Source organism: Macrobrachium nipponense, chromosome 2 (assembly GCF_015104395.2).
Source record: "Macrobrachium nipponense isolate FS-2020 chromosome 2, ASM1510439v2, whole genome shotgun sequence".
Taxonomy (NCBI): Eukaryota; Metazoa; Arthropoda; class Malacostraca; order Decapoda; family Palaemonidae; genus Macrobrachium; species Macrobrachium nipponense.
The window spans coordinates 120,368,502-120,512,680 of record NC_087201.1 but is presented as its reverse complement, the minus strand read 5'-3'; the positions used below and the strand labels follow the sequence as shown (position 1 = coordinate 120,512,680).

Sequence of the window (144,179 nt, the reverse complement as noted above, 5' to 3'; positions counted from 1 at the left end):
ATCTTCTCAGTCCTGTGGAGACACTTAAGGGCTCTCACAGGACATAGAGAGCGTTCATCATCCTCTGTACCTACCATATCTGATAAGTCCTTTACCGCAAATAATCTTGGCCATGGTTTCGAGGGTACTAATTCATTTTTTGCTAAAAACCTGATATAAGAAAACAACTCCTTGTGAAAAACTCACCTCTTTATCTAAGGCATGGATTCCACTAACCCTCTTTGCTGTCGAAAGAGCCATGAAAAATGACAATTTGTCCAAAATTGCATTTTTCCTAACTATACAAACCTGAGGTCCTTTTACAATAGGAAGGTACTAGCGGCAGCTGGATAGGTCGTAAGCTTTCGAACAAGGGGTTCGGTAGTTAACTGCTTGTCCGACAGGCGCGCGCGCGCGACTGGGAGGTAAACAAATCACTTTTGCTTTTGGCCCAAGCAAAAACTGCAGAGTGAGGGGTGGCATGAGGTGGGCTATGTGTAAAAGGACCTCAGGTTTTGTATAGTTAGGAAAAATGCAATTTTGGACAAATTGTCATTTGTTCCGACACGGCATACAAACCTTCGGTCCTTTTACAATAGGAAGACTCACTTCTTGGTGGGAGGAATCTGAGTCTTTTGTGAACAGACTGGTGTTCGCCCAACCTTGGAAGCCTCCCTCCCTGGTCGTAAGAAAGCGAGGGATGGGAATCCCGAGCCTCTGTCCGATTGATCTGGGTGTGCACCGGGGGGGGGGCATGGATCAATGGTCAGACCTCTGGACCGAGTAACTAGAGAGGCATGCGTATCTCTTCGTACCAGCAATGTAAGAACTTGTTCCTGTACAGGAGCAAATATAAAGTCATGGGTTTGACTCTTGTAGGCATCCACTTCCCCCCTTGTAGAAGGAAGTGGTGGATATTCTGCTCCTATCCCCCTAGTGAAAGGGATAAGGGATGGGGCCTCTGTCATATAGCTCACCTGCATCTCGTCCTCATCCAGCGTAGTGACGACCGTGGCCCTCTGCCACAGGTAGGGGAGGAGGAGGAAAGATGGGAAGAGAGAGCCAGTCACTCACTCACTCACACATCCATCCACACAGTCACACCAGGACTCGATGCTGTTTCAGCCTGCGAGGGTCTGGGTTAGCTACACAACTTGTTGAGCAGCCACCACGGGTCGCCCAAGGAAAAGGTATCCCAAGGACCTGTGGGCAATATCCCGAAGGTAGAAGGACGTAAAGGTAGTCTGGTTAGACCAGACCCCTGCCTTCAGGACCTGCGCCACGGAGAAGTTCTTACGAAACGCCAAACGAGGGCCGGGGGGAATACTTCTGACTTCGTGAGCTCTCGGACGGGACGTACGGATGTCGTCACTACCATCAGCCTCATACGCCCTCCTGATGACCTGCACGCACGCCAGAATGAAAGAGTGTTCTTGGATACTTCTTTCTTGGTAGACCCCGGTGCTAACGAAGAGGCGTCGACACTCAGGCCTGAGGTGTCGAGTTCTCTTCAGATAGCGCCGTAGCGCCCTCACAGGACAAAGCAGCATCTCATCCGCATCATTATCGGTGAAGTCCAATAGGGAGGGAATCGTGAATGACTCGAACCTGTCGTCAGGGATCGACGGTTTCTGAGTCTTCGCAACGAAGTTCGGGACGAAATCGAGCGTCACAGATCCCCATACCCCTGGAGTGGTCGTACATCATAGGAAAGACCATGAAGTTCCCCTACTCTCTTCGCCGATGCCAGGGCCAGCAAGAAGAGGGTCTTGAGGGTCAGATCCCTGTCTGACGACTCTCGGAGTGGCTCGAACGGCGTTCGAGTCAGACTCCTAAGGACGAGAAGTCACATCCCACGCCAGGGGGCCTGAGTTCCCTGGGTGGGCAAGACTTTCGAAGCTCCTCATAAGCCAAGGGATATCTCGAACGAGTTTCGAGATGTCCAATCCCCTCAGTTTCAGGACGAGCGCCCAAGGCGGCTCTGTATCCTTTGACTGTGGGGACTGAGAGGAGCTTCTCTCGGGCGAAGAAAAACAAAAGAGGAAATCCGCTACCTGCTGAAGAGTGGCTCTGAGAGGAGATAGACCCCGTCTACGACACCAACCACAGAAAGACGGCCCACTTCCCCTGGTACAGCTGCGAGGACTGACGGACGTTTCCAGCCATCTCTGTTGCTGCGCTACGAGAAAAGCCTCTCGTTCGCAAGAGATGGTGGATAACAGCCAGCCGTGAAGACGTTAGAGACTGGACTGCTCGGTGGTACCGCTCGACGTGTGGCTGGACGAGAAGGTTGTGCCAAGGGGGAATCTCTCTCGGTTCTCCTGCGAGAAGAGCCAGCAGGTCCGGATACCAAATGGCCTGTGGCCAGTTTGGGAGCCACCAGGATCATCCTGAGATTCGGGGTGACCAGTGCTCGACTGATCACCTTGCGAATCAGGCTGAACGGGGGAAAGGCATAGGCGAAGAGGTTGTCCCACGGGTGTTGAAGAGCGTCCTCTGCAGCTGCCCACATGGGTCCGGCACGGCGAGAAGAACACCTGGAGCTTCCTGTTGTGCCGGGTGGCGAACAGATCCACGACCTGGCACCCCCACAGGTCGAAGAGCCTTTCCGCCCACGTCCTGGTGTAGAGACCATTCGGTCCCTATCACCTGATCCCGACGGCTGAGCGTGTCTGCTACTACATTCCTTCTTCCCTGGAATGTAGCGTGCCGACAGCTCTATTGAGTGTGCCTCGGCCCACTCGTGCACCTGCCGAGTCAACTGGTACAACGGGAGAGGACACTAGTCCCCCCTGTTTTGTTGACGTAATCCACCACCGTTCAGGGGAGAGAGTTCTATCACCGGGCCGCCAAAGCCTCCCGTAGGACTTTTCCACCAGGAAGAGTCGACTGTAAAAGCCCGGTGACTGATCCGTGACGATTTCTACAGCTCTCTTGCTCAGCATGGTCTTGATCTCCTGTCTCAGTGCTACGTCCTTCGATGACCCTGGAACGTACGACTGCTGTTGGACCGGGTTGGAGGTGAGGGGTGGCCGAGATTCGAAGGGTAATAGATATCCCCATCCCGAAGGACATCTACAATCCAGGTCTCGGCGCCGTAGCGCTGCCAAGTTGCCCAATGGCTGGCCAGGCACCCCCCACTTCCGGCAGCAGGTGAGGGGGAACGCCGTCCCTAGCGTTTCCCCCCTTTCTTCGACTTCTTCCAGAGCCTCCACGGGAGGAGGAGGGCTGAGGGAGGAGGGCTGGTTACGGCTCCCCTTGCCAGAAGTCGAAGAAGACAGAGTCATTCCCCGGGGCTTCGACAGCAGCTACCGTCTTAGCCACCGAGGAAGCGCTGGCCGAGCTCTTAGACTTGGCCGCAGTCCGAGGCTGCCCAGAAGCCTTCGAGACTGCCTGGTGAACCAGCCGGTCACTGTCGTCAGTGCGCCGTCTGTCCACCGCAGCGTCCACCATCTCTCCTGGGAAGAGAGACGTGGAACTCCGTAAAGGTCCGTTGCGAAGTCCCAACGCCGCTTCACGCCCGGCCGCCCTGGAAACCCAGAGTAAGGACAGCGCTTCGTCGAGAAACCAGGTTGGCCCCGCCGTTTCCCGTCTGGTGGGCAAGGGAAGGAGATGGCTCTTCCCCCCAGACTGGCAAAGTCTCCTGAATGGCCGAGTCATCTTCGGGAGAAAATTCCCCCGGAGTTTGGCTGCGACCTTAAATACTGTGAGGGACCACAGATCTAGCCAGGAGACGGCCTGGAAAGCTGCCATGGCGGTAGATTTCCCGGCCGAGTGCCTCCCTTGCTGCGTAAGAAACCACAGGTTCTCGGACAGGAGCTGCTGCAGAGACACACCCGGAGTTAGCCTGGCTAACTCCGGGTTCACCTGTTTGGGCGGCATCGGGTCTTCAGATGGCACGTAAAAACGCCGCTGTCGCAGCAGAGGAGGTGGAAGCAGCTTGCTCGACCTGCCAGACTTGAGGGAACCGTCTTGTCCGGAGACAAGCGATTCAACCTGGTCCAGCACTGAGTCCGCAAGCTCAGAACGCCCTCGGCAAGCCCACCGTCGGTCTGGGTTCCCTCTTCGGGCCCCAGAACGACTCGAGCCGGGACGTTGGGCTCGGATGGTGGGAGCGGCGACCTTCCCCGAGGTCGTTGTGCTGACGAATCAGCGAATAACCTCGGCAAAGTTCCTCTGGATCTCAGGAGTGACTGCGTCCTGCGGAGTCGGACCGTCCAGTCCCTCAAACAGGAGCACCTCCCGAGACCCTCCTCCCTCAAGGAGAGGAGCAGCGACAGACCCCTCTCGGTTCTCCTCCACCACCTGTGCGTACGACCTGGCTGGTCCGAGAAACCGAGCCATGGTACGTACGACGACGTGGTGGGATCCTGAGGGGCGCACCCCTCACGATCACTCCTCAATACCTAGCCCCCTCCCGGTGTAACCCGAGGAGGTTTGGAGGTATGGGAGAGGAAGACCTGACGCTCCCTCCTCGCTCGCTGGCAGAACCAGCGGGCTTGGAAGACTGCAGGCGATCGCCAACCAACCCGCGGTGGCGATCGAGCTGCCAGACCTATGTCGAGCCGTCTCGCTGTGGAGAACGGCTGGACCGAGAACAGCGGGCCCCCCCGGGGGTACTCGGAGTGTCAGAGGAAGCTGGGGGGCGGTGGTCGCCGATGAACCCGATCGCTCTCTGTGAGAGTGACGGTCAGGCGACCCGGCGAGCTCCACTGTCACGGTGAGATCGGTGCGTTATCCTCACTGGTGCGTCAGTTCGCTGGTACCAGCCGTGGCTGGTGCCGGCTGAACGGGGGACCTCCTTCCCAGCCTCAGCCCGTGGCCGGTCATGGACCGTCACGTCCGCCCCCGGGTAGCCAGCTGCTCGCCGCGAGAGCGAGAGCTGGTCTGGTGAAGTCCGCGTGAGCGGTCTGTCACCAGTCTCCGCTCCGTGCCGTGAACCTGACGCTGAGCGGACTCAGAGGTCTGGTTCCTGGCTGCACGGTCGCTGGTAGGTGACCGTACACTCGGTACCTCTCGCGAACGAGCGGCCCGAGACGGACCCTGCTGCTGTGGCCGAACCACTGACAGCAGGTGAGGACGTGCCGTGTTAGCCGGCACTCCTCTGGTCCCCCCGGTATCTTCTTCCTTGCGGAAGAAGAGACGGGTCCTGCCCCCGAAGGAGCAGGGTGACCAGCGGAAGAACCCCCCGCCTCACCAGAGCGAGACGGGCCCTTAGAAGTTCCCGAAGGAGACTTCTTAGGGGGGGGGGGTGGGGGGGGGGAGGCGACCTTCATTTCTTCGTTCGGCGGGGGAGCCTTAGAAGAAGAAGGGGAAGAGGCGGCAGACGACGACGACGACGAAGAAGACGACGACACCTTCCTCCTCTTCTTCTTCTTCTTCGTCAACCTTCTCAGGACCAGACGTCAGATCTGTCATCCAGGACGGAGCCGGGGGCTGCTGTTGCCGAAGCAACAGGCCCCGGACGCACCTGTCCGAACAGATCAGCATCGGGAGCAGCGGCGCCAGGAACAGGACAACATCAGCAGGTGCAGGCATCACAGGAACGGCAGAAGAGACAGCAGGAGCAGTACAGGAACGGGCAGCAGTGGTCAACATCACGTCCGTGGACAGCAGCTGGGCAGGTACGGCAGGTACGGCAGACTTGTGTAGGCGGTCCAGATGGGCGGACCAGCGGCACAGACATCCTAGGTACCGGTGGGAGGTCCAGGGGCGAGCTCTTCGGGCACACGAAGTCCGGTCGCGGCAGCACGGCAAACCCAGGTGGCGGCATCACACTCCCCCGAGTTACGGCGACTGGCCCCTGCACCGATGTAGTGGGTGTCACAGAGACCTGCGTGCTGGGTGTACACCAGGTGAGGAGTGAAGCGTAGCCGTGGGTGTTGTAAGGGTCGTGGTGGTGGTCGTGACCGTGCATGGTGACCGCCACACGGCGCCAGCGAGATGGTAGAGCAGCCCCTGGACACTCGGCACGCCCTGCAGCCCCACAAGATGCCCACACCTGTCCGAGGTCATCCTTCGCGGCAACCGCACCTGAGGAGGCAAAAGTCGGGTGATTAGGGGGATCCTCTACCCGCTCGCGCGAAGACGAACGGATAGAGGACCCAGAGTACAACTCGACGTCAGGGTATCTAGCGCCCTCCTCCACACTCGACAAGTCAGGAGGAGGAGGAAGGACCTAGACACACCCCCCCCGAAGGGGAAGGCGCGAGACGTGGAAGTTGAGCGGGCGGCAGGAAAGAAGACGAAGTGTCCGTCACCAAAGGAGTCGCGGGACGAGACTTTCCGACGACTCCTTTGCAGGCCTTCGCTTCTTCCTGCCCTCATACAAAGTCCACTGCGCCTCCGACCAATCATTACAAACATCACAAGGCTCGGCTCGGGTGCATTCGCGCCCCCGACACCGAGCACACAAAATATGAGGGTCTATCTCCGGGAAAGAGCGGAACTTCCGCATTTACGCCCTTCGGTACCCGGGCATAGTCTCCGTGGGGTAGCGAGGCGAGGAGATTCCATCATTATCAATTTCAGTTGAATTAATATGAAAAGAGAGAAATGATTGTACTTACAATGAACTCTTTCATACACAAACACAACCAAATACTCAAGAAAGCAAACGACGAGAAGCAGGGCAGAGAGCGTCGAACACACACGTCCACTCGCTGTGAGGCCGAAAGCAAAAGTGTTTATTTGTTTTACCTCCCAGTCGCGCGCGCAGCGCCTGTCGGACAAAGCAGTTAACTACCCGAACCCCTTGTTCGAAGCTTACGACCTATCCAGCTGCCGCTAGTACCTTCCTATTGTAAAAGGACCGAAGGTTTGTATGCCGTGTCGGAACAAACAGGATTTTCATGGTTGAGTCTCTTAAGGATGCCGAGTGCAGAGTTTCAAATTGTGGTTTTGAAAGCCAGTTAAGGACTATATCCAGACTCCAAGAAACTGACTGCCCTGTCATGGGTTTAGTGCAGGCTCAGGGTCCAGAAAAAGGGAGCAGAACAGGGGAAGTCTGTTGTTTCTGGATGAGGCAAATAGATCCGGATAAGGTCTCCCTTACAACCTCCGCAGGTCCTCACATACTCTGTAGAAGGGACCTGATTATTTCAACTCAGTCCATCCAATAAAACATTGAGTTTTCCCTGAATGAAACAGATAACTAGCCTTGTCCCATTCTGATCTACCAACTCATATATGCCAGTGCCATGGTGTTGTCAAAATGCACGGCTATCACTGTGTCCCTTACTTTTTCTTAGAAGTGAAGCAAACCTAAGTGAATTGCCTTCAGTTCTCAGTTGTTATTATGGGTTTCTCTTTCTTCCCAAGACCAAGTTCCTGACGTCTCCTTGTCTCCCAACCAGCATCCAATGTGTCCTTTAATTGCCACCACCGTAAGTCCTCTTTTACCTTATTCATTACTGGGAAAACGAGCAAGTTTAGATGATTCTTCCTGTCCCAGCTGATCTTCAGACAACACTGTAGAATTCTCAAATGCAACCTTCCTAGCCTGATAAATTGTTCTATTGAAGACAGAGTGCCCAGCAGACTCATCCACTCATTTACTAAGCATTTCTGTAATGATAAAAAATTACTTACTGCTCTCAGGCAGAACTCGATTCTCTTGGGAGACTGTAAAGCCTGAAAAGTCAGATAATCTATCTGAATCCCCAAATAGAGAATCTTCTGAGATGGGGCCAGCTGTGATATCTGCAGGTTTATCAGCAATCCCAGTTGTTGGGTCAAATCCAGGGTCTTTTGAAGGTCCTCCGTGCATTTCTGCCTCATGGGTAAACGAATAAGCCAATCGTCTAGGTATATAGCATTAAGTAGACCCCCTTATTTGTGGGGGATGGGTACCAGATGGCCCCCTGCGAATAGCTAAAATCCACGAATACTTAAAACCCTCTAAAAATGCTTAGAAATGTCTATTTTGAGAGTTAAAACACAAAATAACCCTCTAAAAATGGGACTCAAGTTAACACCTGTGGGGCTGCTGACAGGCCAAAACACAGCTCTCTGAACTGAAATACTTCATTCTGATAAACAGATCTCAGGAATTTTCTTGAAGATAGATGAATTACCACATGGAAATACAACACGTCTTGCACATCCAGGGATATCATCCAATCCTCCTGACTGATGACTACTTGAAAAGATTCAGATCACTCACATCAAGGACTGGTCTCCATCCTCATTTGGCTTTCGGGACTACAAACAGTCGGTTCTAGAGCCCCTTTGACTTGACATTCTGTACTTTTTCTAGTGCCCCTTTCTTCATTAATGATGCTACTTCTGCGAGAGCTAAAAATTTTTCCAATCCTACAGAGTAACCTTTTAATGCAATCAGAGTATCCACCAGCAGTGGGTTCGATTTGAATGGTATAGAGTAGCCTACCTTTAGAACCTGCACAATCCAAGGTTCCACCCCTTTTTCCTAATAGTTCTCCCAAAAGAGAAGGAGTCTTGCACTCACAGGCACATGGAGGACTGCATTCTCACTTCTTTGTCATGGTCCTTGAAGCTGACTTCTTGACCACTTAAGAGAAGAAACATACATAACTTCTCGTCCTTGACTGGGGTCTTTGTTTCCTTCCCTGAAAGGGCTGTCTCTGCAATGGAGAGGTTGACTTAGCAGAAAATGTTGCCCAATCCCTTAGCCATCTTGTAGATTGGACTAACAATCTACATGGTGAAAAGGGAGGCCAATTCTTGTGAAGCATCTCTCATTGCTCTGGCTCAATCAGCAGAGCAATCCTCAGCTAAAGGAGAGAAGTCTCTAATCTTCTTTCCTAATGTTCCAATTGACCAGTCAAGAAAAATGATATTGTTAGTATACAATAAAGTTTTGTACATACTTATTCCACCCGGCAGATATATACTTATTGCTTATGTCTCTGACGTCCCGACAGAATTCAAAACTCGCGGGCACACGCTACAGGTAGGTCAGGTGATCACCCTCTCCCGCCGCTGGGTGGCGGGAATAGGAACCAATTCCCGTTTTCAGACCAGATTTTTCTCTTACGCCTATCTCCTGAGGATGGATGGGTGGGCCATTCATCGTATATATCTGCCGGGTAGTATAATACAAACTTTATTGTATACTAACAATATCATTTTTGTACATGCAATTCCCCGGCAGATATATACTTAGCTGATTGACACCCTTGGTGGCAGGGTAAGAGATAGTTACTCAATATAATAACAATAAAAAACAGGGAAACAACATCTGTTGTAGGTCATATATATAAACTTATTAAAACCTTGGTTCCTACCTTATTGGGCAGAAGACTTCATGATTACTGTCATGAGTCTGCTTGCCTGAAGAGTTTCAGTGGGATGAGACCTGACACTGATAGCTCTTCTGGATCGTGTCAATGGGGGCGAGCCCGCTTACTTGACGAGAGCCTTGTCTTGGATCATACCAATGGGGGCTGGCCCACTTACATGGTAGAGCCTTCACCTTTGTCGTATCAACGGGGACTAACCCTCTTACATGACAGAGCCTAGGTCCAAATCACTAACAAGGAGCACAAAAGAACCAATCCGACCACCTGACCACACTACATTTGTTAACACTACGATTTGAAAGGAGCATTCCCAAGACTCCTTCCAATCGACCATAAAAACACAACACCACCAAAAAACGTTTAAAAATACTAACTTAACTAACTATAAAGGATTAGGTTCAGCTCCTTGCCCCAGCAACGAATCCGCAGACCGAACGGTCCGGAGAGAGAAGCACTTGTCATAAGTGACTCGCACGTCTCTTAAGTAATTTGATGCAAACACCGAATTGCACCTCCAATAGGTGGATTCGACAAGAGTCTGTATCGACATATTCCTATGATACGCTAAAGAGGTAGCTACAGCTCTGACCTCATGTGCTTTTGACTCTTAGAAGCCTTAAATGTTCCTCTTCACAGGAAGCATGCGCTTCTTTGATAACGTCTTTTAATAAAATACGCTTGAGCATTCTTAGAAATCATCCTCTTAGGATTTCTTACGGAACACCAAAGGCTATCTACATTTTCCACCAAGTAGCTTCTTCCTCTCTAGGTAGAACTTGAGGATCCTGACTGGGCACAATGTCCTCTCTAAGTCTCTCCCTACCAAAGAGGACAGTCCCTTAATCTCAAAAGTCCTTGGCCATGGTTTAGAAAAAGGATTTTCGTTCTTTGCTAAAAACAGGGGATCAAAGGAGCATACTGCAGAATCTTCCTTAAAGCCCACAGTTCCTTCTAAAGCCTGAAGTTCACTAACTCTCTTAGCAGAGGCTAGTGCAAAGAGAAAGAGAGACTTTCTAGTCAAGTCTCTGAATGAGGAATTTTGAGAGGATTCGAATCGGACATTAATATCTAAGGACCACATCCAGGTTCCAACTAGGTGGTCTTATAGTCTTGGCCTTCGAGGTTTCAAAGGACCTTAACAAGTCATGCAGATCCTTGTCTTCCGAGATATTAAGGCCTCTATGTCTAAAAACAGATGAGAGCATGCTTTTATATCCCCTTATTGTGGTAACGGCCAGATTGCATTTCTCCCTCAAATAAAGGAGAAAATCCGCTATTTCATTTACAGAGGTACTGGAAGAGGATACTTTCTGGGACTTGGCCCATCTTCGGAACACCTCCCACTTCGACTGGTACACGCGAAGAGTTTGAAGGTCTTCTGGCTCTAGCAATTGCCTTTGCAGCCTTGCGTGAAAACCCCCTCGCTCTGACGAGTCCTTCGACAGTCTGAGGCAGTCAGACTGAGAGCGGGGAGGTTTTTGTGGTATCTGTCGAAGTGGGGCTGTCTGAGAGATCCTTCCGCAGTGGAAGGGCCCTCAGGAAATCTATCATCCATTCCAGTAACCTCTGTGTACCTTCTTGGGCTGGCCAGAATGGGGCGATGAGGGTCAGTTTGGTTCCCTCCGTCGAAACGAACTTCCTTACCACTCTCCTATTATGATGAAAGGAGGAAAAGCGTACCCGTCGATCCCCTTCCAATCCAGAAGGAGACTCGTCCACTGCAACTGCCTTTGGATCTGAAATCGGAGAGCAGTAGTCTCCAACCTCGCATTCCAATTCGTTGCGAACAGGTCGATATTGGGTCTCCCCCAGAGGTCCCAAATCTCGTCGCACACTTCTGAATGCAGAGTCCACTCCGTAGAAAGGACCTGATCTCTTCTGCTCAGAAGATCTGCTCTCACGTTCTTCTCCCCCTGGATGAACCTGGTTAGAAGAGTTATTCGCCGTTCCTCGGTCCAAAGAAGAAGCTCCTTTGCTTTCTCGAACGGGAGAAGGAGCGAGTCCTCCCTGTTTCCTTATATAGGCTAGAGCTGTCGTGTTGTCCGAATTCACTTGCAACACGGAACCCAATACTTGAGGTTCGAAGTGAACGAGAGCTAGATGGACTGCTGGCCAGTTCCTTCTTGTTGATATGCCAGGACACCTGTTCCCCATTCCAGGGTGCCTGACACTTCTTCTCGAGCCTAGAGTCGCTCCCCATCCTTTTTCCGAGGCGTCTGTGAATAACACTAGGCGAGGGCTCGACAACTGAAGGGAGAGCCCTGATTCAATCTGTTTGGCTCTAACCACCAACTGAGGTCCTTTTTTATGCTCTTCGAGAGCTGAAAGGAGTCCGGAAAGCTCTTGGTGCTATTCTGATCCCATTTCTCTCTGAGGAAGAATTGTAGGGGTCTTAAGTGTAGCCTCCCTAGAGAAACGAACTGTTCCAACGAGGAAAGGGTCCCCAGAAGACTCATCCATTCCCTCGCGGAACATTGTTCTTTCTCTAGGAAGGTCGTCACTTTCTGTAAACATCTCTCCTGTCGTTCCTTTGATGGATACACACGAAAACCCCGAGAATCCATCAGAATCCCCAGATAGACAATGCTTTGCTGGGGATTCATCTGGGACTTCCCGAGGTTTAGTAACAGTCCCAAGGACTGAACTAGATCCAGTGTTAATTTCAAGTCCTCCAGACAACGATCTTTTGATTGGGCCCTGATCAGCCAATCGTCGAGATACAACGAGATTCTTACTCCTTCGATATGAAGCCAATGAGCGACATTCCTCATAAGACCCGTGAACACCTGAGGGGCCGTGGCAAGACCGAAGCATAGGGCTCGAAATTGAAAAACTTTGCCCTGTACCATGAATCTTAGGTACCTCCTGGACGAGGGATGGATAGGTACATGAAAATAGGCATCCTGAAGGTCCAGGGACACCATCCAATCCCCTGGACGAAGCGCTGCAAGAACGGAGAAGTCGTCTCCATCGTGAACTTCGTTTTTAACAAACGAGCAATTCAGGGCACTTACGTCCAGGACTGGTCTCCACGTCCTGATGCTTTTGGTACAAAGAAAAAGACGGTTGTAGAAACCCTGGAGATTTGAAGGTCTTGCACCCTTTTCTATCGCCTCTTTGTCCATCATTTCTTCTACTAGTTGAAGCAGGGCCTGGTTCTTTAAAGAATCTCAGTATCTTGCTGTTAACTCCCTTGAGTTGTTGTTAAGGGAGGCTTCTCCCTGAAGGGGATAAGGTATCCTCTCTCGAGGATAGAGAGGGACCAGTTGTCCGCCCCTCTCTGAGCCCAGACTTTCGCAAACTTCAGCAGTCTGGCTCCTACTGTAGTCTGGAGGATACTTTTTCATTGTGGTTTAGGGAAGGGCTTACGTGCTGATCTCCTCTCTTAACCGGTCTCCTACTCCTAAGAGAGGGTCCTAGCCGTCGTTCTACCCTCGAAAGGGTTGCTGAAAAGCAGGCTTCTCTTTCTTTTCCAAAGCCCGGTACTGCTGGTTTTAGTCTTTTCGCCGACTGCGCAAGCAGATCCTGAGTAGCCTTTCCGGATAACGACTTAGATATATCTCTCACTGTCTCTTGTGGAAACAGGTGACTAGACAGGGGCGAATAAAGCAGAGAGGATCTCTGTAGAGGAGACACCGATTTCGTCAAAAAGAACTGAAGACAGATCTCTTTTTAAGGACTGCCGATCCAAAGAGAGAAGCCACCTCCGTAGATCCATCCATCAAGGCTTATCCAGGCAAGAAAGTACACTTGTTAAAACTTCCACGAAACAAAGTCTGGATCCTGTGCTCTCTTAGCAAGAGCTCCCAAGGCCCAATCCATAAAATTAAAGACCTCAAGTGTGCGAAATAGACCCTTAAGTAAATGGTCCATTTCGCACATTCCCCATGAGGCCTTTGCCGAATGAAGAGCGCATCTTCTAGACGCATCCACTAACGCTGAAAAATCAGCATCAGCTGAAGAAGGGAGGCCCAATCCCATTGGCTCTTTCGTGTCATACCAGACACCTGGCTTACCTGCCAACTTCGAAGGAGGGCAGGAAAAAACCGTCTTGCCCGCTTCTTTTTTAGAGAGGAGCCAGTTCTCCAAGCTCTTGATGGCTTTCTTCATCGAAAGGGTCGGATTCATTATTTTCACGAACGAAGAGGACTTGGAAAGCTTAGTGCTTGAAAGCAGTGATCCCGGCGAAGGAGGATCTGCAGGACGAAGAGAGTCACCGAACTCTTGAAGAAGCAGGGCTGCCAGTCTCTTGTAATCGGAGACGACCGCATCTACAGGAAGTTCCTCCGCAGATACCTCTTCAAAGGTAGCATTAGGAGGAAGAATGCCTCTTCGGAGAAGGAGTCCTAGAAGGAGAAGCGCTCTTTTCCTTTGAAGGAAGTTTGGTAGAGGCATGAGGTTCTTGCTGCTTGAAGAGGGGAAGAGCTCGCATCTTTACAGGTAACTCTATAAGGAGTAGGGCGAGAATCCCGTAACAGGCTCTTTTCAGGCTCTTGGCGCCTGTGAGGAGAGGCGCTAGCGTTCCATCGGTAGCGTCTATCAGGCGCTACACGCCTTGGGGTAGAAAAACGTCTGCTCTCATCCTGGCTCCTGCCAGGAGAGGGGTTTACTTCCTTCCGAATGTTCTCGTAAGAAGGCAACTCGTAACTCCTAAGGAAAGCCTAACAGGAGTAGAGCGTAGAGAACCCATCCTGCTCTTTTCAGGCTCCTGGCGTCTGCGAGGAGATGGCGCTAGCGTCCCGTTCTGGGCGTCTGGAAAGGAGTAAATGACAATTTTGTCGAAAAAATGAAATTTTCATTATTAAATGAAGTTTTTATTGTATACTTACCGAACAATTATAGAGCCGTGATTTCCACGAGCGGCAGGATACTAAATTCAAATTTAGCGCTCGGCGTCGCCAACACTGGTGGTGATGACGTCAATCTCCCTACTCGCGGGAGAACCAGGTACAACTGCCCAGGTGAATCCAATTCTTTCTGCCGTCCGTCCACCTAAGGGGAGGAGGGTGGGTATAATCATAATTGTTCGGTAAGTATCACAATAAAACTTCATTTTAATATGAAAATTTCATTTTTATTGTAGTGGTCTTACCGAACAATTATAGAGCTGATTACACATTTTATGGGAAGGTGGGATTCAGTGGACCACTATATTTTTAAATGGTTACATTTATTGCAATACCAGTAAACACTCATGTCTGTTGTACCTTACCTTGTAAGAGAGCTACAGCAGACTGTTACTGCCTCTGGTCGGTGCTCTTCTTACTATTGTAGAGGAATTGGAATTTGCCCAAAGTTAGCCTCTACAGGAGTGGAATCCTTCCGTAGTTTCAAGCGAGTCAAGGCTGACTGACGGAGGATAGTAACAACAAAGATTGCCCTTGCCCTGGCTAAGACCAGAAATTCAATCATACAAAACATTTGTCACAACACCAGATTTAAAAACATATATAACCCAACCATTGTAAAATAAAATACCTGACCTAGACTGGTGAGTATCCCAGGTACTCAGTACCCCCAGCTTCCCTTGAACTCGACAACCTATTCAAGGTGAAAAGTTAGCATAGAGGTGACGACCCCTGTGCCGTTTCTCCCAACACCATGCCAGAAACCGCCACCGGGACCTAACGTTTTACAATTCTCGAAAAACCGTTTCTATCTCTTTGAGATAATGACTCGCAAAAACCGAATTCGATCTCCAGAACGTCCTCTGAAGAATCGAAGCTAAAGATAAATTCTTTCTGAATGCTAAAGAAGTTGCCACTGCTCTAACCTCGTGAGCTTTAAACTCTCAGAACGGAAAGATTGTCGTTCTCGGACTGCGAGTGAGCTTCCCTGATAAGCTCTCTAATAAAGAACGATATAGCATTCTTAGAAAGAGGACGAGAGGGATTTTGAACGAGGTCCAGAGCTTAGAAGATTGTCCTCTGATACCCTTAGTGGCAAACAGATACTGCTTAATAGCCCTGACTGGACATAAGAGCCTTTCTTCCTCCTCATGTCCAACCAAATCAGATAAGTTCCTTACCACAAAACTCCTCGGCCAAGGATTAGAAGGATTCTCATTTTGGCTAGAAAGGTCAAAGATACCGAAAATACAGCATTGCCTTGAGAAGAAACCGACTCTTGTCTATAGCGTGCAATTCGCTGACACGCTTAGCAGAAGCTAGTGCAATATGAAAGAGTGCCTTCTTAGTCAAGTTCCTGAGTGAAGCCGACTTCAAAGGCTCAAACGGTGGCCCCATGAGGAACTTAAGCACCACATCTAAGTTCCAAGCACTGTATCTTGCGGGAGCTTAGTGGTTTCGAAAGACCTAATGAGGTCCGACAGATCTGAATTGGAGGAATATCCAAACCTCGATGTCGAAAAACCGAAGAAAAATAGAGCAGTGGCTCTATATCCTCTGATCGTCGAAGAGCCAGTTCTTAGAGTTCCTAAGAAATAGAAGAAAATCTGCTATTTCTGTTTAAAGAGGTCTGCAGAAGTAGAGACTTTAGCACTTCTACACCACTCTCTGAAGATTCTCCACTTCCCTTGATAGAGTTTGTTTAGAAGACTCTCTCCTACAACGAGCGATAGCTTCTGCAGCTCTTCTTGAAAATCCTTTCGCTCTGACAAGATTCCGGACAGTCTGAACCCTGTCAGAGCTAGAGCGGACAAGTTTTGGTTTTGGAACCTCTTGAAGTGAGGTTGTTTGAGAAGCCACTTCTCGGAGGAAGAAGTCTGGGGAAGTCTACTAACAAACTGGAGAAGGTCCGGGAACCACTCTTTCCTGGGCCAAAAGGGAGCGATTAACGTTAGCGTTACATTGCTGTGCGACATGAACTTGTTCAGCACCTCTCTCTTATTAGACCGAACGGAGGGAATGCATAAGCTTCCAGACCGACCAATCCAACAGCATTGCGTCCACCGACCAAGCTAGAGGAATCTGGGACTGAGAAACAAAAGAGAGGAAGGGGGGACGGTTGTTCCTCGATGTCGCGAACAGGTCTATTGACGGTCGTCCCCTCCCCAAGGCGCCAAAGTTTCTGACAAATCTTGTTGTCCAAAGTCCACTCCAGAGGTAACACTTGCTGTTGACGACTTAACTCGTCCGCCAGGACGTTCATCTTTCCCGGAACAAATCTCGGGACTAGCTGAACCTTCGCTTCGTTTGACCACGGAGGAGATCCTTGGCTACTTCGTACAGAGAGAAAAGACTGAGTCCCCCCCTGTTTCCGCACGTACGAGAGAGCCGTGGAGTTGTCGGAATGCACTGCCACTACTCGGCCTTCTACTAAGCTCCGAAACTGTCTGAGCCCTAAGAAAATTGCTAACAGTTTCCTTTACATTTATGTGGAACTTCTTCTCCTTCTCCGACCAAGCTCCTGAAGTCCGTTTGATTTCCCAGTAGGGCTCCCCAACCTGTGTCCGATGCGTTCGGAAAAGAACTGTAGTTCGGTGGGAGGATGGGTCGTAGATCTAACCCTTCTTCCAACCTTGCTCAGAGAGCCACCACCTTAGTCCTCTTTTATTTGATCTGTTGACAGGAAAGGTAATCGAGTCTGGTTGTCTTCCTTCCGCACCAAGAGGCTCTCAGGAAAAACTGCAGAGGTCTCATGTGCAGTTCTTCCCAACGTCACAAATTTCTCCACTGACGTCAATTTGCCCAGGAGCTCATCCACTGATTGGCAGAACTTACCTTTTGTCCAAGACTCCTGAACTGTCTCCAGACAGCCTTGAACCCTCTCGTCGGGGACAGAAAAGCCCGAAAAACTTGAGCATTCAGAATCATCCCCAAATAAAGGATGCTCTGAGATGGAACCAACTGGGACTTCTGTTTGTTGACCAGAATTCCTAACTTTCTGGCAAGATCCAGAGTTGTTCCAAGGTCCTTCAATGCACCGACTCTCTGATTCCGACCGGAGAAGCCAATCGTCCAGATAGAGGGGAGATTCTTACTCCTAATATGTGTAGCCAGCTTCCTATCGGGGATAGAACCCTGGTGAAAAACTTGAGGAGCGGTCGCTAGTCCGAATAGCAAAGCGCCCGAAACTGAAACCACCTTGCCTTCGAACATGAACCTCAGGTACTTCCGAGATTTCGCCGATGTATCGGAATGTGAAAATAAGCGTCCTTGCATGTCAGAGAGACCATCCAATCCCCCTGTCTGATGGACTCCAGAACGACCGAGTGGTCTCCATATGAAATTTTGTTTTCTGGACATGCAAGTTCAGGGCGCTCACATCCAAAAACCGGCCTCCAGCCCCCTGATGACTTGGGAACTACAAAAAGGCGATTGTAAAAGCCTGGAGGAAATCCCCTTCTATCTGTTCTATCGCTTCTTTGAGAACAAGCGCTTCCACTTCTGCGGCTAGCGCCAGAAAGTTTGTCTGAGGGCCCGCGGAGAGTATGCCTGGAATGGAATTGGCACAGGTGAGAGCGAGGGAGGTGAAACGAGAGGAATACGATAGCCGAACTTGAGTACGCATCTACCCAGGCTTCTGTCCCTCTGTTTCCCATTCCTCCCAAAACGAGCCAGCCTGGCTCCCACTGGTGCATGAAGAACCGAGCTTTCATTTGGAAGGTTTGTTAACCTTGGCCGAGGCCTTAGACTGAGGTCGCAAATTCGATTTCGGCCGAAAGAAGCGCTTGGGTTTCTCCCTCGAACTCTTAGTAACTGTGGCCAGTAAATCCGAAGTAGATTTCTTATCTAGCGCAGCACGAAATTGACAACACTACATCGTCTGGAAAGAGGTTTATCTTTCACAAAAGGAGCAAACAAGAGAGCAGACTTCTGTGGGACGTAACCCTTTTAGAAGCAAAAGGAGCACCAAAGTTGCCTTTTCTTAAGGGTACCAAAGGCGATGAGCGAAGCTAACTCATCACATCCATCCCTAATGGATTTGTCCGCACAGGACAGACCAATCCAATCCTCCGCTAACTCCTGGGAAAGAGAAGGACAGTCTTTTCGATCTTGGCCGCTAAAGCGCCAATAGTCCAATCAAGGAAGCTAAAAGACTTCCAAAAGTTTAAATTGATTCTTTACAACGTGGTCCAACTCAGGCGCTGTAAAGAAAACTTTCCGCTGCGGCGAAAGCAGATCTTTCTAGAGGAGTCGATTAAACTGGAGAAGTCTCCCTGGGAGGAGGCAGAAACTCCCAGAGAAGGAGCTTTCCCCAGTTACATAAAACCTATACCTCTTACGAAGCAACTTAGAGGGAGGGTAAGCAAAAAGAGCCTTCCCTAAGTCTCTTTTCATAGGACATCCATTTCTCCGTTCTCTTTCAACGAATGTCTAACCGCTTTAGATAGAACAAGTTTTGGGAGGAGAGGGTCTGAAGTTTTCTCCTCATCAAAAAAAGTCGAAGTTGGGGAGCGCGGAGCCGCTTTCTCAAAATAATCTGGATAAGATACCAGAAGAAATCTAAGGAGACGTGAATAACACGAGAGGTGATGTGAATCCTCCTCCTCTACTTCTTCTCATTCTCCGATACCGCCGAAGAAGTAGAACGGAACTACAACCGATCTGAAGGTTTCGAACCACCTTGGACTCATTCATCAGTTGGTTAACATCTCTAACTGCTTGCGCAAAGGCGCCAGAGACGAATCAAAAACAGTTAACGTAGGCTTGGAAGAAGCCTATTTCAAATGTTCAGCAGGAGGCGGAAAACTACTATTGCGCCTCGCTCGGAGCCGCCGAAATTCGAGGCGAACAGGCGCATCAGGCGTCAGAACAGACGAAAAAGCGCCTAAACGAAAACACCCTTAGAACTGCTAGCTACAGCGCTAAAACCACAATCTCTACTGTAGATGGTCCGAAAAAGGCACAGATTGAGGCGACGAACGAGCGCTAACGGCCGGCGGCGCAACCCTACTCTCAGGCTCCTTATACCGCTTGACTGGAGGAGGCGAAGAATCGGCGCCTGAACGCCTCTTTAAGGGACGCGAAACGGGCGAATCTCGCCAAGAGCGCCGCGCGACCGGAGACGAATCGCTTGAATCATTCGAAAGGCGTCTGACCGCAACACCTTTCCAACGCTTAACCGAGCCCTGTTGAGGCGCAACAGGCTCAAACAAGAGAGGCGCCTGTCTGTGGGCAAATCCCGATCGACTCCCTTGGACTTCCGGTATGTCTTTCTCCCCGGCGCGGGGGAGCTGGACAGTGACCTTTGTCTAGGAGACGTGTCAGGACAGACAGACGCACCCTCAACTACACTCTTACCTGAGGTGCGCTTCTCCAAAAACGTCTTAACTGAATTACCAGTTGCAAAACCGTATTCGCTAGTACCGAAAATTTCTGATCTAACCTCGATTCCAGACTGGCAATGTGTCGGAAGAAACTACACGGGAAGCCGGAGAGTGGATTAGTAGAGGAATAGGAGGTGTAGTTAAAGGAGACATAACAATTTGAGGAGAAACAGAAGGAACAGATGCATCGCAAGACGAAGCAGAGCTAAGTCTACTTTCCCTAAGCGCTGCTTTTCTAATTCTGTCTTTAGCTAATTTCTCCGAGTATGAACTAAAAAACTTCCATTAGAATCAGTCAATCACTACACTCGTTACATGTTCGATCTGCTGAACAAACCTGTCCCCTACACTTAACACATTTAGTGTGAGAATCATATTCTAACTTGGATAATCTAGTTTTACATCCTGAGATGCAAAACCTAACTCCCGACGGACTAGAATCCGACATGGCAACGCCTAAATAAAAAGCAAAATAACAACAACGCCAAAAAAGAGTACTTCACCAATTCCGAAGATCAATTCCATCCACCAGAAAAAAAAAGCGAAGCAAAGTCATCCAACCGCACCGACCACCGATGTTCACCGGACGCCGGCAGGAAAAGAATTGAATTCACCTGGGCAGTTGTACCTGGTTCTCCCGCGAGTGGAGGGAGATGACGTCATCACCACCAGTGTTGGCGACGCCGACGCGCTAAATTTGAATTTAGTATCCTGCCGCTCGTGGAAATCACGGCTCTATAATTGTTCGGTAAGACACTACAATAAAATTGCATTTTTCCTAACTATACAAACCTGAGGTCCTTTAACAATAGGAAGTAGCTAGCGGCAGCTGGAACGGTCGTAAGCTTCTAACAGGGGAGAACGGTAGTAACTGCTTGTCCGATAGTCGCGCGCCGCGCGACTGGGAGGTAAACAAATCACTTTTGCTTTTGGCCCATGCAAAATACGCAGAGTGAGGGGTGGCATGAGGAGGGACTATATGTAAAGGACCTCAGGTTTGTATAGTTAGGAAAAATGCAATTTTCGACAAATTGTCATTTGTTCCGATACGTAATACAAACCATCGGTCCTTTAACAATAGGAAGACTCACTTCTTGGTGGGAGGAATCTGAGTCTTTTGATGAACAGACTGGTGTTCGTCCATCCCTGGAATGCCTCCCTGGTCGTAAGAGCGAGGGAGGGATCCAAGCCTCTGTACCGATTGATCGGGGGGTGTGTGCACCGCAGGATCAATGGTCAGACCTCTGGGCCGAGTACTAAGAGAGAGGCAAGCGTATCTCTTCGTACCAGCAAGCAAGAACTTGTTCCTGTTTGCAAGAGGCCACAAAAAGTATGGGTTGTCTCAAGCTGGCATCCACTTCCTCCCCCTTGTTGGAGGAAGTGGTGGATATACGCTCCTATCCCTAGTGAAAGGGATAGGATGGGGCTCTGACTGAGTAGCTCACCTGCATCTTGTCCTAATCCAGCAGGGTGACGACCGTGTCCCTCTAACCACAGGTAGAGGGGAAGAAGATGGAAGAGGAGCCAGTCACACTCTCATTCACTCATCCATTCTTACGGTCACACCAGGAACTCGATGCTGTTCAGCCTGCGAGGGTCTGGGTTCGCTACACAACGTGTTGAGCAGCCACCACGGGTCCCAAGGAAAAAGATCAAGCCCCAGGACCTGCGGGCAATATCCCGAAGGTAGAAGGAAGGGCATGTGGTCTGGTTGGACCAGACCCCTGCCTTCAGTACCTGCGCCACGGAGAAGTTCTTGCGGGACAAGGCAGCATCTCCTTCGCATCGAAGGCGGTGAAGTCCATTAGGGAGGGGATTGTGAACGACTCGAACCAATCGTCAGGGACCGAAGGGTTCTGAGTCTTCGCTACGAAGTTCGGTACGAAATCGAGCGTCACGGATCCCCATCCCCTGATGCTTGACTTCGCAGGAGAAGTCATGCAGTTCCTCAGAGGAAAAGAAGGAAATAGTCGCATGACCTATTCCTCTTCTCTACTTCGGTGATGTCCAGTACCCATACTGGTCTGTCCGTTTGCCACGAAGTCTCTCGCATCCTCCTATCCCCATGCAGCGAAGTTCTCGGTAGTGGATAGGACACCGACACTCCTGGTGGGTGTCAATGGTATGGGTACTGTGACAAGCTATTAAAACGAAGTAATGATTGCTGTGTAACAACCGAACTAAGTCAACAGCGTAGTTCGTAACTGACTCGTGCGCTCTGACAGCTGCCGACTGACTGCGTTCGGTAGGAGGCAAGTTGTCAAGCATCCGAGTAAGTCACGTGACCTTCGCCTTAAAAGGGTTATGCCGAGAGACCAAACAAATAATGTATTTGTTTGTCACCAATGCCGGACAGCGAGGTGATGATTCTCTTAAGGCAGGTGCCCAACAGGCGAAAGTCAATTGCTTCTAGAGACCGAGGTCCCTGAAGGCAAAACATCTCATGGTTGTTGAATCTCAGCTAAGGAGAAACAACACTATGACATTGAAGACGAAGGTAGATATTGAATGCAACCTACGTCTTCACAGACGAATCGAGAGAAGGATTCTCAAGATTCATAACCTGTGCTTACAAATGACTGAAAAACGCTAACCGCTATTTCATTGCTGTCCGGTGAGAAGTCGTAGTTGCAATGAAAGCGGGGCGTTCTTCAGTAATGAAAACACAGGGGGAAAACCGCCTGAAGAACTGCTTCTCATGGGCTGAACATTTGGAAGTAGAGCTGTCAGGTCGGAGAGTAGGCGATGTCTTCTGACAGATCTCGTAATTCGGTTGAACAATGAACAATTGTACACCTACGAATACGAGATATTTTGAAGACAAACTCAGATGTCTGCAAAAATCATTCGCATTATCGCAGTGCGATGCAGCGGGAGACTTGTACAGACTTCTGTTACCGTGCGGTAAAACAGAAAGATGAAAGAGTCCAAGAGATCTCTATTGAAAATTCTCGCAATGTCGGAAGGCGATTGGACTCTAGCGTCACACAGCAGTAATGGTCCTTCATTATTGCGAGAATTCCCCATTAATCAGAGACCTAAGTCCATGATTGTTGGGCAGAGATACGGTTCGGTAGTCAATCAAACCAGGGGAGAGAGAGACATAACTGACCGTGCATCTCGGAGGCCCAGCTGATACTGAGCTGCTGTCAGGCAGTTCAATACGCATAGTTGAGCCTGAGCTCTCGCCGACTCGTCATCCTGAGTTGCCATGTAATCCATTATTCCATGAAGGAATGCGTTTCGGCTAGAACTACGAGCATAAAAGATATGCTCGAGCAATTATATTTAGGCGAAAACGAAATTTCGGTAAATAAAAAGTTGAAATGGTGTTGTCGTGACAAAACCATAAGTATATAAAATTGAAACTGAAAAACTCCTGGGAGTTGCAGGCAACCCGAGTTGCAGGTTTCAATTAGAATACTTTCTCTTCTAAGTCGCATCCGTAGATAAACTAGGATATGCGCCCTACCCCTCGACAATTCAACTGCTTAGTAGAATCATGTCGCGAGGTTAATATACGTAGTATATTTGTAGGATTCTGAACAACGATCTCCATCCTAAAATTCTTTCCTTCAAGAAAAAAACAAAATAAGGAATTGGAGATCGACCACCTTCGATCTCTATCAAAAGAGTGAAGGAGAAGTCTTCCTCGAGAAAGCTTCAATGGTGAAACAGAATACTAAGACGATAGTTCAAGCCAAACTGGATATTCCCGTCGATCTTCTCTATTCCAGGTTGGTCGCCTACTGTAAGATAGTTCTTTCATCAGCAGTCTTTCTTCCCAATTGCTATAAATTCCAGGAATTCGAGCATAGGCGAGGTTCCCCCCAAGATTATCATGTAACATCGGGGAGGGGTTTTCTCGTCTCGCCTCACTTTAGACCGTAGGTCTCGCCTAAGTGTTTGGAGAGATCGTAAAAAACGAACACTCTGAATGCGCTCAGAAATCCTTAGATTCTAAGCAGTCTGCGAAACCCCCACCGAATTCGTCAAACGATATCGGCTGGTGGTCCTCTCGATTCCCGTAGAAATCTGAGAATGGGGCAAGGATCCTCCTCAACGACCGGGGCTTACGTCAGGTAGGACCCGAAGGTCCCCCCGGTAGCGCAGTCCCGAACGTGGGATCCCTACAGAGAAATCTCTTGTAGGATCCCTCCCCCCCTTTCCCTCGTAGCCGTAAGGAGAGAGGGAATGGTGGAGGAATTGGATACTCGATCGCCTTCCCAAGTGGAACTAGCAGTTGGAGAAGAATAGGAGCAGCATCGCCTTGCGGCGATGGTCTCCAGAGTCTGGGACCAAAAACGTATCGTCAGGATGAAACTTTGTTTTCCTCCGCGGAGGGTTACGAACTCTCACTGTAGGTAAGGGTCTGCCGCCACTGTTGAACGTCGTCTGGGGTGGGACTGATCGACACCTGACGGGGGAGAGCCGATACCGTCCTCCGACTCATTCAGTCCTCGTCGAGGTCGAAACCTCTCAGGAGGACCGAAGGAGTATTTAAATACGGTGTCCGAAGACACGTAGAAACCGCCGCTGTCGCAGTAGAGGAGGTGGAAGTAGCTTGATCGACCGCCAGAACTGAGCGAGACCTCTTGTCCGGAGACGAGAGACTCTGGTTCGAGACAGAATCGGCAAGCTCGATCGCGGCAGACCCCCACCGTCGGTTTGGGTTCCCTCTCGGGCCCCAAAACGACTCGAGCAGAGACGTGGGCTCTGCTGGGGGTAGCGGCAATCCTTCCGCAAGGTCATTATGCTGACGAATCAAGCTTAATGACTTCTGTAATCTCCTCTGTATCTCGGGGAGTAACCGCGTCTTGCGAGTAGGACCGTCCAGTCTTCCCAACAAGAACAGATCCCGAGGAATACTCCTCCTTCCGAAGAGGAAAAGCGGCAGACCCTGACGGTCGCCTCCAGCTACTTGCACTATGTCCTGGTCGGTCCTAGAACCGTGCCTGGTCCATACGGCGTCATAGCGGGGATCGCGAGCGGCGCACCTCTCGCGATCACTCATAGGTACCTCGCTCCTCCCGGTGTAGCCCTGAGGAGGTTGAAGGTACAGGAGAGGCCGACCTGACGCCCCCCCCATAGCTCGCTGGCAGGCACCAAGCGTGCGGAGGGCTGCTGCTGATCGTCAACCCGCGGTGGCGATCAGCAGCAGGCCTAGCCTTGCCGCTCGCCTGGGGCGAGAGGCTCGGCTGAGAACGTCGACGCTGATCTCTAGCGTCAGGCGAGCTGTTGCTGGTTACCATCTTCGCCCGTCCCTATGGGAGCGGCCCGTCAGGGTGACCTGCTAGGTTCGCTGTCGCGGTGAGACCGGCGAGCGTCCTCTCGGCGCGTCGAGCCGCTGGTACCAGCCGTGGGCTGGTTACCGACGCCGCCCGGGGACCCTTCCTCGCCTCAACTCGTGGCTGGTCAGCGACGTCACGTCAACCGAGCAGCCCAGCTGGTCGCTGCGAGAGCGTCCACTGGACCTGACGAGCGTCGTCTGCACGACTCTCGCCAGTCTTCTGCTCCCGCGCTTTCGGTCTTGACGGCGAGCGGAGCTCGGGCGTCAAGACTTTGGCTGGACCGGTCTCCCGCGGGGGAGACCGTCCACTCGGTACTTCTCGCTAACGAGAAGCCGAGGCGGATCCTGGTTTAGCGGCAGAACCGCTAGAACCAGGCGAGGAAGTGCCAGCCGAAAGCTGTTACTCCTCTGGTCCCCGTCTTTCTTCTCTTGTTAGAAGAAAAGACGGGCCCTGTTCCCGAGGGAGCAGGAGGACCCAGCAGAGAGCTCCCCGAATCGCCGGAGCGAGACGGGCCCTTAGAGGTCCCGTAAGGAGCCTTCTAGGGGGGAAAACCCGGGTTACAGCTGGTCGCTGCAGAGCGGCCGCTGGCCCTGGCAAGAGTCACTGAGCGTCTCTCACCAGCCTTCTCTCCGTGCCGCGCTTGGCGCGAGCGAACTCTGGCGCCGCCGAAACTTTGGCTGCACGGTCTCCGAGGGAGAACGTACACTCGGATCTCTCGCGAACGAGAGACCGAGCCGGGAACCTGGCGTAGCGGCATCACCGCTAGCACCAGCGAGGAAAGTACAGAGCTAACCGATACTCCTCTGGTCCCCGTCTATCTCTTCCTTGCGGAAGGGGAGACGGCCCCCGCATCCCGAAGGAGCAGGAGGACCCAGCAGAAGACCCCCCCCCCGTCCCACCGAGGTGGGACGGGCCCTTAGAAGTTCCCGAAGGAGACTTCTTAGGGGGAAGGCAGCCTTCTTCGGCTTATGGGGCCTTAGAAAGTTCGAAGGGGAAGAGCAGCAGCAGACGATGAAGACGAAGATGACACTTCCTCTTCTCCTCTTCCTCGTCAGCTCACGCAGGACCAGTCGTCCAGGTCCTCCATCCAGGCCGGAGCCGGGGCTATTGCCGAAGCAACACGGCCGACGCACCTGTCCCGGAAGGACCTGGGACTGGGGAAGACACACCGTGGGCAGGACCAGCATGGACAGGCACAGGAACCAGGAGCGACAGGAACAGCAACCAGCTCAGGGAGCGGCAGGAACAGCGGCAGCGGTAGACCCAGAAGGACAGCCAAGCCAACAGTGGGAATCACATCAGCGGCAGGTACGGCAGGCCCAGCGATCGCCTCGTAGAATCATCGGCAGCCAGCGGAACCTGGTCCTGGCGCCGGCCCGGTCCCGGGGCGAGCTGCTGGAACAGCGAAGTCTGGGGCAGGCAAACAAAAACGCAGAAAACAGTCGGCGGCGGCAACCCCACCTCGGTACGGCTGCGGCCCTAGTAGCGGGCAGACGCGTCATCGACACAGCATGGGGAGTGTAGACCAGGAGGGGGGGGGAGCAAGCATAAGCGGCCGTGGTAGTAGGAGTGGAGACCGCCCCAGACCTCGCTAGACGCTGCAGCAGCCCGTGGATGCTAGGCACGCCCTGCCTCCGCGGTGGTCCGGGGACATACCTGTCCAAGGTCGTCTCCCACGGATGTAGCACCTGCGGGTAAACATAGATAGATTAGTAAGAGGGGTTCCTCACGCACGGGGAAGACATGCCCCACCCGAAACGCAAGGAGACCCCAAATACAAAATACAACGAAAAAAGCTGAGCGGGGGGGCAGGAAGGAAGACGAAGAAAATCGGATACAATGGAGTCGCGGGAGAGCTTCGACGACTTCCTGGCAGACCTTCGCTTTTTTTTTTCCCCTACCCCCGCACAGCAGTGAAAAAAGTAATATGAAAATGAAACAGAATACTGCCTTGCGATTCACTCATAGAACTTAAAGGGGAAAAGATCAATTCCCGGGTAAGAACGAAACTTGATCCAATAATATGATGCTATCAATAAAAGTAAAATATATGAAAATGAAACAGAATACTGCACTTGCGATTCATTTTCACATAAAAAAATCGTAAGGATCAATTCCCGGGTAAGAACGAAAATTGATCCAAATTAAATTTCATGCAAATAAATAAATGAAAATGAAAAGAATATTGCAATTGCGAATCCCCCCCCCACTTTCATTGCATTCTATTGATACAAATTTAAAAGGCTCGTGCCGAGCGCAAACACACTCTCGGTAACGAACGCACAGGCAAACATATAATGAAAAGAGTACTTACATTTTTCAATTACACACTTTCGCCCACAATACATGACTCGGTGCGAGCCGGGCGCCCGCCCTCGGCACCGAGGCATAAATTCAAGGGTTCATTCATAAAAGAGAGGAAATCGCCGCATCTACGGCGATAACTCCATGTGGTTCTAATTAAGTAATGAAATGAAAACAGTGTACTTACAGTTTTCATTCAAGTCAAAACAAAAACCATTAGTAGAAAAACACAATATAAACAAAGCATACGAACGATGAAGCGGCAGAGAGCGATGACGAACACGTCCTTCACACCCGCGGCGAAAGCAAAAGTGATTTGTTTACCTCCAGTCGCGCGGCGCGCGACTGTCGGACAAGCAGTTAACTACCGTTCTCCCCTTGTTCGAAGCTTACGAACCGTTCCAGCTGCCGCTAGCTACTTCCTATTGTTAAAGGACCGATGGTTTTGTATTACGTATCGGAACAAACGCCTGTTTTGAAGAATAAACCTTCTAACATCACGATGGCGCCTGCTAGGAGAGGCGCTAAAATCTCTCCGAGACGTCTGGGGGGCAAGACTTCTTCTTCTCTCTCTCTGCTCCCCGTGAATAACGGAGATTATCTTGTTTTCCTTAAGATAGCAAGAGAGGCGCTTGTATCTCTCAGACAAACGAACCCTATAAGGAGAAGAACATTCTTTTACTCCTAAGAAAGGATCGACTATCCTTGTCAGGAGAGGGGCTTGCGCCCTTATTCGGGCGTCTAGACGAATGTGGGATCCTACTAGAAGAAGCTCCTTCTGGTCCGGAGTAGTAGATCGTTCCTGAAAGGGAGGAGGCGTATCGTAACGGCCTTGTTGGGGAGTAGCGCCTTCCAGGAGAGAGCGCCTACCAGAGTCCGAACGCCGACTTGACGACCGTCTTTTAAGAGAGCTCTTTTACTGGAAGAGAGACGTCCTTCCTGCGAGAAGGCTTCCTTAGACAGCGAGCCTACTAACGACGATAGCTGCTCCTGCAGTCCTACCAAGAACTTCTTTGTAGAAGTACGAATTCCTTCCGGCCGAGAGAAACAGGGAGACTTCATCGATCTCTTCTTCTGAGCGGGAGAATACTCCGGAAAAGGTTCTGGACTGGAGTCTAATGCGTCACCTGCAGGCGCCTTCCACGCTCTCTTCAGAGGGCGCGACTTAGACGCGGAGCTCCATCCGCGTCTTGGAGAAGTAGAATCCGAGTCGGACAAACACTTCCTAGGACGCTTTTGGTCTATAGCTGTCCAAGGCAGCCTGGGACGAGCCTACCAGGGCCCTGCCGAAGGGACGCCTGACGTTGGAATACTCTACATCCCCCTTGCGGCTTTCGACATTCCTCCTCCCCCTTGGTCATGGGGAGTCTGAAAGAGGTCTAGGCCTAGGAGCATGCGGAGTCGGTCAGACGCCCCTCCCCTCCACTACCTGGGGACACTGTACACTCACTGCACACTTCACTCTTACCTTTCCATTTCTCGTAATTGCCTTTGCAATTTACGGATCGACGCTTCCATTGCAGCTTTCTCGATCGAGACGAATCTACGATTTCGCTGCGGGGGGGGAAGGAGCTGAAACTTGCGTTAGCAGAAGGAGAAATTACATTAGAAATAGAAAGATTGTCCTGATCCAAAGAGCAGGACCTACTTGAACTTTTAGCAGCTTTCCTAATTCTATCTTTCTCCAACTTATTTACATACGCAGTCAAACTCTTCCATTGAACTTCAGTCAAACTCAAACATTCGTCACATGTGTTACTAACTGAGCATTCATTCCCCCTACATTTAACACAAATAGTGTGAGGGTCCACCGCCGCTTTCGGCAGTCTCACCTTACATCTTCTTTCACACAAACCCTAAAACGAGTTTCAGGCGGACACATCAGCCATAATGAAGAATCCTAAGCAAATCCAAATAACGGTCCAAATCAGCGTATAACCAAAGCCAAGAAAGAATACTTCACCAAACAATCCTTAGCAAAGCAAGCAGAATTCCGTGCAGGAGGAACTAACAACGATGTTGTCAGCACCGGCGACAGAAAAAAATAAAAAATGGTCTGAAAACGGGAATTGGTTCCTATTCCGCCCACCCAGCGGCGAGAGGGTGATCACCTGACCTACCTGTAGCGTGTGCCGCGAGTTTTGAATTCTGTCGGGACGTCAGAGACATAAGCTAAGTATATATCTGCCGGGGAAGTTGCATGTACAAAACTGATAACTTCTAGTGTCTTGAAGTATATTTCAAAAGGTGATCGATTTCTGTACCAGAAAACATCACCTTGGCCGCAGTAAAGGTACACCGGCATACCAAATCTATCAGCTACAAGAGGTCCCCCTGGGAGGTGGCAGCCACTCCCTAGGAAGGAGCTTCTCGGGTCAAATATGACTGATATGGCCACTTAGAAAGGTGAGAAGGGGGAATACAAAATGAAGATTTCCCTTGAACCCTCATCTCCAAAACACAGAGGTCTATGTCTTCTAAGGCTTTCCTGGCCGACGAGGAGAGTACCATCTTAGGTAGTCTCAAGAAGTCCAAAGGGTTGTCCATCATAAATGTTGATTGTAGTGCCAACAGGGCCGGGACACAAGAGAGAATTCTGGATACGCTTCAAAAATGTTATTGTTATAATACAATTAAGTTTGTTCATACTTACCTGGCAGATATATATATAACTGTATTCTCCGAAGTCCGACAGAATTTCAAAACTCGCGGCACACGCAGTGGGCGGCCAGGTGGTAGTACCCATTCCGCCGCTGGGAGGCGGATATCAGGAACCATTCCCATTTTCTATTCATATTTTATCAGTGCCACTGTCTCCTGAGGGGAGGTGGGTGGGCACTTAATATATATCTGCCAGGTAAGTATGAACAAACTTAATTGTATTATAACAATAACATTTTGTTCATGAGACTTACTTGGCAGATATATATATAGCTGAATCCCACCTTCGGATGGTGGGAGAGACAGAATAGGATTTGTAGGAAACTTAAATTAAGTAGATGATATACACCTTGGTTCCTCACCTGTTAGCAAGTAGACTCTGTGATTACTGTCACTACAGCCTGCTTGTGCTTAATCAGAGTTGCCAGCCAGGTGGAGACCTGTAGTGCTGGTGCGCTCTGAATGCTCTGTCAACGGGGACGTGACCTCAATGTGACAAGAGCATAGAGCCATACAAATGAGGGCAACGAAGCAACTGACCACCACCTGACCAACTAACAAAGACCCCTGAACACTAAGCTAAAAGATGGGAGGTCTCACCAAAGCCTCACCACAACCAAAAAACACATCAACTAAAAAACTAACCTAACCTAACTAAGGGATAGGGAGAGAGCTAGCTCTTTCAGCCCCAAGACTGTGTCTGCAGAAACGTATGGCCCGCCGAAGAACAACAGTCCTCGTATATCGTTCTCACATCTCTCAAGTAGTGAGGCGAATACTGAATTGCTCCTCCAAAAGGTGGCGTCAAGGATGTCCTTGATCGACATGTTCCTTTGGAAGGCAAGGGGAAGCGAGGTTGCAACAGCTCTGACCTCGTGAGCTTTCACCTCGCAAAGAGGCTCAAATCGATCTGTGTGGAAGACGAATGAGCCGTCTTTAAATGACGTCCCTCAGAAAGAACGCCAAAGCGTTCTTGGATAACGGTATATCGGGTCGTTTAACCGAACACAGAGATTATCTGAGGGACCTCGTACTTCTTTAGTCTTGTGGACATAAAACTTTAGAGCCCTGACAGGGCAACAGGACTCTCTCAGGTTCTTGGCCCACAAGGCTTGTCATACCCTTGATTTCAAAGCTCCCTGGCCAAGGGTTCGACGGGTTTTTCATTCTTCTTTGCTAAGAAAGTGGGACTCAAAGAGCAGAACAGCATTGTCCCCTTTGAAGCCCACTCTCTTACAAATGGCCTGAATTTCGCTAACTCTCTTCGCCGTCGCCAGAGCAGTTAGGAAAAGAGCCTTCTTAGTCAAGTTCCTAAGAGACGCTTCATGTAGAGGTTCGAAAGGACTCGACATTAACAGTCTAAGGACTAAATCCAGGTTCCAAGAAGGAGGCCTCGCCTGAGGTATCTTGGATGTCTCAAATGATCTCAGGAGATCGTGAAGATCCCTGTTATCAGACAGGTCTACGTCCTCTGTGTCGGAAGACTGCCGACAGCATGCTCTTATATCCCTTGATGGTCGGGACCGCCAGCTTCTGCAACTTTCTTAAAAATAGCAGGAAATCGGCTATCTGGCTCACAGAGGTAGAGGAAGAGGAATTCCCTCCTTCTACCACCATGCCCTGAAGGAAGCCCACTTCGACTGGTAAAACAGCTCTCGAGGACGTTCTCCTAGCATTGGCGATCACTTTGCAGACTGCTTTAGAAAAACCTCTCGCTCTGGCCAGTTTTTTCGATAGTCTGAACGCAGTCAGACCCAGAGCGGAGAGTTTCGGTGATATCTTGCGAAGTGGGCTGTCTGAGTAGATCTTTCCTCCAGGGCAATGTCCTCGGAAAGTCTATGATGAATGACATACCTCTGTGAACATTCTTTCGCTGGCCACATCGGGGCGATCAGGGTCAAAACCTCGTCCCTCGATCCGATGCCGCGAACTTCCTTACTACTTCCCCCATGATCTTGAATGGCGGGAAGGCATATAAGTCCAGGTTCGTTCCAATCCAGAGCGAGAGTCTATCGCGACTGCTCCTGGATCCAGCACAGGAGAGCAATAAAGAGGCAACCTCTTTGTTCTCGACGTCGCAAATAGGTTCGACTAACGGACACCCCCACAGTCTCCAGAGCTCTCGAAGACGTCCTGGTGCAACGTCCATTCCGTCGGCAGGATCTGATCTTGTCGGCTGAGAAGGTCTGCTCTGACGTTCTGGACTCCTGCGATAAATCTCGTCAGGATCCTTATCCGTCTCGCATCTGCCCACAGCAGAATCTCCCCTCGCTAAATAAAACAGAGGACGGGAGTGTGTACCTCCCTGCTTCTTTAGGTACGCAAGGGCTGTGGTGTTGTCCGAGTTGACTGGACTACTTTCTCTGCAACCTTTTGTTGGAACGAACTGTAGCGCCAGAAAAACCGCCGCTAGTTCCTTTACATTGATGTGCCAGGACACCTGTTCCCCCCTCCAGGTGCCTGACACTTCCTCCCTCCCAGTGTTGCTCCCCATCCCGACACCGAAGCGTCGGAAAACACACTAGGTCTGGGCTCAGAAGCTTTAGGGACAACACCCCTCTCGAAACTTCCGAGGATCTAACCACCATCTTAGATGGTTCTTCACCGATTTGGAGATGAAAAGGGTCGCATCCAGATCCTCTCTGACTCTCCATTCCCAGTTCGTTCTGCCTAAGAAAAAAACTGGAGAGGTCTGAGGTGTAGTCTTCCCAGGGAAACAAACTTTTCCAGCGAGGAAATGGTTTCCCAGCAGACTCATCCATTCCCCTCGCCGAGCAAGCTTCCTTCCCCAGGAATGCCGGAGACTTTCTCTAAGCCTTGCAGCTGTCGTTCCTGGGACGGAAAACGCTCGAAAGCCACTGAATCCATCTGAATCCCCAGATACACGATGGACTGTGTTGGGGTCAGATGCGACTTTTCGAGGTTGACCAGAAGTCCCAGGGACTTCGCCAAGGCCAAAGTGAAGTGAAGGTCCTTCAAGACACCTTTTCTTCTGTACGATGCTCTGATCAGCCAATCGTCGAGATACAGGGGACACTCTTATTCCTGCAGAATGTAACCATCTCGCTACGTTTTCATGATCATGGTAAATACCATCTTGGAGCCGTGCTTAAACCGAAACAAAGGGCTCGGAATTTTGCCAAACTTTGTCCCTAGCATAAACCTCAGAAACTTCTTGAAAGAGGGTGGATAGGCACGTGAAAGTATGCGTCCTGTAGGTCCAAGGACACCATCCAGTCGCCCGGTCTTAAGGCTCCTAGAACCGACTGAGGTGTTTCCATCTTGAATTGAATTTTTTCTTTTCCACGAAAAGATTCAGGCTGCTTACGTCCAAGACTGGACGCCACCCCCCCGACGACTGCTTTGGTACCAGGAAAAGAAAAAGGTCTGTTGTAGTATCCTGGTGACCCCAGGTCTAAGACCTGCTCCAACCGCTTCTTTTCATGATCATTTGTTCCAAAAGATCTAAAAGAACCTGATGTTTCTCCCCTTGATATGACAAAGAAGATCTGGGGAGTCGTAGACAGAGGAGGAGGGTCCACAAAGGGGATCTTGTACCCCCTGTTCCACTATCTTGAGGGACCACGCATCTGTATCTCTCTCTCTCGCACCCGCAAAGAACTTTAGCCTGGCTCCGACAGGCATCTGAAGGACTTTCGTTTCACTTAGAGGATTTAGGTTTGAAGGAACCTCTTCCTCTTGCAAGTCCTCTCCCTCGAGGAGCAGCTCTCGAGGGGAGGAGCGCTACGAAGAGCTTAACCTTCCTAGGAGGTCGTCCAGACGACGGACGTGGTAGGGGACTGCGGGAGTCTTGACGACTGGGCTAAGAGATCCTGGGTAGCCTCTCTTGTAGGCTCACTGCCAGGTCCCTTACCATAGCCTGGGGGAAGAGATGGCTCGAAAGAGGTGCAAAGAGAAGCTCTGCCTTCTGCGATGCGGAAAACAGACCTCGCTGTAAAATTGCAGAACAGCGCTCTCTTCTTGAGGAAAGCAGTGCCGGAAACTGAAAATGGACACTAACTCTTCCGAACCATCCCTGACGGCCTTGTCCATGCATGACAACACATTGGACAGCTCCCCCAGACTCAAAGAATCAGGACTTCCTAGATTGAAGATCCAGGACTCCTAGGCCACCAGTCTAGGAAGTTAAAGACTTCCAGAGTCTTTAACAGACCTTTCATGTGATGGTCGATCTCCGTTGGGGTCCATGAAATCTTAGCTGACGATAACAGTGATCTCTTCTGGGCGTCCACCAGACTAGCAAAGTCCCCTTGTGAAGAAGAAGGGATCTTAACTCCTACTTCCGCCTTGGTCTCGTACCAAATGCGCCTTTCCCACCCCTGAGTCTTGAAGGAGGAAGGGCGAAAAGGCGTACTTGCCCTGATCCTTCCGACGTTCCATCCAATCTTGCAATTTCTTGAATGCTCTCTTAGTGGGACAAGGAAAGTCTTCATCTCCACCACTTCCGAACAAACCTTGCTCGACTTCGAAGACGAAAACTGAGAGGGAGGAGACTTAGGAGCTGCAGGCTGGAACTTCTCGCCAAACAAGGAACGTAAAAGGCGAACCAGCACCTTGTAGTCGGAGACTGACGACTCTGACGGCTGTTCTTCCTCCACTGAATCCGCTGGACTACTAAACTCTCCTTCCTCCCGAAGAGGCAAAGGAGATTGAACCTCTGGAGAGGGCGTGCGCCCAACGGGTCTAGCCTTCAACAAAGGCTTTCGAGGAAGACTAAAATCAGTCTCTTCAAAGTGACCGACCTTCTGTCGATCTCTAGAGCTCGAACCACGACGAGCGTCCTGACCGCGCTGCGCGTCAAGAGAGGTTATTCTTAGTCTCTCACGAGGAGCGTCCTTACTTCTCACGCTCAAGCGACCTGCTTTCGCTTTCAAAGCGTCCTTCTGAGCGCTCTCGAAAGTCTTCACTCCGCAGGCAAAGCGTCAAGCACATCATCCCGACGAGCGTCTTCGAAAACGTCCTGCCGAGCGTCATCAAAAGCGTCCTCCAAGGCGTCCTGTCGAGCGTCCTCAAAGGCGTCCTGACGTACGGGTGGAGACAGAGACGAACGAGGAGACGGAGAAGGAGACTGCCTCGTCCTCTTGACAGGCAGTCTAACGTCCTTCCTTCGTTTAGGCTCAACTGCTGCTGGGCGAGTCTTCCGAGCCATCAAGGCCGACAATTGGTCTTGAAGCGACGCAAGAAGCTCTTCGTAGGTGAAGAACCGAGAGGCGGTGAAGGGCTGCGCCTGCGAGAAGACGAGGGGCGGGGGGACGCCTCCTTCCTTCTCAAAGGAACAGCAACCTGCCTCTCCGAGGCGCGAGAGAAGCGTTTCTCAGCGTCGTCCTCGGACGACGTCCTACCTCTCTTCTGTGGAGGAAACGCGTCATACGACGCAGGCGAAGACCGCAACGAGAGCGGAGAGAGGGGACGTAAAGCGTCCTCCCTAGGAAAAGTCCTTTTTCAGGGCGGGACGCGAGTCACTCCCGGGCGCTCCACCCCTTGCGCGGGGAGGGCGCCTCGGAGGACGAAAAACAGTCCTTAAGGATGCGAGCCTGAGCACGCTCCTTGGCAGCCTGGGAAGCAGCAACAGGTCCTGCCGAAGGGACGCCAGATCGGTGGGGTGGGGACCCCCGTAACCCTCTTGCGGCTTTTCGACATGCCCACTCCCCTGAGGTCTGGGAGTCCGACAGAGGTTCTAGACCTAGAGGCATTATGGGGCCGATCTGACGCCCCCTCCACAACAACAAACTAGGGGCACGATCACACACTTTATTCGAGCCGTTTTCAAGGGCCAACACTTTGGACTCTAGAGTACGTAACGACTCTAGAATCAGAGAAAGGGCATTACCTTCTCCAGACACAGAACTAGGGCCCTCAGGCAACAACACAGGATTAGGTGAAGCAAATTCTACTGGTGTTAATATAGGCGAAATGTTACTTCCCTTACCTTTCGTAGAACCGCTCTTTTAGAGGAAGACCTCCTGATCCTATCGCGCTCCAACTTACGCCGATAGGATTCATACACCTTCCATTCATCCTCAGTCAAACTTTTGCATTCAATGCAACGATCAACCAGCAAACAAACATGCCCCTACACCCCATACATACTGTGTGGGGGTCTACCGATGATTTCGGTAGCCTCACCTTGCAATCACTTCTCACACACACTCTGAAGCTCATTGAACTTGATCCCGACATCACGTTCAGAGAAAAGCCAATCCAAAATTCAAAAACAGTCCACTATCGCGTATGCCAATCCAACAATCCAGAGTCAAAACCAAAAGTCAATCCAGATACTTATAACGAGTCAAATCCAAAAATCCTGGGCGGATGTCTGTAAACAGGTGTTTACCGACCGGCGACAGAAAAAAATATGAATAGAAAAATGGGAATGGTTCCTGATATCCGCCTCCAGCGGCGGGGGAATGGGTACTACCACCTGGCCGCCACTGCGTGTGCCGCGAGTTTTGAATTCTGTCGGACTTCGGAGAATACAGTTATATATATATCTGCCAAGTAAGTCTCATGAACAAAAAATAATTTAGAAATGCTACATACACAACGGGTGGTTTATTCTGTGATGCTTCCTCTTCATCCGTAGATGGTTGAGTCGTCGTCGGTTTCAATGTAGTCTTCGTTGGAAGAGGTTTCCTCAGCAAGTCCTTTCCAGTTGCCACTTAAGAGTTTCCAAAAAAGGGTCCACATCCTCATCCATCGCTGAAGGTACCTAAAAAAACAGAAATGGCTGGAGTCTCTTGTACGGAGCACCCAGGTGCAGGGCACATGGGCATTCTGGGCACAAGGGCACTTCCAGGTGCTCCCATGAAGAGCGAGAATTAGGCAACAATGGGCGCCTGGGAGTCTTCATTTCTTTGATACTGATGTCTATCGTCTGGGCACCAAAATGTGAGAGTCCAAAGCTTCCTGAACCGATGGTAGTCTCTCAGTACTGTCCCAAAAACTGCAAGAAGCTTGTGGGCTTCTTAAAGGCTCTTTCAGCCTTTTGCAGGGCAGAGGAGAATGCTCCAAGGGAGAGTATGTCTCATCAATGGGCGAGACTCCCTAGAATAACGCCAAATCTGGACTGGGCGTTCCTGGGATTGAGAGACGGTGGACCACTGAAACACCTCTCCAATTACCCTTTGTCGCAACTTGGGAATGCACAGGTTTGATTCAGGGGTGATTACCCAAGGGCAGACCCCACCAACCTCCCTTGGGCCTCCAGTATACCTCCTCCCTGGTTTAGGGGAGTCTGGAAGTGACCTTTGCCTAGGAGAGTCAGCGGGCAGGGTATCCACCTCCTCCACAATCAACCTACATTCACGTTAATTAAATTTACCCATTCAAAATTTCACTGATTCATCTAACTGGGTCACAGTACTCACCATCAGCCCAAATTTTGTATCTATCCTACTCTCCCAGCTGGCAAAGAGGTCAGGCTCAGGGGGAGGAGCAGGAGGACTCGGGATACATGAAACATTTCAAATAGAAGTAACAATAGGAACTTCAGTACTCACCTCCTTAGGAGTCAAGATACTAGCTACTTTACTCTCGGCTCTAGCAGCCACCTTCCTCTTCCGATCCCTTTCTAGCACATTGCGATGTGACATCAAATTCTATCACACTTTTTCACCCCACAAGTGTTGTTAACTGTGCAATCCTGTCCTCTGCAAGAGGAACAAATAGAATGCACATCATACGAAGCCTTGATTAACTTGGTATTGCACCCTTTGCTGCAGTACCTTAAACTAGCTGAACTGAATCAGACATAATTCCAAACTACTATTGATCAGCAATTCTTGCAGAGAGAAAAGCCAGCCAGAATACTAAATTAACTAATTTAACAAACAAAAAAAAAACCATGACAAATTCAATAATAAAATGAATAACAAACGGCCAAAGGCCCAATTACTTCACAGAATGTAAAGCAACAAGATCGAAATCCAATTGAAAACAAGCTGCTCTCCTACAACGGTGATGGTTCTAGGACAGCAGAAACAAATTGAGGTATTCATGTAGTTGCTCCTCTTCTCCCCAGAAAATAGGTGGAGCCTATTCACCTACCGGACACTGGAAGAAGTATTACTGCAAACTCCGGAATTCAAGCTGCCATCTAAGTAGAAACAATAGCTATGTCATTACTGGGTACGTTACACTAATAAAACCACAAACTCCAAGAGAAAGCCATCAATCACTTCTTATCCCTCTTCTTCCTACTATAACTTTCCCACTGCATGATGAGAGGGGACTGCAAATCCTACCCAACAAAACCCACATAACCTGTGTAGATCAACTGTTAGAACCCACTCACTCATCTTATCTCTATATTTATTACAGAAAAAAAACTCACAAACATCAGCTAACATTACAGCAGAATGGTTGGTTTCATCAATTCAGCTTAGCTTAGAATGAGGTCAAACATTCATGCTAGACAGCATTTAAAGAAAAGTACTAGGTAACAGCAGGTGACAGCACGTAAGTACTGTGCTTGGTGACAGCTGGTAAGTACTGTAATGTTATTAACACCCTCAACCTGCTTGAATCACCAGCTTGCACTAGGCTAAGGAATGCTCCAACATAAAAGGCTCTGGTTTGTAATCCCACAGGGAAAGAGAAAAATTTTTTATTGGTAATTTGTATTTTTCAGATATACACAAACCAGAACCTTCTGTGTCAGAGTATTACTCAGCGCAGCTGGAAAAGATTGCTGAAACTGGGAACAAAGTAATTACATAATGTGTGGTATGGGTGGTAAACTAACGAATCCCTCACTCGCTGTCCCCAAGCACTTTTTCCTTCAATATCAGAAACAAGTGGAGTGGCTGAGGAGATATCATACCTAATACAAGACTCGGGTTTACATACTGTACCTATGAAAAATATACATTGCTTTAAACATGTACCATTTGTTCCCATGGAAACATAAACTTTCACAGTTCATGTAGGAATAGGAATTGAAATGTACAATTTGACCAATAAGCCAAGTGCTGGGACCTATGAGGTCATTCTGTGCTGAAAATATTCTTGAAACTATTATTAAGAGAGGTTGGAAGAAAGAGAATATGAATGAAATATGGTAAAAGAAATGAAACAGGCTGCAGCTAGAAACCAACAGGACACTGCAAAGAACCTTAAGTAATGCTTATAGTGACTGCGTGAGGTGTACTGATGGCACTACCCCCTACAGGGCCTTTATGGAGAACTACCTCTAAACAAACTGGAAGTTGAATCTCCACCCAGAAATCTTATATAGCTAATGAGGGAGTGGTGACTCCTGTTATCTCCTATCTGGTACAGGGATGACAGCTTGACAGGGTCCTAGGCCAAGTGAAATGTGTCTGAGATCTCGTCTGAAAAGGAAAGCCTCGGAGAATGAAGTGTGACCTGCTGCAAAGTGACACAAGTAAGAAGGCACCTAAATCTGGCAAGTAAGAATGATAAGTTCACATTATAGCTTTAACCCAACAACCTCTTTTATAAGAAAAAATAAAGGCAAGCAGAGAGAGTAGCATCTTAGCCAAAATTCATTGAATGATTGTATTAACGAATGTCTGAAAGATTATCGTTATCGACAAACACACAAACTATTCAGACAGTACAAATGATCTCCACACCGATTTCAGTCTAGGCAAAGATTTTGTCTCGGGAAGACATGGCATCATCTCTAGAACTAGAGATGTGCGCGATAGCGTTATATCGGCAGACAAACACATACACTGAACAACCAGTGTATATAACAGACATAAGTCGCAAGCCAGCAACCTGGTCACGACAGATTCCTGCTGAGATTGTTCAGACACGAAACTCCGCCCACTTTTGCATTCAGACAAGCCCATACATAATGTTTTTGTGAACGATACAGACAGTCATTCAAACAATCGTTCAGTGTATGGGGCCCTTAAGACTACCTAATTAACTACTTCCATCTGCCCACAAATAAAAGATGTGACCCACAAAAAATAATTCCCCCTAAGGGCTATTAAGAACAATTACGTGCACACAGAGCTATAATTGATTAAAGGCGTGCTGTGCTAATAGGTACAGGATAACCAGACATGGGTAACAATGTGTCTTAACATAGGCCTATGCTAAAAGAGCTCGCCTATTCATGGAACCATAAATGAGATACTACTAGGTACTACCTAGCTACTACCTAGTACCTACCTAGGTAGGTAGGCTGGTAAAGAGATGTAATCACAACACAGATTAACTAGCCTACCTAGGCCTATAGCTATGATATTCTTTATCACGGAGAGGCTATTTAAAATTAAAAATACAACATACCTACTGGGTTGCCTAAGGTCAATAGACTAAGAATACTAAAGCTCTTATCGACATTACCGGAAGCCTAAGTTTAGTCTGGGGCTAAGCTAAACCCAATCACCGTGCCACTGCGATTGCTTACATGCAACCAACAAAACATATTTAAATTATGAGTAGAAATAATACCTCTTCTGCAAAAATATGTCAATAAAATCATACTCACCAGGATAATTGTCAACGTAATTAACCTGTGTATATATCACTCAAAACACAACACTCTTTCGGCCACTTTGAAATTGTACACTACGATCAGCTGGTTTGCGTTCAGCTTCTTTCCCTTTCCTGTGCATAACACCCTGAGGCTAATCGATGTAGCAACAAAAATTAAATCCATTAACCTCAGCAAAGTAATTTTTCATGCCGAAATCTTAAATATTAGGTATATATTATGACATTTATTTGACAACAGCATGAAACATTGTTAAAGAAATGTATTAACACAGAAATAATTCCGCCAAGACGGTTTTCCGCGCGAATTTCGGCTACTGAACGAGGCCTGTCATTACTGTTCACCAACCCTTTGAAGACTTTAGTCTATACGGAAGAGCAATATTATAAGGTTGACTGGTTACTTTAGTGTTTTTACACGTGTTCTGAGAGTGATTTGTACAATATATATTTGTTTTATCTTATAGTTAGTATTTAGACTTAAAAGAAGATCCAGCCTACAGGCTTATGAGGAGGACTTCGTCATCCTACTCCGGATTCCTGAAGGTCACATAGGGGACAAAATCCGTTTTCTTTAACCTCGAAATCAAGAGGTCAAATGAATTAAGTCAGCGGATTTTATTTCGAAAATAAGATAGTTTTATAGGGGTTCCGATGGTAAATGTCAATTACCAGGCTAACCTTATTTCCAACGACAATCGATTAAACTTTTCAAATCCTCTATATTAGGTACAACGCTAGACAGTAGACCACCGTTTCCTTAGAAGCAATGCATTTATTCCAAGTTACCGTTATTACACAGAGTTCTAATATAAAATATCATGTATGAATTTCAGGCTGCAGTGTTCTACGTTTGACTGATATAGTGCAAAACATTAACGCCTTTATCCATGATTATTTGTGGATACTCTCTTTCCACAATTAAACTGTACCTTCTCGAATTCACATTATGTTATTAAGTACCATGTCTTTGCCTGGCGTAAGTGATACATTTGACCTGATCCGAAATGCATTCTATCCTTACTTGGTTAGAAGCATAGCTGCTGCAAATACTATCAATACCGTTGAATTTACATTCATTCTTAAATACAGCTTTGCATCACGCATGCCCGGTATCACTATTTTTACCGAAACGACCAAAAAGACCGAAGCGACCAACGAAACACCCGATATATATATATATATATATATATATATATATATATATATATATATATATATATATATATATATATCGGGTGTTTCGTTGAATAAATAAGTAAATAGACAAATAGATAAACAAATAAATAAATAAACAAGTAAATAAATAAATAAGTAATAATAAATAAATAACTAAACAAATAAATAAAAATTTGAACATAAAAAGAAGCTTGTTTTTCAACATTATGAAACAGGGGAGACTAACTTTATTTTCCACAACAAATAAATAAATGCACGTGTTTTTCTTGGGTAATGATATAAATAATAAATATACATAATACTCATACACAATGAAAATTGAATACATAATGCATATTTTATCTATATTTCTCACACACACACACACACATATATATATATATATGTATATATATATATATATATATATATATATATATATATATATATATATATATATGTGTGTGTGTGTGTGTGAGAAATATAGATAAAATATGCATTATGTATTCATTTTTCATTGTGTATAAGTATTGTGTATATTATTATTATTATTTTATATTATTACCCAAGAAAAACACGTGTATTTATTTTATGTTCAAATCGTTATTTATTTGTTTAGTTATTTATTACTTATATATTTATTTGCTTAGTTATTTATCTACTGGTTTAGTTATTTTTTTGTTTATTTGTTTATCTATTTGTCTATTTACTTATTTATTCATTCTTCTTTATTTATTTATTTACTTATTTACCAAAACAGCTAATAATTAGGTGGCCTAAAATGAACTAAAGATTTGCGACTGACAAAAATTGTTTTATCTGTTAAAAATAATAATAATGTCATGTTTTACTTGAATACTTTGTCCACACGTGTGGATTTTTTTCAATAAATAATCAGTTAAGTATTTAACCATCCTATTAACACATGATCACAATGGAGTATAACACTATATTAGTACAATGGCATTCATGGTAGCCTACGTAGCTATACTCTGTTTTTTTTTCCATCTGTCCATCCGGCTGTGGTGTTTGCGCATGGTATCACTGCATCTCGGGCTTTAAATAATATCTTATTTCGAATATTAACGGTGTAATTCGCGTACAGTAAATTATTAAAACACTTTTCAGTTGCAAATGTACACCCAGATATCCTTTTATTTACCTAAAACTTACACATAGCGTAACTATTTAAAGCCCGGGACGCAGTGTTACCATGCAAAACACCACAGGCGGATGGACAGATGGAAAAAAAACGAGTATAGTTGCTAAGACTAGCGGCCACCATACTCATGATACAGAACAAATGTCAGCCGATGTCATGTTTAATTACTGTTTAAACAAGTTTACAATTATAAAACAAATATAGCTTGGGTCGTTTCGTGGGCCGTTCCTGTCTTTCTGGTCGTTTTGGTAAATAGTGAGACCCCTCATGCCACCACATGACCGCTGTCATTATGCATAGCTCCATAATATCCTAACTTTTATCACCAATCTGTGTCTGTACCGAAGGGGAAAGGGGCGTTCCGTGGGGTCGAACGAACCCTACCCCCCTCCAAAATTGCATGAAGTCCATATTTTCTATGACGATCCTTTTCATTGAACTATACTTACAAAGTAATAAATAGTAACTGTTTTTTGTTAAGTCAAAGTATATAACATAAAAACAAATAAAATAATAAGCATGTAAGTTAATATAATAAATGGATCAATCAATAAAACTGAATAAATATTCTTGAATTTCAGTACAAACTTTCGGGTAGAGGGACATAGACCACATACCCAATTTTTCTTCTTAATATAACTAAAATAACATTTTCAAGTATTTCATCTTGTATAAACCTATATATGTAATGACATTTATAGAAAATGTCCAGTTTTGGGAAAAACGACCCCATAGAAAAAAAAAATCTGGGTACGGGCCTGTTAACTTTAATAACTCCATGAATTTCAGCATCACATTTTATAGTCCCAGTTTTCACTCACCTTCTTGCGTGGATTTTGTGTTATTCTTTAAGCACGCGTTCTTTCATTTGTTTGGTTCTACGTATTTACAGCCCTCCACAGGGATGGTTCCCTCTCTGGCGGGCCCTTGTACGTTTTCTAAATAAATTACTTCTTATATTTCATAATTGGTATTCACGGAGCAGATTCAGGATTCGGCACGAAGAACGTGTGACGTCATGACCAACATGGATGAAATTCAGTGCAAATTGACAATGTTGATAAAGGTGTAAAGATTATGACAAATATGAGCACGCACAAAAGTGCTTTTGGTCAAATCTACTGACGTTAAGAGCACAACAGCAAATGAAAAGAAGCAAATTATGAGTAAATGAAATAACTTCGCCAGTTGAACAGGTTGAAACAACAAGAGATGGACTCTTATTCGTAAGATATCATAATATGAAAAATTTAGAAAAAGCAAAAACAGAAATTCGGGGAATCAGTAATACATCAGTACCTAAGTGAGTAGGGTAAGCTTAAACCCAAAATAAAAATAGTATATGCCCCGAAGAACGAAGATCACATTGTTAATAACATTATAAAGAAAAATCCATGGATAAGTACTCTCACTTCTGAAGACGACGACCTGAAAATTGTAAAGCAATTGAAAGCCAAAGATGACAAATACAAGCACTATATCATCAAATGAACATCACAAATACGAAAAGCTATCTATGAAAGAGGTGGCAAGTTGTATAGGCTGTATAGTCGTTGGAATGTGTGCGAAGCTATAAATGTCAGGAATTTGGTCATAGTGCAACAAATTGCAGAATGTAAAAATTTTAAAAAAAAGGCAATAATGAGACTGAACATAAGACATATGATGGAAATAAGTGCATAGTATATAAAGAACAAGTCTCAAGGCTAAAAAATAATACGGATCATGGATTTGACTAATAAGATAGCAAATTCAAAAAAGAACTAAAGCCTCTCCTGTTCTGCAGGGGCTACGATACTGATGAGAAAATACTAAAAGACAATTATAAAATATAAGAAGCAATTTATTTAGAAAACGTACAAGGGCCCGCCAGAGAGGGAACCATCCCTGTGGAGGGCTGTAGTACATAAAACCAAACAAAGCAAAGTAAGTTTCTACTTTGTTCATGAACTACCGGTTCCATAAGTTTTGATAAGTACGATAGGTTCGATATTGGCCTATAGAAGCTAAAATTTTCTTTATCACCATTTCCTTTGTAACCCGGCTTTATACAAGCAAGCTTTTCACTATTTGGGAAGGAGGCCTGTGCTAAATTCATTTGGATAATATAAAAATAATAGCTCCCGCAACTGATTAAAGTTTTTTGCCTCTTTTAAATCGCTTATGGGAAACGGGTCATTTTCAAAGTAGGTTTTTTTTTTTTTTTTTTTTTTTTAATTTTTTTTTTTTTTTTTTTTTTTTTTTTACTTTTCTCGTCGTTTTTTCGAAGACATTCATGTTCAGTTCTTCACACTTACTGAATTTGCTATGACTCATTATGATCACTGGGAGATCAGAATGGACCTCCTTTTCTAAACTATGACAGATTCTTTCAATTTTTTCTTCAAAGTGGTTCTTGTGGTCACTGGTTACATCAGGTAGAACTTTTTCTTTCTTGAATCCTAATATTTCAGCTACATTGGAAAGCCGAGTTCACACAATCTTTCGGAATGTCAGTATTTGGGCGAATGTCATTCCATTCCGACTGACCGTGTGAACTACGGAATGCTGGAATGTCAGTTACGAAAACCTTGACTGATGGATTTCAAAATATCTTAAAATCCGTCATTCTCGCACATCATTCTTGTGGACGGAGCTTATGGAATGAGTAATTTTTTATGAATTGCTTTTTCTAAAGACACAGAAATGCCGACAAAGAGCAGATGCACGATGCTAAATACATTAGCAGATTCACACAACATGGTGGTATAAAAATCAATAACTAGGTCAATAGATTTAAGAAACGAATACACAAAGCAATTCGCTAGCTCTAGATTTTTCTCCTTGTTATGGAATTTAGACAAGGGTAGTTGTGCACTGTCACCACTAGAGTTGCCTGATGATAAGAATGACATTCAACTGCAGTGCTTGTAAGAACTTGATGCAAATTCAACATTTTTATGGAAATATATCGCCCTATCTTCAAATTGATCTGTAGAGGAAAGCATTCTCTCTCTCTCTCTTATTACTGCACTATCCGGATGGCCTTCCCCCATAACCCAAACCCAATCTGATCTTTGCTTATGAGATTTAGACCTCAAGGCTAAGGTACTGGAATCTGTAGGAGTTATTCGGTGTCTTTGAATTTATAATTTTCTTAAAACACTAGTGTCTTATGTGGTCTCCATCATATATATATCTATATATTATATATATTGCTGAATACTTTCCCAGCAATCCTCCGCCCAAAGCTTAATTAAATTAAATAACGTGACGTTTTCATTTATTGCTGACTGACAAAAGGTGGCCTTGAACCTTGGCCCCTTCCTAAATTCTTTAATTGCTCTCTCTCTCTCTCTCTTTTTGTTCGAATATATGAATTTTGGGAATTTCTCTTCCAGAACACACCCTGGGCCATGGGAAAACAGCCGGAAGCCAAGGATTAGCCAAGAAGGTCCGACCCCCAGATAGCTTGACCAGGTGGGCCTTGACCTGACCATGAGGCCTGCAAGATCGCACGTGTGCGTATGCACATGACATAGAAAATGGGATGAAAATTAGTAGTGAGAGACGAGGCAGACCTCTGGAACAAGCAGAGACGCTTTTGGGACTAATGGAGAAACATCTCTCCAACAGTTCCTTTCCCCCCAACCCTTTCCGCCTGCCTCCATCCAGGAGCCATTGCTGCGTACCCCATGGTCGAATCCAAGTATACTTTACAGTGTTCCCTACCTCATCTAGGCCTCCAACCAAACCTACTTCCGACGCCAAGCCATCCCAACGACCAGGTAATGTCTTCTGTATATATGTTCTTAATCAGTCACGTGAATTTCGTACTTATTTTGATAAACCTTCAACTCTGTTTCAAAGAGCCATTGTTCATATCATTCTCACCTTTACCAGTCCAGTGTAACAGTTAATAAGTGTTTTTATTGTGTGGAAGACGTATATTAAGGCAATACTTGGCACCTTTTGTGCACTTCCTTGACCTTGCTTGATATGTCTGTGCCTTGTCTGGCCTTAATTCGTACTCGTCTCAGTTACAGAGAGACCTTTAGCTGTGGAATTCTCTCGCGGCCTCACCTTGATTGAAGCTGCCTTCCCCATGTCCCGGTACCTGATTATTACCCAGGATCTGCTACGTCTTAGTATTCAGTTTTATCTTCTGATCGTGTTAATGTAAATAAATTTGATTTTTAAGTTATCCTAACTTGTTTATCTACAATTCCTTAAAGTAAAAGCCTTCAGCACACGTAACAAATCCCCCTTTCTTCTTCTTTTACGATTTCTTGCTCTCATAGCAGTCAGATCACAGAATTTCATATGGTAAGTAAGTAATTGTGTTGTCTAACCCCAGAAATTAGGATTATCCCAAAGCAGAATCGTATATATATATATATATATATATATATATATATATATATATATATACGTATATATATATATATATATATATATCTATATAATATATATATATATATATATATGTGTGTGTGTGTGTGTGTGTGTGGTGTGTGTGTGTGTGTGTGTTAAACGTCTTCTCCTTCACACATCACAGTGTGGAGCCTTTATTCAAATTTGCATCTTTAGCCTCCTTGTCAGCCAATTATTTTCCTTGTATTCCCGTAAGAGAGAGAATCCAAAAAAACTAAATCGATTTGTGCCTAAGTGAGAGGGGAATTAAGGAGTCTCCTGAGCCATTTGGATTAACGGGTGAGAAGGCCTGAGAATTTAATAAGCCTTCAAGATTCTCCTCGAATCACCGTAAACAACAGAGGATTTCAAATTTTTCTTAGCCACTAGTTCCAAGGCTGTTGCTTCATCAGTAAAACAGAGAAGTCTAGTAGTTCTGCACTCCCCTTCAAATACTGCCCGGCTTATACTATCTTGAGATTCTGCTCCACCTGTAAATTTTCTATTTATTTTTCGTGCATATTATCAGGAATAGGAACAGCTTTGCCAGAGTCTTCTTTTACAGGTGTTTGCAGAACTTAAAACTGTGAGAATTTTATAGTTTGGTTATACTATATATATATATATATATATATATATATATATATATATATATATATATAGATATATATATATATATATATATATATATATATATATATATATATAGATCTATATATATAAAGTCTTAATTTTATTTGTCATTTCCGACAGCTTAAACGGATCTTTTCTTCTTCATAGCACTAATGAGTGACGTCAAAGGAATAACTCTCCTCTGCTGAAAGCAAGGACTCTTAAGCACCAAGGCAGTGTTGCCAAACACACATTTGACCCGACCAATTGGGCTACTTTTGAACTGCTTGCCGCGGGCTATGAAATGGTTCGGCTACTTAACTAAAATAGGACTACTTTAGTTAAACAAAACTGCGGCATTACTTAATCCGTTTTAATTTTGTTACATTGGTTCTTCTCTCTTTGTTGTATTAGCTTTTTGTTAAACAGTATTCCCAAGTATGGAAAAATGAGAATTAATTTTATTTTTGTACTTCCAAGTAGTATATGCACTAGAATTTTTCGTTATTCATTAAATAATTGCACACAAGAGCTTGGTTGATTGATTTCTATCCAATCACTATTTCAAGTTGGAGAAAAAAATTGCCCACTTTTTAGGCAATTGCCGCGGTTTTTTAGGCTTTGTATGATGGTTTGACTATGAAGTCATTTGGCATTGGCAATCCTGTCCAAGGAGCGTCAAGCCGTCAACCCAACCCAGATTAGGGTCATTGGCTTGGTGAAGGAAAGTAAAGAAAGCCAAATGGCCTTTTGACCTACAGCTGACACCAGCTATCAGAAGTGTTCCCGTTTAAAGTGATGGATAAATCTATTGTTGACACTTACTCTGGTGAGTATGTTTAGACCTTTTCGATGTTTAATGTTATTTCGGTGACTTGGTTTAGCGCTTGATTCCCCTTCAGCAACCTGCCAGATCAGGGCAGGGCACGTGAGGTTAAGAAAGCAATGTCTGTTTAAGACAGGACATGACTTTCAAAGCCTGGTTAGTTGTATTGTTTTAGGACCTACGTGGTAAATTTTAGTGATTAAAAAAATATTACTGTAGTATATCCTGTGATGTTGTTGTTTCTAAAATATCACATTAGCCTAGTGATCCCATGGATAGGTCTTCAGCCTAAGGGCTAGGCTAGGACACGTCATTGTAAATCTAAAGTAATAACTCCGCGTAGGGTATTTCTTTGGAAATTAGTTACCTATAGTATTTTGTTTGGTAATTCTAAGCCCGCACTCCACGGTAAAGTAGACTATGGCAGTTGACGTTTTCCTATGTTAGGGGAAACAACCGCCTTGAATCAATCATACTCCGGTAGATCACCCTTATTCACTCTATATTTAATTGGTGAAACAAGAATACAATTACATCTTTAACCATACCATTCAAAAGATTAAAGTTTCGTCAACATAATGTGATATATAAAAGCACTATACGAGCTAAAATAAGCATGTGAGGTCTTCGTAAAATGTTAAGGCAGTTTTAAAATCCAATATGGCGTCTTCCGCATCCGGTCCCTTTCGTAACCGGCATCGATCCCACGTCTTTCCCAGCCTTCCCAGCGCTCATATGAACAATATTACCGTATATATGTAACATTTATTGATCTTACTCAAAGTTGCAGTTGTTATCAGCACAAGAAAACATTTTGTTGCCTATATTTGTGAAAGTTCTTATTCCCTGGGTCATGGTTTGAACTGAAATTCATATTTACCTTGTAATCGGTGGTTTTATCCTTACTGCCACCACAAATGAAACTTCACAGTGCTTATTTGATTGTAATTATACAATTTTGTTCTTAATTCACTACAAATTGCACTTTAAATACGTTGAGTGTGTTGACAGTGAAGCCAGGGCGCGAAAAATTGCTCAGAAACCATATATATAACAGAGTAATGTAGTTTTTTGTGGAATGAAGTGCTCAATGTAAACTTTAATGTAGAACATTATACAAAAAACTGCATTACTGTTACATGGTTTCTGATCAATAAATACTTTTATTGGGACTTTATGGACACCGTGTATGTACATATGGCTGCCAAAAGCACTGGCGAGCAGATGATAGATTAGTGAATTGTTTGAGAAATTTTTTTTTTTTCTCGCTTTTCATTGATTCAAGTCTTCATTACTATTTTGACTTCTTTTATTTTTAATTGTACTTATGCTTGAAGTAAATGTAACCTTTAATGCTTGCATGCTAGGAATGGCAAAATTTCATTGTTGCCAATTTAGTGGAGCTTCACGCATACACCGATGCATGTACAAACTGTTTCCATGAATTCTAGTTGTCATAGTAATGCAATAATATTAAAATTGCTCTAATATGTATATATACTACAAATAGATATGCGAATTTCACTTATTTCCTCGGTTTTGTGTAAGTCCTATACCCATTCTGGAGGGTAAACACACCAATTGGCAACACTGATAAACTTTAAGAGAGCGAACAATACCATAGGTACTGTTCACAGCAAAACTGTTGATATTTGAGTCAGGAATCTACTTAAATTTCCAACAACGAATATTTTCAAATTATCATGAATGTAATTTATGTAATTCAAAATTATCCTGCACACTTCTTCTTTCCTCCTGAAAAATCGCGAGTTTCCTTGGACTCGGGCGATGGCATCATTGTTTTCTATTGTTGTTGAAGAAAGTGTCCCAGCATCTATGGGTACAAGTGGTGTGTGGATTTAGCACAGAAATGGGAAGTTTGCTCACACAAGTGACTCCGCAAACGTCGAGATAGCGTCAATCTTCTACGTATTTGGTGTTTTAAGTAAAAGTTTTGAAAGCGTCGTGGAGGTATGTTTGCAGTGCACATGGCTAGACTTTCATTAAACTCTGTTTAATTTTAAGATATGACCTTAATTTCTAACTTTGGAGATAATACTTCAAAAGGAGAGTAGAGGTCTCGAGGTGCTGCTCCCACCACTGATCACTCGTGACTGGTGCCCATATACGGTGTCAGGACATGTTAAAGTACTTTTTCGGAGGGTGGATCAAGTGGGGAAGACTGGTTCAGCTAGTCCACTTGGTTGTTTCCCCTATTTTACTTACTGAACAAGAATTTAAAGTAATACATTTATTTGACAGACTGTTATTAAACCGCAATTTACCTTTGAAGACTACATGATTGTAAAAGGGGTGCAATTGATGTACTGATGTACAGAGTTCAGAGGTAAATAACAGATTAGTTACAGTTGACTGACAAAATATTGCCTTAAACTCTCATAAAGTAAGTAAAATAACATAGGAAAACGCCAACTGCCATAGTCTACTAAGACCAAGACCTAACAATCTTAGAAGTTTTGGTTCGGGCCAAGAACATGAACAAACAAACCGCTATATTTGAATTCTGATAGGGGGTGTTGGAATACGTTACCACCAGGCAGCCATATGTCCAGTAAGGGGAGAACGGGGTGGGGTACTGAGAGAGGAAGGCACAGGTACGAGTTGGTAAAGTTTTACCTGACAGGGGCTATCCCCCCTTAAAGAAAGGTAATCTTGGAAGTGTAACATATAGGTTATAATACTAACCTAACCTAGTAGGATTCGGCATTGTAATAGTAGTAGTAATAGGTGGATTTTGGTTATGTAACTGCTCCATTATCAGTTTGTTTATCGCTTTTTTTCAGCTTGTATTTAGTGTTTCAAATGTCATAAATAAGAGGAAATGACACTAACACGGCAAAACCTTCCCTTAAGTGTATTACTGACCCAACAAAACCCTGCATTCCCATCGGTACCACTTACCATAGGATAGAGTTCAAAGGTAAATTACAGGTTAATTACAGCTGGTCGAAAAAATATTACTTTAAATTCTTGTTCAAGAGGTAAAATTCTGTAGAAATACGTCAACTGCCACAGTCTAGTTCACCGTGGTATACGGGCTTAGATCTACCAAAGATAGTACTATTATAAATTTTGTTTAGTACTTTTTTATGTACATATTGGTTTTTACATCATTCATAGTAAAAGAGCATTGTGTGTGTATTGACCATTTAGTATTTTTTATAAGGTTTGTGTGTCATTATACTTCAAGCTTTCAAATAAGATTTTGTTTCAGTTTTAGGGTGGCACCGGGCTTGCTTGAAAGCCCGTTCTCCAGTCAAGACCTATGGAAAGGACCCCCAGATGCTGAAGCCTTGCCGAGGATGGGGGGCTTGGGGTTCAGCAGCTGGGCCCTGATGCCTGGTGGGAACTACTTTCTTGCTGGGCCTTGGTGCCCAGCTGTTGATCCAACTAATTGAGTCAGCCCTTTTCCTTTTACTAAAACTTTTCTTCCTTCTGCTTCCTCCTTCTATAAGGCACGGATTTTATGTTGATGACTTGGATTGGTTTTGGACATGATTTGGACTTGTTCATTGGATTTGATGGAGGGTGAGGATGGTTGGCATGCCCCCTCACCCGTAGAACTCGAGTACCTAACGTGGTCGAGCGAGGGGAAAGTTTAGATGTCAAACCCTTCTCTTAGTGCTGGGTCTGATCTCGACGGACATCATGACGCCTTAAGCACTGAGGGTGGGGGTGTATATTCTGGGTGGTACCCCTAGGGCAGCCCTGTATGGGATAACACTGTCCTCTAAATGTGGCTCCATGGTGGGTGGGGGGCTACCTGGACGAATCATCAATTGTACGTCTTATGGAGACACTAAAACCTTCTGTTGACGACTTGGGCAAGGATAAGGACAAGGAAAATTCTGGTAATTCCTCTATTGTGACTTTGGAGCCTTTTTCAAATGAGCTCCTTGTTACAAACATTTTGTATGTAAAACCAGTCCCTTTAGACTGGAATTATGAAACCTTATTTAATGAATTTTGTAAATTTGGGAACATAAAAGAATTACGGAATAGACTTGGAAAAAATTATGGTTGTTTTGAATTTTGGATATTTTTCAACAATGAATCGGAAGCTCACAGAGCCTACAGAGAGTTTAGGTCAGACTCTATGAGTGTTGGACTTGTAGAGGCAGAAGAGGTCCCTAGTTATCTTGAGATATATAGACCACCAACTGAAACTAAAGATTCGAATAAAATAAGTAAAACCTCCAGATCACCAGACCCAGCTAAGTGGTTGATTATTTCAACACATGGTGAGAGAGGCAACCTCTTCAAGGTGAAAAGGTTGGTAAGCCAGAAAGATAGGCAATGTTGGGAGCCCAGAAGTAACTCGCTTTGGGCGTAATAGTTTTTTAGTTCATGCCAAGACCAATGTTCAATCAGTAATGCTCCTAAATTTAAAGCTTGATCCCGAAGGTATGATAAAAGAGGTAAAACCTCACTATAATTTTAGTTACGCAAAGGGTGTCATCTTTCAATGAAGATTTACATGAAATGGACGAAGAGGAAATTTTGGAGATTGTGGTCCAGACGTGGTTTGGAAGGTTTTCAAGGTGCCCCGCTTGTCTATGATTATTTTAACATTTGTAAATCCTTTTTTGCCATCTGAAATTGTTCTTGACAATGAAATTATGAAAGTTCGTCCGTATAGACCGAGAGTGCTCCAGTGCTTTAAATGTTTTGGCTTTGGACACTCCTCAAATGTTTGCACCAGGAATAAACTTTGTGAATCGTGTGGCAAGCCTGAGCACGAGGAATGTTCTGAACCGGTAATTTGTGTGAACTGTAAGGGTGAACATCGAGCCCGAGATAAGAAATGCAGTGAATTTAAAAAAGAACAGGAGGCATTACTTAAATCTATTGCTGAACACATCAGTGTGGGACAGGCCAAGAAGCTGTTGGGAAGGAAAACTTATTCAGATGCCTTGAAGGCACAACAGCCGGATATTGCTACTTCTGGTGCCCCTTCAGGTGGTGCTCCCCGTGGGTCCCCTAATGGGGTTTCCCATGCCCCCTCTGGTGGAGCCCCCCGTTCCCCCCCTGGTGGGGTTTCCCACGCCCCCTCTGGTGGGGCTCCCCACGGCCCCCCTAGTGGGGCTTTTCATGGCCCCTCTGGCGGGGCTCCTCGTGTTGTAGAGAGACTGGTCAAGCCAGGGGACCCTGTTGGTTCAAGGGTTCAAGCCAGATCTCAAACTGTTGACGACTTCTCTCTGACAGACATTGCCTGACCATTGAGCGCCCTCACCTGATCCTGTCATTACAGTGCACCGTGGAGATGACGGTGAGGAGATAGAGGCCGTCTTTATTCGTCAGAAGAGGGCCCTTTCTCCCTCTTCGCCTCATTCTCGGTCAGTCGGCCATCATAGGAAAAATAAAAGCAAAACTGGAAGGGCAAGTGAAGGCCCATCATCTAAAAGATCTATATCACCCAGATCTAGATCAAGTAGTTCTGGTAAAACTGATAAGATCTCTCTCTCCAGGACTCAGATTCCTAAATTGGTAGAAAATTTTAAGATGCCATCTTCTAAATAATGGCTCTCATGCAGTGGAACATCCGTGGCTTTATACCAAATAGAGAGCAAGTTTGGGTTCTGTTTAAGGAACATAATCTATCTGCGATGTGTCTACAAGAGACAAAGTTGGGAGAGCACACTCCCAACGTGGGTTTTAATTATTCATTTCATAGGTCTCCACCCATGATAGGTGTACGTGCTCAGGGAGGCACAGGCATCGTAGTCCGTAAGTCTGTTAATCAGAGTTGTTCAATTGAACACTGTGTTGCAGGCTTGTGCAGTTCAAATTTTCAACTATAAATGGATCACAATTTGTTCTCTCTACCTTGATCCATCATTGGAAAATAGATTGACAGGATGCGCAGGGTAATCCTCGTCAGCTAGAATTAACCGATCTACAGACGTTAATAGACCAGCTTCCTAAACCTTTCATTCTGATGGGGGATTTTAATGCCAAGCACACCCTCTGGGGAGAGCCAAACTGCGACCGGTGGGGTTTAATAATAGAACAGCTGCTTGACTTAAATGACATCACTTTAATGAATGATGGTTACCCCTACAAGACATGATCTTTTTTCATAATACTGACTCAGCCATTGACCATCACTATCTGCTCTTCGTCTTTGAGGTTAGATTACCAGTGGGTAGTAGACCAGAATGATCATGCAGTGATCATTGGCCCATTCACTTAAAGTTTTATGAAAAATATTCCATCTCCATGTTTACCAAAATGGAAGGTAGGGGAGGCTGACTGGGGATTATTCAAAAAAATTTGCCTGGAAGTACAAAACAATTTCTTTTAGACATTTTAAACAGTTTTTGGCTTTCAGGAACTTCACCAGAGTCTTGGAAGATATCGATTATTGTACCTGTTTTAAAAAAACTTTTAAGATTCCTTCCTTCCTAAGAATTATAGGCCAATTGCTCTAACTAGTTGTGTTAGCAAGATTTATGAGAGGATGGTCAATGCTAGACTTGTGTGGTATTTGGATTCAAAGAATCTTTTATCTAATCGGCAGTTTGGCTTTAGGAAAAATAGAAGTACTTCTGTACCCCTTTGATGTTCCTTATCCGGGGAGATACAGAATGCTTTTGCTGTGCAAAACCAGACTGTTGCAGTGTTCTTTGACCTTGCAAAAAGCTACGACACTACCTGGTGAGGGGGTATCCTTTTGCAACTTGTAGAGTGGGGTGTTGGGGGTGTTCTATTGTCTTAAAGATTTTTTGTCAGAACGTTACCTGAAAGTAAGAGTGGCTCTTACATTTCTTCTGCTTACCCTCAAGAAGAGGGTTACCTCAGGGAAGTGTCCTTAGCCCAACGCTCTTTAATGTAGAGCCGTCACGGCCTACTAGAACAAGTTCCTGTCGGGGTGCATGGTTCTCTGGCCTTTGCTGATGATTATGCAATAATCTGTAGCAAGTCTACAGCTGTCGAAGCTTGTCAAAAGATCCAGACTGCTATTAATGCTTCAACATTATGGGCCAGTGCTAAAGGTTTCAAATTTTCACCAGAAAAACCAAAGCTATACGATTTTGCCGATTAAGAAGAGTGGAAGAGATCCCTACGCTGTTTTTAAATGATTCGATTTTACCTTATGAAGATAGCATTAAGTATCTAGGTATTACATTTGATAAGAAATTAACTTTTGCTCAACATGTTAATGAAGTTGTATGTAACGTGAAGCTTCGTCTTAATATTCTTAAAGTTGTTTCTAATTTTAATTGGGGGGCAGATCGAATCACCCTTTTGAGGATGTACCAGATTTATGCCTAAGCAAAATTGATTATGGTGTCAAATTTATGGTTGTGCATGCAAGACAACACTGCAGAAATTAATGTTGTCCATAATATGGCTTTACGTATTTGTACGGGAGCCTATAGAACTTCTCCAGTAGAAAGCCTATATGTTGAGTCAGGTTTTCCCCCAACTATTTATCCGTAGGGAGGAATTAGGCTTGAGAGTCATATCAAGAGTACTTACATCAAAGCTGAACCCAATTAATTATAAGTATGTTAGAGAACCAACTGATTGAGCCCCAAATAGACCTAGACTGCCAAAGCCGCTTGAAGTTCGACTAGCAAGCTCTGCCAGGGAGGTGGGATTACTACCCCCTGCAGTAGCTGAAATTTCGCCATCAAAATTTCCTCCTTGGAATAGGCCACACTTAGAAATTTGCCCAATTAGGGACAGCAGGAGTATCAGCTCTGGTGATCAGTTGAGGGCAAGTTTTTTTGGACCATACTTTTGAACATGGTGATTCTCAACATATATATACTGATGGTTCGAAGGGTTCTGATGGTGTTGGTTGCTCTGTAGTGACTAGTGATAATATTATTAAAAAGAAGCTTCCATCTAATTCCTCTGTTTTTACAGCTGAACTGCTGGCAGTTTTGACTGCTCTTAAGTATATTTTTTATAGTTCTTGTACTAACAAGGTTTTTACCATTTTTACCGACTTTTTTTAAGTGTTTTATCTTCTCTTAAAAGCCTAGTCTCTTGCAACCCTAAATTTAGTGCAAGAAGTACAAGATTGGTTTTATCTTTTAATTAATAGAAGAGGTTTTTCTGTTAGGTTTTGTTGGGCTCCGTCACATGTTGAATTGTTGGGAATGAGTGAGCCGACGCTGCTGCTAAGGCTGCAACTAGGCTTAGGCACATTTCCAACATGGGCGTCCCTGTTTCCGATTTTAAAAATACCATTCGATTTTATTGTAGAGACCAGTGGCAGGCCCACTGGTCTACTAAGATATATATGCGCTGAATGGCCCCTCGGCTCCGGCGCTTGGCTATGTGCCAAAAACTTTATAATCTAATCTAATCTATGGAAAGGAGAACTATACAGTAGTGCCTCGAGATACGAAATTAATCCGTTCCGAGGCGCCCTTCATATCATGAGGTTTTCGTATCTTGGACCACATTTTACATGTAAAATGGCTAATCCGTTCCAAGCCCTCCAAAAACACACCAGTAAATTTCATAATAAAGCTAAATCGACCTATAAACAATGATACTACAACAAATTGGACCATTCAATACCTAACTTAATAATGTAATGCAAATTAACCTGTAAATAAAGTGTATTAGTGTACATGGTATACAAGAAATACTGTACGTAAAATGTGGAAGCTTACCTTTCGAGTGAGGCTATCTCCGAAAGTGGCGGCAGAGGAGGAGGAGGACAAACGGCAGATACGTACGTACGTACGTACGTACGTACACTTAACTTTACGAAACACATAAAAAAATGTAAGGAAAACTAAACTACTAAAATTTACAAAACACATTAACAAAACTGTAACTTAACTTTACAAAAAACTAAATTTTTTTTTTTTGTATTTTTTTTATACAAATTTCAATTTCTTCACCACTTTCAACTTTGTTTTTTATCACTTGGTTCTTCCTTTTTGCTTACTCCTGCTAATGCTAAAGGCCTCTTCAAAAAATAACGATCCAAGGAAGATTGCTTCTGCCTACTTTTCACAATGTTCCTGAAACGACTCGGGCAAACGTCATCGAACTGCGCAAGCATACGACCTGTGTGAGCTTTTTCGGGGGGTGTCTTTTCCTATAAACGATTGCACTTTATGAAAAGCGGCAATCTCCCACAAGGCCAGCGCGTAGTGTTCATTAATGGCTGCCCGTCTTGATAATTATCTACTACTATGAGATTCAGGGCTTCTGTAACACGGTTTTTTGGCAATAACTTTTTATCTATGCATTTCATAGATATAACGCTTATTCAGAATACACATTATATCTGCACATAAATTTTGACTGTATTCTGCATTACGTAGGTTGAATAAATTTGGTACTTATAATGTAAAAGTGACCTTTTTTGAAGAGGGGCAAACTTACTCAGAGAAAAGGTTTCGAACGCACTCGTTACGTAACTTATGACAGCATTTCTTCCCTCTTTCTCGATGGATGATTGGCTATACGTAACGAAGGCTATACCTCTGGCAACAATGACAAACATGTAAATACAAGCAAAGCAGTACACCTTTAAGAACTCTGAATCCTCTCCACTGAAATATGTTAATAAATACAAAAACACTTTGATTATTAGTCTAACTCCCAAATGAGTGTCCTAAGAAATTATAATCTAGTTTATAGGTCACAATCAGATTGACAAGATGTAGGGAATAGTTGGTAATTTTCAAAGACATAGTAGACAAGCTTGATTTGATAACTGCTGTATCCAATGTCAAGCGGTTTTATTTATCGGCTATCTACCTATTTACTAAAAAAAAAAAAAAAAAAAAAATAGACTATCGTTTTTTGGCTTTACACCTTCACCAATAATTATCGTCAGAATGATGACGTCATGAGGCTCCACCCACTTTGGCCTCTTTATAATTCAGGATAACAATGAAGGCTATCATGGCCATTGTTGTATTAGAAATGTAACTTCTGGCTATAAAAACTAATTTCTCGAGTAGTTGTAAGAAGTGCTAAATGGTCCTCAGGGATCCCAGCAGTTGGCCTAAACGTTTAATTCATGTATATTGCTGCTATTACTAATTTTGCGGCACTACTACTACAGTAGTATTACTACGCTAGCACAGATACCCCACCCACATCTATGTATCATTCCGCCATTCATAAAGTCTTTATACTCAACATGGTCGTACAGACTAAAGAAGAAGAAAAAAAATTATATCGGATGATTTATTGGTCTGCTGGAGATTTTAGCACATATAAGCTTGTATTTACTTTGGATAAAAATCTTATTTCAACAAAAATAGTTATATAAAGGACTGTTACAAATACATCTCGTCTCTCTCTCTCTCTCTCTCTCTCTCTCTCTCTCTCTCATCTCTCTCTCGCTCTCTCTCTCTCTCTCTCTCTCTCTCTCTCTCTCTCTCTCTCTCTCTCTCTTGGTGACATAGTGAATAGTTAATGGAAATGTTCGAAATCCTGAATGACATTACAAGTATTATAATCACGTTACGCTAAATACAAATCAGACCATAAACATTGGATTTAAACTAGAAACTGAATAATTACCTATTCAGACTATATTAAGTATGGCCACGGGCTTTCTCTTGACTGTATAAAGTTGCAAGTCGTAAGACAAATGCAGTTTTGCAACCACGGGGACAATTCCAAATCCTGTTAGCCATTCTTCACTACTATGGGTTTCAGAGCCGATGGAATAAGGTGAATGGATTTCTGTCTAGTGGATGGGCGGGGCAACATTTCGTAAAACGATGTTTACCTTGCTTACGAAATGAATGTTTTTCAACTCTTGGCTCGCAATCATTGGCCATGGCGTCGGCTAGATCATTTTTACTCTATAAAAATTAAAACTATCGGGTTTAGGTTATTGATAATGCTGACAAAATTTGTGTGTAGTTGTAAAATATACATATGTCAACTTTCAGCTACCTCCGATGCTTTGATAAGGAGCAAAATCCAAAAAACCGTGTTACAGAGGCCCTGAATTTCATAGTAATTGTTGCACCTCATGGCTCTGTTGGCCCTGGTGTCCATCAAAACCCTGTTCAACCAAATGCTCTCTCTGCAACTGATTTGGGTACTGAATGTTCGGCTGCTGACCTTCAACATAAACTGAAGTGCCTTGATTATACTAGTATGCATGTTGTAAATGATTGGTCAAAACCCTCTGTTCAGCAGGGAGTGGAGATTCTACCAACCTTGCAAAGTTTCCAGTTATCCCATGAGAGAGACCTTGATCACTTATCCCATGTGAGAGATCTTGAGTCACTTATCCCACGAGAGAGATCTTGGTCAATCATATCATATATGTCGTCACTCAAGAGGTGCTCTTCTTTTTCCATTTTCTATGAAAAGAAATGAGAAATTTTTTTTTAAATACACATGACACAAACACCATCACAACGTCAACTCTGACTAGTAGATTCAGAAACTGTTGACGATCCCGAAACGAATACCGCGTGCGTACGATAACGATGCTGGTACCGAGTGACCGAGGCACGCCACCACGTACATAGATGCATGATGGGAGGGATGCTGGCCAATAGGAGAGAAGGATCTCATGGCCACGACTAGCATCAGGAACCAATGGGAGAGCAGGAGGATGGTGGCAAGTCTACTAAGTTGGCGGCACGCGAGTTTCAAAGTTGTTATTGGTGGTTTGGGCGAATCTGGGACTTTACAGAAACCTTTCGTATCTTGAAAACTTTTCGTATGTAGAGCCGTTAAATTTTTCGTATTGGCTTTCGTATCTCGAGTTTTTCGTAAGTTGAGCCTTTCGTATCTCGAGGCACCACTGTACTCTGCTAGTCAAGAAATTGCCAAAAACTCGTAAGTGTCCCTATTATATATTTTTCCTATTACTGTGTGTATTTTTGTGTGTGTGCTTGTGGTTGCAATTCAATAATACAGTTTTTGTATTCACCTATTGAGAAGTCTGTTCTTATGCTTTGGGAAAGATGGGTAGAAATTTTGTAGGAATTATAAAACTTTTAAATTGTGGGACCCTGTCCAATGCAATATCCATCTTCTGGAGATACATTTAGAATTGATGTCCTTTACTAAAGTCATGGGGATCATTTTTTGTTTGGTTTATCCGTCTGTTGGTTTCTAAGACCCAAAGATCATCAGTGGAAAGTTGAAATCAAAACTATGATAATTATATAAATATCATCATCATTACAGTAAGCCTATAGGTTAAGGTAACAAATTAAGGAAAGTCAAGTGTTTTATTTGGTAACCTCTAAATTTGTTCCCATCATCCTGCACTAATTATGTAAAAGAACCCACCCTACAATGTGGCTTCCCAAAGTGCATCGGCAAAACTTCCATCCAACCTAACACAAAATTATCCTCAGACATATTTCAACTGGGATTGGTTTTGAGCATTTATGGAAATTTAAAACAAGATAGCATACCTGAACTTCACTACAATCAGAATATAATGCTGTTAACTACGAGACACTACTGACCACCTTTGAAAATGCTAATGTCATGTAGACATGCATGAACAAAAACTTATAGGTTCTTTGCCTCATAACAGCCTACTTAACAAAGACCCAAAGATCATCAGTGGAAAGTTGAAACCAAAACTATGATAATTATATAAATATCATCATCATTACAGTAAGCCTAAAGAAACCTCTAAATCATTCCCAGACTAAGACTTAAAATCCAACTCGCATAATATGAGTCTTGGGAGCCGAGTGTATCGCTGTTCCCGAGTCGGCCATTTTGGATGCATGGTAGACCGTGTGCTTGGTCTTCTCAACTTTTTATTGCGGTATATAATTTGTTAACCTTTTTTGCACATCACAGTATACGTTACTGTTGTAAATTTTTCCATTTCGCTCCTGATGGGTTCCGAGAGGTTGGTTTATCACGGTTTGAACCATTACATTACTTAGCCTCTTTAGGGGGTTTCCCTTGTTTATCATCAGTCCTTCAGGAGTGATTTGGTTCCCTCACGAGAGTGCGGTGATAATTTTCATTCCTATGTCATGCGCGAGTATTGTGTTTGAGGCGACCTAGGCTAGCCTAGTGATACGCCATTTTAGTTTTGGGAGGTAAAGGAAACCCTCATTCATTCGCATTGCTCATGCATGTAGTGTATGTGGTATTATTTATTTTATCATATTATAATATTATATTGCTAATTGTATTTTGATGAAGTTTGGAAGTCCTACACGAATATTTACCTACCCTAGCCAGATCTAGGCTAGGTTTTGGAAGGTAGGCTAGGCGGTTTAGAGTACTTCTCGCTACCCATAGTAGGTACTAGTCCTGGCTAACCTGACCAGACTGACATTTTAGTTTTGGAGGGGGATCCTTTACTAGAGAGTTCCTCTCTTGTTACGTAATGTAGGTGCTAGGCCTATCTTACCTGACCAGGTCGATATATTCGAATTTGGAGGGTTAGGTTAGGCTCTTAGTGTCCTCTTTCATGACGAACTAGTAGGCGCCAATCCTAGGGTACCTGACCAGATTGGGGTAACCGAATTTGGAGGGTTAGGCTAGGCTCGTAGATGGGCTTGCCTTTATTAGTTGGTACTTCCAATAATTCCTTATCAATACATTTTGTAAAGTATAGCTTTGGCTGTTACCTCCTTTAGGGTGTCAGTTGGCCTGCCGTCTTCTGCCCCTTTAGTAGTAGGCTATTTCACGGCTTCTCGGAGGGTGGTAAACACCTGACCGGTTGCTGTTGCCAGGCGTTTACTAGTTTACCTTCTCCTCTGGGCTCTTCCTTCCGTTCCGGACTCGTTCCGGCAGTGCTTCGTTGGCTCGCTGACCTAGTAATCCTACTGGTGAACAGCAGCTGGAGCGTCAAGCACTGTTCCGGGGGAATAGTCGGAGGATTTTCAGGTTGTCATAGGATCTATCCTTAAGTGGAAAACAAAAGTGGCCTTGTGTCAGAAGCAGCAGTCTGCGTATTGCTGAGGGTGCCGTTCTAGAGAAATTTCAGCACCTGGAATCTAAGTAGACGTTAATATTTTTCTGCTTTCTTAGAGATGGTAAGAGTTTACCGTTCCATACTTTCCATCATGAGCTTTTAGATCTCACCGAGGATCAGCACCGTAAGGTGTTGAGACTGAAGCCTCTTCATCTCTATATCAGTGTCTCTGTAGTTGAGATGCAGGTATAAACTTTGTGAATTATTTACTATGAAGCCTTTTATTTAGCCCTATTGGCAGTTAATGACTAAAATTATTGCTGGCACTCTCTAAGCACTGGTAAAGGGAATGTTATTTTATCTTTCTGCATTAGAGCCGAGGGTGATAAGGCTAAATTTTACAGAGAACTCTTCTCTGTCCTGTTGGGGCAATTAAACTTAATCATATAGGTTAAGCCTGGAAGAGGTAGTTACCTTTTAGAAACCTGGAACATTTGTCAAAGGTTAACCCTGGAAGAGGCAAAGTTAACCTTTTGTTTTATTGTTTTAGGAAACCATAAAACATGCTGCTTCTGTTTCATTCTACTGAATCAAAATGGTTTTCTCCATAAGGCTACTCTTTGCTGCACATGTATGAAAGCCTTGCTTCCTGAATGGAATCCAGCTGCTGGTGGGAGTAAATCCAGAAAGAATTTCAGATCAGGTAAGAATCATTTTGAGTTTCATGCAAGAAACCTTTAGCTTGATTGGCTTAGCGGATTTTTATCAACCTGCACCACCCACCATCCTCTTCTTATTGTGGGAATCGGCTAACTTAACAGTAGGTGAGATTCATTTCAAATAATATGATATAAATGCTGCAGTCTTATGTGATTCAATTTGTGCAAATTCACAATAGCGCGAACTTTTCTTTGGAACCTAACTAATTACACACAAGTATTTCAGACACGCTAACACATTTTCGAATCCTGGAGAAACCCTGAACAAAATTTAGATTTTTTAATGCAAATTTTAAGTTTTCAAGCTTGTGTGTAAATTGAATAACATTAAATATAATAATTTCTCTCTCTCTCTCTCTCTCTCTCTCTCTCTCTCTCTCTCTGTAGTATGTATGTACTATGTTTAATATTTTAAAATAATAATAAAAGTGTAATTACAAAATTTGTATGTGATAGTATTTTAATTAAAGAAATAACCTTTCCATTTCACTTTTAAGTAAGAACAACTCTTCTCTATCTCTTTCTCTTACTGAAATGAAAGAATTTTTATGGTACATCTACTAAATATTTATTAATATTTTCTAATGATATTAATGTCTGGACAAAATGATGCATGTAAAGAATTCTTTCCCTAATCTTTTTAACTCCACCAGAAGTTCAAAGTCCAGAGTTATCAAATATGTCAAGTAATGTGACAGGTGAGAAAGGGTTGCCAATTAGTGATCAGTGATTTTTACATAATTCTCTCCCCTCCCCTCCATACGTATTTCTTTTTTAAGATTCTACAGCACTAGAATGCAGTATTGGTCACAACATTAAGTGTGTTTTAAGCAGTCCCAGCTGCCACTCGCCCTAGACAGTTGAAGTCCTTTTGCAAGTTACATTAACGTTTGGTCATGTTCTAGCTAAGCTTATGCTCCAGTGCTTAATTTTTCATGGACCAAGCTGTTGTTTTGAATTGTCAAAATTTGCAACTTTGTGGTCTGATTGTCCAGAATCAAACTGTAATTAGATGGTTAGGGGTGTCTAGTATAGTCACTGGCTTTGTGTAAGATTTCTCACTGGTCAGAGGCCTTCCATTAACATGGAATAATCATAATAATGATTATGATGATAATTTGGGCTCAGGGGCTCAGTCTCTCCCTTTCTTAATTTTTCTGGGCTGGGCAGGATACAAGCCCCTTCATTCCACAACTTCTGGTTGTATTTGAAGCAGAAGTCACACCCATTTGGAGAGAGATTTGGGAGATCTGTAATTTGATCCTGGGGTGGAATTTTAGCTTTTAAGTTTTATGTATAGATCGTGTAAACGAGTAGTCTTGTCCACAGGCATTTGATAACCTACGTCCTTTAAATATATGTATACTATTATGTATACAGTCAACCCCCGCTATTCACAGACTCACGATTCACGGACTTCTCTGTTCAGAGATTTTTCTGTGGACCATATATACCCATTATTTGTGGAAAATTTGCCTGTTTGCTGTATTTTTCACAGAGAAATATTCACAAATTCCTGTATTTTCATATTTTTGTGACTAAATGCACTTTTTTGTGGTAAAACTATTAATAAACTCTGGTATATAAGCATTTTAGTATTTTGTGCTTTATCAAAATACTAGGCAGTTCTAAGAATTTTTAGATGGGTTTTAAAGTATTCATGGACTTTAGCTATTTTTGGTGGGGGGGTTGGCATTCTGGTACCCATCCCCTGTGAATACAAGGGGTTTATTATACTTTCAGTATATTTGGTCATAATTATGTCTTGTTACTGATTAGCGTGAAACTGTAAAAACAGCTTTAAATGTTAAAAGTTGTGGAGATACTCCCTTTTTAATCGTTTTTGCCAACTTCACTTCCTTAATTTTCTGCTGTTAGCTTGTTAAGTATAATATAGATTAGGCTGCATTCATCAGACATTGCATTGAAATGATCCTTCATCCACTTTGCAGGAATGACTTTGCAGAAAGATGGAACCTATTCATAATAAGCCCACCCCACAGGGGCCATTGTCTTGAAATTCAATCTTCCAAAGAATATGGTACGTATTCATTTGAGAGAAGTAACAGAAGGTAATGGGAAATACAGAGAGAGGAGATCAGTTATTAAAAAACTAATAGTAAATTAAAAAGAAAAAAAAACCAAGTGAGATTAAAAAAAAATGGAAATACATAATTAAAACACTAGGAGATTTGTCTTAGGGGAGTAGTAATTTGGTGCATCTTTGCTTGGAGTTGAACTTAGTTCCAATTTCACAACATGAAATGAATCAGTAGTGTAGCTGAAGTTCTCTTATACCTAGTATTTGTGACTGACAGAATTCAGGGATGTAAGATCATCAATTTTCCTCAAGGGTCTTGAAGACCACTGACTAGACTTCTTAACACGCAAGTACTACTAGGTAGGGTTAATTTGTTAGTTGGTTACTGACGAAGGTTGCATTTAGTTGTTCTGTCTGGCTTGCTTAAACTCAAAATGTTTGCTTGTGTTGAGGCTGCAGTGGAACGTTTGAAAGGTATCCTTTTATATATCATTTTCAGTATAGTATATTAAAGCACTTTTATTTTTAAGCTGGCCAAGCCTCTAGCATAAACCACAGCTTTCACCAGATACTCCATTGGAACAGGATAGGGCTATATGCTCTCTATTTGTTATCAAACTGACCAAGATTTGGTAGCTTGAAATAGAAATAGCCTTCAAAATCTAAAAATATTAACGGTTTTCAATAAGCAAAAGGTTTTTAGTGCATGTTGACTCCAAAATGAGCCTGTTCCCAGTACATATTATTCTGCCAGGGAAGCGTGATTGTGTTCCAAAGGAAAAATTTGCTTTCAAATGGCATTTGCCTAATTGTTTAGATTTCAGTTTAATTATTACTGTGGATGTTAATTTGAATTAGTATTCTGGATTTTGCTAGTCTCTCTGTATCTTTTGAAGTGGTTTAGTTTTTTATACCTAGTACTAATCCTAGTACTAATGACAAACTTTAATCATCATTGTTTGCGCAAGAGGCTTTCTTTATTAGTCAATAAATTTGAGGTGTTTTTAGTGAGATTTGTAAGTACAGTTTGAATTTGCAATGCTTTTATGTAGAGATAATTTGGTTTTGAGATAAATTACTTAATGTAGAGCTGTAAACTTTTTTTCAAATGGTTGTAAATGACATACAATTGGAAAGGAAAGACTACTAGTATTTAAAGCCACATATTTGAGAGAATATGATATGACCCTCTTTTTCTGTTGTGTATCTTTCGATCTCTGTTCTTGTATGTACTATCTTGATTTATTGTTGTTGATGCTCTTTGAAGGCTTGACAAGAAAAGCCTTCAAATGTGTTTCTAACAAGAGATTGAGACTTGAATACACAAGAAAAGAAGTGGGTCTTATTTTCTTTATCCTGCTCGTTTAAACACAGTTTCTTCTTAGGAGTTTTCTTGCAGTTTTATGGCCATTTCATTTTTCAGTGTTATAACAATCATTTGTTTGTCATTTGTCACAAAATTGATGTAGATATTTGTCACAAAATTAGAGTACGTAGTACATTATTTAATGTATGAAATTTTAATAATTCATTATTAATATAAATCTCTCCGTTTTACAGGCAAGAGAGAGAACACCTTGTACTTTTCAGCAAGAAGACTCCAAGCAGGAGGCCTTGGAGCAAGAAGACTCCAAGCAAGAGGGCTTAGAGCAAGAAGACTGCAAGAAGAGGCCTCAGAAGACAGCAAGCAGGAGACCTAAGAGCAAAAAGAAAAACACTGCAAGCACGAGACAGAGACTGAATACACAGAAAAGAGGTGGGTTTTAATTCCTTTATCCTCATTTAAAAAGTTTCATTTTAGGATTTTCTTTATTATAACAGTGAAAAATTAAAACCATACAAGTACATTCATTTGTCATAAAATTGATGTAGATATTCATTATCACAAAATTAGAGTACGTAATACATTAGTTAGTAAATGAAATTTTAATTAGTTAATATAAACCTCTCCTTGTTTCACAGGCAAGAGAAAATGTCAGGTACTGTTCAGCATGAGAGGAACTAAATAAAGTTCAGAGCGTGCTTTCCAAGCAGAGGCCTCAGAGCAAGTAAAGACTCCAAGCAAGAGGCCTCAGAGCAAGAAGACTCCAAGTAAGAGGCCTCAGAGCAAGAAGACTCCAAGCAAGAGGCCTCAGAGCAAGAAGACTCCAAGTAAGAGGCCTCAGAGCAAGAAGACTCCAAGTAAGAGGCCTCAGAGCAAAAACAAGAAGACTGTAAGCAGGAGGCCTTAACAAAAACACAGTGCAAGCTTGCAAAGAGATTAGACTGAATACACAAGAAAATAGGTGGGTCCGTTTAAAAACGTGGCTTCTTTTTAGTTATTTCTTTGTAATTGTATGGTCATTTCATTTTTCAGTGTTATAACAATCATTTGTTTGTCATTTGTCACAAATTTGATGTAAATAATGTAATTTTAATTAAGAAAAACCTCGCCCTATTTTACAGGCTAGAGTGAAAATGGCTGCTACTGTTCAGCTCGCGAGCAACTAAATTAGCCTCAGAGCAAGAAGACCTTGCAATGTAAGAAGAGGCCTGCAGCAATAAGAATGCAAGTAAGAGAGGCCACACGCAAGCATGGACAGAAGAAGACTGCCCAAATGTAAAGAGAGGCCCTCAGCAGCATAGATCCAAAGAAGGACTGCAAAGAAGTAAGAAAGAAAGGCCACCGTGCAGCATAAAGAACAAGAAGACATGCAAAGTAAAAAATGAGAAAGGAACCTCGCAGAGCAAATAGGACAAAGAAGACCTGCAAGTAACGAGGAGGCCTTGAGGAGCAAAAAGACGACGACTACAAGTAAGAGAGTCCTCAGAGAAGATTGTCGGAGCAAGAGATGGAGAAGATTGTTGGAACACTCATGGAGATCTTATTAAGCCTAGGGTTGATAAAAAAAAATAATAAAATTTCTGAACGCCTCTAATACTAAAAAAATAAATTTTTTGCCAGACAGCTGTAGTTGGCAGGCACTGGGCTTTATGATTAATCTTGTGTGAAGTTTCGCCAAAAATTTCTGTAAGATTTTTAAAGTAATAAAGTGAAAAATAACCACATATTTAAGTAAGTCTCTCTTAGTGAAAGGAGAATAATTTCCTCTTAGTGAAAGGAGAATAATTTCCTAGTTTTAAAATAATCAAGGACCAACATGTTTAGAAAACCGCTACACACCAGTTTTTTTAAGAATAAGCTGGCCTTATGCCAGCACGGGCTCTTGCTTAGAGCCCGTAGACTACACCACGTTGCCATTCGACAATAGAACTTTGTGCCAGCTATTTCTTTTTAGTGAGCGCACGCCCAGCTACCTCCTGCACGTGGATTGAGGTGACCCGTAGATCTTCCTAATCGTGTGTCCGGTCTTACATTCACACTGAGCACGCACCCAAAGGACCACACGTGCTATCTCCTGCAGAAGAATAGAGGCAACCCGTAGATTTTCCATTCACTCTACAGTCACCTGAAAAGTTTTTGGTGTGGGTTAATCTTTGCTAATCTTTGCTAACAGCTTAGGTAAATGTCAAAGCCGTATATGTTAAATCAGCCCTAGATATCTTTGCTGAACTGGAAATTTGAAGATATATTGGTCTTAACTGACATTGTGTACTGGAAGACAGATTAAAAAGATTAGTTATACAATTTCTAAATTTAAAATAGAGAATTTAATCACCGTCGAGATACAACGGTAACCAGCCCTGATTTTAAGCCAACTAACGACAACTACGTCTTAAAAAACCTTATTGTCAAATCTTGATTATTTATACACATAACAAATGGAATGATAGCTACTTGAGGAGAGTTGAAGTCAGGCGTTATGTATAACGACAAACAAGCGTTTTGTACAGGACACACACTCCTTACTCTGGACACCAGACGAGATGAAGCAATGACTAGTCATTCTCTCTCTCTTCTCTCTCTCTTGCTCCATCTCTATCGCTCTCTCTCTGCCCTCTCCTCTCTCCCTCTCTCTCTCTCTCTCTCTGCTATCTTCTCTCTCTCTGCTCTCCCTCTCTCTCTCTCTGCTCTCTCCTCTGCTCTCTCTCTGCTCTCTCTCTGGCTTTCATTCTCTCTCTCTCTCTGCTTCTTCTTCTCTCTCTCTCTGGCTCTCTCTCGCTCTCTCTCTCTCTGCCCTCTCTCTCTCTGCTGCCCCTCTCTCTCTCTGCCCTCTCTCTGTCTTATGCCCTCTCTCTCTCTGCCCACTTTCTCTCTATTGCTCTCTCTCTCTGCCCTCTCTCTCTCTCTCATCTCTCTCTCCCTCTCTCTCTCTCTCTCTCCTCTCTCTCCTCTCTCTCTCTCTCTCTCTGCCCTTCTCTCTCTCTCTCTCTCTCCTGCCCTCCTCTCTCTCTCTCTCTCTGGCCCATCTCTCTCTCTCTCTCTCTGCCACCCCTCTCTCTCTCTCTGCCCTCTCTCTCTCCTCTCTGGCCCTCTCGCTCTCTCTCCTCTCTCTCTCTCTCTCTCCCTCTACTCTCTCCTCTCTCTCTCTCTCTCTCTCTCTGCCATTCTTTCATACCGATAGATTAGGACATAAAGTGAAGATAAGCGAACACAACATGCCTGTCTATAAAGACATTTCCCTCAGTCATTGTAACTGTTTGTTGGAGGGCGAAGGGTTTGCACCCCATCCCGAAAATTAATTAAATGGCGTGAAGGGCAGTAGTGGTCCAACGAGCTCCAAAAATCTCAAAAAGTGAGAGAAAGTTTAAAAGACAATGAGAGATGGATAGGCGTTTCTCATCAAAGTGGAGAGACGACTCAGGAGGCGACTGCATTGTTATTTACCTCCTGGTGGAGGAAATAGGCGACTTAAGGCTTGTCCACACGACCGGGCCTAATCGGTGTGCTCCAGGGTTGACGGGCAAATTCTGGCGGACTTATCCGTGAATGTTGTCCACACGGGTGAGGCGATGGAGAGGTGGGTGTGCCCGACGATGCCAGTAGTGTGTTCAGTGCGGTACGATAAACATGGTGCCTACCGCAAAGAAGAAGATAGTGTAGCATGATAATTGCTTTGTGTGTGATGAAAAAGAAAAGAATATGGTGCAAATAATGGCTCAGTAAAAGAAATGTATATGGTTCACGTACGTCTGCCAGGGTCGAAGCTCAAGCCATCGGGTACCACCATGGTGATTTTGCTACAAGACCCATCGGGCAATTTGACGGTTTGCCCGTCAAGTGTGCCCGTTAGAGGGGAAGTCCGCCGATCAGGCCCGATCGTGTGGACAGGCCTTAAGAGACGTAAATTCAAAATTATAAAAAGAATAAGAAAATTACAAGACTTAATCTTGTGGCCAAGATCAAGATGACTCGAGCACAAAATACATTCCATTACTGGGTGGCATACGAGTTGTTCGTGGAACGAGAGAAAGCTAGCTGGGGCACAAGATTTACTTCCGCAATGTCTGGAATTGAACTTTCCTAGGGGTTTTGCGAACTCAATGACTCCCAACTAGAAGCTCTTCATTGGGATTTAAGAATATTCGGTTATATACTCCAGCACTGGGGTTCTGGGACACTTACAGTCAGCCATTCAGTGCTTAGTGCAGTCAGGAGAGAATCTTCGCAGTTTGGACAGCAAGACTCAAAAATAGGAAGCGGGAACAGAGGTCAAGTAAAAAGCTGGAGAGTGGGTGCAGGTAGGGGCCGAAGGAACGCTGCAAATGACCTTAAGTAATGCCTACAGTGCCCCACGTGAGGTGAACTGACGGCACCACCCCCGTACGGAGAGTTTAAGCACAGAAAATTTAGATGAACTTGCAAACGATGTAAATCACGATGACTAAAGAAATGATCATCAGCCAAGTGAAGATACCTTCCTTAATTCCCAACGAAGGCAAGACGAGCAAGAGATGGGAATTACACGAGGACACAATACAGCAACAAGATATGTCCTTGGCCTTTGTCAAGCAGGAAAATGCTTTTCTGAACAACCTTGACATTTAGTTTTATTCTTCAAATCAAGATCTTCTATCAATACTAAACACTCGGACAAACTACTTAAACTGGAATTGAAATTAGAAAATAACTTACCAAGAGCACACGATATGAACCACAGTTTCATTTTTTCCTTTGGTTGGGAGACACCGAGGAACAAGCCATTCCATTCTGAAAGGAAAACCTCATTATACTTGATTTATCAAAGAGTTTAGTGTGTACTGTACATTTAGCTGCAACATTTAGGAGAGAGGCCCTTCTCTTACTGTCCAAGCGACACCAAGGATTGATTGAATGATTTGTTAGTTCTTACTGGCGTTGCCAGGACCCACTGAGTGGGTCCTGGGCGTCGCAACGACAAGGTTATTGACGCCGCGACACCGAGGAATATTTACTCGTGTCATCAACGTTAATTTCCGCTTAGGATTTTTTATCAAGGGTTTCATTCATTCTCAATTCTTTCTTCATTGTATAGCCTACAAGATTCTTACAACTCCCAGAAGAAAACCTCGCAGTTGCACTATGAATTAATTGTTAGGAGATTGTGGGTAGTGAGATGGAAGAAAAGAGAATATGAAACAATAACCTACTATTTTTTATAGGAGATTGTGGGTAGTGAGATGGAAGAAAGAGAATATTGAAGCACATATCTGCAGTTCCCGAGGTCGCCCTAAATTTAATTAAAAATTCTCTAGGCAGTTTTGGTCACAGATCAGTCACAATGAAACTTTCTTCCTAACTTTAGAAGTCGTGTCAATTTCAGATGATCACAGGTAATATCACTGTTTAAGACAACCTGCGGAATAGGTATGCGTCGTCTCCGATTTTTCAAAAGCATCTTTGACCTAAAACATCACTAAGGAAAGTGGCATGATATAGATCTGAAAGCAGTACGGTAAAACTCATATCAGTGAGGTGCATAAAAGGTATGTGGCAGATTTTAAACTTTGAATGTATAAAACTTAATTAAAATACCCCTCTGAATAAGCTGATTTCTGTGCCATCCGAAAATAATATTTTAAAGTTCAAAGTCGTCGTCATTTGGAAGTTCATATTCTATATATTCATCTCAGACCTGCTTTCTGCGAACAAAGATGGAGAGGAGAGGTCATGACCGCCTATAGCTTTGCTAATAGATGCCGATAAAGATGATAATGCAATGCTACACGGACTCCACAAGTTCAGAAATAAGTTAAAGGAAGTAGCACTTCTAATTGGAAGGGAGAGCTCAGACTATCTTCCTACGACTGGTTCACGCTCTCTCTGTGCATGGCTTCCATTTTAACAGGCAGAAATTAACAAAACGGACAGGCAATAGATGCATTATGAACAGTCATGCATTACTGGAAGGTTAAAAACTCCGCCTTACAAAAGAAAATCGGGAGCGGTTATGATATGCAAAAGTAGTAATGAAAAATTAATGCAAAACAACAAGTTCAAATTCATCAGCCTTCTAATTTCGAGTAAACCCGCGGTAAAACTATCAACCTCAAGCACTAAACTCCAAGCACAATGTTTAGATGGGTTATAGAGGTGAAATAAAAGGTAAAAGGAAGTTGTCCATTTAGACAGGGTATAAACACACAATGTGATAAGTCAAAAGCAGCTTTACGTCAGAGAGAATAAAAGGCGAAATCATGTGAAAGACCACAAAGAAATAGTTTGTTTCGCAAAAACTCACATCTGGAGAAAATTTCTGTAAAATTTTCTGGATTATTTTCACTGCCTTATTGAAGGAGACACCTCAAGTGACCTTTCATTCACTTTTCTTTATCCCGAACGAAAAATACAAACAATAGGTTGAGACGTAAACAAACCTATTCAAAGAACTGTCAATCTGAAAAGAAAATTTACCAGTCTCCTATTAAAGCCCCTAAATTGTAACAATCCATTCATCACAAATAATGAACTGAAGAGAGTCTAGAGGTGCACTGAAGCCTTTTCCCCCCATTTACGTGGGGAAAGGGGTGGGGGGGGGGGGGGGGGACCTAACTTCCGAATTCATGAACGATTGTGTCCACGCATATTGCAGTTTGACAGTTACTATGTCACAGGTGAAAAAGCAAGAATCATCTTGAGTCAACTTTATCACAGGACCCCAAGAACGACTCAATTAATCTTAGGACTAACCAACTGCCAGACCTCTGACTGGCGTATATTGTTTCTATTGAGTCCACATCCTACGCTAGACCTCTTGAAAATTATAATCTAAGCGTCTTATGAGAATCAACCCCTCGTATCAAAAGATGTAAATTCCTAGATTTAAACACGAACAAGATTTCTCATAACTTACCGATTCCGCTAATAGCAGAAGCAGTAAGCATCACAATTCAAAACCCGACATTTATCATCGAGCAGGAGTCGGATCACATCCTTCCTCACAGGATGGGTGGAAGGGGGCGTCCAGTAAACTAACCTCTCACGAGGCACAATTCAATTCAATTCCAGACAGCCCGACCCCGAACCCTCGACACGGCCTGGTCGTCAGGAAATGCAAGAGCATCCAGGGAGGCACAAGTACATAACACCTGACACGTCCCCGAGGCCTCGCCAGACACGAACCACGAACGGGATATTATTGGCTGATGTTTGCAAAATAAGCCTTTGTATATAAAATATACAATTTTTGTAAATTATATATATACAGCAAACTCATACATAATGAAATTTGAGCACAACTATTAGGCAGATTCTAAACGTATTGTTTTGTAATTGCAGTAGGATATTAATTCCATATTTGTAAGTTACACTTAAAAGCTTTCGACCCCCAAAAGTGGTTCATCCTTTTAATACCTGGACCAGTCACCGCTTGGGTCTATTTTTCCAAACGCACGGAGGGGGGAAAATATCTGTAAACCCAAAATTGCCGCTTGAGAATTGGAAAAAACACCGTCGTTTTGAAGATTACTAAAACAGACTAATTGATGCTACCTACTTAAGCAGTTGCTTTTAAAGGAAAAGGACTTGGTGAAAACTATGCCCTAAAAGTGTGTGTGTATATATATGTGTATATATATATATATATATATATATATATATATATATATATATATTATATACATAAGCGAATACCACGGGAAATGATAGTCAGGAATCCAAGCGCTTTCGTCTTTATTCAGACATCGTCAAGGAGCTACTAAAGTACAATCGGAGAGGAGGGCCTCAGGTACAAACAAGATCAGGAATACCAGATGGTTAATTATCAAAAGGGTAAAAATTAAAAGGGATAATCCAGGATTATCGGATATCACACGGTCACAAACTTAAACAGTAAAAACTGAATATATTAATTTGGTTGCTTATATTTATCTACAACTTTTTTCATTATGAAAGCATCAAGTTTAAATAAACCAAGACTTAAATTTATATACACACTTATGTGCACGCTCGTGTACACACACATGCACGTGCACAGAATCCCTGCCTATCCAGTATACAAAAAAGGCAACACTTCAAGAATATACCTGAAGATGTCTTCACTCTGGAAATTTTCCCTCATAAGAGTGGTGGGAATTCACAGACCCCATTTAGCATTCGCTGGAATGCAGAAGGAACTGACTGAACGAATGTCGTCAACTTCATATACTCTTTTTTCTTTTCATTCGTATGTTCATATAGTCTGTGGAAGCTTAGTAATATGATAGCCTTTTCAGATTTTTTTTCAAGCATTAATAATAATAATAATAATAATAATAATAATAATAATAATGACTTTTTTTTACAAGTATACTATGAAGGTCAGGCTACAGTTATTAGACTTGCCACTTCCAGAGGCATATAATAAATATATATATATCTATATATATATATATATATATATATATATATATATAATATATTATAATATAATTATATATATATATATATATATATATATATATATATATATATATATATATATATATATACACGGCTCTGGCCACTTCACCTATGTATGGCTATCAGATTTACCAACTAGCCTGCATACAATATAGAGGAATACTAAAATATTACTCTGACTATGCAGATTGATAAGCACGAATTGTATTTCTTAGTTTTCTTAGAATGAACTTACATACCTTATACAGTGGTACCCAAACTTTTTCTAGTCGTTACCTACTGTCCATACAAGATACTTGTCCATAGCCCACCGCCCAACTGTTAAGTTGCTCCACTTGATGCCGACCCACTAAACTCCTTTGGTTTTATGCATTACATATCCTCAGATTATGGCCTCCAGTTTGGGAACCACTGCCTTATGCACATTTATTTAATTATAAAATGTCTAGCAATGAGCAATCTTTCTACAAGCTTCGAGATTGCTTTAATATTGCCAATACTTATGGTAAGGAAAAGGTCTGTGTAACATTCTAACAGGACATACTATCCGACTGGGTAGCATATTCACAGCAAGCAGCTACTTTGAAATTCCCAGTGATAGTAAAAATGTGAAAACCAAATTTATATACTATGTAACTTGATGCAGCTAGCTATCTTAACTGACTGTCTAGTTGACATCCAATGCTATGTATGGACAGTAAATACAGGGAAATAAATATAAGGAAAACAAGGCGTGATCCGACCTCCAGCTTATTCTGGATGCATGCAAGATTTTCCCCTCACGAAAACTTGTAAACATTATATTCTAACTTTTAACATAAATGGAAACATGCAGAAATCTACAGTCAAATAGAACCATTTCACCAACGAAAATTAAAATAAATATGCTATATTTTATTGGAAATAATTTGTCTGTACTGTTTTATTTTCTTTTAATAAATGAAATAAATAAAACCACAACAAAGTAGTCTGTAGGTTTACTCGCCATCTAAGCGAAAATTATTTTTTTTTTTCTTGCTAACTTGAGGCTGGCCAATGGATGGAGGATGACGGTAATGGGAATGAAATGAAATAAACGAACGCGAACATTCGAAAACAGCATCATGAGGGAAACATTAGATGTCGCGGAAAGAGACTCCCCAGAACCAGGACTGGAGAGAGAGAGAGAAGAGAGAGGGAGAGAGAGAGAGAGGAGAGAGGCGAGAGAGAGAGAGAGAGAGAGAGAGAGAGAGAGAGAGACATGGAAACGTCGTCGACACGATATAAATATTACTATGCCTCAAACTTTGCTCACGGCCCCATGCTGATTCACTATGTAATGTAAAGAGGCTTAGTCATTCAATAAGTTTTTCTCTCCTATACTACTCAAGCTTTTGAAATCAGTCCAACTTTCTTTTCGTGTGAAGGAAGATAAGTGTTCTTTTGGCGGTAGGGGTGGAGATGGACGATGGACGAGAGGTAAACGGATGAATGAATGAATGAATGATTGGAAGTTTTCTGGCATCCTGACATCGAAGGTCATTGACGTCGAGGTAAACGGATGGTCTTTTGAACAACACTATAGAGCATTTATGCAAAAACTGAATAGAACCCATTTGGATCTTTAATACATCTGATGGGGTTCACTTAACACACGATTGTTCAGATAGCAAGCGACCAATTGAACGATAACTTTGACACCAATAGGATTTATGTTGGACGTAAACTTTTGTCAGCTAGGTGCTTAAAATAAATATAAAGAAACATTTAAGGAGGAACGTTTATAAGATATATTCTCTACAAACGTTTAGCACTAACCTCTTCATAAGTTTAAATCTGGCTTTGAAGTAACAAAGTATTCAACCAGTAACTTCACCATCCATAAGACTTTTATTATAAAATTGCGAGATAATTCGCAGTGTAATTATAGTCTTTAATTCCTGCCAAATTGTCACTTCAGATTAAAAAATTACTTCTATTCTCCCACTTTCTCTGGTGGCAATCCAGCCGGTAGGCCTACGTAAATTGCAAGAAAAGTTTAATAATGCTTAAAAAAAAACAATTCACCTATAAACCGTCAGCAGCAGTGGACATTACTTCCGATCTATCCTCATAATCTATGGCATTTTTTTTTTTTTAGTAAACATCTTCGTACAAATATATAAATAAAAGCTACATTCATCTTTGTTTGTCACTTGTATACCTTGGTAATATTCACGCGGCAACGACATAAATATTTAACCATTTCAACTCTTAACACCAAATCTTCAAGTACGTAAGGGAATGCAATACAGAAACCAAAAACCTCCGCTACCCATAACAGTTGCGATGTAAATAACACAAATAAGCAAGACTCCTCGAAAGCTGCAAAGGATATTATTCTTTACGGCTTCCCATCAGTTCGTAACATAACAACATCGTTGTACTTTGTTGGCAGGTGGTCTCATGTTTAACACCAGATTTATTTTTGTATAATAATATGGACGAATAAAATTTAAGTCAAATACACACAAGACACAAGACCACAATTAGATCAGTGCTTAGAATTTTGACAAACCGAAAAGTGTCCTTCGAATTTTCCAAAGTTTTTAACTACAAGAGAGAGAGAGAGAGAGAGAGAGGAGAGAAGAGAGAGAAGAGAGAGAGAGAGAGAGAGAGTGGTAGTGGTAGTGGTGTGGTGGTGGTGGTGGTGGTGGTGGTGGTGGTGGTGTGTGTGTGTGTGTGTGTTAAAGAAAGCCTACTGAATAACTCCAAATCCAATCTCGGTTAGAATCGATGGAATCCTGTTTGAAACATAAGGTGGGCGTGGCAGAGGCTTCGAGCTGTCAAACTCGCAAACAGCCGACGAGAGACGAATTGGAAAGCCTTTTCTTCATCCCGGATAAACGATACAGAGCTGTATGAATAATAATAATAATAATAATAATATAATAATAATAATAATAATAATAATAATAATAATAATAATAATAATAACTTGCCTTTAACGTGCATCAATTTCCTTCACCTTTCACCTAGGATTCATGAATCCTATCCACCATGAAAATGGTGCAATCATCGACCAATGTACACCTGATGATCCGGTTTGAAAAGCATCATAATATGATTACTAAAACCTTGAACTAATAATTTTAAAAAATGTCCTGAGGTTGGATTGATAGCCATACGCAAATTAGAGAAATGATAGTTGGGGGTCTGTATGCCGGCGTCTACCATTCAGCAAGCAAGCAGCAATTTACATGTGATCACGGTTGTTCCCCGAATTCAAACAGTATGTTGCAAATCCGAGGTATACTCTTATAATTGTTAAAATAATTATAAAATAGATGAATTAAGCTACGAATCCGCGATGTTGATTCAGCAAAGATAGAAACAGTAAAGGGAATGGAATATATAATTTAGGACAAAGACCAAGCGCTGGGGTCTATGGAGTCATTCAGCGCTGAAAGGGAAAGTAAGAACACAATAGTTTTAAAGGTGTAAAAGGAATTGTTAGGAGAGGAAGGAAAAGTAAGATAGAAGAAAGATTATGAATGGAGGTGCAGTAAAAAGAATGAAAGGGGGTGCAGCTAGGGGCTGAAGGGACATGCCTACAGAGCACCACGTGAGGTGAAGTGTCGGCACCACTCGCCTCCGGGAAGAAACAGTAAATGAACCCTAATTTTTCGAGGATTACAAATCATCGATGATGGCATTTAAGGGCTGTATCATCGGAAGTCTAGCTATCCGATTTCCGTCACTTGAAGTTGATTGTACTTCGGGGTAAATATTTTACATTGCAATTATAATACTGTTCAATTTGGGGATGTAGAGCACAATGAATCTTTGTCTATTGCCACATTACCAGAGATCGAAAAGGTCAGAGATCGTCCGCCTTGGTTTAGAGATCCAAGATGTCCGCATCGGGTCTCTTCCCTTGCAATATCTAACGACACTTACAACAAATGTTTTGCTATTGACCCCCAACTCTAAATACGTTAATGAGCCTAAGAATGGCCATGAAAATACTTGGTTAATCAATTTTTGAAAAGTACAGTGACCGCCCAACTTCGAAGGAGCTAACAATTTACACAAATCTTTGACCAAGTTCCAAAATTCTAAATTACGTGACCACAGCACTCCTTTTGGTGGGCATATTTCAGATAGCCATTGGGTTCTCGAACTTTCCATATCTAAAACGTAAGAATATCTATCCCTCAAGAATGTAAGAAAAACAGACTTGAAATGCCTTGTTCTTACCAGTCTTATCTACATTTCGTATAGGCTCTTGTTCACAAAATGATCCGTCCATCTTCCAGTCTGAAACTACTCTGAGCCTTCCGATGCCAGAATAGGAAATGTTTTAGCCAATCAGAGGCCTCCACCACACAAAGTTTCTATTGTCCCCTTTCATTGGCTGAACTCTACGGATTTCGGCAAGGGTCTTCGTAAATGGTTTCCCATTGGCTGGTGAAATGAGAACCAAATTTTCAGCAGATATGTATTTTCAAGCGGACCAATCTCCTTCGATATCACACATGAACATGAATAATTTATAAACAAATATAACATGACAATAATTTGTGAACCCTTTCGCTTTTCTTACAAGGGAACAGTCTTTTTGTCAGAGAGAGAGAGAGAGAGAGAGAGAGAGAGAGAGAGAGAGAGAGAGAGAGAGAGAGAGAGAGAGAGTTGATTTTCTTTCAAAAACTAAGAGACGATACGCTTTCATAGCAGATTCTTCTGTGGCTCATTCTGGCTTTTATTTTCCTACCAAATTCATTGTCTTACAATGTATGACTTAAATTCCATAAAACGTGCGCCATTAGAATAAGAAACGTTTCATACAATAGCAGAAAACGTCAGACTCGTCTTTTGGAAATTATATTATGAAAATAAACTGTTTTACTAAAGTCTTCTGTTTATAATACCAGGTCGTGTCAAATATTGATACCTAAAGTCAGTCATTTATTTTCTCGTTCTGATACCTTAGTAAGGTTTTCTGTTGGTTACCAATATTTGTTATCAATAATAAAAAAAAAATCAGGGTACTATTTTGCTTTTGAAACCACCCGTGAGTTTTCATTTCTCTAAAGTTGGCGCGCTTCTGATTACGAAACTACATGTTTCACTCGGAGCGGTCGTGAGTTCCTCATTGGCAAGAAACTGCTAGACTAGTAATTCGGGAATCTGAAGCCACTGACGCTGTAGTCTTGGTCTGTGTCCTGTGATATTGTTTTTGTAGGGTTAAGGTAGCATTGTGCCAGAACACACTTCCTAGTATGTACAATACTTAAACAACTGAAAAGAGAAAGTATAAACATGAAGAATGGTCAAATGTAAAAATGAATTGACATGTAATTCTGTGGACCTGGAGTCAATGTGGCAATGAAAAGATGTCATCCATCTTACCAAAGTACGCCATGTCATCATTATTAGTCAATATTAAGTAGCAATGCCTTTAAAAATTGAAACTGAAATCAGCGTTCAGTGAACGTTCTGATCTTATCCCTGGAGAAACAGAGCTTTACTTCACATCAGAGAAACACCCCACACACAGCCAGCAACCGCCCTCCCACCCCCAAACCAAAAAAAAATAATTAAATAAAAAAATAAAATAAAAAAATAAAGAAAAAACCGGAAAATTACTTAATTTCGTTACTGTGCTATCAATACAGCTACGTAGTACTCCGACCCTAACCTTTAGTTCAGATTGTTTCGTAAAGTGACTTTTATAACGGATCTGTCTCTGGATTTCCTCCCTGCTTTATACAGTTATTGCCTGTACCTACTTTTTTTATTATAGTAGTATCTATTTTATCAAGAATAAAACATCCCCTTTGTGAGTCACTAAAATTAGTGTAGCCACATTCTGATAGTTTCCTTATTTTGATATATGTTGCTAAATGTAAATAGCACTTGGTTTAAGAGTAATGTATATGTGTATAGGATATAATATATAGTATATATATAGTATATATATATATATATATCTATATATTATATATATATTATATATATATATATATATATATATATATATATATATATATATATATATATATATATATGCAGGCCAGGTACTATGTCGTACCTCTAAGTAAATGGGGATACAATCCACAATGAAGTAAAATCCTCTTGTAGTTTAAAATATATATATTTCTTGTACACACACACACACACACACACACACACACATATATATATATATATATATATATATATATGTGTGTGTGTGTGTGTGTGTGTGTGTGTGTGTGATATATATATATACATATATATATATATATATATATATATATATATATATATATATATATATGTGTGTGTGTGTGTGTGTGTGTGTATGTGTGTGTATATATATATATATTATATATATATATATATATATATATATATATAGATATATATATATATATATTATATTCTATATATATATATATATATATATATATATATATATATATGTATATATATATATATATATGTATATATATATATATAATTATATATATTATAATGCATACAAAACAATGAAGTCATAAGACTGTCTTGCTCCTTTTTATGCTTTATAAAAAACCAATTTAGCATAAAAATATCAATCTGAAATGTGTATACAGAACCAGACTTAACACAAAGCAGCAGTAGTGTTACAGTTGCAGTATCTCGTCGCCCATTAAAAATGTTTCCTGGTCGTCCAAAAGTTTGTGAAAAACCTCTGTAATCTCCACCATTTTGACAAGAGTTCCTCAGTTTCTCCAATGATTAAACTTGAAAAATGTTCAGGGAGCACCACTTGATGTTCAACGCACAAATAATAGAAAGGAGTTACAAACAGCCTCACAACCAGTGTGTTCGAAGAGGAGTGATGGCTCTCAAATGAAAGTCACGAAATTGGTAGATTTTAGGCATGCCACCAGCCTAGCTGAGCGGGTACCTACTTTCTACATTATGATTGGGTAAAACAAGGTTTCCAAGATTTGAGTTTTTTTCCATGGTTCAAAGTTCTATTAATCATTCTTTATTAAAAGATAACAGCATCATTATCTTAATCCAGAACTTTCAGTTGTTTCACTATGACTAAAGCATAAATAGAAGTTCAAGCTGGTGTACAGAACTTTTGTCTACAGTTGATCTATTCCTTTAAATAGTTGTCAATTTCCGATGTATGATTAGAAGATTTCCCTTTAAACATAGAACCAAAACAAATTTGGCTCTTCCAAATGACTTTTTATTTCATTTAAAGTAAATCTTCAACTCCCGGGTGCTCTATTCATACACTGCATTCTACATCAGCAAGCACTTGCAGGAAAGACTCAAAGATAATTCTTGCAGGCTTAAACCAGTTCCAGGCTTTTTTTGAAGAAATTTATTCTGAATTCTGTGACTTGCCATATCACACAGCAGTGAGGTGGCTAGCTGCGGTAAAGTCCTGTGTAATTTTTGTATGCTCCAAAGAGAGAAATATTTTTTTCATCGAAAATAATAAAATTGATCCACTTCTGTCAGATCCTACCTGGTTGTCAAAGCTGTCATTTTTGGTTGATGTACATCCCACGATTGAATTGAACTTGAGATTGAAAGACGACCGAGCGTGAGTCCTACTCTCCAGATTGTTGAACCCACGAATGAAATCGACAACCTCATTAAAGGAGGAAAAAACTCTTGTGTGTATCCTTCCTCCTGCTCTGGCAATGGAGACCGATGACAAGAGGAAAATGCAGGCTTATCATCCAACACACCTTCCTCGTGCAAACCAACTGCAGACCCAGCAGCCAAAGAACCTGACGCTCCAGCCAACAGGCACCAAAGACCAGTCCGGACTGGAGCCAAACGCCAACTCCTGCGATGAATCAATCACAAAACTAGGAACACTACTATGAACATTCGCAATAGATGACTCATAGATGTGGACACGTACGCATCCGTGTGGAGCAGACACACGTACGTGTGATGGAGAAGCATCTCTAACTCTTGACACAGAACGAGAATCCCTTGGAGTCAAACCGCGAACAGCATTATAGGGAGGGGAAGGTGAACACCCTGGCTGCACCACTTCCACATTCACAACCTTCGATCTTTTCACAAGTGCGTTAAGATCCTTATGACTATGAATAGGCACTGGAGCAGAAGCAGCAGACAAATCACCAACATGCACACATACGTGCGAGGCCGTAACACACTTGTGTCCCGAAGAAGAGGATGATGCAGCAACGAAACACTAACACTCTCAGGAACATGGACATGCCGCTCTTCACTCATTGACGAAGAAATAACAAAGTCCTTAACCTTCCAACGCTTGATATGCCGATGTGGTGGAGATGGAGGCGATGAAGGGGAGGAAGACAGCACTCCTTCCTTACACACTCTCCTGGCAGGAGAGAGGGGAGGCGATGCAACACGTTTGTACACAGCCTTCCCAGAAGAGAAGGCAGCAAACCTATCCTTCAAAACAGAGTCCAATCTCTTAAGAACCGCCTGACATAAAGCCTCAGACAGATCCGCAAGAGAGGACGCAGATGACACGGATGGAAGAGGATACGTCCTGGAGAGCAGTGATGACATCATGGGAGCAACCAATGACGCCGACGTAGCAGGGAGTGACGTCACCGATGGAAGTGACGTCACCAAGGGAACTGGGAGTGATGTCACCAACGACGCTGAGAGAGACGTCATGGCCTCCCCGACCTGAGGTAGCGGCAGGCCTCACTGGGGAAGCAATAAGATGATACTCAGGCAGAGCACTACAAAATGGCTGACCGTGGGCACCAACGTAGAGAGGGAAAGGGTGAGGAGGTAGAGCTGAGGAGGCCTTAGTTGGGGGCCGCCAGCATCCATGAAATGCGTCAACAAACCCTCCAAGGAGGGTGAACTCTGTTGACCAAGCGACGCCCAGAGTGCCGCCATTTTGAACGCCTTCGATCCTGAAAGAGAAGAAACTAATGAAATAGCCTCCTCCCTCCCGGGAAGCAAATTAACTCCTGAGGGAGAGGGGGCGACATTACACATTCAATACTTCCAACAACGAATCGATGGAAGAAAAGGAAGGAGACAAAGGCACACAAACTCTAGCATCATGGGGTGTGACTGAGGAAGATGAAGCATCTGGGCGAAGAGATGGAAACCCTTCCCACAAAGGAAGAGTTGAACCTCCACTGTGATTTAGGCCACGCATGACATTCCGGGCAGGGATTCATTATAGTACAAAAATTAGCACGACACCTACTGCATGTGGAATGGGGGTCCATAGCCAAAGAAGCCAGGAAATGAGAACACGGGAAACCTTGAGTCCCTGGGCACATACGTTGGCGAGGCCGAGAAGATGCAGAGAAAGCCATAATAACACAACCACACACACACACACAAGCAAAAGAGTGAAAATGGGCAAATAACTGGGATGGCGGAGAGTTAAGCAACCGCAACTCTCACCCAGGCAGTTAAGAAAAAGACTAAATGTGATAGTGTGGGTGCGAGGTCTTTGACCAGTTTTCACCTGATATACACACGTGTTGCCTGATCTCACAGATTCCTTTGTTTTCAATCTCTGATTGTTTAATCAGATTCAGCTAGGCGCTAGAAATGATCCTATTGTTAAGACCGAAGGTTTGTTTGAGTATGAACAACTTGAAACTTCAAGGAAAGTATAACCTTAACTGTGATCTCTACAGAATCATCAAAGGACTTCAGAGAAGGCTATCATTGTGTAAAGCACAACTGGAAGGAGGAAACTTCTCTCATTTTCAGTGTTTCAAAGAGTTTCGCACTGGAATCACAAAAGATGTCAACCTCGAGCTTCCAAAGATTATTTCGGACTTAAATAAGCAATTTTTTGAGAGATTTTCAAATCTCGACAGATTTGAAAGTGACATTCTTCTGTTCCAGAATCCATTTCTTTGCAACCTTGATGACATGTCAGTTGAACAACAGATGGAGCTCACTGATTTGGAAGCAAAAGACTTTTTGAAAGAAACACAGAGAAAAAAACTTATTGAATTTTATCACTGCTTACCTAATGATGGCTTTTCAAAGTCGAAGAAATTTGCCTTTGGTATGGCATCAGCATTTTGAAGTACGTACTTGTTTTAGAGCAAACACTTTCAAAAATGAAGCATGCATGGGAAGTCAGCAAATTGAACAAGCTTAACTGCTGAATATTTGAAAGCAATTCTCTTGGTTGGATGCAACAATTCCAAAGCAAATACATATTGATAATATATTACAAGCTAAATGAAAGTTTCACAAATCTCACTAATCTTATTTGCTGCTTAGTTTGTGAAATTCAGATATGTAAGCATTGGGTGTGATATAACTATCTTATTGCTGACGTTGCCATCTTTGATAACTTTTTGGTAAATTTGTTTGTTTTTATTTTTTGTGCATATTGTATTTTGCATATTGTTAAATAAATATGTTGGTCATCTTTATTTTTTGTGTATTTACTGTAGTATTGTATTGCACAAAATGGTTATGCAGCCTGAGCTCTTAATCTCACAGTTATCTGGCCCACTGTGAAAATTCTGTGACATCTGTCCTAGAGTAAAAGGAAAACTTGACAAAGCTCTCCTTTATGCTACTCACAGTTGGCACGAAATGCAAAATGATTCCTTGTTCCTTGGGCTAGATGCATAACATAGTTCTAGTAGACAATAACAACCCCTCTGCGTGTTTGCTTTAGTCATTCATGGCTATGGGATGATTTGGATTATTACCAACAAGGAGGAGCCCGTTGGAGATGTTGATGTTATTCTGTCTGGTATACTATTTACGGTGTCAAAACATAATCAACCATACAGCTTTGGTTGATGGCTTTTGTTATCCCTGCCTAGAACTTAAGGCAAAGAAAGTCTTGCTTTTCAAAAAGAGGCCTCTCTTGTCCATGTTGAAAGCTTACCTGGTGCAGTAACTATTGTTACACAGGCACTGCTTTAGGAACTATGAGAATACTTTGGGAGCCATTTCATTAAGACTTAAAGTTTCCCCTAGTAATAAACAAACAAGCTTCTTTCTCAAAACCTTTGTTTCACCCATCATTTACAATGAAATTAATTGAATTGAATATAAAGTCAAGGCCAAAGGCCAAGCACTGGAATCAATGAGGTCATTCAGCACTGAAATGGAAATAGACAGTAAAAGTTTGAAAAGTTTAACATGAGAAAAACATTGCAGCTGCAGTATGAATCAGTTGTTAGGAGAGGTTGGAAAGTAAGATGAAAGAAAGAAAATATGAAAGAAGGTATAGTTAAAAGAATGAGAGGTTGCAGCTAGGGGCTGATGGCATGCTGCAAAGAACCTTAAGTCATACCTACAGTACTAACCCCTTAAGTTATACCTACAGTACTAACCCCCAATGGGGCAAATCTTTCTTTGTAAACAGGTCCTCAAACTCAAATCTTTGAAATTGGCTGACAACTTTGATTTCCATCAACTAACTTCACTGGTTGGTTCATACACTAAAACCCAATGAAAAAGCTTCTTCATCTTCCCCATGAATGAGTCAGGAGCATATTATATTTATTTTGATGATCCCACTTGTTTAACGTGTAAGGTGATTGCAATTATACTTCATCCAAGGAACCCACGTGATTTGACAGACAGGTTATCCCTAGTGACTTAGTGATCGACCATTGGCAACTTTGGTCCTTAATTGCTGACCATAAATCAACAAGTACAAAGCTTGGAGCCTTAAAATCACCACTCTTTAACCTTTTTAAGTGTTTCACTTATGGGAGATGTTTACCGTTCCCCCATATAAAGGCAGAGTCCCTGGTTTTACCGGCAGTTCTCAGTTAATGGCGGCGATCCGGTTTTATCGGCATTTGTCGAGTTGCCATAAACAGGATGAGGTTTAAGGTTTCATTTCAGCACCATAAGGTGCCAAAAATAGTTATGGCACCATAACATACCCCACCCAAAAGAGGCACTATTAACCCCATTTTGGTACCCACGACGCATAATCGGCAAGATGCTGCATCCCACCATTTTCCCAACTTACCCTAGAGGTCCGTTTAACCCTGAAAGAACAAAAAGGTTTTACTAGTATCTATTCCTGCTTTATTTATCTATATTGATGGAAATGCATGGAAGTTCATTATACATACATTGCGTCATAATATTGAATGAACTTACCATACAATTAACCATTACACACACCCCACACACACAACACAACATATATACTATCATATCTCTATATATATAATATTATATATATATTAGATATATATATATTATTATTAATATTGCTACTTTATAAATGCATGTTTTTCCCCTCTTTGAAATGTCATCGTAGATTGTGCAAACATTTTTTTCCAGAGTTCCATAGATAGCTTAGGAATAGGATGTGTTTTTAAAATGTGTGTTTCAGATTTCGCCATTAAACGTCTTGGTAAAAAGAAAATATATCTAAACGTAAAGAGATAAAGAGAAAATCCTTGTCTTTTGCAAAGATGCAAATGTTTAACTTTTATGTCAGGCACTTTTGAAAATTAGAGTCCTGCGAGATCCGTTTGCGTCGCCCTGCTCTGTCAGCGCGTTTTGATAATGGATCTTCGACTATTTTTTAGCGTGGTCATCAAAAACATGTCAATCTTAACTTATCGTTTACCCCTCCGTTTCAAATCGGGTGACGTTATCTGTTTTGAGCAGTCTTTGTCTTGTACGTGTATGTATTTTGCCGAGTACCAAGTGCATAGTTTACTCCATTTCTTTTATGTAAGATTGTCGTCAGATTTTCAGAACTTTCGAGGAAGCTTTCGTACCCCGACCATACAAAAAATGTATTTGTCATCTGCCTAGCCCAACTTTCCGCAAGGAAGAGTTTTCATCGATCTTAAGACCTCGAGGCAAGTTTAGATCTCTCTCTCTCTCTCCGCCCATCACTCTCTCTCTCACTCGACATCGAGAATTTAATTAACCGTAACGTAAATCTTTGGTCACTTCATATTGTGAGAATTGTATATTTGATATTTCTTTAGAACTTTATTTAGTTTATTTAAGTTTCTTTTGTTGGAATCTGAAACAAACATTACGGTTAACGGCGGCCTTGTTTTTTGGTTTTTTTGTGAAAGTGTAATTTACAAGAGAAGACAAAAGAAGTTGGTATTACAAAAAAAGGTAAAGTGTGGGAAAAAATTATATTTTTTATTAGTTGCAACTAATAATTGTTAGGAACAGGTGAATAACTAAGTAATGGAATTAGGGAGTGTGTTTTAACTAAATAACTTGATAGGAATCTGTTGTCTTGTTAAGAAGGGTTTGGTAAAACCTGTTGGATTACAGTGTTAATGAAAAAGATTTTACACTTTTACACATTGCTGATATTTTTTGTGTTTTGTGTCTGTTCCATTGTTTGTGCATTTATTCTTATTTCTTATTGAAAGTGTGTTCTTTTTGTTTATATTTTCATTTGCATTCACAATTTAACTTGACATAGTTTATTTTCATTGTCCTTTATCAGTTGCACATTTAATTGAAATTTAACACTGTTGGGAATTTTATTTGCATTTACTTAGAATTCTTTTCAAGTTTTATTGTTGTTTAGCACTTGTGAATTAATTTCAAAATTTTCAATTATTGGCCTAACCACTTTTGGAATTTTGATTGAATTCAATTTTCTTGGAATTTTGTGATAAATTAATTTTGATTTAATTTTACTTAATTTTGATTCAAATTCAAAATTAAACTTTTACTTTGTTTTTTCAAGTAACAGTAATTTTAATTTTCCCGGATATGTGAATTTCACTTATAAATTTTGAATTTTTAAAATAAATAATTTTTTGTATTTAAAATTTTTAGAAAGTGTTTTCTTTATCTTACACCAGTATAAATATGTATAATTATGATTATATTCATGGTTAGGTAGAGACAAATAGAATGGGTAATTGATTTGCTTTCCTTCAATTAATTGAAGCGGACTTAGAACCATGGAAGCTACTTAGACGTTCTGAAAATCAGGGAAAAACTTACGAAGTTTGAAAGTTGTTGATTGGAGAGGAGCTGATTGCCCTTTGGATTAATTTAATTTACTTAAAACAAATTACCTCACCACCTGTTTTTTGATGAAACTTAGTCTGATGTTTCCTTTTTGCAATAACTGGTAAGTTGTTAAGGGATCCAACTGGTTGCCTTTAGTGTATTCAGTCTGTTTAAACGTGTTGATGAGGGTTCAGGTGTTTGGCTTTTGGTGAAGGTCAATAACTTGATGCAACGGGTAACCAGATACGTTGGCACCTTGCGTAACATTGTTTAATGGGTGGCCCGACTCCCGGTGTTTTGGGAAAGCAGAATAGGATTTCATTATCACTCCTAGAATATACTGGGTGGTGTTAGGAATATATTTTGTTTTGTTAGGAGAGTGACCATATATTTTTTGTTTTGCCAATTTATTGTATTGAAATTGTCAATTTGATAACTTAGAGGAAAAATGGCTCGAGTTCAATGTTTCAGGAATTTTTAGCAGCTCCTTCCGTCCAAAAGTTCTGTCTGAAACCACTCTGTCTAGAGCACAGTGGAGCGCGTTTAGCAGAGGCATTTGGTGGTTATTCTTGTCTAACTAGTATTGGTAAAGGCACACAAATAAGATGTAATTGGCTATTGGAATCATTGATAAACTTCGTGGGAGCAATAACTGATGAAGATGAGTTTAGAATTGGCTCAAGAAAGGTTGTTGAATGGTAGCACGTGCTGATCTCATAAATAACGCAAGCAAGAAATAAAAGAAAGAGGAAAAGTGATGGCAGAGGTTAGGAGCTTAGACGCATTGAAGCAGAAGAGCAATTTGATTAAGCAAAAATGATTGGCTGAAAGAGAGAATGCAAGCTGAAAAGAGAGAGAATGCAAGCTGAAAGAGGAAAGAATAGACCAGGGAAAAAACAAGAAAGAAGGAAGAAAGAGAAGAAGAAAAAGCAGCAGAAAGAGGAAAAGAGAAAGACATAAAAGAGGAAAGAGAAATCGCCAAGACATGAAAGGGAAATGGAATTAATAAAAGCTAGATCCACCCAGTACCTGTACCAACCGTCCTAACCCTAACCAAGGTAAATCAAGACCCTGTATTTGATGTAGGTGAGAGTACAGAATTTGTAATCCCTAAGTTTACTGAAGAAAAGCGCCAGATGAGTTTTTTGATCACTTTGAGGAAAGTGGCTTCAGGTAGGAGGGATGGCCAGAAAGATAAATGGTCAAGTTTTGGCTACAAAGTGTCTTGATTGGTAAAGGGAGAAGTTGGCTTATCTAGCCGTTACAAAGCTGATCAGGTGTAAAACGACTACACAAGGTTTAACACGAGTGTGCTACAAGTTTTACCAGATGGACCCCAGAGTAACTACAATGAGAGAATTCAGAAATTTAAGAAAAGATGAAAGGAATGGGAACCTTCTTAGATTATGCTTACAAAGTGAGAAGGTGTTTCAAAACCGTTGGGTAGAAAGCTGCTGAAAGTTAAAAACCTTTTGATGAGTTAGAAGAGTTGACTTGTTTCTTGAACCAGTATCTTAAGGGAAAGGGAATTCCTGAACATAATAAGAAAAGCTTATTTAAGAGAGGAGAGGAAGTGAAGAAAACTTGACAAAGCTGCTACACTTAGTGAAAGATTACAATATAATCAGTAGCAAAACCGTAATTAACAATGTCCAAGTACCAGAGTCAACCAACGCCCAGGTTTTTAAGTCGTTATCCCAAATAAACAGGAAACAAATTTTAATGGGGAAACCTTCAACGTGATACTACTAAGAAGGTACAAGGAAATAAACAGCTCAGCAAAAATTAATGTGAAATCCTCATCCAGTTTTTTCAGACAGTTACAGAAAACCCATAATGTTGGTCTGTTTCAAGTGTGGAAGAGTAAGAGTAGGACACTCGCCAGTCAAGAGTGTTACCGGAATCAACAGCAGTCAAAACCAGGTTAGTCAACGTTGGTGAAACAAAACTAATGCCCAAGAGCAAGTGTGGGAAAGGGAAAAATCGAACTCCAAGAGAGAAGAATGAAACTAAACAAGCTGAATGTTTTAGCAACCAGTGGGATAAATGTTACCTCAAAGCAGTGAGTGGGTTAACGGGCAGTGTGGAGGCTTTTAAAGCAATATCACTATGAGGGCATGCTGTCAAAAACTCAAGAAGGGAAAGTATGCAGGTACCAAGTCCAAGATTATTACGTGATACAGGGGGAGTAACCATAGTGTGGGTAGTACGTGGTTCTCAAGTCCCTCCAGTTGGAAGAAGATCTCCCACAGGAGATTTCAGTTTATTCTTTTGAAGCGGGTATATGGAGGAGAGGAAAGTAACTCCTATATTTGCCGCTTACACCTTGTTCATTGGTGAATTGGTGACAGGGAATGTTGATTTTTGCTGTAAAGGACTCACTAGCTGTGGGAAGGTCTATACATGTTTCTGTTGGGGATATGAAGTTGGTTGGGTGTGCCATTTATTGCCTTGTCCTGTAGTTGGGAACACAAACAAACAATTGAGGATTAAGGTCCTACAGAAAGAGTTGGAGGAAAAGAATAAACCCCCACCTGTTTTCCTAGTTGTGTAACTACCTCCAGAAGTATGGAAGAGGACCTACGACTGGTAAGTGAAGAAAACTGAGGATTTACACACCCAAGAAAAGGATCAAGTGAAGGATCTTTGTGCTTAGAAGAATGTTATTCCAGGGAAGTGGGAAGTTTCCCATAGTGCTGTACCATGGAAGAGATTTCCGCCCAAGAAGATGAAGAAGAAACGGAACGACGAAGAAGAAAGAACCTGATGTTTCCTGAAGAGACTCCGAGTAGTCAAAGTTGTTTGCTGAAAGGACAGTAGTGAAAACTAACAGTAGATGAGTTAGCAGATCATTGAAGAATTCAACCTTTTGAAGTGGTCAAGGTAGACAGGAAGAGAAGCTGATGGACTTTGCAGAAGAAGGAATGCATCGTTAACTGATTTGTTCTTCAAGAGGGTTGATCGAGAAGAAGATTGCAACAACACCCTTACCTGTTTACTATCTGAAGGCAAGGTTTGCTGATGAGGGAAGTATAAGACCTACGATATACCAGGAGGAATGCTGGTATGGGGCGAATATCATCAAATTTTGATTCCATATTTCATTGGAGAAAGCAAAGTGATTGCAGCTAGCTCATGAAGGTCTGGACAAATATGGGAACTCAGGAAGACTGTTGGAGAAGATCATGAAAAATTATTTTTTCTGGCCTGGACTTGCAACAAGAGATGTTAGCAGGTTATGGTCGTGAGTGTCCATACCTGCCAGATAGCTGGAAAAACGAATCAAGTGAAACCATCAAGAAAGCCCCCTACAAACCTATAGAGTTAGAGGAGAGAAACCCTTTAGCCAAAGTTGGATTATTTGATATGGTTTGGACCATTGCCGAAGACAAAGAAGGAAATGAGTATTTGTTGACATTAAATGTGGTCCCAGTGACAAGGTATCCAGAAAACAATCCCATGTTAGAAAGCACATCTGCCAAGGTTAGTTTTGCTGAGAAATTCTTTTGGGTTTTTTCTCCAAAGTTTTGTATACCAGAAATAGTACAAAAGTGACAGAGGAACAAACTTTACCTTCAAAGTTTATTCCAGGAATGTGATTGAAGTTTGGTTAGGACTGTTGGTAAACAAAACCAGTTATCCACTGCCTATTCATCAAAAGAAAATCAAGGTTTGCCTTGGAAAGGTTTCCACCAGACATTGAAAAGTATGCCTGACAAAGTATTGTTTATGAGTCAGGAAGAGAATGGGATGTTGGTTTTAACCATGTTAATGTTTGTTTGAAGTTAGGAGTGCTTACTCCAAGAAAGTATGGGATGGTTCACCTAATGAGATGATTTGTTTTTTGGAAGCAGAAGTGAGAGGACCAATTGAAGATTTTGCAGCAGAAAATTGGGGAAGAAAACTCAAGAGGAAAGCCAAGCAGAGTATGTGAAGAAACTTAAGGAAGAGGTTGAAAAAAGAGATTAGAAAAATTCTCTTTAGAAATAAAACTTTGAAAATAAAAGAGTCAAGAGAAAATGAAAAGGAAGATTTGATTGCTAACGACTAAGCTAAGAAGTTTTAGTTGTTGGTCAACAAGTGTTAGGGTTGCTTACCTGTCAAGAGAGTTTTCCCCTCACTAATAAACTTTTCAAGAGGTCCTTACAAGATAATTCAGAAGTTAAGTGATAGAACTTATGTGATTGGAAACACCCAGAAAGAAAGAAGAAAAAAGACAAAGGAATGAAGACAATGTGAACCTCTTGAAACCTTATTTCTTTTCAGAAACTAAAACTGAAACTTGTGGTCAGTCAACCCAGACAACTTTTCTTTACTAAAGAAAGGACGATGATGGGCTACGAATTGGGAGCTGGCACGACAAGATGAAACAATTCTTTCAATTTTGGAAAAATTTGGAGGAGGACAAACTGAAACATCTGAGTGTTTTGAAACAAGGTGAGGACTTAAAGTGACCGTAAATTAGAAGTTTTGCCAGAAATCTTTTCAGATGTTGCCTAGGACGTACTGGATCTGACCAAGCATGAAATCAAGATTCAAAGAATGGATCAAAACCTTTTCAAGCAAAGAAAGGCCTACGCCTTATCACCCCGTATCATCGAGATGGTTTTTGAAGAAGGAAGTTGGAGTATTTGCTGCAACATGGATAGCAGAAACCCAGTTTCAAGTCACTTTAGTTTTCTTTCCATGTGTGTTAGTGCAAAGAAACCAGATGGTTCATTTAGGATGTGGTACTGGATTATTAATGGAAGGCTGAATTCTATCAGTGTGGCTGATAATTATGTCCTTTGCCTCTTTATAGATCAACGTTACCCCTTTTTTTGTTGGATAATATTTGGGCAAAGCCAAGTTTGGTTTGCCAAGAGCTAAGTACTTGTTGAAAGGGATTTATTCAGTCAAATTCACCCGTTAGATGAGAATGCGAAGCTTGGCTGTCAGCTTTTATTACTCCTTTTGGACTATATTCAGTATACTGTTTTCGCCGTTTGGTCTGATGAATGCACCCGCAAACATTTCCAAACGAGTGATGGATCAACTGTTAGGATCAATAGAAGGGAGTAGGTGTATACCTAGATGGACATAGTGGATTTACTCTACAACGTTGGGAAGAAACATACTGAAGATTCTGAAGAAAGTTTTTCAAGAAAACTACAAGAACGCAGGATTAACAGTCAAACCTAGAGAAGAGTGAGTTTGGAAAGGCAACCTGTACAGGTATCTTGGTTTGAAGTTGGGAAAGGCCTTCTTGCTCCAGTAAATGCTAATGTAGAAGGTATCCGTAAGGCTATACCCCACCTACTACCATGAGGAAAACAGCTACAGAGATTTTTGGGGATGGCTGGTAGGTTTCTATCGTCGTTTTTGCCCAAATTTCTCAGCCGTAGCTTAGAAGGCTCCCCTTGACAGGACTTGAACTAGTCACCCAAAAGCTAAGTTTTATTTGGACAACTCCAGAGGGTGCAATGAATACCTTTGATGAAATGGTTAAAAGCCATTTTAACTTTGCAAGACCAGTACTTCAAGCTCCAGACTTCGAACCAAGAAATTTTGTTTGATACAAGTTGATGCGGTCAGACTGTGGTGTTGGAGCTGTTCTACTTCAAGAAAGATGAAAATAATATCGACCATCCTGTATGCTTCATGTCTACAAACTTTGGAAAAAAAACATCAGAAAGTATTATTCGACAATTGAGAAGGAGGAAACTTTAGCCTTAATCCACCGCATTGAAAAAATTTGAAGGTGATGTGAATAGACCTATAGGAACTGAAGAAATTGTAGTGTTTTTCTGATCACAATCCACGTTCATTTATCCAGAAAATGAACAAAAATCATAATCAAAGACTGACCAGTGAGTCTTTGTGCCTGCAACAGTATTAACCTTAAGAGTCAGCGACATTAGTGGGCAAAAACAATGTAATTTGCTGATTATTTATCTCGTTTGCGCAATCGTTGGATTCACCACCTGTGATAACAAAATCTTCTGGGGGGAGGTATATTATATAATTGCTACTTTCCAAAATGCATTTTTTCCCTTTCCCCCTTTGGACAAATGTCATGTAGATTGTGCAAACATTTTTTTCAGATTCCATAGATAGCTTAGAATAGGATGTTTTAAAATGTTGTGTTCAGAATTTCGCATTAACGTCTTGTAAAAAGAAAATAAAATAAATCTAACGTAAAGAGAGAAGATCCTTGTCTTTTCAAAGCTGCCAAATGTTTTTTAACTTTTGATGTCAGCACTTTGAAATTAGAGTCTGCGAGATCCGTTTGCGTCCCTGCTCTGTTCAGCCGCGTTTGATAATGAGCTCGACTCTTTTTTTACGTGGTCCATCCAAAAACCATGTCCAAAATCTTAATTATCGTTTAACCCTCCGTTTCAATCCGGGGTACGTAAATCTGTTTGAGGGCAGTCTTGTCTTGTAACGGGTATAGTATTTGCGAGGTACCACGTGCATGTTACTCAATTTCTTTATGTAAAGATTGCGTCAGATTTTCAGAAACTTTCGAGCAAGCTTTGCGTACCCAGAACGTTATTTGTCATCTGCCTAGCCCAATTCCCCTAAGGCAAGGGAAGACACATTCGGATCTTAAGACCTAGAGGCAGTTAGATCTCTCTCTCTCTCTTCACTCGACATCGAAGGATTAAATTTAACGTAACGTAAATTTGGTCACTCATAATTGTGAGAATTGTATATTTTATATTTCTTAGAATTTTATTAGTTTATTTGAATTTCTTTTGTGGAATCTGAACAAACATTTCGTAAACGGCCGCCGTTGTTTTTTGTGAAAGTGGTAATTTACAAGAGAAGAAAAAGAAGGTTCGGTGATTACCAAAAAAGGTTACAAAGTGTGTTATATTTTTATTAGTTGCAACTAATTAATTGTTTAGGAACAGTGAATAAACTAATAATGGGATAGGGCAGTGTGTTTTAACTAACTAATTGATAGGAACCTGTTGTCCTGTTAAGAAGGTTATTTGGTAAAAAACTGTTGGTTACAGTGTTATGAAAAAGATGTTTACCACTTTTACACATTGCCTTGCTGATATGTTTTTTGTGTTTGTGTCTGTTCCATTGTTTTTGTGCATTTATTCATTTTCTTATTGAAGTGTGGTCTTGTTTTTGTTTTATATTTTCAGTTTGCATTCACAATTTTAATTGACATAGTTATTTTCATTGCTTTATCCATGTTGCACCCACATTTAATTAAATTTAAAACACTTGTGAATTTTAGTTTGCATTTACTTAGAATCTTTTCAAGTTTTATGTTGTTGTTTAGCCGAATTTGTGACAATTAACTTTCAAATTTTCAATTATTGCCCTAACAACCTTTTGAAATTTTGATTTGAATTAATTTTTTCTTGAAATTTTGTGATAAATTCAATTTTTATTTAATTTTACTTAATTTGATTCAAGATTAATTAAAACTTTACGTTGTTTTCAAGTACAGTTAATTTTCCCTGATATTGTGAATTTCACTTATAAATTTTGAAATTTTTAATAATAAGTTTAAAGTTTTTTGGTATTTTTTTTTTTTTTTTTAAAATTGTTTTTATAAGTGTTCTTTTCTTTAGTTCATTACACCAGTTATAAATTAATGGTATAAATTATGATTATTTTATTCATGTTAAGGAGAAGACATAGAGTGGTAATTGAAATTTGCTTTTCCTTCAATTTATTGAAGTGAACTTTTTAGAAACCATGGGAAGTACTTAGACTTCTGAAATCAGGGAAATACTAGAGTTTTTGAAAGTTGGTGATGGAGGAGTGGATTCCCCCCCCCCCCCGCCCCCCCCCTTTGACTTAATTTAATTACTTACAAGGACTTACCCTCACACCTGTGTTTTTTGATGAACCTTAGTATGATTTTCTGCAATAACTGGTAAGTGTTAAGGGATCACCTGGTTGCCTTTAGTGGGGTATTCAGTCGTTAAAACGTGTTTATGAGGGTTTCAGGTGTTTGGGCTTTTGGCTGATGGTAATAATTGATGCCAAGGTAACCAGATACTTGGTCCACTTCGTAACAGTTGTATATATATGTATATTATATTATATAGATATTTATAATTATATATATATAGATATATTATATATATTGATATTCAATGTTTCCTGGATTCGCATACTCACCCGCATTCGTGGATTTCTCTCAGGAACATTTCCCCCCATTATTTTGCAGAAAATTTTGCCTATTCGTGGTATTTTTCTTTTTTATGGGAAAATATCAGAAAATCCTGTTTTTTTTATCAATTTTCATTCATAAAATACACTTTTTGTGATCTAAAACTATTAAAAAAATGAAAGGTAAGAAAATTTTGTTTTTAGTGGGTGGGTTTTTTCTCAAGTTTTTGAATAACAAGAAAATAGGACTGTTTTTTCAGCATTTTTTATTTAGGGTTTTAAAAAGGGGGGTTCCAACTATTTGCGGAGGCTAGAACTATTGGGTGGGGGTGGGGGGGGGGTCTGATGACAACCATCCTCCCCTGCAAATACGTAGGGGCCCACTGTATACTATGTGCGGTGGTAATATAAGTACCATACATAGATAGAGTATATTATAAGAATAGATAGATAACATATATGATTATATATAAGATAATATATATATTGTAAATAAGATATATACATAATAATATTATATATATATATTATATATATATATATTAAATTATATAATATATATATAATATTAATATATATTAATGTATATTCGATTTATATATATATATTATATAAATATATATTATATAATATATTGGTACTATATATATTATATATGTATATAGTCTATATAGATATATATTAGATTATATCATATATATTATTAGATTATACTTAGATATTATAGATATATAGAATATATATATATATATATATAATATAATATATATAATATTAAATATATATAGATAATTATTATATATATTTAAATGAAGATGTATATGTAGGAGACTAGTAAAGGGGGGCTCAAGGCCCTACAGATAATCACAAGGCGGGAGAGGGTAAAGGCAATGTCTCAGTGTACATAATTTATTGCCGAGCGGTTCACATTGCTTCAATGCAGTTTTCAAGGAATGGAGGAAATTGATAAAAAGACGAACATATAAGAACGAGTCACTGATAAAAGTAACGGTGTAATATTTAACAAAATTGGACAACAAACCTTTAAAAACTGTACAAAAAATTACTAATACACAACAACACTAGGTTGAGAGAGGACAACCTACTCCAGAGTAAAAAATAGGTGACTGAAAGGACCGAAGCAGGAGAAAAGCAAAAAAATAAAAAACACCCACACACGACAAAACCTTATACAAAAGACGAGAGACAGAAACTTAAGTATATATATAATATATATATCCGAAAGGCAGTCCCCACCAGATTACGACGGATTCTGGCTTACGACGTTCTTCCGGGGTTTAAGGCGCTTTTTAATTTTATTCATCAGAAATAATTTCCCAGTGGTTTAACGGCACAATGTCCAGGGTTACGACCGCTTTTACCAATGCCAATCTGGCAGAAGAAATATAACTCCAAAAATACAAAATAATCCAGATTTGAAGGTTTTGTTTTTTTTGATGAAAAAATGCTGTTGGAATGGCAGCTTACATAGTTGTTTTTTAAAGCACCCAAAGCATTAAAAGTAAGGTTTTCCTTAGGATATTTTATGATTGTTGCAGCTTACGACGTCGCTCTAAGAACGGAAACCCACCCTGCCGTAACCTGGGAAAACTGACCTGGTATATAAGATATATATAAAGTATATATATATATATATTATAGATATATATATTAGATTACAGGGGAATAGTGTGAAGGGAGGGTAGGGTGGAGATATAGATAATAATATTATATATACATATTACATATAGATATATCTATATATACAGAAATATAATATACACACAGGTACACGGGTATATATATATAGAATTATAAGATATATTATATATATAATAATTAATATATATTATATTATATATTATTATATATATAATATATAATATATATAATAATATATATAGTACACACACACCATATTACACAGTAGTGGCCTCAGGAGTATGCAAATTAATCCCGTTCCAAAGCGGCCTTCGTAACAACCTGATTTTTTTTCATATCTAGAACTACGCTTTACATGCAAATTGCCTAATTCATTCCAAAGCCCTACAAACAAAAAGTACCACAGTGAAATTTCATAATAAAGCTAAATTGACCAAATAAACAATGCAAATTACAACAGTTTGGACCATTCAATACCTTAAACATATCCAATGACTCTACCTGTAAATAAAGTGTATTTGGTGTACAGGGTAACAAGAAATACTGTAATGTACATGTACATAACGTATGTAGTTAAACAAAAATTGTTGGGAACCTTACCTTTCGGAAGTGAGGGATGACCAAAAGTTTGACGACAGAGGAGGAGGGACCAAAGTGGCAGAAAACATGAACACCTTAACTTTACAAAACAAAAAACATCTAAAAATGGCAGGAAAACATTAAACCCTAAAACTTTAGGAAACACATTAACAAACTTGGTAGAAAACAACAAACTTCTTGATTATCTCCATCTTCGTTCTCCATATAAAGTCATCCTCTTCTTTCCGTGAACTTCAGCAACAATCCTCGGGAAACCATGAACCAATGGAAAACGTTAAGTAATTAATTTCAACACACGACACGATACAAGTAAACGTACAGTACAATGAAAGCGAAATCACTAACCAACACAATTTACGTTAACAAACAAAAGATATGTGAATGAAACGAATTCCATTGTTTACGATAATGCTGGCCGGGGGGCAAAAAATTGTCAAGGAATTGCCTTTACATAGAGAACCATGATGGGACAGACGCTGACCAATAGGAGAGCAGGATCTTTACGGCGGTGACTCAGGGGCCATTCAGGAACCAATGGGAGAGCGAGGGAGATGGTGGCCAAGATCTAACTGAGTTGGCGGCCGCACTAGTTTTGAAATTGTTCTCGGTGGCCCGGGCGAATCTCGGACCTGTTTACCCTTTCGCAACCTGAATTTATTTTAGTCCAAACAAAGCAAGCAAAAAAATCTTCCATCTTTGCTTTCATAAACCTGAATTTCCGCACCGTATGGACTTCGTAGGTGGACAGATTCCACTGATATATATATATATATTATCTATTTATTATATATATATATTATATAGTATTATATATATACTATAGATATATATATATATATTGTAATATATATATTATATATATTATAGATATATATATATATATAATAGATATATATATATATATAATATATATATATATAATAGAGATATATATATATATAATATATATTATATTATATATAAGATATATAATATCAATATCATAATATATATATATATATATAGTTATTAATAATAGATCATATATATATATATATTATATATATCATATATATCAGTGGAAACCCCCTATACATACGAAAGTTGCCTATGTACAAAAAATTCAGGTTACTAAAGCAAAAGACGATGATTTTTTTTTGCTTTGTGTACAAAAATAAATTTAGGTTGCGAAAAGGGTTATAGTTCGAAAATTCGCCTGGGCCGCTAAGGAACAATTTTAAAACCGGTTGCGACCCGCCAAACTTCAGTAGAACTCGCCACCATCCTCCCGCTCTCCCATTGGTTCCTGACGCTAGTCATCGCCATAACGATCTTTCTCTCCATATTTGGTCAGCATCTGTCCCATCATGCCTTAAATAAGTAAAGGCCATTCCTTGGACCATTTTTTGGCAGCAGCCGTTTCTAGTAAAACATTATGGAAATTTGTTCGGTTCACATTCATGTTTGCATTTTGTTAACGTAAAGCATGTTAGTGGGATTTTCGCTTTCATTTGACTACGTAAAGTTTACTTTGTTTTGTTGGTCTGTGAACTTAGAATGACTTACGTTAATAGCCATGGGTCCCCAATGAACATGTTGACTGAAGTTCACCAGACAAGAAAGAAAGGAGGAGTTTTAATATGGGAACAAAACGGAAAAGGATGGAGGGAGAATCAAGAAGTAAGGTTAACTGTTTTATTGACATTTGTTGATGAGTTTCGTTAAAGTTTAGTGTTAATGGTGTTCTTGGCCATTTTTTTGAAGTATTTTCATAAAAGTTAAGAGTAATCATGTTTTTTTGCCGTTTGTCCTCCCCCTCTGTTTCGCCACCTTTCGGAACATCACCTCACTCGAAAGGTCAAGGATTTCCAACATTTTTAATAACGTACGCACCGTAACAATGTACACACAAGTATTTCTTGTACCCTGTACACTAATACCACTTTATTTATCAGGTACAGTAATGGTCACGTTAAGTAATTGAATTGGTCAAAATTGTTGTATTTCATGTTTACTGGGTCAAGTTTTAGCCTTTACAATAAAATTTACTATGGTGTTTTTGTAGGGCTTGCGGAACGAATTAGACAATTTAAATGTAGAACGTAGTTCTAATATACGAAAAAATCAGGTTACGAAGGTTCGGCTTCGGATAACGGATTCAATTTCGTAAACCCTGAGGCACTACTGTTATGTATGTATGTAAAGTATGTATGGTATTATGTATGTAGTAGTATGTATGATATTATGTATGTGTATAATTATCAGAATATATATATATATATATATATATATATATATTATATATATATTATATAATATAATATATAGACTTCAAAATTTGTTTTTCAATTAATTAATATTAGAGCTTAATGAACACCACCTACTCTAGATATATATATTACATTTACTTTTACTTCTCGCCATATCAACCATGAATTTTCCCTTTTTCTGGGTGATTTTCTTGAAAAAATAATGCAGTTCTCTCATTAGCCCATAATCAAAGATATCACATTATCATAAATAAAAAAAATTATATGCATCCCCAGATGTAAGGAAAAGTGCATCCCCCAAGCACTTGATTTATCCCTGAAAAAACATCAAGAAAGTCTGGCAACATTGTTGGACAATGATCCTCAAATATGTTGGCAACATATTTAAACCCAACTTCCACGTCGTTATCACTTATTTCATCACTTGAGAGCTCGTCACCACTCTCATACTCTTCCTCAGAAGGAACATATTCCTCGGAAAAGATATAAATGTTCTCACTCATGGTTTTGCAGAAAAATGCAAATAAAACTAAGAAAATCATCGGAGAAAACTAAGAAAATCATAAAAAACGTGTGTCAACTCAATCATGACTGAGCATCAACTGATGAGGAGGCTGTACTCATAGCTAAGAATGTACACGATTGGCTGGAAAAAAAGGTAGGAGCAGCTTAGTGAGTGCTGGTACAACCTACCCACGACGGCAAAAACCAATAGGAGACATAACCCAACATTACAAGCTTTCCTATTGTGCTATGGAATTATGACGACATATATACGTCATGGGGAGTGTCACTGCACCCTCCATGAAGTCGTAAAAACGTCATGGTCCCGAAGGTTAGGCACCATAAGTGCCATAAATTGCCGAGTTTTGGTTAATGGTGGTTTTCACTTATCAGCACCCCACTGAGAACGGAACCCCCGCCGATAGCCAGGGACTGCCTGTAGTCATATTTTCTTGCTCACCACATAGAGGTGATTTAGTCCATGGTAGTTTTTATAATTTTTTTATATGTTCTTGGTTACACTGATTGCTTTTTGTATAAAGATAATAGGATATCAAATAATGTAGGATAAGAAAAGACAAAAAAATCTATTTTGCATTTCTATTTCCCAAAGATTACATGCATGAAACAAAAGAAAAAAAAAAAATTCTTTTGTATGCCATTCCCTGAAACATGCAGCCACACACAAAACAACTTTGCAGTCTTTACACTAGCATGAGCTTTACTTTCTTTTGTTGTTTTTTCAGCACTGAGCACAAGATCTAAGAGGCCTTTCCTTATTTACAGTAGGAGGATAGGAGGACAATAGTCAGGAAAATGTCCGCCAAATAGTCAAGAGGGTTTTGCTAAAAGACGTGGGGGTCTACTTATTGCAACAGCTTGACCAGGCAGTTATCCTGCATATACTGTTATAATTTTTTTTTTAGCCTCAATATAGACTCACGTTTTATCATCTTCCCACCAAGGACCATGTAGGTTATATAAGAATTTAGTACTAACATGTCTAACATATGACTAAAAACTTAATAATATTTCTTCAGCCTGTTTTGTCCAGCTGAAAAATTACATAAAAGACTACCTGATAGATTGTGAATTTGTAAATTAATCTAGTACTGCTTTTGGTTTTACTACATCCATCCCTTGCCTAGTCATCACTTTCTTCATAGAATCATCATGCAATGTGCTCAGAACAGTTACATCCTACTTAGCATTCTTAGTACCATTGATTTATTCTGATATACAACTATTTTTTTACCTTTTTTCAATTTAGTTTCTTTTATTGTTTTAAGACCACCCTTTTTATTTAGTACACATTTTCAAGTGCATCTGCTAATTCTAATCTTGTAAAAAAAATTGCCCATTAACAAACAATATCCCTTCCCTAAGAGGCATTTATGAGAGTGAAAACAATTCTAGGAGACACAGGAAGACCCATATATTTTTCATTGTATGGTATGTCTGCACCCCATAAATGAAAAAGTTCTAAATATAGCCCATAGCACTTTCCCAAAATTTCATAACAACGTGCTTACATTTAGTTGGTACATGTTGTGCCCCTGATAGATTGACTTTCCATCCTAATATTGACTCCTCATTACTGATGTTCTTATTAGGAATGTAATTGTTCATAAACTTTTTCAAAATAATATCAGTGAATGGTTTGATCTTATTAACTTTCTTCCTGGTTCATCTACAATAGTAGTATTATCAACCAAATGCAAAAATTTTTGTATCACATCAAACCTATGCCCACGCATTACTTAATGAAAAAAAAGACACTTTCTCTTGTTGAAAAATACACTGATGTCTCTGACTTAGAACTAAGGCCTCGCAAAATCAGTAGAGCAACGAATAGTTTAATTTTATTTACATCTTTATCATACCATTTTGGTGCATGTGAACTTCTAGGCAAACTTTCCACATATTCATTTAGAAATTGATTGGCAAATCTGTTGGTTTCTGTTACAATATGCTCCATGACTTTATTCCCAAAACAACTCTAAAAATACTCCACAATTTGTATACGAGTAAAGTGTATTTCTGAGCTTGATCAGTGCAGCCCAAGTCTTGAAAGATGGAGGATGAGCTACTCCATCATATGCAGCTGGTAATGCATTTGGGAGACATCATAATGTTCTTAACACTTCGGTTACTTGAATGCAGTCATACTGCATACATTCACATTCATTTCCCATAACCATTGCTCACAATTTAGTTGAAGATTCACAAAGTAAAAGCTGTTATCACTTGATGCAGAATTATGCCATACTCAGGACTGAATGTGTGGCACCTGCCAGCACATCATGAAAATAACATTGAACAAAATTCAGCATCTCCCAAAACTGAACAACTTGCCTCTCTCACTCTTTAACCAACTGATTTTTAAAACTGCACTTGGGAGACTAGTTATCATAAATTACTAATCATGTCTTATTTATATTTATATATTTATTGGAGAAAATATTTCACAGGCAAAAATTTGTACATCATATATATATATAATTACAAACTACTGAAACCCTGTAAAAATACACTAAAATACAAACCATTAAGAATCTGGTTCAGGATAAACAACAGGGCCGCCTTTTGTAATCCAGTCTTCAAATGATCCAACATACACCCTGAAAAATACAAGCAGATTAGAATGAAATCCAAACATCTTTAAGTTCAGCTCCCACAATTAATCTGACATATGAAATATGTTCTTCTGGCAATGAATTAGCTTTTGGGGAAAAGAAATTGGATCTAAAACAGGAATTGAGAAACAAACTCGTATCATAGTTATTCACATAAATCCCAGCTTCCTGGGGTATTTGCTGATAGTCACTACATCATCTTGTACTTTAGGCTCAGAGGTCTGGATAAACTAATCCTTCACAATAATAATAAACTGCATAATCTCTATTCTTGCATGCCTATGCTTCCTGCCTTTGCTCTCCTTTCCTAAAGAAAAGTTAAAAGCATAAAGTGGAGAAACAGAAATAGAAATTTTTTTCACTAATATGAGAAGTGTAAATGACATCAAAGAAAATATTGGACTGTTGTACCAAGTAAGATATATCTAACACATGCAGGCTGGTGCAAGTTGCGCTCATAGTGTGGGAGGGAAAGAAGATTTGATATGATAAAGTTCCTTGGCATCCTAACACCAAAGGTCATCAATGCCAATATCCCTTGCCAAAATACACACACAATTGCACATGCATATGAAGGTACACTTTGCATCCTGATGTTTTCAACATAGTAGATGACATGGTAGTGGTAGTTAATTATGTATTTAATTAGTTTCTTAATTATATTATTTACACATGTGCATGTATTATATATAATTCTTTTATTTTATGTAATATTCTCCATGACAGATGCTGAAAGCAGTTAAGGACTACTTCTTGATTTGACCCTAAGGATAATGAAAGTAGAAACAGAAATGGATGGGACAAGGGAGAGAGTGAATGTTTATTTCTTTCTAGAAAAATGCCAAATTTCAACATTTGGTTCTTGCCCTTCCATGTACAAGATTTTTCTCTCTTTATATTAATTTTTTTCTCAAGCAAACAAATAAACCTACTGATCCTGACTGACAAACAGCCAATTGTACCAAACTACAACCAGCCTGTATGCATATGTACCATGTATAGTGTTAAACTATGCTACAGTGAACTTTCTCTCTCTTCCTTGATGTTTGTGTAATGCAGGAAGCATATAATTTCAGTATTTTTCTGTATGTGTGTGTCTGTCATCTGCTGAACTACTAGAGTATGAATTTAAGCACTCGTCAAAATACCATCATAGCTGATGTTTGGGTGAACATAGGAATTATTCAATGATAAAACTGAAAATAAGTATTACTTATCTATATGAATGGCAAAATGACTGCATAGCATTTTAAGGACATCTCAAATAACTGGCAACCCTTTAGTCACAAGGGTGCTCATTATAAGGGATTTTGATGCATATATTAGCTGAATCTAAATATCTTATTTCAGAAATCACTTAACTAGGCAGCCCTCATCAACTAGTCAACTCTTCAAAACTATAAACACAACATATCAAGAAAAAATAATAACAATAAATTTCCAATAAAACACTTGAACTTGCTAGCTGAAAGGAAATCATATTTCCTTAAAAAAGAAAGCAATGTATTTACAACAGTTCTCGTTAATGACCCTTCAAAATGTTGTTGTTAGTCCTATAGTGAATGATATACTTTGCACTAATTCAATTGTCACTTTGATGATGAAGAATGTGAACTGAAGAGAATAAATGGCTTAAGTGAAATAAAATGAGATAAATGGAATGTGTCGAGAGACTTGAATACTGTAAGGCAATTGTAAAAATGCCAAAATCTCGTAATTCTGCTTAGCTGTCTATAGCCCTGCAAAAACAAGGAAAATGAAGTCATTGAATGATGAAGAGCTATGGATTCATGAAGCACATTCACAGATATACTTAAAGTCTTCTTCTGTATACTAGCAAAAAGACAAAAATATGTATGAGTGATGGATTTGTGGTCAAGCAACAACAACTAAAAGATACATAAAGCTCTTGGAGTTTTGAAAGAAAAATTTGAATTGTCTGAAAATACATAAAGGCTAAATTCACTATCTTTTTCTGAATATTTGATTTTTCTGCTCAAATACATCACACCCATTACAAAAGTTAAGAGGAACTGTAGTGTCAACACTTTCTTAAATGGTTACTTGTGAGTTTTAAGATAACTAAATATCTTGTAACAAAAAAATTACAATCTAGTAAAAAAAAAAAAAAAAAAAAGACAATTCTTAAAAGTAAAGTGTATTTTTCCTAACTATACAGACCTGAGGTTCTTTACATTACAAATTACTTTTGGCAAAGCTGGAGGAAAATGGCAACTAAACTTTTGAACAAAGTACGTACATAGTTAGATAGTTTAACTACTGATCGGGTGGCAGGAGGCCCGCCCAGCCGAATGTGTGCACTCCACTTTGCTTTTGGCCCAGGAATCAGATTGAAGGGTGGCATGAGATGGGCCTAATGTGTAAAGGACATCAGGTTTGTATAATTGGGAAAATGTAATTTACTTTCAAAAATTATCATTTGTTCCTACACAATATACAAACCCTTGGCCTTTACAATAAGAAGACTTATAACTGGAGGGAGAAATCTGAAATAAGTCTTAGAGCTAACTGGAACTCGCACACCTTGAATTTTCTTCCTGATCATAAGAGCAAGGGAGAGAATCATGCCTCTGATGAGTTGATTAGAGTATGGGAACTACGTGATCAATCATCAGACTTCTGGGTTTTTCAAATAAGAGAAGAAATGTAACCTCATAAGAAAAACAAGCTGGGATAAATCTGAATGTTTACAACAGTATGGCAAATATAAGTAGTAGGTTTGTCTTATTGCCAGGGACAGCCAATCCTCCCCTTGCAAGAGAAGGCTTCTATAATCAAGAAGATAAATATAATTGTTGCTCTAGTATTGTGACACTTACCTGCATTGGAGCCAGTTCCAGCATGTAATGGCCGAATCCAGTCTCTGCCCGAAGGAAGAGAAGGATGAAGGGATGGAGAAGAAGAGAGACCAGACACTCAACATACATTTTCACATACACAACTGCACATCTAAGGCAAGATGAACCTTGTCCTGATAAAGGAGCCATGTAAGCTACAAAACTTGTTGAGCAGCCACCACAGGTCCCAAGGAAAAAGTGTCCAAGTACTTGTGGACAATGTCTTGAAGGTAGAAAGAGGTGAAGGTGGTCTGTCAAGACCACACCCCCATTTTCAGAACCTGATGAACTGACAGATTCTCCCAAAATACTAGGTTTGGACCAATGCCCCTGACTTCGTGAGCTACTGGCCGGGGAGTACTGGTGTCGTCTACGCCAACAGCAGAGTAAGCCCTTTTAATCATCTTATGAAGCCAAAAAGAAAGTGTTCTTGGACACTTCTTTCTTGGATGAGCCAGTACTAATGAAGAGTCGTTGACACTCAGGCCGGAGGTGACAAGTCCTCTTCAGATAGTGCCACAGCATTCTAACAGGACAAAGTAGCATCTTGTCAGCATCATTATCTACGAAGTCCTCTAGGGACGGGATCATGAAAGATTCAAACCTAGCACCAGGGTCCACCAGTAATTATTACTTATTTTGAAAATTAATCTTGTTGAGTGAATTAAGCTATTATCTACAGTGGATAATGGATCCTGCATACAAACTCTGGATGGACGAAGGTCTCATTAGGTTTGTCTGGGGAAAATTTGATGTTATTTGTAGAAAGAAGGACTTCTGAAGTAGATGAGAGGGATAGGAGAGCTCTAGAACGTGATAAAATAAGAGCAGAACAAGAAGACAGAGACAAGCAATGGTTACATGAGGAACAGGAGAATTAAAAGGCTCAAAAACATGAGCTGGAAATGAAGAGACTCGATTTAGAAAATTTGGATATGGATGGAAATAGCACAGATAGGCCTGTATCTGTGACTGCTGATACTATCATACCATTGCCTTTTAAAGATAGCAATGATATTACAGCTTATATGACTAGGTTTGAGAGGATTGCTGAATTACGAAAGTGGAAAAAGGAAGACTGGGCATTGCAACTTTTGCAAAGTAAGGCTTTAGCTATATCCGGTGTGATAAGTGTTTAGGACCTACTTAAAGATGCTCTACTTGTAGGATTTAGAAAAACTGCTGAATTTTATTGACAGGAATTTCGAACTGCTAAGCTTGAATCAAAGTCAAATTACCAGCAGTTTATGCAACACCTATTCTGTGTTTTTGATCTTTGGATTGAAAGGTTAGTTATATATAAAACATATGAAAGTATTGGAGAAGCAATGGTTAAAGATCAGTTTCTAGCTACTCTTCCTAGGGGCCTAAGACTTTTTGTTAAGGAAAGGAGTCCAGATACCTATGAAGAAATGGCTTGACTTGCAGACATATATGCATCTGCTCATAAATCATACCCTAGAGAAGATCACAAGATTTCCAAAAGTAAACAGGAGCATCAGCATGAGGACAGTCAAGTCAGGGACAAAGGTGGCCAGTCCTTTTCTCGTACTGCTACAGTTAATAAAAAGGTAACTTGCTATTCTTGTGGTAACATTGGGCATGTTTCTTCACATTGTTCTGAGAAGGCCAAATTTAAAAAACAGACCGATAGTCTGGAGTTCAAAACAGCACTCAGCAATAACCAGATTTCAGGTCCCATGATATCAGGTACAGTAAATGGTGTTTGGGTTAGCACTATTCTACGAGACACTGGGTGTACAGGTGTTATTGTTTCAGAAAATATAGTGCCTGCTCCCGATTCAGAGAATCATGAACTTGTTTCAATTATTGATTATTTAGGCCAAGAAGATAAGTTTCCAGTAGTCAATGTTTACTTGAAATGTGATTGGTTCAATGGTTGGGTCAATGCTGTAAGAGCACCTATTAAATACTGTGCAGTTCTTTTGGGGAATGTTGAAGGCGTTTCTAATGATTTTTCACATTTTTGTCAGGATTCTGTCAGAGTCTGGGCAATCACCAGGAAACAAGCCAAAGACAAAATTCATCCACTGAATTTACATGATCATTTTAACCTTGATGTTTCTCATGATTCTTTCCAACAGGAACAGCAAAACTGTACAGATCTCATGGAAATATGTGATAATTGTAAGAGTGGCAGGATTACATGAGGAAATAATGAGTTGAAATATAAATTTGTCCTTGAAAATAATCTGATCTACACTTATAATTAATTGTCACAAAACTAACCTAATGCATAAAAAACAATTGGTTTTGCCTTCAAAATATGTTCCTCTTGTTTTGAAACTTCCACATAATGTTCCTATTGCAGGTCTTTTTTCACACAGGAAGACATTTGATAGAATTAAAGAGAGATTCTGGAGGAAAGGAATGAGTTCTGACATACTTAGGTATTGTTGTTCTTGTAATGTGTGCCAGACAACTACACCTGCTGGGAGGATTACTAGAGGACCACTACAAAAATTGCCAATAATAACTACCCCTTTCTCAAAAGTAGCCATGATTTGGTAGGACCTTTCACTCCGGCTTCACATGGTTTTAGGTATATCCTCACATTAGTTGATTATGCTTCCAACTATTCTGATGCAGCTCCGCTGAAAGAGATTTCACCAGTTGCAGTTGCTGAAGGTTTAATCACTATCTTTTCCAGGGTAGGAATACCAAGAGAAATAGTTTCAGATAAGGGAACTCAATTTAAATCTGAACTAATGCAACAGGTTCACAAGTTGTTGTGTGTTAAACCAGTTTTCTCTACACCCTATCACCCTACTTCCAATGGTAAAATTGAAAGGCAGCATCAAATTCTCAAGAATATTTTCAAGAAACTTTCGGAATTGCAGCCTTCAGAGTGGTCACGGCTTATACCAGCCGCATTATTTGCAATACGAGAAATACCCTGTGATTCAACTGGTTTTTCTCTTTTTGAGATTTTATACGGCAGACAGGTCCATGGTCCATCAATGGTATTAGAAGAGTTGATTACTGACAAGAAAGTAGACGGTAATAACAATGTGTATTCATATGTCTTGGAATTAAGGGAGAAGTTAGCTACAATCTCTGATATTGTTAAGGAGAACCTTAATGTAGCAGCTAGCAAGTATAAGAGTTATCTTCATTTAAAATCTAGTAACAGAAAACTTAATATTGATGATGAGGTATTGATTCTTAATCCAGATAGGAATAACATACTTCAATTATCTTGGTCAGGACCATATAAAGTCACAGGCAAATCGGGTAATGTTGACTATTGGATTGATGTGAAATGCAAAAGAAAGCTAATGCATATAAACTTATTGAAGAAATATTCAGGAGAGAACACATGCATTTCTTGCATATTGCTGACAGGGGACCAGATTTATCAGTGCCCCAAGTCCATGTAAATGAGGTTGCGGTCTTCAATGAAGAGAAGGATGGTTTTGATGTCCACACTTTGGGCTCTTCTGATTCTCAAGTGAATTTGGATCTCAATCTCAATGAATCTCAAACTAGGGATATTCATTCCCTCTGCCAAAAGTGCAAGAGTGTATTTTCAGATAAACCAAGTGGTACCAATGTAGACTTACAACATTAGACTAATAATTACAAAGCCTGTGAAAGGTAAATATTACCCTATACCTGCACATTTAGTTGATAATTTTAATAAGGAAGTTGATGAACTATTACTGATGGGTATTATTGAACCATCTGATTCCAATTATTGTTCTCCAGCTTTGCTTGTAAAGAAGAAGGAAGGAAATTATAGACTAGTTGTAGACTATAGAGCACTTAATTCAATAACAGAGTTTGATAATGAGCCAATGCCAAATTTTGAGTATGAACTATATAAGTTTCACGACTTTAAATTCAATTCAGAATTGGATCAGCAAGGCATATCATCAGGTCCCCTTATAGGAAGAATGCAAGAAACTTACAGCATTCCCTACAAATAGAGGATTAATGCAATACGGTGCTACCAATTGGTCTCAAAACTGCATGTGCCACTTATGAGAATTGTGCTGCAGGGTTTATAGAATGTTGTTTGTTATTTTGATAATATTTCAATGATTTAAAAGGACTGGAAGTCTCATATTTCAGGTATAGAAGCAGTTTTAGAACGCTTGAAACAGCACAGACTTACTGCTAAACCGGGAAAATGTTTCCTGGGTTTCAAAAGGATCAACTACCTCGGATACATTATCAGTGAACAAGGAATTAGTCCTATAACTGAAAAGGTAGACTCTATTAAAAGAATTGAACCTCCTACTTCGAAGAATCTTTTGAGGAGCTCCTTGGAAACTGTTAATTTCTATAGAAGGTTCATTCCATGTTTTTCTGAAAAATCTGTTGAATTGACGAAGTACCTTAAAAAGGGTTCCCCTAATATATTCACATTGAATGAAACTGCTTTAAAGGAATTTTTTTATCTAAAGTCAAGCCTCTATAATTCCCCTATTCTAAAGATTCCTAATCTCAATTATATATTTTGTCTTAGGACTGATGCTTCTTCAGTAGGTTTGGGTCCAGTTTTACTTCAGTACGAGGCTAATATTCTACATCCCGTGGCTTATGCTAGTAGAAAACTTCTACCTAGAGAAGCTGCATATTCTGCCATTGAGAGAGAATATCTGGGAATATTACATGGCATCCAAAAATTTTCTTTCTACCTTACAGGTCGTCAATTTCTATTGGAGGTTGATCACAAGCCGCTTACTTATCTTGAAACACTGAAGGGTAGTAATGCAAGGTTGCTGAGAAGGTCTCTCTTTCTCCAAAGCTACGACTAAAGAGTTGTTCACTTGGTAGGCTCAGCTAATCATTTTGCTGATTTACTCAGCCAATTATAATTCTTTATTATTGTGTGCCACAATAATCTTAAGTATGGGGTAATATAAGGGAATTCTTCCCTAACAATTGGGGAATTGGTTTGTAGTTAGAATTATACATGTTTTAGTTTTTCCCATCACTCGTAGATGGGCCCCCTTGAACGCTTCTGGTTGCGACTGAAACCAGACACGTAAATCTTAACTATTTTTATTTAATACCTTTCTTATTTTGATTATTATTCTGTAAAATGTCATTTTGAATAATTATCCCTTTTATCACATATGTTTAATTTTGACTACGACCCTATTACTACTATTCTATTTTCCTTGCCCTTGCTACTTTACACTCCTTGCCAGCATTTTACTGAGACAATTAGTTTCTTCTGCTTCTGATTCATCTAGCAACACCACACAGAGGTAGTGCCCCATTCCCCCTACCGACGTTGGTGTCTTAATTGATGCAAGCCTGCATCCCATTTGTTGTAAGTTGGACACTTGGATGATATTCAAGACAGCTGCTTCAAATCACCATAAGGGCCGTACGGACTCGTGTGAATGGTTACAGCAGTTGATGACCATCCTTAGTGAAACACTGAAACTAATCACATCGCCACAAATATATGCTAGTTTACAGCAGGAGCCCATCTACGTATTGACGTCAGTTATCCGGAAAACTTCTGTGATATCAACTATGCCCAAGAAATGCATACAAATTGTTATTTTAATTCTACTTTTTGATTTATGCCTTTTAATGGTTATACTCATCTCTGCTGAAAGTGAAGGTAATTGGTGGTTATTATATCAGAAAAGCCACTACACACTTCGGGACCGCTGTTTCCTTTACAGCACCATTAACTGAAACTCAGTGCCATAAATTGTGAGTTTCGGTTAATGGTGGTTTCCGCCTTTCAGCACCCTGTCAAGAATGGAACCTCCACCGATAACTAGGGACTGTCTGTATATGAGAATTTAAAGTCTTTCACTGCTTGATATCCCATCCTTTACATTCCATACAAGTCTCATCTACAGAACAATTTTGCCCTCTGCAGTTAACGCAAATTGCATGAGCATCATATTTAGCAGATGTTAATCTAGTCTTGAAGCCTTTGCTGCAATAATGATTGCTAGATATGCTAGTGTTGGATATCGTCGGTTAAAGTAATTGTCAAAATAAATAATGTGTCAAATTTGTCAATTCTGATTAAATTTCTAAGGATTATCATAATCCCTAACTAAGTATATGTCAAATGGCTACCAAAAAGAGTACTTCATCGATTTTCTGGGAAAACAGCAAAGAATTCAAAATTCAAGCCAGCTGCTGACTCAATCTTGTCATGAGCTGGCAGAAACAAATTGAAATACCTGGCTCTGTTGTTCCTCTTCTTCCCAAAAGTGGTGGGGCTAGTTATCTATAGCCAAAACAAAAAAATCGGTACCACGGATTTTGAATTTTAGCTGCAGATACTATAAACTGTTAGCTAAGTAATTACTTGGTAAGTTACATATATAAAAATAGGCAGTTCTCAAGTATTTGTGGATTTTAGCTATTCGGTGGGGGAGTCTAGTACCACTGACTTGCGAGTATGGGGGTCTACTGTAACTAACTGGTTATTGGCAATTTTTGCTTATCATCAAGCTGTCAGAACGCCCACCGATAACCGGGGACTGCCTGTACATCAAGAACAAAGAAAGATCCCATCAGGAAAAGCTTAGGGCAGAGAGTGCAGAGAACATGCGTCCTCAATGTATGATGGACAAAAGCAAAGTGGAGTGCACACGTTCGGGTGGGGGTACTCCCGCCACCCAAACAGTAGTTAAACTACCTACCTAATGGCTGTTTTCCAGCTTTGCCAAAAGTAATTCCTATTGTAAAGGAATGAGGGTTAGTATGTTGTGTAGGAACAAAGTTGCATTATATTACAAAGAATAATTAACCATAACAGTATTAGCCCTATCTATAATTATGCCACTCACCTGACATTATTGTAACCTACTCCCATCAAGGCCAACTGAGCAGTTCTGGCTCGAACACCACCAAGACATGATACAACGATTGGATCATCAAGTGCTGGTTTCTTGAACCCAAATCTCTTTGCAAACTTCTCATCAGGAAACAATATAATAGGTCCTAGTGCCTCTACTGCAAAAGAATGTAACAAATAAATATTTATTTAACCCAAACCCATCAGTTTACATCTGCCTAATCCTGTGGTTAGGAGCCCTATGGACACATGAGAAGAAGAACCCTCAACAGGTCGGTATCTGTGTTTGGAGTGCTTCTAGCTGAAATAGTAATAAGCAAGGCTGAAATAGTAATAAGCAAGTTATTCCCTTTGAGTCACACTGTGTGTGTTCAACAAACATCATCTTGCTATCTTTGCTCCTGAAACTTATTAATTTTAATCTCTTATAGCTTCACAATTTCTCGTTTCATTCAGACACATAAAAAGGTTTTCAGTACTTATCCACTGTTAATGGTTTGTGTATAAAATGTGGAGATGTTCTGTACTGAGCATGTCAACATTTACAGATGTAGTACTGGGTGTGAAAGATAATGCTTTCTTCCATGGCATACATATCAACAAAGGAGATAGGTGTGCTACTAGCTTGGTCATACTTGTTAGTTCTTACAGGTAAGCAGTTGAGTATCTAGCAACTTGAAGGAAAAGCAGACACAATAATGACAAACTTCATAAGATTTCTAGGTTCACTGTACGTATTATTGTATGGTTACGTGAATGACTATACCCAGAACTTCTAACTGACAACTAGATTCTTCTATTAACAAGAGGAATATGTACAAGCCATTGACACTGCATAGTTACAAATATAAGGATGAATTAAAATTTTTTTTTTATTAAGTTAGCAATATGTACAGAAGAATAGACAATACTTGGAGGTGAAATACCAGGTGTTACTAATTATGTAGACAAAAAGGAAATAAGTACAAACCAATGTACCAAGTATCATGGATGCACATCTAGCCAGGTAGTTGTGTTGTTATTAATGCTTTGGAGTGTCTTTAGGGCTGCAAACTGCATGACTACACAAATGAAAATTTAAGGTGTTGTGTTAGGAAAATATAAATTTTCATAATAAAATTTATTATTTGGATACTTACCTACTGTTAAAGTAGACCCACCCAGCCTCCCCACAACTTAGTGGGCTGTCAAGGAGAATTCTGACAAGAGCTAAAACATTCGAAACACACCTGGTGGAGAACAGGTAAACTAGACAGTCATCCGGGCAGCCATTCGAATTTTTTATTTGAATGCCGACTCGCCTAATCGGCAGGGAGATATAGCTAAATTAACAGTAGGTAAGTATCCAAATAATAAATTTTATTATGAAAATTTATATTATTTGAGATGAATCTTACCTACTGTTAAATTTAGCTGATTCCCACATTAAGAAGAGGATGGTGGGTAGTGCAGCTAGACAAAATTCCGCTCAGCCATTTGAGCTAAAGGTTTCTTATTCAAAACCCAAAACATTCTCACCTGATCTGGAATCCTTGTGGATTTTACTACCACCAGAAGTTGGATTCCATTCAGGGAGCAAGGCTCTCATACGTATGCAGCAAAGAGTAGCCTTGCGGAGAAAACCGCTTCGATTCAGCCAGCATGAAACGCAAGCAGTATGAGGGACCCCTGTGCCTGGGTCCAAAAGCCCTATCAAACGACAGTCACTTAAAATGAATACCTTTACAATATAAAGGTACGCTCCTATACAAAATTTGTACCTTCACGCTCCCTAAAATATTAAAACCTGGGATTGAAACAAAAGAGCCTAAAGAATTGCTCTTTTTCGGTTCAGGAAAGACTACCCACTACTAGTAGCGGATTAAGGGCTTTACTGTTTTCAAACACAATTCAGTATACTTAAGGTAGTGCTCGGGCAAAAACTGAATTGTACTTGTACTGTGACACATCAATCCTATTCTGGAGCGACAAATTGACTTAACACTAAATGAAGTTGCAACTGCTGCTCACATTATGAATGTTTAACTTCAATAGGGTAGAAGATATGGAGCTAGTTCTCATGCACTAGCCTATCCATTATGTCACAGAGGACCTTGTGTTCCTTGACAAAGTTTCTAAAATTCATAACACAAAAGGTTAACTTTGCCTCTTCCAGGCTTAACCTTCACAAATACATCTAGGTTTTCTAAAACCACACAACAAAAGTTAACTTAGCCTTCATTTTCGTTTTTGTTTGTATGGTGCTTTTACGTTGCATGGAACCAGTGGTTATTCAGCAATGGGACCAACGGCTTTACGTGACTTCTGAACCACGTTGAGAGTGAACTTCTATCACCAGAAATACACATCTTTCACTCCTCAATGGAATAGCCGAGAATAACATACCAACCACGCCGCTGAGGCGCTAAACTTTGCCTTCAAGTTTAACCATTGGCAAAGCCGTTATAAGTTTCTAAAAATCAACACAAAAGGTTAACTCTGCCTCTTCCAGGCTTAACCTTCACAAATACATTCTAGGTTTTCTAAAAGCACAAAACAAAAAGTTAACTTTGCCTTTAAGCTTAACCATTGGCAAAGACAGCCAGGTTTTCTAATACCACAAAACAAAAGGTTGATTATTACCTCTTCCAGGCTAACCTTTGACCATAAGATCTGTTTTTCTTAAAACCACAAAACCAAAGGATGATAAAAATGTTCTAGGTTTAACCTTTAAATTAAATGCCCAACAGATTAGAGAAGTTTCCTCTTTTTTCCCCCAAGGGGTTAAATTGGAATTCTTACAGGGAACTGTAAAGCATAGCCTTAACATCACCCTCAGCTCTAAGGCAGAAAACTAAAATAGCATTTCCTTTACACCAGTTTAAAGAAGGGTGCTGACAGTAAATTTACTTATTAACCACTGCTAAATAAAAGGTTTTACAGTAAATTCAGATATAGTTTAGACCCACATCTACACTCCAGAGAGAGACTGATAGAGAGATGAAGGGGCTTCAATCTCAACAAGATCTAAGAGTACTTGATGCAATACGAGGAAAGTACGTATGGAACGATAACTTTGGAAGTAGACAGTGAAAAGTCTTATCTCCTCTAAACAGAAAACATTGACGTCTACAAGGTTCCAGGTGCTGAAAATTCCTCCAAAATGGTACCCTCAGCAACACACAGACCACTGCTTCTGACCCCAGGCCATGGCAGTTTTAAATTAAGGACAGATCCTATGATAACTTGAAAATCTTATTATTGGGAGGAGACATTCTAACATCTCAAAGCAGTTAAGGAGATGCCTACGTCAATGGAACTGTATGGAATTGTGTAGTAGAGTTGATTTATTCTCAATGGAAGAATGAGACATCTACCAAGAGCATTGGAAATTCTGAAAAGTTTTGCTCTGAGGCTACAAGGGCTCTATAGGAGACTAAGCAATTCTTGTTTCTGACCGGGAATAAACCTGCTAAGCATCCTGATGTCTTTCCACTGCCCCGACATCTAAAAAAGTTTTACCAGGTGTAGTTTGACCATTCTATGTTGCATGAATGCGTAATGACACTAGTTAAACTGGGTCTCCCTAAAGAATTACCCTTGGACCATCATTCCCTCTATATACAATCTCCTACTAAAAGAGACTTATGAGAGATCTCTGCTGAAGACAAGGGAAGCTATAAGGAGATTAAACCAGTGGAGGACAACCAAAAAGAATCACAACTGCCCTTCACCATCTCCACCATATAACATACTGGTCCCAAGTCTCTCCATGCATGTTAGGAGGTTGCAACTGTCCATATCCCAGAACCTGAATCTGCACTTATCCCCGAAAGGTATAAAATAAGACTACCAATAGATAATCCCAAGCTGCATAATCAGCCAGGAAGCAAAAGTGTTCTCACTTCTTCCAAACGGAGCGAGTATAAGCATGAGGACATTACCCTGCAGCATCAGAAATGAGTTACTTGTTTTAGTTACTTGTTCCCTCGCTAAAACTCCCGCTAGGTTGGCGTCTCCACCTCTCTAAGAAGTCGCAGAGACGAGACAACGTATATAAAAGGTAATAAATCAAGCAGACTGAAAATCCATCAGCATGTCTGTCAGTCTCGAGCTCATTTCCCGACAGGAAAGAGAAAGAAAGCAACCTCCTATTAAAGACGGTTAAAGGACCAATAAGCGTTGTACAGCAAAAGTCAGCCTTCGTCTCTCCGCGACTTTAAAAGACAAGACGACAAGCCAAGGCAGACAAAGGGAGATTGTGTCCGAGGACAAGAAAAGTTATGAAATGCTCTCAAATTGGAGAAAGCGTTGGTTCTCTTCTCCATTATTTAGTGCGCGCCAAAATACGCTAAGACCATTAAGATATATTCTCTATGTGGCCTCTATCCTCAACAAAATGAGGATACAGCAAGGCGTATTGTGGTAACAAACGCCGACAGGCCAAAACAAGTTCATCTAACTCCATTCAAACTCTTCTTCTGTCAGCGGGCGACAGGAGGAGACAGCTGCCGACAGGAGGTAAACAAAGAGCTTAAAGGATTACTCTTTCTCTGCAACCCTTGGCGACAAAAAGCGACACTTGTCGATAAGAGGTGAGTGCTGTATCGAATCCACAATGACTCATTGAGAACAAGACAGTTTAGGCGACGCGGGACTCAGCAAAGTCCGCACTCAGCCAGAGTCAACTGCGTTCACACGAGTCAACAATATCCACAGCAGGGTTCCCCAATGTATCAGACCAAATTATTGTACCAATTCTCTTCAAATTATTGTATTTTGATTAATAATCGTTTATCGTACAGATGGTCAAATTACTGTACTCGTACGATAATTATCGTATGTCTGGGAACCCTGGTCCGCAGTCCGCACGAGTCGCAGGAGGAGAGAGAACGAGGCGCCAAAAGTGGGAGGTGGTGGGAGAGGAGTTACAACAACACTCCCACCTCGTCCGAAAGCAATCGTACATACTTGAAAGCATTCCTATATGAAACTAAGTTAGAATTCTCTGAAGCTAGAATATCTAACTCGGTGAGAACTTTAGATACTACAGAGAGTGTCGACTTGAAAGAGAAACATTAATTGAGGCAGTAGTAAGAGATTTCCCGATAGCCAAAGAGGAAGCACGCAAAGAACAAACACAAGCATTACGAAGAAAATGGAATATGCTAGCATACATGAATTTAGAATAACCAAAACATGAGAGATAAACAGTCGACATATCTAAACGTGTAAAACTCGCTACAGATACATTATCATCTCAATAAAATGTCTATACCTATATCATATATTATTAAGTCTATGCATGCTAACACCTCAAACTAGGTGTTGAAGACGACAGAATGCGCCTACGGAGCAAGCATCAACGCTTACCGAAATGGTCCTTGTGTGAACTCTTTAATGGTCCTTTGGCGAACGCTTTAAAAGATATTCAGACCATGAAAAGGGCGAAGTAGGTATTGGAAGGCACAGAATCCCATCGCCCCAAGAACCGACCTGGTTCCTTGGCAGCGGACGTTTCCAACTGTCGCAGGGCAGTCCTAGGCTCGGGCTACATACAGACGAGGGCACCCACACCTTACTTCTAACAGGGAACGAAAAAATGAGCGCACACTGGAGGGATTCGGAACGTTCCCATCACGAACTAAGTTCAAATTGTATTAGAACTAAAAATAGGTTAATGTTCTAACTTCTCGTTACGCTTTTCCTGAACCGAATGGGGAGCAGAAGGCGGAGCTACAATGGAAGTAAATACTAGCCTACTAAAATGCCTAGTCTGAGTAGGGATAGCCTGACAGGTTTAAGTCCTGATCTAACTAATTGCTCTCACATTCTATTAGTTAAAGTCTTTCCTATATCTGACATATTCAGGCATAAATTTCTCAAATTAAATCCCTACATTCTTCACATCTAGTAGTTCCAAAATCACACTCTGTACCCCTGCCAGTACAAAGGAATGTAGATCAACTTCTAATTTCACCATCCTGGTTACACCAAAACATTCCTACATAGCCTGATGTTATTGGTTTTACTTCCGGTGGAAGATATCCTAGGAAAATGAAATTACAATACCGTAAACAGGTGTAAAACAGCCAAACTTCATAGAATACCAACAATCGCCTAGCCGCAATGGTGGCAAGGAGAATTCTGACAAGAGCTAAAACATTTAAAACACACCTGGTGGAGAACAGGTAAACTAGACAGTCATCCGGGCAGCCATTCGAATTTTTTATTTGAATGCCGACTCGCCTAATCGGCGGGGAGATATAGCTAAATTTAACAGTAGGTAAGATTCATCTCAAATAATTCTAGTCTAACATTAAAATTCAGTTAGACGTCAAGTTCGAAAGACAAGCCATGCCAATTTTCAATCTAAAAAGAAGACTGAGAGATAAAGGTAGGTATATCACAACAATTAAAGATAACTTACATTACTCCATATCCTCAACATTAAACAAGATAAAAATAGTTACAAGTAGCAATCCTAAGAAACAATGTATGTATCCTAAAGAGATTTAAAGCATTAATCAAGCAAGTTAAACTTACTTTACAGGCAGTCCCTGGTTATTGGTGGCCTCAATTATCGGCGATCCAGTTTTCAGGTGCTTGCTTAACAACAAAAATCTGCAATTTTTGGCACTGATAATCAGGTATTGGCAGCAATAACCCCCCGAAAACTGCTGATTTTTGGTTATCAGCGATTTTCGCTTATCGTCATGCTGTTGGAATGGAACCTATGCTGATAACTGGGACTGCCTGTAAATGCAATTCTAGCTTATTTAGCTACACTCCTTGCTTGCACTGGCAATAATGTCTGCCTGAATTATGGTTTATATACAGTACAGGCAATCCCAAGTTATTGGCGGCCTCAGTTATAGAAGATCCAGTTTTATGGGGCTTTTCTAATGTCAAAAATTGCTAATTTTTGGCACTGAAATGCAATGATTTTCAGGTATCAGTGCTGTTACAAGTGCTGATAAGCGCAGAAAATTGCCGATTTTTGCTTATCATAAAAAAGTTGGAATGGAACCCCCACCGATAACTAGGGACTGCCTGTATATACAATTGGAAATCAGTTCAAACGCTGTAGTACTTACATACAATATTTTTGGATTTTGGAATCATTCCTTCTTCTGACCGTTCTTTGGGCAAACGGACATCAATTAATGTTATTTCATCCGAGTCTAATTTCCTTTGCAATTCAGAATAATCAATATCTGAAAAAAATACCGTGACAGAATCATCACAAAAGAATTTCAATAAAATCAATTCATTATAAAATTACTTTACTAATAGCTAATTACAAAAATGATTTTCATTATTAAAATGAGTTTTATTGTATACTTACCGAACAATTATAGAGACCGTGATTTCCACGAGCGGCAGGATACTAAATTCAAATTTAGCGCGTCGGCGTCGCCAACACTGGTGGTGATGACGTCATCTCCCTCCACTCGCGGGAGAACCAGGTACAACTGCCCAGGTGAATCCAATTCTTTCTGCCCGTCCGTCCACCTAAGGGGAGGAGGGTGGGTATAATCATAATTGTTCGGTAAGTATACAATAAAACTTCATTTTAATAATGAAAATTTCATTTTTATTGTAGTGTCTTACCGAACAATTATAGAGCTGATTACACATTTATGGGAAGGTGGGATTCAGTGGACCACTAGTATTTTTAAATGGTTTTACATTTATTGCAATACCAGTAAACACTCAAGGTGTCTGTTGTACCTTACCTTGTAAGAGAGCTACAGCAGACTGTTACTGCCTCTGGTCGGTGCTCTTCTTACTATTGTAGAGGAATTGGAATTTGACCAAAGTTAGCCTCTACAGGAGTGGAATCCTTCCGTAGTTCAAGCGAGACAAGGCTGACTGACGGAGGATAGTAACAACAAAGATTGCCCTTGCCCTGGGCTAAGACCAGAAATTCAATCATACAAAACATTTGTCACCAACACCAGATTTAAAAACATATATACCCAACCATTGTAAAATCTGACCTAACAGACTGGTGAGTATCCCAGGTACTCAGTACCCCCAGCTTCCCTTGAACTCGACAACCTATTCAAGGTGAAAAGTTAGCATAGAGTTGACGACCCCTGTGCCGTTTCTCCCAACACCAGCCAGAAACCGCCACCGGACCTAAACGTTTTACAATTCTCGAAAACCGTTTCTATCTCTTTTAGATAATGACTCGCAAAAACCGAATTCGATCTCCAACGTGCTCTGAAGAATCGAAGCTAAAGATAAATTCTTTCTGAATGCTAAAGAAGTTGCCACTGCTCTAACCTCGTGAGCTTTAACTCTCAGAACGGAAAGATTGTCGTTCTCGGACTGCGAGTGAGCTTCCCTGATAAGCTCTCTAATAAAGAACGATATAGCATTCTTAGAAAGAGGACGAGAGGGATTTTGAACCGAGGTCCAGAGCTTAGAAGATTGTCCTCTGAGACCCTTATATGGCAAAAAAAAAAAAAAAAAAAACAAACAAGGGAAAAATACTAGCTTAATAGCCATGACTGGACATAAGAGCCTTTCTTCCTCCTCATGTCCAACCAAATCAGATAAGTTCCTTACCACAAAACTCCTCGGCCAAGGATTAGAAGGATTCTCATTTTTGGCTAGAAAGGTTTCAAAGATACCGAAAATACAGCATTGCCTTGAGAGAAACCGACTCTTTTGTCTATAGCGTGCAATTCGCTGACACGCTTAGCAGAAGCTAGTGCAATAAGAAAGAGTGCCTTCTTAGTCAAGTTCCTGAGTGAAGCCGACTTCAAAGGCTCAAACTGTGGCCCCATGAGGAACTTAAGCACCACATCTAAGTTCCAAGCCACTGTATCTTTGCGGGAGCTTAGTGGTTTCGAAAGACCTAATGTAGGCGACGAGATCTGAATTGGAGGAAATATCCAAACCTCGATGTCGAAAAACCGAAGAGAGCATGGCTCTATATCCTCTGATCGTCGAAGGAGCCAGTTTCTTAGAGTTCCTAAGAAATAGAAGAAAATCTGCTATTTCTGTTAAAAGAGGTCGCAGAAGTAGAGACTTTAGCACTTCTACACCACTCTCTGAAGATTCTCCACTTCCCTTGATAGAGTTTGTTAGAAGACTCTCTCCTACAACGAGCGATAGCTTCTGCAGCTCTTCTTGAAAATCCTTTCGCTCGTGACAAGATTCCGACAGTCTGAAACCCTGTCAGAGCTAGAGCGGACAAGTTTTGGTGGAACCTCTTGAAGTGAGGTTGTTTGAGAAGCCACTTCTCTGGAGGAAGAAGTCTGGGGAAGTCTACTAACAACTGGAGAAGGTCCGGGAACCACTCTTTCCTGGGCCAAAAGGGAGCGATTAACGTTAGCGTTACATTGCTGTGCGACATGAACTTGTTCAGCACCTCTCTTATTAGACCGAACGGAGGGAATGCATAAGCTTCCAGACCCGACCAATCCAACAGCATTGCGTCCACCGACCAAGCTAGAGGATCTGGGACTGGAGAACAAAAGAGAGGAAGACGGTTGTTTCCTCGATGTCGCGAACATTCTGATCTAACCTCGATTCCAGACTGGCAATGGTGTCGGAAGAAAACTACACGGGAAGCCGGAGAAGTGGGATTAGTAGGAGGAATAGGAGGTGTAGTTAAAGGAGACATAACAATTTGAGGAGAAACAGAAGGAACAGATGCATCGCAAGACGAAGCAGAGCTAAGTCTACTTTCCCTAAGCGCTGCTTTTTTTCTAATTCTGTCTTTAGCTAATTTCTCCGAGTATGAACTAAAAAACTTCCATTGAGAATCAGTCCAATCACTACACTCGTTACATGTTCGATCTGCTGAACAAACCTGTCCCTACACTTAAACACATTTAGTGTGAGAATCATACTCTAGCTTGGATAATCTAGTTTTTACATCCTGAGATGCAAAACCTAACTCCCGACGGACTAGAATCCGACATGGCAACGCCTAAATAAAAAGCAAAATAACAACAACGCCAAAAAAGAGTACTTCACCAATTCCGAAGATCAAATCCACAAGAAAAAAGCGAAGCAAAGTCATCCAACCGCACCGACCACCCCGATGTTCACACCGACGCCGGCAGGAAAAGAATTGAATTCACCTGGGCAGTTGTACCTGGTTCTCCCGCGAGTGGAGGGAGATGACGTCATCACCACCAGTGTTGGCGACGCGACGCGCTAAATTTGAATTTAGTATCCTGCCGCTCGTGGAAATCACGGCTCTATAATTGTTCGGCTAAGACACTACAATAAAACACATTTATAAAAGAACTCTTCGTTTATATGTAATACAAAAAACACCTTACTTACAACTAATACTTTACAATACTTTTCAACACGATAAGACTCATAATAGATGAGGGGGATAGATGAGGGATCCTGAGCATCCATACCCAACCTGTCATAGACTGAAGTTTTGCCAGGTGAGCGTGGCCATGAGTGACTGCCAACCAGCAGTGATGACATTTGCATGGGTCGGGGACTGTCCCTCGAGTGTACTCCAGTCTTCTGAGAAGCCGGAGCTTCTACAGGAGATGACTGAACATGGGACTTCTAGCTCAGCCTGGAAAAAGGGTGATCCTCTTCTTGTTCGTCCAGGTGAGGAGATCTTCGGCTATCTTTTTGAGAGAGAACGACTGGGTCCCTCCCTGCTTCCGTAAATATGACAACGCTGTGGTGTTGTCCGAGTAGACCGCTACGTTTCTTCCGGTGACTAAGTGGTCGAACGCTTGTAGCCCTAAGAGGATGGCCTTCAATTCCTTCCCATTGATGTGCAAGGTCTTTTCTCGTTCTGTCCACAGACCTGACACTCTCTTGTCTCCTAGGAGGGCTCCCCATCCGCTGTCTGAGGCGTCTGAGAAGAACTGCAGGTTGGGGTTCGACACAACTAGGGAGATTCCTTCTTGTAATCTTTCCCTCGGAAGCCACCAACGGAGATCCATCTTTATCTCTTCCGTCAGGGGGAAAACTAGTGAGTGCGACCGTGTCTTCCGAGACCAATTTGCTTTCAGGAAGAACTGAAGCAGCCTCATGTGTAGGCGTCCTAACCTGACAAAACTCTTCACTGAAGCCAGGGTCCCGAGTAGGCTCATCCATTCGAGCGTGAGCAGGACAGGCGAACCAGAAATTGCTGGACTGTTGACAGGCAGGACTCTATCCTCTTCGGGGAGAGAAAAACCCTAAAAGCTAGAGTGTCTAGTATCATCCCTAAATAGAGAATCCTCTGAGTTGGAATCAATTGGGACTTCTCCGTATTTACTATGATACCCAATTATTGTGTCAAAGTATCTTCTCCAAGTCCTTCACACACTAACGCCTGGATCTGGCTCTCAGGAGCCAGTCATCTAAGTAAAAAGCTGTGTTGATCCCCATCAAATGCAGCCACTTTCCCAGAAGAGCGAGAATCCGAGTAAATACTTGAGGGGCGGTTGACAGACCGAAGCAGAGGGCTCTGAACTGGAAGACTCTCTTCTTGAAGACGAATCTCAGGAACTTCCTGGAGTCCTGATGGATGGGGACATGGAAGTATGCATCCTTCATGTCGAGAGATACCATCCAGTCGCCCGGTTGGATGGCTGACATTACCGATCGACTGGTTTCCATTCGGAATTTCGTCTTCCAGACAAAGAGGTTCAGAGCGCTTACGTCCAACACAGGTCTCCATCCATCTGATGCCTTGGGGACTATGAAGAGCCTGTTGCAAAACCCTGGGGAGTTCGTGTCTGTTACTTCCTCTATGGCCTCTTTGTTGATGAGCCCTTCTACTTCTTTGGCTAAAGCCAAAGCTCTTGTTGATCCTGTCGAGTATGCTGTCAAGCAGACAGGTGTATTGTACAGTGGTGGATCCTGCGTAAAAGGGATCACATATCCCTCTCGAAGCACCTGAATTACCCACTGTTCTGCTCCTCTTCGACTCCATTCCTCCCAGTAGTTGTGGAGTCTTGCCCCCCACGGGTGTGTGAAAGACCTTCCGATCATTTCTCTGTCCTAAAGGAAGGTTTCTTGGTAGACTTGGAGGTGGTTCGTAGATTTGTTCTTGGTCTCTGCTGCCACCTTGATTTACCTCCTCGAAAGAGTGGTTTTTGTAGAGGAGAAGCTTTGGCTCCTGTCGCTGGAGGTTCCTTAGGTCTTCTCGCTGACTGAAAGAGAAGATCATTGGTGGACTTTTTCTCGAGTCCGACAGCACATGCTTAATGGTTTCTTCTGGAAACAGGTGAGATTTACTCAGGGGGGAGAACAACAAAGCCGATTTTTGGTTCGTGGTTACTCCTCGAGATGTGAAGGAGCACCACCGTTCTCTCTTCTTTAGTACTCTCAAAGTGAATAGGGCGGCCAATTCCCCTGAACCGTCTCTCACTGCCCTGTCCGCACCAGGACAACACATTGAGCCAGTCGGCAGAAAAATCCTCATCTAGAGACTGGCAATCTTCAATTTTTCTGGCTTACGCTGCAATAGTCCAATCCAGAAAACTGAAGACTTCGATCAACTTGTATAAGTTCTTCACCAGGTGATCCAACTTGGATGAAGAGAACAACACTTTCGCAGCCAAGAACGCTGCTCTTCTGTTTGAGTCCACAAGACCGGAGAAGTCTCCTTGGGAGGAGGCAGAAACTCCCAAAGAAGGAACTTCTCCTGTCGCATAAAACCTGTAGGTTTTATTCTGCAGTTTCAATGGAGGAAAAGTGAACGAAGCCTTGCCTGACTCCCTCTTCTTAGCAAGCCACTCTTCTACTTCCTTCAGTGCTTTCTTTGAGGACTGAGAAAGAACTAGTTTCGGTAACCCCAAAGGCGCTGATCTCCTATCCTTCACAAACATCGACGGAGGTGAAGAAGGCGAAGCAGGTTAAAAAAAATCTGGATAAGTCTGTAAAAGAAACCTTAACAGACTAGAATAAGCAGAAGAGGGCTTCGCATCCTGGTCTTGAGTTTCCTCTTCCGACAGGACGGCCGATACCCTGTCTTCCTCTTCTGTCTGGCTCGTTGTCTTCTTTAAAAAGACCATCAAGGGGGTTTGCTAACACTCCTCACTCCCCTTGCTAGAGAGAGGAGCTCTTGCTACTGAATAGCAGATCTGTCTATTGTATAGTAACAATGCAAAAACCACCACCAATATGACCACCCTACTCACCTATATCAGACCAGTTCCAGCATATGATGTGTCTATTCTTCGACCCGCCCATAGGAAGAAGAAAGGAACAAAGAGAAGGAAAGAGACCAGCCAACTCACTCATTCTCTCTTCCACACAATCATCTTAAGTAAGATACAAATCGCCCCACCAAGGGCACCAGGTGAATTACACTTGTTCGGCAGCCACCACCTGTGGGCAACGTCCTTTAGGTAAAAGGAAGTGAACATGGACTGACACAACCAAGAACCAGCATTCAAAATTCTATGAACAGATAAGTTTTTCTTAAATGCCAGAGAGGAACTTATACCTCTGATGTCATGTGCTCTAGCCTGCACAGACTCAGTAACAGAATTATCAAGAGAGTAGTAAGCCTGTTTAATCATCTCACGCAACCAGAATGAAATCGTGTTTTTGGACACATCCCTTCAGGACCGACCAGTGCTAACAAAAAGTCTATGGCACCTAGGCCTTAGGTAACGAGTCCTTTTCAAATAGCATCGTAGTGCTCTGATGGAACAAAGCAAGAGCTCTTGCGGATGGTTGTCCACAGTCATTCAGCGAGGGAATGGAAAATTAGGCAAAACTGAGGGATTCTGGGTCTTAGCCACGAATTCTGGGACAAATTCGAAAGCCACAGACCCCCAACACCGGGTGTGCTTAACATCATAACTCCGGCCATAAAGCTCATATCCTTTATGATGATTTCAATATGGGTATTAAAATTTTCTGACACCTTTGCCTGTTATGAAAACTTTATCTAGGTCAACATGGTTATTAAAAATTTTCTAACACCTTTGCCTGTTATGAGAACTTTAGCTAGGTCAAAGTGTCTTTGAAATCTGCTGAACTTTCTGTGAATGTTTCACAGGAGTTCTGACAAGCCTTAACCTTGAGCATCTAGAATATATGGTGCTCAGTCTTTTTTCTAGGTAGTTATGAGATCAGCAATCATTTCTGAATGCAGTACTCCATCCACACCATAAGCACCCTGTTCATTATGTGAAAAGCCCTTGAAAATGATTGGTTATTGCTGAAAACTGCATAGTAATTGATCTTTTTTACTTAATTCCTCTTCATTCTTCATTATAAATTCATGCTCATTTATACTTGAGGTTCTTTGCTATTAATTTCCTTTATGTACTGAATCAGAGAAAGAAGGAATTTGTCTCCCCAGTTATTTTCAAGGTTTTGCTAATAAGCATTAATGTCTAAGCAACATGAGCAGAACTGCTGTATGGATAAGGGTTACTGCACCAAGACACAACCAAGATAGAGAAAGAAATGCAGCTTTAACGAATAGGATGTCCCAAGGGATACTACGTATCCTGTATGAGCAACTGAGTTACCATACGCAGCTGACAGATATTTTGCTCTTATTTCGGTCATGTCAGACCTTTGGGTGTAACTGTGAATGACTAGAATTAAACAGGTAGTAAATCAGATAAAATCAATACTAGAAGGACAAATTTAAAACCCACAACTCCATCAGCTCCTGGAACAGAACATACTGCAGCTAGCTAAGCTTAAGTTACACTGCATACAAAGCTATCACACATAAGGCCTTCCTGCTTAATGGAATTCAGCATTGGTAAGAAAATTGTTTGCAGTTTGTATGAATATAGTATAAAAAAATCAAATACGTACTGTAGGTCTCATTTGTAAGTTTAAAATTACATTACATAAATGGTTTCTCATTTTCTCCTCTAAATAAATGCAAGATCTGTCATATGGATGGTAAAGTTTAAAACTTGGTGAGGTAGTTAATAGGAGAGATCAAAAACTACAGGTTTGTCCCTGACCTTCATGGAAGCAGAACATTTAATTTCACAAAAATTGTCTGTCTCCCCATGAAATATACCAAAATGAAGTGGTTTGTATCTACAAAGAATTTTTATTTTGTTACTACCTATCCAATTGTTATTTCTACCACCTTTTACTATTAAATAACTGTCATAACAGTAACAAAAATTAATTTAACCTTAATAAACAAAATACCTGGTGGCAAAGAAATATTAGTTGAAAATCCTTGTGGAAACTGAGATGTCAAAGGCAGCATCAAACATCTTGAATTAAAGACAAGTCTTGGAAAGGTCTTCCGTATGATCATCATCTAGCTGCAATAAAGGAAGTTGAGGTATAATATTTTTCATCAAAGTCATTTACCCAAATAAAAAGTGGGTCTGAAGTTAAGCACAAAAAAAGTAACGGATGATTATATTTCACAAGCTTAACAAGGAAGAACCCACTGAACCTGATCTTTTGTAGCATCAGATGCTCCCCATTCCTACACAGAAAGCTCCTCAGCAGTGTGCTACCCCCTTGAATACACTGTATCACTATGCATTCATTCCCACACTTCATCTTCTAACCCTACCTGGCTAACACTTTCTATCTGTCTTTCCTTTCAACCCTTTCAAATCTGACTATACTGGAAAACATTTCTGAAGCAACCCCCAAATATAAATGGCAGGCTACTGTCAAATCTACACTCTTCGTTGGACACTTTACTGTTCCTACTTTCCTGACAGCAGGTGGTTGTCACTCATTGTCAAAGAAAAAGGCAACCCATTTGATGATGGGCTTGACAATAAGTACAGCAATAAGAAATTCAATGTGCTCCATTTCTGCTTTTCTGAAGCTGACTGACAAGCAACACAAATTAAGAATAATTTATATCTTCTTAGATATACTAACCTGGAATTCTTTTATACAGATACGTATACCCCCAGCAAAAGCTGGTCTAACAAGAAAGTACTTGTAGCAACTGAGTGAGAGGAGTAGAGGACCTGGGTGGGGAACTTAATCAATCGCTCTGTAAATAACGACCGCTTATTTCTTTAGCAAAGGGACAAATGCCAGTTTCGTTTAGGGTGGGCTTTTGACAAAGACTACAGTTTGTATATAAATATCTTAAATTTGTGATTTTTTTTAGTTATAAAAACCTTTCTCTTTTATATGGAAAACTCATTCTTTGGGAAGTAGATCATGTCTGGTGTTGATCTCCCTTTCTTTCTGCTTTTTGGTATATGTGGGCAAGGGAAAGATGACTTCTGATTTCTGTAAACACTATTACATCCTAGCATATGTGACGTCCAGGCAGATAGAGCCATGTGCCAGAGTTATGACTTATTTGTAACATTACTCTAAGATATTTGGAGAACTTCTGGTTTCCAGTGTGGGATAGACCAGCTCAGAAGGAAACACACTGCAAATTCCACAATAACTATATTCTACCTCTCACTCTTGTTACAGAGGGGATTGAGGGAGTCACATCTAGTAACTACAATAACACTCCGAGGCTGGAAGCTCTGTTATATAACAAATGTGTACCAGGTACAGTCAGCAAGAAATCCAACTGGTTGCCATTAGAAGAGAATGCCAGTTGTCTTTCATTCACCCAACTTCTCACCACAGTAAGCCTTAGGGAGAAAGTAACCAAGGACTTGTGGGCATCTCTAGGGTATAAAGTGGTAAAATTGGAGCACAAAACCCACCCTCAGTACCAGTAACACCAAGTACCTTGTGGATGCTAGGATGGAGTAATCCCCCTAACTTTATGCACAATATATATAACCAAAGCCAAGCCACCATCTTTCCCAGCCTTCCCAGCACTCATTTGAACAATGTTAGTGTATATATGTAACATTTATTGATCATACTCAAGATTGTAGTTGTAATCAGCACAATAAAACAATATTTTGTTGCCTGTATTAGTGAAAGTATGAAACTTTCTATTCCCGGGGTCATGGTTTGAGATGAAATTAATTTTTACCTTGTAATTGGTGGTTTTATCCTCACTGCCATCACAACTCCACAGTGCTTATTTGATTGTAATTATACACATTTTGGTCTTAATTCACTCTAAATTGCACTTGAACTACGCTGCAGTTCCTAGTTCCTAAGTGCTCACTCCACAAACACAGTTACGGGCAGCACACAAGTACATGGTTTATGAGGTGCAAAGCTTTATTCCTTAATTGTTTACTTTACTCATTATTTAGTTTAACTTTACAGTATTTTGTTACTTCAAAATGTTTAATTCATGTCTATTATCCCTTTTTTGCAACCAAATTAACCCCGAAAAATTACAAACATTTCTGAAGTACATAAGAGCAGATGCCGGCAAAATGACTCATCGTTGTCAATCTAGTAGAGCTTCACACATATGCCAATGTATTTGCAAACTGTTTCCATGAATTCTAGTTGTCAAAGTAATGCAATAATGATAAAATTGCTGTAATATGTATATACACCACACATGAATACGCTAATTTCACTTATTTACCTGGTTTTGTGTAAGTCTTAAACCCAGTTTGGAGGGTAAACACACACCAATTGGCAACACTGATAAGCAATTGAAGAGCGCGAAGAATGCCATAGGTACCGTTCACAAGCAAAACTGTTGATATTTGAGTCAGGAATCTAGTTACTTTTTCAACAACGATATTTTCAAATTAATAATCATAAATATGGAAAAATATTTATGCAATTCATGACCTTATACTGCTGTTTAACTATTTATTTAAATAATTATCTAGTGCACGCTTCTTCTTCTTCTACCAAAAATCGTAGTTTCCTTAAAAAGTAGTGGTTGGAAGTCGGTGTTTACGATTATTGTGATGAAAATGTCCCAGCATCTATGGGTACAAGTGGTATGTGGATTTAGCACAGGAAATGGAAAGTTTGTTGACACAAGCGACTCCGCAAACATCAAGATGGCGTTAATCTTCGGTCATGGAGGTAGTGTGCACTTTTCATTACCCTCTGTTTAATCTTAAAATATGGCCTTAATTTCTAACTTTGAAGAAAATACTTACTTCGAAAGGAGAGTAGAGGTCTCAAGCTGCACCTCTCACCACCAACAACTCATGACTGATGACCATCTCCGGTGTCAGGACGTGTTAAAGTACTTTTTCGGAGGGTGGCCACAAACGCGGGTAGTCAGTGGCTTGACTAGTCCAGTCGGTTGGTTACCCTATAATGAACTAAACATGCTTGTTTGATATTCATTAACGCTCGTGTAGCTTGGCCAAAAACTTTATGCTATACAGCGTCAGCAAAGCAACATTTTTAGCGCTCATGTATCCAGACCCTTAGCATAAGTTTAACCTGGACTTTTACTGTTTCTCCTTGTCACTCGAATTATTTCTTTCCACTTGGATTGTAATACCTTTATCCTGGCATTTTAAACTACTTGTTTTGTATTTGTTTTTAGCTGACCGAACTGAGTACTCTTAGTAGACAGACCTCCAAATATTATTTACCATCTGTGAAGTAAGTAGCCTAATCAGATTACCTACAGCCGCTTAAAACAAAAAGAAACAAAAATGTAGGGGAAAAAAAGCTTGTGGGTTAATCTACCCTAACCAATAGTGGCACGTCGGGTATTTCCTTGGATACATTTAATCCTCTCCCTCTTAATATGAATGCTCCAGCCTAAGTGACAACACATCAAATATACGTAGCAGCGTAGCTATATCCGCATACTTACCCGGCTCCGTTACTCTATTTCGTATCTCTCTACCTATGTTATAGCCTTAGCCTATGGTATGAATGTTAGCCAGCCTTGATATCTTTGTAGTAGTAATAGACGGATTTTGCCTCTTTGAAACGGCTCCCTTTGCTAGTGTCCTCATTTGCCTGTTTGTTGTCTTTGTAACGTAATAAATATTGTATAAATTCTTTCCTATTTTCAGTTTCCTCCTTCAGCAGATCTGTAAATGAAAGTATACATATTAGCTCTATTTTTCTCCTTATTTTCCTGATATGGCTGCCTCACAAAACTAAATCTATCTCTAATCTAACTATTTGATGGCCAGCAGAGTAAGAAATGCTGTTTTCATTTTTGTTGTTGACAGCGCAAACAATTCGTATCTTCTCCTCTTAGCCTATTTCTATCATCTAATTCTACTGTACCTAGTCTAGCGCTGCTGATCAGCGTTTTTTTAATGATGTCAAACAAGATGTCTTCACTTGTTTTCTTTATATTTTCTGTAAATTCTTAATTTTCTCTTGTCATTCATTTCTCTCTGCATGCTTTTTGTCCCAGTTAGTATTATTTCTTTTAACTGCTTATCCTTAATTTGTAAGGACAACACTTTTCCACTAATACCCTGTACATAATTAATCTAACTGCATTGTAGGTACCTTATCCCAATGTAAAGCATTTTCCAGCCTTGCCGCTAACATATTACTCAAGTATCTGTGATAAATGCAACTAATTATATTCATATTATATGCATGTCTGTGTAGAAACATAAATTTGCTGGCAAAGAGTCAGTTTTTGCCTCTGCCGGTCGGATACTACACATCCGTCTGCACCCGTTTATAATCTCCTGTTTACCTGTAATAAACATCAGTACTGCTTTACTTGTCTCTTTGTCGATACCTCACAACCGGTGACCTCCTGGACTGTATGGTGACATAGCAGTTTTGGCTCAGCCATTAACGTACTCATTATGGCCACTCACCTTCAGAGTACCTTTAACGACTAAATATGGCACCACAGTCTAGGTCTCTGAAAGTTCTTCTCCACGGTTGACACCAACGCCATCAGCGGACTCAATATGGCACATCTTCCCACGGTGTGTTTTGGCGTTTTACAAACGGTTTGGCCCGCCATTCACGACTCATGTTGACGGTTTCTTGTGAGATGATAATGCCAGACTCCGCAGCACACAGTTTCTCGGAGGCTACCCAGAGCCTCCCAGCCTCCACCACAACCTGCACAACCGCTGCTCAGTCGGTCAAATTGCCACCCTTTTGTCAGCAAAACCAACCTCATGGTTCTACTGGGCGGAGGGCCAATTCAGGATTGTGGGGCACACAGATGAGGTGATCAAGGCTGACATCATCACAGCAGCTCTCCCAGCGGATGTTTTCGGCCACTTATCCCCGTGGCTAAACACACAAGTCAACCCTGTCACCCTCAGTGAGCTGAAGCAGAAGCTCTTCGACACATACTTCCTCTCCATCCCCGTGAGGGCGCCCCACGTCTTCGATCTCATCATCAAGCCAATGCGCAACGCAGACCCAAAGAATGCCTGGGACAAGTTAATGGAATACTAATGGGTTTCCTCTTACTACTGGAGATTGGCCCTGACGGGCGGAGGAAGATCACCTTCTCCTGTGAGATATTTCTCTGCCAGCTGTCCCCAGAGGCTCATGGACAGATTCCCAACACCAACGCCCTGCCCGTCGTTGAATGGGTCAATAAAGCCCAGAAGCTAAGAGAGCCACCAGGGCAGCAGGGCCACCAAACTCACCACCCCGCCATCAACCAACTACCTGGTGACAGAATCAAGGAGACAACGCAGCCTGGTGTTTCTTCCATCGGAAGTTCAGGAGGAACGCCATGAGGTGCGAATCCCCCTGCTCATATCCCTCGCCAAAAAACGGGGAAGACGGCCACCCTCATTATCTACCATGGCCGCGACCATATTGGGGCCACACCCTGTAGGCTTCCATGCCGCGATGCAATATCCGGCTGCAGGATGCTGGTGGAATGGACTGGAATGGAATATGAAATTTAGGATTTAAGCCAAGCACTGGAATCCATAGGGATTATTCAGCGCTATAATGAAATTGGTTTGACATGAATATTTATGTTGATGATTTTATCAATTAAACAAATAAAATAAAGGTGATTTTAAAACTATGGTAAAAACTGATATCCGCCATAAAAATTATAACTTCGCATTTCAAGTGTGCAAACAAGAATAAAAAATGTATACATACATATACTATACACATACTCATATTCATATAAGCATGCTTATATAAACAACTTCGTGTATACACTACACTCTGCAATGTACCGAGAGGTCAATAATAAATTTCATTAAAAAGGTTAATGTCTCTGACGAATCCAACAATTCTATTAACAGCTACATCCAGACCAAGCAGTTCTGCTATATCCCTGTCCACTAACCCATGTCTCTGTCGTGCTGCAGAATACCTATGGCAATGAATATAATGTGTTCCACAGTAAGAGGAGAGTAACACTGCATACAGACTAGTGCAGTTAGCCCCTCCAAGAGGAATCGGTGGGTCAATTGAGTATGGCCAATTCTTAGACAACATAATACAGTTTCTACAATACGATTTTGTTGGAACCCAGATGGCCAATGTTCAATACTTTGTCTGATCTTCCTGTACTTTTTATTGTTGGTCAGATGGAGAGACGACCAACATCCTTGCCATTTATTTATAACATATGAACGAATAGTCCATTTCATGTCAGTAGAAGGAATATGGTGGAAGAAAATGTCTTCTTTAGTAATGACATCTCTTGCTTCATGGTCAGCAAGTTCGTTACCAGCAATACCTACATGGGCACCCTCATGGCTGCAAACGGGATGCCCATCTGCTCCTACAGCACGAAGCCCCGGAAGATCTCCATCCTGGGGCGTACTTACGTCTGGCCGTTCATCGTCGCAGACGTCAAGGGCCCCCTTCTGGGGGATATTTCCTGGCGAAGCACAGACTCCTGGTGGATGTAGGCCGCAAGTGCCTCCTCGATACAGGGACATGCCACTATCTCCCACTCGCTGCAGGCCCAAGCATACCCACCGTCTGTTTCGTTGCCCCCCACAAATGCAATAACCTCCTGCAGAAGTTCCCCGACGTCTTTAAGCCAGAACTTCACCAGGTGGCCGGGACCCCAGGCAAGCATGGTATATATATCATCACATCACAACCTTGGGTCCTCCCAAGCACGCAAAATTCCGGTGCATTCCACCAAACCGCCTCCAAGTTGCCAAGAGGGCTTTCGCAGAAATGGAACAAATGGGCATCTGCAGGAAAGCTTCAAGACCGTGGGTGTCCCCCCTTCACATGGTAAAGAACCTGGACGGCACCTGGAGACCCTACGGAGACTACCATCGGCTGAACCTGGCAACGACGCCTGACCACTAACCTCTGCTGAACATGTAGGACTTGACCAGGGCCCTCCATGGAGTGAAGGTATTTTCCCAAATGGATCTCCTTAAATCCTATTTTCAGGTTCCCGTGCACCCCAAGGATGTCCCCAAGACAGCCATCATTACACTGTTCGGGTCCTACGTCTTCTCCTACTCCACCTTTGGCTTGAGGAATGCCGGAGTGTTACGGCCTCTGAGAGAGAGGTCTGCTTCAGGTTCGATATGAAATAATAATAATAAAAAAAATATTTCAACACCAACAGTTGAAACTGGGGATATGAATATAGAAAGAAACACTAACACAACAAAAGTTTATTTACAAGCTTACTAACTAACAAAGGTAAATGCAGAATGGTATCTCCTATTTACATAAAAAGACAAAATCTTACACTGCATGAACTGGGGGAACAGCGAGGTAATTCAAATACTTGCTGGCCGGTTTAGTGACTCGAAGCGATGACTTCACAAAAGGAGGATGGCGATTGCAGACGTCTTCTTGACTCCGTATTGCAGAAAATAATGTCTACTCTTGATACTTGAAAGGCAGGAACTCCCCAAAACCTCTAGCAGGACATTTTCTTCTTTGAAGTCTGCTCAACGTCGAGATAACTCGGTCGTCCACTCCTGAAGATGACTAGACCAGAATCCAACACACTCTCGAACAACTTTTCTTCTGATCCTTCGTCGGTTCCTTTTTCTCTTATCTCTCTCGGATGATGTCTGCTGCTGCTGATCTCTCACTGATAATCTGATCTGTGGCTTTTACTGAGGATATCTCTCTGTGACGATCTCTCTCTTACTAATGATCTCTTACTTCGTCCGTCGTATTTATATGGCACTCTGGGGGCGGAGCCTACGGCGAACGTCACAGGCTCCCGAGATTACTAGAACTTCTTAGAAGACTCTCGACGGAATATTGCATCATATTTCGCTGCGTTTCTCCCGACACTTAGGCGCGTGTAGCGCTCCACAACACGCCCGATGATTCCAGTATAACTGCGAGAACAGGCGAGGCGAGGCGCGAAAGCCTCCTTATTGTAGAATTTCTCAAAGATGTCCTTTCCTTTATCTTTCTTTGCTATGAGGCAATTACCATCACACCCCCCCCACCCCAAAAGAGAAAAAAAAATGAAATCAACTGATTTTATTTTTTTTAAAGAAAAATGAGAATTTGTCCAAAATTGCATTTTTCCTAACTATACAAACCTGAGGTCCTTTTACAATAGGAAGGTTACTAGCGGCAGCTGGATAGGTCGTAAGCTTTCGAACAAGGGGTTCGGTAGTTAACTGCTTGTCCGATAGGCGCGCGCGCGCGACTGGGAGGTAAACAATCACTTTTGCTTTTGGCCCAAGCAAAAAACTGCAGAGTGAGGGGTGGCATGAGGTGGGACTATGTGTAAAAGGACCTCAGGTTTGTATAGTTAGGAAAAAAAGGATTTTGACGTAAGGAAAAATCTATTTCTGGGCGATTGGTTCGTGTCGCCCAGCAAAATTTTGGACAAATTGTCATTTGTTCCGACACGGCATACAAACCTTCGGTCCTTTTACAATAGGAAAACTCACTTCTTGGTGGGAGGAATCTGAGTCTTTTGTGAACAGACTGGTGTTTGCCCAACCTTGGGGAATGCCTCCCTGGTCGTAAGAGCGAGGGAGGGATCCAAGCCTCTGTCCGATTGATCGGGGTGTGCACCGCAGGATCAATGGTCAGACCTCTGGACCAAGTACTAAGAGAGAGGCAAGCGTGTCTCTTCGTACCAGCAATGTAAGAACTTGTTCCTGTACAGGAGCAAATATAAAGTCATGGGTTTGTCTCTTGTTGGCATCCACTTCCCCCCCCTTGTAGGAGGAAGTGGTGGATATTCTGCTCCTATCCCTAGTGAAAGGGATAGGATGGGGCTCTGTCATATAGCTCACCTGCATCTCGTCCTCATCCAGCGTAGCGACGACCATGACCCTCTGCCCACAGGTAGAGGAGGAGGAAAAGATGGGAAGAGAAGCCAGTCACTCACTCATTCACACATCCATCCGCACAGTCACACCAGGACTCGATGCTGTTCAGCCTGCAAGGGTCTGGGTTAGCTACACAACTTGTTGAGCAGCCACCACGGGTCCCAAGGAAAAGGTATCCAAGGACCTGTGGGCAATATCCCGAAGGTAGAAGGAGGTGAAGGTAGTCTGGTTAGACCAGACCCCTGCCTTCAGGACCTGCGCCACGGAGAAGTTCTTACGAAACGCCAACGAGGGGCCAATACTTCTGACTTCGTGAGCTCTCGGATGGGATGTACGGATTGTTTTCGTCACTACCATCAGCCTTATACGCCCTCCTGATGACCTCACGCAGCCAGAACGAAAAGTGTTCTTGGATATTCTTCTTTCTTGTTACCCCGGTGCTACGAAAGAGGCGTCGACACTCAGGCCTGAGGGGTGCCGATTTCTCTTCAGATAGTGCCGTAGCGCCCTCACAGGACAAAGCAGCATCTCATCCGCATCATTATCGGTGAAGTCCATTAGGGAGGGAATCGTGAAAGACTCAAACCTGTCGTCAGGGACCGAAGGTTTCTGAGTCTTCGCAACGAAGTTCGGGACGAAATCGAGCGTCGCAGATCCCATCCCCCTGTAGTGTCGTACATCGAAGGAAAGAAGACCATGAAGTTCCCCTACTCTCTTCGCCGATGCAGGGCCAGCAAGAAGAGGGTCTTGAGGGTCAGATCCCTGTCTGACGACTCTCAGAGTGGCTCGAAGGGTCTTCGAGTCAAACTCCTAAGGACGAGAGTCACATCCCACGCAGGGGGCCTGAGTTCCCTGGGTGGGCAAGACCTTTCGAAGCTCCTCATTAGCAAGGAGATCTCGAACGAGTTCGAGATGTCCAATCCCCTCAGTTTCAGGACTAGTGCCAGGACGGCCCTATATCCTTTGACTGTGGGGACTGAGAGGAGCTTCTCTCGGCGAAGAAAAACGAGGAAATCCGCTACCTGCTGAAGAGTGGCTTTGAGAGGAGATATACCCCGTCTACGACACCAACCACAGAAGACAGCCCACTTTCCCTGGTACACAGCTGCAGAGGACTGACGGACGTTTCCAGCCATCTCTGTTGCTGCGCTACGAGAAAAGCCTCTCGTTCGCAAGAGATGGTGGATAACAGCCAGCCGTGAAGACGAAGGGACTGGACTGTTTGGTGGTACCGCTCTACGTGTGGCTGGACGAGAAGGTTGTGCCAAGGGGGAATCTCTCTCGGTTCTCCTGCGAGAAGAGCCAGCAGGTCCGGATACCAAATGGCTTGGGGCCATTTGGGAGCCACCAGGATCATTCTGAGATTCGGGGTGACCAGTGCTCGACTGATCACCTTGCGAATCAGGCTGAACGGGGGAAAGGCGTAAGCGAAGAGGTTGTCCTACTGGTGTTGAAGAGCATCCTCTGCAGCTGCCCATGGGTCCGGCACGGCTGAAAAGAAAACCTGAAGTTTCCTGTTGTGCCGGGTGGCGAACAGATCCACGACTGGTCGCCCCCACAGGTCGAAGAGCCTTTCCGCCACGTCCTGGTGTAGAGACCATTCGGTCCCTATCACCTGATCCCGACGGCTGAGCTTGTCTGCTACTACATTCCTCTTCCCTGGAATGTAGCGTGCCGACAGCTCTATTGAGTGAGCCTCGGCCCACTCGTGCACCTGCCGAGTCAACTGGTACAACGGGAGAGACACTAGGCCCCCCGTATTGTTGACGTAAGCCACCACCGTGGTGTTGTCGCACATCAACACCACTGAGTGTCCCATCAAGCGGTCCTGAAACTCTTGGAGCGCGAGAAACGCTGCCTTGAGTTCCAGTACATTGATGTGAAGGTGCTTGTCGTGCTCGTCCCACACTCCTGAAGTCAGCAACTCCTCCAGGTGTGCGCCCCACCCCTCGGTCGATGCGTCTGAGAACAGCTGCATCTCCGGGGGGGGAGTGCGTAGAGGCACTCCCTTTAAGAGGTTCCTGTCGTCCAGCCACCAGGCTAGGTCCTGCCTTACCTCCGGTGTCAGCGACACTGGAAAGCTCAGGGGATCCGTTGCCTGTGACCAACTCTCCTTTAGTCTCCACTGAAGAGACCACAGGTGAAGACGCCCGTGAGGGACTAACTTCTCGAGTGACGACAGGTGTCCGATCACGACTTGCCATCGCTGAGCTGCCTGTTCCTGCCGAGACAGGAACTGGCCGGCTGCCTCCCTGAATCTGCTGATCTGCGAGTCTGCGGGGAAGACTCGCCCTGCTACCGTGTCGATCAGCATACCCAGGTACTTCATCCTCTGCTTGGGCTCGAGATCGGACTTCTCGAAGTTCACAACGATCCCCAGATCGCGACAGAACTCAAGTAGCCGATCCCTGTCCTGCAGCAACTGCGAGCGAGAGCTCGCCAGGACTAGCCAATCGTCGAGATACCTCATCAGACGTATCCCGTGCGAATGGGCCCAAGCAGACACCAGAGTGAACACTCGCGTGAACACCTGTGGGGCGGTTGAGAGACCGAAGCAAAGTACCCTGAATTGGTACACCGTCCCGTCGAGGATGAAACGGAGGTACTTTCTGGAAAACTGATGAATGGGTATTTGGAAATACGCATCCTTCAAGTCCACTGAAAGCATGAAATCGTTCTCCCTGATGGAGTCGAGCACGGAGCGTGCCGTCTCCATCGTGAACCTGGTCTGGCGAACGAACCGGTTCAGGGGAGAGAGATCTATCACCGGGCGCCAGCCCTCCGTAGACTTTTCCACCAAGAAAAGTCGACTGTAGAAGCCCGGTGACTGATCCGTGACGATCTCTACAGCTCGTTTGCTCAGCATGGTCTTGATCTTCTGTCTCAATGCTACGTCCTTCGAAGATCCTGGAACGTACGACTGCTGTTGGACCGGGTTGGAGGTGAGGGGTGGCCGAGATTTGAAGGGTATTAGATATCCCTCCCGAAGGACATCTACTATCCAGGTCTCGGCCCCGTAGCGCTGCCAAGTTGCCCAATGGCTGGCCAGGCACCCCCCCACTTCCGGCAGCAGGTGAGGGGGAACGCCGTCCCTAGCGTTTCCCCCCTTTCTTCGACTTCTTCCCAGAGCCTCCTCGCGAGAAGGAGGGCTGGTTATGGCCCCCCCTTTGCAGAAGATGAAGAAGACAGAGTCTTTCCACAGGACTTCGACGCGACTACCGTCTTAGCCACCGTGGAAGCGCTAGCCGAGCTCTTTGGCTTGGCCGCAGTTCGAGGCTGCCCAGAAGCCTTCGAAACTGCCTGGTGTACCAGACGGTCACTGTCATCAGTGCGCCGTCTGTCCACCGCAGCGTCCACCATCTCTCCTGGGAAGAGAGATGAGGAACTCCGTAACGGTCCATTACGAAGCCCCAATGCCGCTTCACGCCCAGCCGCCCTGGATACTCGAGTAAGGACAGCGTCCCTACGTCGGAGAACCAGGTTGGCCCACAGGTTTACCGTCTGGTGGGCTAGGAAGGAGATGGCTCTTCCCCCAGATTGGCAAAGCCTCCTGAAGGCCGAGTCTTCTTCGGGAGAAATTCCCCCAGAGTTGGCTGCGACCTTAGACACTGTGAGGGACCACAGGTCTATCCAGGAGACGGCCTGGAAAGCTGCCATGGCAGTGGATTCCAGACCGAGTGCCTCTTGCTGCGAGAACCATAGGTTCTCTGACAGGAGCTGCTGCAGAGACACACCCGGCGTTAGCCTGGCTAACTCCGGGTTCACCTGTTTGGGCGGCATCGGGTCTTCAGACGGCACGTAGAAACGCCGCTGTCGCAGTAGAGGAGGCGGAAGCAGCTTGCTCGACCTGCCGGACTTGAGAGAGCCGTCTTGCCCGGAGACAAGAGACTCCACCTGGTCCAGCACCGAGTCGGCAAGCTCCGATCGCGGCAATCCCACCGTCGGTCTGGGTTCCCTCTTCGGGCCCCAGAACGACTCGAGCCGGGACGTGGGCTCGGAAGGTGGGAGTGGCGATCCTTCCCCGAGGTCGTTGTGCTGACGGATCAGCGCAATTACCTCGGCAAAGTTCCTCTGGATCTCCGGAGTGACTGCATCCTGAGGAGTAGGACCATCCAGTCCCTCGAACAGGAGCAACTCCCGAGACCCTCCCCCCTCGAGGGGGGGAACAGCGACAGACCCCTCTCGGTCTCCTCCAGCCACTTGCGCATACGTCCTCGTCCTGGCCGGTCCAAGAACTGTGCCTGGCACGTAGGGCGTCGTGGTGGGATCATGAGGGGCGCACCCCTCACGATCACTCCTCAATACCTCGCTCCTCCATGGTTGTAAACAACCCGAGGAGGTTGAAGGTACGGGAGAGGCAGACCTGACCTCCCGCCTCCCTCCTCGCTCCGCTGGCAGAACCAGCAGGCTTGGAGGGCTGCAGGCGATCATCAACCCGCGGTGGCGATCGAGCTGCAGGCCTGGTCGAACCGTCTCGCTGTGGAGAACGGCTGGACTGAGCACAGCGGCCCCAATCTTGAGTGTCAGAAGAGCTGGTGCTGGTTGCCGTACCCGATTGCTCTCTGTGAGAACAACAGTCAGGCGACCTGCAGGCTCCACTGTCACGGTGAGACCGGTTGCCTTGTCCTCAAAAAAAAAAAAAAAAAAAAAATGGCACGTTCACGTCGCTTGGTTTTCCAGCCGTGGCTGGCACCGGCGAACGGGGGGACCTCTTCCCAGCCTCAGCCACGGTGCCTGGCCGGTCGTGGACGTCACGTCAGCCCGGGTAGCCAGCTGGTCGCCGCGAGAGCGAGAGCTGGTCTGGTGAGAGTCGCGTGAGCGGCTGTCACCAGTCTTCCGCTCCGTGCCGTGAACCTGATGCTGAGCGGGCTCAGAGGTCTGGTTCCTGGCTGCACGGTCGCTGGTAGGCGACCGTACACTCGGTACCTCCCGCGAACGAGAGGCCGAGACGGACCCTGATGCAGTGGCAGAACCACTGACAGCAGGTGAGGAGGTGCCGGTGTTAGCCGACACCCCTCTGGTCCCTGTAGTCTTCTTCCTTGCGGAAGAAGAGACGGGCCCTGCTCCCGAAGGAGCAGGATGACCAGCGAAGAAACCCCCGGCTCACCGGAGCGAGACGGGCCCTTAGAAGTTCCCGAAGGAGACTTCTTAGGGGGGGAGGAGGCGACCTTCTTCTTCTTAGGCTGTGAAGCCTTAGAAGATGAAGGGGGAGAGGTGGCAGAAGAAGACGACGACGAAGACGACGACGACACCTTCCTCCTCTTCCTCTTCTTCTTCGTCAGCTTCCTCCGGACCAATGTCAAGTCAGCCATCCAGGGCGGAGCCGGGGCTGCTGTTGCCGAAGCAACAGGGCCCGGACGCACCAGTCCAGACAGACCGACATCGGGAGCAGCGGCGCCACGAACAGGAACGACATCAGCAGGTGCAGGCATCACAGGAACGGAGACGGCAGAACTGGGTTACAGGAACGGCAGCGGTGGGGGTCGGCAACATCACGTCACTCATCAGCGGCTGGGCAGGTACAGGCAGGTACGGCAGGAGGTACAGGCAGGCCCAGGCCGGGCGGACCAGCGGCACCGACATCCTAGGCACCAGCGGGAGGTCCAAGGGCGAGCTTTTCGGGCACACGAAGTCCGGTCGAGGCAGCACGGCAAACCCAGGCGGCGGCGGCATCACACTCCCCCGTGGTACGGCGATCGGCCCCTGCACCGATGAAGTTGGTGTTACAGACACCGTGTGTGGGGAATACACCAGATGAGGGGAGTGAAGCATAGCCAAAAGGGAGGGGTAGTTCGACAAGGTCGTGGTAGTGGTGGTCACCGTGGCATGCGTGACCGCAACCGAGCCAGCTAGATGGTAGAGCAGCCCCTGGACACTCGGCACGCCCTGCAAACCCAACGATGCCCACACCTGTCCAAGGTCGTCCTTCGCAGCAACAGCTCCTGAGGAAGCAAAGGTCGGGTGATTAGCAGGGGCCTCTACCCGTCCGTGCAATGTAGACGAACGGATAGAGGACCCAGAGTACAACTCAACGTCAGGGTACCTAGCGCCCTCCTCCACACTCGACAGGT

General features: G+C 42.3%; 2 protein-coding genes and 3 long non-coding RNA genes across 5 annotated transcripts in view; 2 read left to right on the top strand and 3 right to left on the bottom strand.

The window, feature by feature from the left end:
* The window catches only part of LOC135221292 (serine/threonine-protein kinase haspin-like), a 73,299-nt gene extending 65,552 nt beyond the window's left edge, over window positions 1-7,747 (bottom strand). The window contains exon 1 of the mRNA XM_064259101.1: window positions 7,566-7,747. Within this exon, the coding sequence (XP_064115171.1) occupies window positions 7,566-7,747 (182 nt within the window). The remainder of the gene's footprint in view (window positions 1-7,565) is intronic.
* A 32,556-nt stretch (window positions 7,748-40,303) lies between these two features.
* On the top strand, window positions 40,304-46,712 carry LOC135221508 (uncharacterized). The gene is made up of 3 exons (XR_010315992.1): window positions 40,304-40,632; window positions 45,942-46,328; window positions 46,581-46,712. It is a non-coding gene; the product is annotated as an uncharacterized LOC135221508 (long non-coding RNA).
* Window positions 46,713-48,234: 1,522 nt separating this feature from the next.
* Window positions 48,235-67,043, top strand: LOC135221506 (uncharacterized). The gene is made up of 4 exons (XR_010315990.1): window positions 48,235-48,394; window positions 64,933-65,021; window positions 66,582-66,777; window positions 66,984-67,043. It is a non-coding gene; the product is annotated as an uncharacterized LOC135221506 (long non-coding RNA).
* A 122-nt stretch (window positions 67,044-67,165) lies between these two features.
* On the bottom strand, window positions 67,166-79,064 carry LOC135221507 (uncharacterized). Its single transcript, XR_010315991.1, has 4 exons — window positions 78,979-79,064; window positions 71,038-71,112; window positions 67,811-68,470; window positions 67,166-67,533 (listed from the first exon to the last, which is right to left on the bottom strand). It is a non-coding gene; the product is annotated as an uncharacterized LOC135221507 (long non-coding RNA).
* A 23,350-nt stretch (window positions 79,065-102,414) lies between these two features.
* LOC135220951 (rhodanese domain-containing protein CG4456-like) lies at window positions 102,415-132,870 on the bottom strand. Its single transcript, XM_064258604.1, has 5 exons — window positions 132,729-132,870; window positions 129,233-129,351; window positions 121,204-121,323; window positions 114,120-114,285; window positions 102,415-104,449 (listed from the first exon to the last, which is right to left on the bottom strand). Exons 2-5 carry the CDS (start codon window positions 129,345-129,347, stop codon window positions 104,377-104,379), a joined length of 474 nt encoding a protein of 157 aa, XP_064114674.1. The 5' UTR covers window positions 129,348-129,351; window positions 132,729-132,870; the 3' UTR covers window positions 102,415-104,376.
* Between the last annotated feature and the right edge of the window lie 11,309 nt (window positions 132,871-144,179).

Bases quoted from the DNA above. Each gene is read 5' to 3' on its own strand.
- LOC135220951 (XM_064258604.1), bottom strand. From the start codon at position 129,347: ATGATGATCATACGGAAGACCTTTCCAAGACTTGTCTTTAATTCAAGA. The intron at 121,324-129,232 runs GTATTTTGTTTA...TATTTTTTTCAG, and splicing joins TAATATTTCTTTGCCACCAG to ATATTGATTATTCTGAATTG. The intron at 114,286-121,203 runs GTAAGTACTACA...ATTCTTTTGCAG, and splicing joins AAAATCCAAAAATATTGTAT to TAGAGGCACTAGGACCTATT.